Below are 121,896 nucleotides of genomic sequence, written 5' to 3' on the forward strand. Positions count from 1 at the left end.
ACTTCCGGAGGACGTCCTACAACCTATCAAAGCTCTTGCAGCATGAACTGACATGTTGTCCACCAAATCAAAGGATTAGAGAATGAATCTAGTACTGAAAGCATAAGCTACAGCTAGCTACCACTGGAGTGAAGAAAATGTGTTGAGTAGTTGACTCAGAGAAAAAGAAAAATGTTTAACAGTTTTGAAAAAATGTATTTCCTCAAAAATGAAGGAGAAGCGAGAGAGTACTAGCTATATTTTGTAGTATTTTTTTCACTTAGACATACAGTGCCTTGCGAAAGTATTCGGCCCCCTTGAACTTTGCGACCTATTGCCACATTTCAGGCTTCAAACATAAAGATATAAAACTGTATTTTTTTGTGAAGAATCAACAACAAGTGGGACACAATCATGAAGTGGAACGACATTTATTGGATATTTCAAACTTTTTTAACAAATCAAAAACTGAAAAATTGGGCGTGCAAAATTATTCAGCCCCTTTTACTTTCAGTGCAGCAAACTCTCTCCAGAAGTTCAGTGAGGATCTCTGAATGATCCAATGTTGACCTAAATGACTAATGATGATAAATACAATCCACCTGTGTGTAATCAAGTCTCCGTATAAATGCACCTGCACTGTGATAGTCTCAGAGGTCCGTTAAAAGCGCAGAGAGCATCATGAAGAACAAGGAACACACCAGGCAGGTCCGAGATACTGTTGTGAAGTAGTTTAAAGCCGGATTTGGATACACAAAGATTTCCCAAGCTTTAAACATCCCAAGGAGCACTGTGCAAGCGATAATATTGAAATGGAAGGAGTATCAGACCACTGCAAATCTACCAAGACCTGGCCGTCCCTCTAAACTTTCAGCTCATACAAGGAGAAGACTGATCAGAGATGCAGCCAAGAGGCCCATGATCACTCTGAATGAACTGCAGAGATCTACAGCTGAGGTGGGAGACTCTGTCCATAGGACAACAATCAGTCGTATATTGCACAAATCTGGCCTTTATGTAAGAGTGGCAAGAAGAAAGCCATTTCTTAAAGATATCCATAAAAAGTGTCGTTTAAAGTTTGCCACAAGCCACCTGGGAGACACACCAAACATGTGGAAGAAGGTGCTCTGGTCAGATGAAACCAAAATTGAACTTTTTGGCAACAATGCAAAACGTTATGTTTGGCGTAAAAGCAACACAGCTCATCACCCTGAACACACCATCCCCACTGTCAAACATGGTGGTGGCAGCATCATGGTTTGGGCCTGCTTTTCTTCAGCAGGGACAGGGAAGATGGTTAAAATTGATGGGAAGATGGATGGAGCCAAATACAGGACCATTCTGGAAGAAAACCTGATGGAGTCTGCAAAAGACCTGAGACTGGGACGGAGATTTGTCTTCCAACAAGACAATGATCCAAAACATAAAGCAAAATCTACAATGGAATGGTTCAAAAATAAACATATCCAGGTGTTAGAATGGCCAAGTCAAAGTCCAGACCTGAATCCAATCGAGAATCTGTGGAAAGAACTGAAAACTGCTGTTCACAAATGCTCTCCATCCAACCTCACTGAGCTCGAGCTGTTTTGCAAGGAGGAATGGGAAATATTTCAGTCTCTCGATGTGCAAAACTGATAGAGACATACCCCAAGCGACTTACAGCTGTAATCACAGCAAAAGGTGGCGCTACAAAGTATTAACTTAAGGGGGCTGAATAATTTTGCACGCCCAATTTTTCAGTTTTTGATTTGTTAAAAAAGTTTGAAATATCCAATAAATGTCATTCCACTTCATGATTGTGTCCCACTTGTTGTTGATTCTTCACAAAAAAATACAGTTTTATATCTTTATGTTTGAAGCCTGAAATGTGGCAAAAGGTCGCAAAGTTCAAGGGGGCCGAATACTTTCGCAAGGCACTGTACTTAGCTGGCGAATGCAGCTAGCTAGTTTAGCCTAATCAAACACCCAGCTCAAACAGTGGGATGCAATGTTAGCTAGCTCGCTATGGCTATCCAACACTGGAACTCTTCCAAGTCAAGGTAAGCTTTTGGTTTTATTAATTTATTGCCACCAGGGCCCGACAGTGTAACTGCTAAACTGCATGAATGTAGCAGGTTTACTAACACATTAGATCTAGTAGCTATGTTGACTATGACATTTTTGTGAACATTTAACCTTAATTTAACTAGGCAAGTCAGTTAAGAACAAATTCTTATTTAAAATGACGGCCTACCGGGGAACAGTGGGTTAACTTGTTCAGTTGCAGAACGACAGATTTTTACCTTGCCAGCTCGGGGATTCAATCCAGCAACCTTTTGGTTACTAGCCCAACGCTCCAACCACTAGGTTACCTACCTCCCTGACGTTAACTAATATGTTGACAACGTGTAGCGGTTAGCAGTTATGGTATGAAGGTTTGGCTTGGAGAGGTTTTTTCGTCTGGTCACAGACAGCTGATGTGTTGTGCACTGAAGTACACAAGTGAAGGGAAATGGTGAGAGGAGGAGAGCGTGTAGATGTGAGAGGGAATTATACAATGATCAAAGGGATCATACTTTTTGTATGTGGCTGCTATGAACGTGAACTGTGATTGCGTGTGATAATTTGGCGTATTCATTCTGCCAATTATGTTAAGCGTTTCTTAAACGGAAGCAAACGGAAAACAAATGGGGATAAATGTATCTTGTCCTGTGCACCTACATTGTAAACTTTCATTCATATGCTAGGTACTCAGAGCCCAATTTCTTTCCAATGAACTTAAAAAATTAAATGAACAATTTATTTTATGAGCTTGGTGACTTCAGTGTTAACTAGGGGATCGGTGTCCCCCCCACGGGACGGTTGAGCTAACATGCGCTAATGTGATTAGCATTACGTTTTAAGTAACAAGAACATTTCCCAGGACATACACATGTCTTATATGGACAGAAAGCTTAAATCCTTGTTAATCAAACTGCACTGTCGAATTTACAGTAGCTGTTACAGTGAAATAATGCCATGCTATTGTTGGAGGAAAGTGCACAGTTATGCACTTGAAAATGTATCAATAAACCAATTAGGCACATTTGGGCAGACTTGATACAACATTTTGAACAGTAATGCAATGGCTCAGTCTAAAACTTTGCACATACACTGCTGCCATCTAGTGGCCAATATCTAAATTGCGCCTAATCTCCAATAAAACATTGTGGCCTTTCTCTTGTATTTCAAACATGATTTTTTAAATGTTTTAATATTTTACTAGATGTATTATATTCCATGAATTTCGCATTTAAACAAACTTCAAAGTGTTTCCTTCCAAATGGCATTAAGAATATGCATATCCTTGCATCAGGACCTGAGCTGCAGGCAGTTAGATTTGGGTATGTCATTTTAGGCAAAAATGACAAAAAGGGTCCGATCCTATGATTTCACTATTCTGTTTCTTCTGAGCCACAGGGTGTAGTAATGGAAGGTATGCCTGTTCAAGTGGATTTTTTAAATGTATTTTATTTCACCTTTATTTAACCAGGTAGGCCAGTTGAGATCAAGTTCTTATTTACAACTGCGACCTGGCCAAGATGAAGTGCGACAAAAACAACAAAGAACATGGTATAAACACACGTACAGTCAATAACACAATAGAAAAATATTTATACAGTGTGTGCAAATGAATAGGCCATAGTGGCAAAGTAATTACAATTTAGAAAATTAACACTGGTGTGATAGATGTGCAGATTGTTCTGTCGAAGGAGAGGAGGACCAAAATGCAGCGTGGTTATTCATAAACATCTTTAATAAAGATGAAAATACGAACAATATACAAAAAACAAGAACCGTGAAAACCGAAACAGCCCTATCTGGTGCAACAAACACAGAGACAGGAACAATCACCCACGAAATACCTAAAGAATTTGGCTGCCTATATATGGTTCCCAATCAGAGACAACGATAACCACCTGCCTCTGACTGAGAACCACTCTAGGCAACCATAGACTTACCTTGACTACTATACTAAACACAACCCCATCAATCTACAAAAACCCCTAGACAAGACAACACATAATTCACCCATGTCACACCCTGGCCTGACCAAAATAATAAAGAAAACACAAAATACTAAGGCCAGGGCGTGACACAGATGAGGGTGTGCAAGTAGAAATACTGGTGTGCAAAAGAGCAGAAAAACAAATATGGGGATGAGGTAGGTGAACGGAAAGGCTCTGGAGCAACGAACCGCCCTTGCTGTCTCTGCCTGGCCGGTTCCCCTCTTTCCACTGGGATTCTCTGCCTCTAACCCTATTACAGGGGCTGAGTCACTAGCTTACTAGGGCTCTTTCATACCGTCCCTAGGAGGGGTGCGTCACTTGAGTGGGTTGAGTCACTGATGTGATCTTCCTGTCTGGGTTGGCGCCCCCCCTTGGGTTGTGCCGTGGCGGAGATCTTTGTGGCTATACTTGTCTCAGGATGGTAAGTTGGTGGTTGATGGTGTGGGGGCTGTGCTTTGGCAAAGTGGGTGGGGTTATATCCTTCCTGTTTGGCCCTGTCCGGGGGTGTCATCGGATGGGGCCACAGTGTCTCCTGATCCCTCCTGTCTCAGCCTCCAGTATTTATGCTGCAGTAGTTTGTGTCGGGAGGCTAGGGTCAGTTTGTTATATCTGGAGTACTTCTCCTGTCCTATCCGGTGTCCTGTGTGAATTTAAGTATGCGTTCTCTAATTCTCTCTTTCTCTCTTTCTTGGAGGACCTGAGCCCTAGGACCATGCCTCAGGACTACCTGACATGATGACTCCTTGCTGTCCCCAGTCCACCTGACCGTGCTGCTGCTCCAGTTTCAACTGTTCTGCCTGTGATTATTATTATTTGACCATGCTGGTCATTTATGAACATTTGAACATCTTGGCCATGTTCTGTTATAATCTCCACCCGGCACAGCCAGAAGAGGACTGGCCACCCCACATAGCCTGGTTCCTCTCTAGGTTTCTTCCTAGATTTTGGCCTTTCTAGGGAGTTTTTCCTAGCCACCGTGCTTCTACACCTGCATTGCTTGCTGTTTGGGGTTTTAGGCTGGGTACAGCACTTTGAGATATCAGCTGATGTACGAAGGGCTATATAAACACATTTGATTTGATTTTGATTTGATATAAGTCTTTAATGTCAATGATTTTTGCAATTCGTTCCAGTCAATGGCAGCAGAGAACTAGAAGGAAAGGCGGCCAAATGAGGTGTTGGCTTTGGGGATGACCAGTGAAATATACCTGCTGGAGCCTGTGCTATGGGTGGGTGTTGCTATGGTGAGCAGTGAGCTGAGATAAGGCGGCGCTTTACCTAGCAGAGACTTATAGATGACCTGGAGCTAGTGGGTTTGGCGACGAATATGTAGCGAGGGCCAGCCAACGAGAGCATACAGGTCGCAGTAGTGGGTAGTATATGGGGCTTTGGTGACAAAACGAATGGCGCTGTGATAGACTGCATGCAATTTGCTGAGTTGACTGTTGGAGGCTATTTTGTAAATGACATCGCTGAAGTCAAGGATCGGTAGGATAGTCAGTTTTACAAGGGTATGTTTGGCAATGTGAGTGAAGGAGGCTTTGTTGCGAAATAGGAAGCAGATTCTAGATTTCATTTTGGATTGGAGATGCTTAATATGAGTCTGGAAGGAGAGTTTACAGTCTAGCCAGACACCTAGGTATTTATAGTTGTCCACATATTCTAAGTCAGAACTGTCCAGAGTAGTGATGCAAGTCGGACAGGCGGGTGCGGACAGCGATCGGCTGAAGAGCGTGCATTTAGTTTTACTAGTATTTAAGAGCAGTTGGAGGCCACGGAAGGAGTGTTGTTTGGCATTGAAGCTTGTTTAGAGGTTTGTTAAGACAGTGTCCAAAGAAGGGCCAGATGTATACAGAATGGTGTCGTCTGCGTAGAGGTGGATCAAAGAATCACCAGCAGCAAGAACGACATCATTGATATATACAGAGAAAAAGAGTCGGCCCATAGAGACTGCCAGAAGTCCTGACAACAGGCCTTCTGATTTGACACACTGTACTCTTTCTGAGAAGTAGTTGGTGAACCAGGGAAGGCAGTCATTAGAGAAACCAAGGCTGTTGAGTCTGCCGATAAGAATACGGTGATTGACAGAGTCGAAAGCCTTGGCCAGGTTGATGAAGACGACTGCACAGTACTGTCTTTTATCTATGGCGGTTATGATATAGTTTAGGACCTTGAGCGTGGCTAAGGTGCACCCTTGACCAGCTCGGAAACCGGATTTCATAGCGTAGAAGGTACAGTGGGATTCGAAATGGTCGATGATCTGTTTGTTCACTTGGCTTTCGAAGACTTTAGAAAGGCAGGGCAGGATGCACATAAGTCTGTAAAAGTTTGCGCCTAGAGTGTCTCCCCCTTTGAATAGGGGGATGACCGCAGCCGATTTCCAACCTTTAGGAATCTCAGATGATACGAAAGAGAGGTTGAACAGACTAGTAATAGGGGTTGCATCATTTTAGGAAGAGAGGGTCCAGACTGTCTAGCCCAGCTGATTTGTAGGGATTGGGCCAGTTGCTGCAGGGGGTGTTGGCCGGAGTTGGGGTAGCCAGGTGGAAAGCATGGCCAGCCATAGAGAAATGCTTATTGAAATTCTCAATTATCGTGGATTTATCGGTGGTGACAGTGTTTCCTAGCCTCAGTTCAGTGGGCAGAGGTACTCTTATTCTCCATGGACTTTACAGTGTCCCAAAACTTGTTGGAATTAGTGCTGCAGGATGCACATTTCTGTTTGAAAAAGATAGCTTTCCTAACCGACTGTGTATATTGATTCCTGGCTTCCCGGAAAAGTTGCATATCACGGGGATATTCGATGCTAGTGCAGTACGCCTCAGGATGTTTTTGTGCTGGTCAAGGGCAGCCAAGTCTGGAGTGAACCAAGGGCTAACACTAATACAAGCAGTGCCCACATGCCGTGCTGTACACATACCTCTTCTTGCGAGCATTGTTGAGGAGATTTAGAGGAACTGCTCCAGGGCTGCTCAAGGCGTTGATTACCTACTTGTATACAGTGCCGTATGTGGAATGTATGGGTAAATTAACGCCTCTTCGAATATTAAATAAATAATAATATAAATAAATCTAATATACTGTAACGCTTCTCGTTGGTGGAAGAAGAGGAGGACCAAAATGCAGCATGGTAAGTATTCGTCATGTTTTAATTGAACAAACTGAACACTACACAAAATAATAACGAAGCGAAAACAACAGTCCTGCCAGGTGAACACACACTAAACAGAAATTAACCACCCAATATAAAATACTCACAACCAAAATGGGGAAAACAGGCTACCTAAATATGATTCTCAATCAGAGACAATGAACGACACCTGCCTCTGATTGAGAACCATACTAGGCCAAACACATAGAAATATAACAACATAGAAAAAAGAACATAGACTACCCATCCCAACTCACGCCCTGACCAACCTAACACAAAGACATAAAAAAGGAACTAAGATCAGAACGTGACATATACCTTAGTATTGACACCCTTTGGCAGCGATTACAGCTGTGAGTCTTTCTAGGGAAGTCTCTAAGAGCTTTCCACACCTGGATAGGAAGGACACTTGTATCTTTGTAGTGACTGGGTCTATCCAAAGTGTAATTAATAACTTCACCATGCTCAAATGGATATTCGATGTCTGCTTGTTTATTTTTACCCATCTACCCTTCTTTGTGGCACTGGAAAACCTCCCTGGTCTTTTTGGTTGAATCTGTTTGATATTCACTGCTCGACTGAGGGACATTACAGATAATTGTATGTGTGGGGTACTGAGATAAGTTAGTCATTAAAAAAACATGTTAAACTATATTATTATGTTAAACTCACCAATAAAAATGGAGCAAATGCATCCCCAGCAGACAAAAAGATGAACTTCTACCAAATACAAGTGGAAAGACAATACATTCCCTTTAATCTCCCACCTCATTTTATACGGTTAACAAGTAAACAATATGTGTCTTAATATCACAGCCCTTTAGGGAGTGGAGCCACACAAAGGGGAGTGCATGCATGGCAGAGCAGAGTAGTATGAGCGGGCTGGCAGTCTACTTGTCATATTTACTGTCTCTGGAGCCATGCCACGCTCTGGGTGATGATGGGTGGCCATCCACACCAGGCTTCGACATTTCACCAGGAGCACGCAGGCACCTACTGCCGACACGTTAAGGTTTATAGGCCCAATAAAAGCCTTCGGAGCGGGAATGAGTGAGCCTCTGCACCGGCAGCCAACTGACTGTTACAACATTAGCCTGCTTTTTGAGATGCCAAACCATTTAAGAGGCCAAAGGAAGAAAATTGGACACCTAACATTAGTAGGTCATCTGTGCAAAGTATGTCACAACAATAGGGCTGTTTGTTTAAGAAGAAAGAGTTGTAGTAAAGCAACCTAATGGCCCATACGAATAAATTCACTCTCTCTAAATTCAATTTAAGGGGCTTTATTGGCAGGGGAAACATATCTTTACATTGTCAAAGCAACTGAAGAAGATAAAAAGGATCTACGGGATCGGTGTCCCTATACCGGGACGGTTGTTACTAAGGTGCGCTAACGTGACTAGAATGACGTTGTAAGTAACAGCAAACTGTCCAATTTACAGTAGCTATTACAGTGAAAAACTGCCCTGCTATTGGTTGAGGAGAGTGCACAACAACAAAACACTTATCTCGGCAACTGGTTTGATACATTCACCTCTGAAGGTAAATAATGTACTTACATTCAGTAATCTGGCTCTGATTTGTCATCCTGAGTGTTCCAGAGATAAAATATAGTGTAGTTTTGTTTGATAAAACCCATTTTTATTTTCAAATATAGGAACTGGGATCTACAGTTTGAAACCCTGCTGTCTCTGAATCAGACAGTTGGGGTGCCGCCTGATCCACTAGTTGGTCAGAAGGTTTAAATCAACTATTCAAAAATGTAATTTCTGAGTGCAATATTTACAGTAAGCAAATTGGCTGCTATTACCCCGTACAAGTTGGTGGCAGTAATGACAGTTTTTATTGCATTTTTTTGGTTCTGTAACAAAAACTAGAAGATCTTCTGACTTTCCCTTTAAAAGTCAAAAAGGTTCCCAATAGCATTGTTTTTAAACTGTGATTTACAAATGCTAAGTGTTTTTACCCTGGGATAGCCCGCTAATATGACCCATAGTAGGGGAGAACACTTCTTGAGTGCAATTCGATTTGTATATATTATCAGTTTCACATGATTTGCAATTTTGCATTAGCAGTCTTTGGCTTTTACATTTCCTGGGAATCATGGATGGTGTCATTTCCTGTTTTTGGTGCTAGGCTGTGTCTCATTTCTCTGGATAGGTCTTAAAGACATGCTCTGGTACTTTTACGAGTAGTAAGTATTTTTTTAAACCTTCAGGTTCATGATGGTTGTGTCTATGTGTAGTTTATACATGCATAATATATGAGCAGAATGACTATCTTACCTCAATTAGCCACAAAATAGTTTGAAAGCCACTGTTTTCGGGAAGCTGTTCTATGCCATTTCCCCAACATTTCCCCCCACATGGGCCAGCCCCCTAGCAATTCGAGTTCCAGCCAAAGACATTCAGCCCCTCGCCATTTGAGTGACAGCTAGCAAGCATCACACACAGCAGAGCGAGAGAAAGCGCAATGACGTGGCGCACATATCTGTGCATATGTGATATAGTACGCAATTGTCCCGGACCACTTTTGGCTCATGCTTCAGAACTACAGGCTAAAAGTATACAAAAGTCCTGGGAAATCCCTTTAAGCATCATTCATAACATACACAACTTCCTACCTACATAACATACATTGTTACCAACCTCCAGAATTAGACATAGGTCCAGCCCAACCTCCAGCCTCAGCCCAACTTCAACCCCAGGTCCAACCCCTTCCTCCTCCACCCATAACCCAACCTCCTACTCCAGCTCCAAAGGGGGCACATGCCCCCTCAGATATGTCCTGTTTAAAGATAGATAAATAGATACCACATTATTAAAAGTTAGGATAGATACCACATTATTAAAAGTATGTGGACACCTGCTCGTCGAACATCTCATTCCAAAATCATGGCCATTAATGTGGAGTTGGTCCCCCCTTTGCTGCTATAACATCCTCTACTCTTCTGGGAAGGCTTTCCACTAGATGTTGGAACATTGCTGCAGAGACTTGCTTCCATTCAGCCACAAGAGCATTAGTGAGGCGGGCACTGATGTTGGGCGATTAAGTCTGGCTCGCAGTCGGTGTTCCAATTCATCCCGAAGGTGTTTGATGGGGTTGAGGTCAGGGCTCTGTGCAGGCCAGTCAAGTTCTTCCACACCGATCTTGACAAACCATTTCTGTATGGACACCGCTTTGTGCATGAGGGCACTGTTATGCGGAAACAGGAAAGAGCCTTCCCCAAACAGTTGCCACAAAATTGGAAGAACAGAATCGTCTAGAATATCATTTTATGCTGTGGCGTTAGATTTCCCTTCACTAGAACTAAGGGACCTAACCCAAACCATTAAAAACAGCGTGATTCATCACTCCGGAGAACGTTTACAGTTTTCCAGAGTCCAATGGCGGCAAGCTTTACACCACTCCAGCCAACGTTTGGCATTGCACATGGTGATCTTAGGCTTGTGTGTGGCTGCTCGGCCATGGAAACCCATTTCCTGAAGCTCCCGATGAAACAGTTCTTGTGCTGACGTTGCTTCCAGAGGTTGTTTGGAACTCTGTAGTAAGTGTTGCAACCGAGGACAGATGATTCGTACGCGCTTCAGCACTCGGCGGTCCTGTTCTGTGAGCTTGTGTGGCCTACCACTTTGTGAGCGTCTGAGCCGTTGCTCCTAGACGTTTCCACTTCACAATAACAACACTTACAATTGACCGGAGAAGCTCTAGCAAGGCAGAGCTCTGACAAACTGATTTGTTAGAAAGGTGGCATCCTATGACGGTGCAACGTAGAAAGTCACTGAGCTGTGTATCAGGAAGGGTCTACCACCCAAAGGACAGCCAATAAAACCTTAAAGAAGAAGACATTCCCATCGAATGTGATCTAATTTTGACGGCCAACTAGCAGGAAAAAGTTTGATTGAAGTTATATAGTGTTCCCTCGTTAGATTTGAGCTCATCTCGCTCGAGCGTTAGCTGCTGTTGATGTGCATAACCGAGAGAGAGAGAGAGCCTACCATTTCATGGTTGTTTGATCAATAGGACTACAATGTTCCCAAATGTAAGAGGACTCCCGTGGTAGTTACATATTTTCAAAAATACATTCAGGTGAATTTTGTGGCTTTCGACAAATGCATTCTAATCACCGAAATTTGATCTGTTGCTTCTGCCTTTATACACACAGTCCAGTTCAAATGAATGATCGCAGGCCCATGTAGCAAATCGAGTATTACTGATTATTACTGCAAATGGCTACGACTGTAGCTCTGATTGGCTATGGAACATCTGCGTAGCTTCTTCTTCCTCTTGGCAGATCGTATCCAACTTTTAAGGTGCATACACCCCCACCCCATTCTCTTCATTATCCCTGTTTCCTGAAGACAGTGAAATAGAGCCATAGACATCACTTTCCTCCCCCCACTACACCACCCAAACCCCAAACCCGTCAAGCCTCTCTAACCCTTTCACACAATCTCCCCCTATCTACGTCATACAGTTCACAAAATAACACATGCTCCGCTGTTTCCTCCGCTAAACAAACAGAACTGCTTCATGTCTCCCTATCATCCACATTGTGGCATTCAAACCCGTGTGCCCCAACTGTAGTCTACTCCGCACAACTTCCTCTCTCCTAGATCCTAGACCTCCGCTTCCTTTACTGACTGACGCATGTGATTAAATTGCCTCCCCTTATCTATGGCCACTCCAATACCTTGACTTTGTTGTCCTTAAGCCATTTTACCACAACTTTTGGAAGTATGCTTGGGGTTATTGTCCATTTTGAAGACGAATTTGCGATCAAGCTTTAACTTCCAGACAGATGTCTTGAGATGTTGCCTCAATATATCCACATCATTTTCCACCCTCATGATGCCATCTATTTTGTGAAGTGCATCACTCCTTCCTGCAGCAAAGCATCCCCACAACATTATGCCGCCACCCCTGTGCTTCACGGTTTGGATGGTGTTCTTTGGCTTGCTCCAAACATAAAGATGGTCATTATGGCCAAACAGTTCTATTTTTGTTTCATCAGACCAGAGGACATTTCTCCAAAAAGTATGGTCTTTGTCCCCATGTGCAGTTGCAAACGTAGTCTGGCTTTTTTTATGGCGGTTTTGGAGCAGTGGCTTCTTCCTTTCGCTCCAAAGTACGTTCGCTCCAAAGTACGTTCATCTCTAGGAGACAGAACACATCTCCTTCCTGAGCGGTGTGACGGCTGCGTGGTCCTATGGTGTTTACACTTGCGTACTATTGTTTGTACAGATGAATGTGGTACCTTCAGGCATTTGGAAATTGCTCCCAATGATTAACCAGACTTGTGGAGGTCTACAATTTTGGGCTGATTTCTTTTGATTTTCCCATGATGTCGAGCAAAGAGGCACTGGGTTTGAAGGTAGGCCTTGAAATATATCCAAAGGTACACCTCCAATTGACTCAAATGGTGTCAATTAGCCTATCAGAATCTTCTAAAGCTTCTAAAATGACATTTTCTGGAATTTTCCAAGCTGTTTTTAAAGGCACAGTCAACTTAGTGTATGTAAACTTCTGACCCACTGGAAATGTGATAGAGTGAATTATAAGTGAAATAATCTGTCTGTAAACAATTGTTGGAAAAGTTACTTGTGTCATGCACGAAGTAGATGTCCTAACCGACTTGCCAAAACTATAGTTTGTTAACTATACATTTGTGGAGTGGTTGAAAAACGAGTTTTAATGACTCCAACCTAAGTGTGTGTAAACTTCCAACTTCAGCTGTTTACGCCTGTTCTGTGGTTCCAAACTTCTTCCATTTAAGACTGATGGAGGCCACTGTGTTGTTGGGGAATTTCAATGCTGCAAAATGTTTTTGTACCCTTCCCCAGATCTGTGTCTCGACACAATCCTGTCTCAGGAGTCTACGGACAATTCCTTTGACCTCATGGCTTGGTTTTTGCTCTGACATGCACTGTCAACCTTAAATAGACAGGTGTGTGCCTTTCCAAATCATGTCCAATCAATTTAATTTACCACAGGTAGACTCAAGTTGTAGAAACATCTCAAGGATGATCAATGGGAACAGGATGCACATGAGCTCAATTTTGAGTCTAATAGCAAAGGGTCTGAATACTTATGTAAATAAGGTGTTTCAGTTATTGATTTTGAATACATTTACAAACATTTAAAAAAATCTGTTTTCGCTTGATCATTACAGGGTATTGTGTATAGATTAATGAGGAAAAACATTTATTGAATCAATTTTAGAATAAGGCTGTAACGTAATAAAATGTGGAAAAAGTTAAGGGGTCTGAATACTTTCCGAATGCACTGTATATATTCCAACCATTGATTTTAGCCGGCTTAAATAATCCTTGACTTTTAATGCCTTCAGGTTCTCCAACTCCTGACCAACTGCCTGAAGCTCGTCTGCCTCCTTAATGTAATGAGCTTTTGTGGCAGGTTGTAATGCCTGCCATTTTCCCATGGTCCCTCATAAACAGGTTGTAGGTTGACACATTTGTAGAGCTTCATTTTTTGGGGAGAGACAGCTTGATTCTGGGCCAGTTTTCTTCTTTCATTCCCTAACCAGTTCTAGAGGAAACAATCGGAAGACAACAAAGTAGTAAAGAATATTTTCAGATCAGTGTAATTTACATAATACTTTATTAAAGGGTACAGACAAAAATGTTTTTTATCTTGCAGATGATTGAAAAAGCAGCCCTTATAGAGACTCACCACTGTGATTTATCTCAATTGTGTCACAACCAGAGGGGCAGTGAGGGGTTATGAAACTAGAGGCATAACACAAAGAGCTACTGAAAAAAGTTTAATATAACATGAGATTATTCAACATTATCACAACAGCAGAGAATAGGATCCAGGATTTGCCTCTTCTTTTTTTCATGAATTTGAAGTCATAGCTCCTGATAGCTTTACAAGGGGGAGGGGTAGGCTTGGGGAGTGCATTGGGACCATTCGTAGTGCCTGGCAACAGTATGAATTCATTCATACTTCATTGTTCCATGGCAGCATTTGTTTAGGGATAATGTCACATGTAACATCACATGACATTCAACACTTCCCCAAAATACAACACATATCACAGGACATACTTCACAAGACAAGGTCAGACAGATATGTACTGAACGCTTAAAAATCTAAATGAAAATGATTCAAATCTAAAAGATCAAATTCAATCAGAGAGCGCCATTAGATCAAGGCTGCAATTGTCCGTTGCACTTGAATAATTCCCCCGGTAAATGGCTAGGCCCGCTATGCTATGAAACCACACATTATTGCTGTCCCACTCTGATCTGTTTCACCTGTCTTTGTGCTTGTCTCCACCCCCCACACCAGGTGTCGTCCAATTACCCCATTATTTATTTATACCTGTGTTCACTGTCAACAGTGACATGGTGAAAACCAATGTGTGGGGAGGCAGAGGCACAGAAACTCACATCAATACCTACATAATACAAACTCTCCGGCTTATGCTCTCCAGATGGACGTTAGCTGTGAGGGCAGAGATGCCGAAGCTTTGACTTTTGTTCACTATATATGAGATGCATCAGTAAGTGACCCACACAAGTGATGACTGCTCATCTCCCTCGCTTGGAATAGCAATTTGGGACCTACTTCCAAATCCATTTGGCTGCGATCCTGGCTCAGTTGATATTCCGGTAAGTGAAATGGAACAGCTGATCGAATGCTGCAGAGAACGCATTCACAGGTCACCACGGAGGAGTTTTGGTTCCTGACTCAAAACGGAACACCCTGCTGTCAAAACAACGTGGAACTCTGAACTTTGACTTCAGTGCGTTCAAGATGACTGGGAACTCTGAAAGAAACGAGCTCCAACTGGAAAAAATATTTTTGAACGATTATCCAACTCAGGAACTCCGACCTGTTTCTAGAGCTCTGACTTTCCGGCCTAAAGATCACTGACATCATGATTTGATCTAGTATTTTTCAGAGTTTCCAGGGGTCTTGAAAGCACCATAAAACTCATGGTAGGCTACCCTTCACCAGCTCATATCTGTGTAAAGCTGGATTCAGTGCTCTCGTCTGCATTAAAACCAAATATCGATTCAGAGAAGAGGTGCGCATTGTCGACCACAGACGGCTTAGTCATGCTCAGGTACAATTTGCAATGTAGGAATTTCCAACTTGAATTACTGAGCAAGTAAGACACCAGCCAGCAGTCTAACAATGGCACCATTGCGACACAGTCTATAGCTTCGTGAAATGTTATGCTTAACATGGAGAAAATTACGACCATATAAGCCTACCAATAAACATTTATCCATTTGCTAAAGCAAAGCTATATAAACCCTGGCAACACAGAGAGCCTATCATCGATTTGATGGGCATGCAGCATAATAGACACGTTTCAGCACCATGGACAGTGATTGGTAGTCTATAGGCCGACTTTGTGATTGGCTGACGCATTATGTATTTTTTTAGGGGGGGGGGGGGGGGATTCCGACCTCGCGGAGGTCCAGAGAAACTGCATTACGCCCGTGAGTCTGAATCATATCGCGTGATTTCTAATAGTTCTCGATTATATCGACTGATTCACTTTGGATATCGGTGGGGATAGTTAGGGACTGTCAATAACTTACACAATGTAAATTGGACAATATTTTCATGTTGCAAACCTTTTAGTTAATGCTTTTAATATTTGTATATGAATTTCTACAATTTATAGTTGGCTTGAGGTTGTCATTGAAATTATATATATATATATATATATTTTACTACTGTCCAAAAGTTTGGTGTCACATAGAAATGTCCTTGTTTTTGAAAGAAAATTACTTTTTTTTTGTCCATTAAAATAACATCAAATTGATCAGAAATACAGTGTAGACATTGTTAATGTTGTAAATGACTATTGTAGCAGGAAACGGCTTAATTTTTATGGAATATCTACATAGGCATAGAGAGGCCAATTATCAGCAACCATCACTCCTGTGTTCCAATGGCACGTTGTGTTAGCTAATCCAAGTTTATCATTTTAAAATGCTAATTGATCATTAGAAAACCCTTTTGCAATTATGTTAGCACAGCTGAAAACTGTTGTCTTTGCTTAAAGAAGCAATAGAACTGGCCTTCTTTAGTCTAGTTGAGTATCTGGAGCATCAGCATTTGTGGGTTTGATTACAGGCTCAAAATGGCCAGAAACAAAGACCTTTCTTCTGAAACTCGTCAGTCTATTCTTGTTCTGCGAAATTAAGGCTATTCCATGCGAGAAATTGACAAGAAACTGAAGATCTGGAACAACGCTGTGTGCTACTCCCTTCACAGAACAGAGCAAACTGGCTCTAAGCAGAGTAGAAAGAGGAGTGGGAGGCCCCAGTGCACAACTGAGCAAGAGTACAAGTACATTAGAGTGTCTAGTTCGAGAAACAGGCGCCTCACAAGTCCTCAACTGGCAGCTTCATTAAATAGTACCCGCAAAACACCAGTCTCAACGTCAACAGTGAACAGGTGACTCCGGGATGCTGGCCTTCTAGGCAGAGTTGCAAAGAAAAAGCCATATCTCATATCTCATATCTCTCCCATATATACCTGTCTATTTGTGGAAAATAATCACCCTGATTAACTCTTTAGTCATATCCCAGTTTACCAATTTGCTGATTGTAACGGCTGTCTTGGGAAGAAGGTGAGGACCAATGCGCAGCATGGTACGTGTTCATCTTTTTTAATGTAAACTGAACACTGAATATCAAAATAACAAAGAAAACAACCAAAACAGTTCTGTCTGGTGCAGACACACAAAGACAAAACAGAAAATAATCACCCACGAAACACAATAGAAAACAGGCTCCCTAAATATGTTTCTCAATCAGGGACAACGATTGACAGCTACCTCTGATTGAGAATCATACCAGGCCAAACACAGAAATAGCAAATCAGAGAAAAACTAACATAGACAACCCACCCAACTCACGCCCTGACCATACTAAAACAAAAGACAAAACAAAGGAACTAAGGTCAGAACGTGACACTTATGGCCTTGCCTACAGCTAGCGACTCCATTTTATTTGGAACGGCAAACCAGACAAAAAAAACTAACAGGCCTGTTCATGTATATGAATTCGGAGGGCAGAAATGTTCAAGAAAGGCCTTTTTCCCTTTATTTAGATACAACCTCTCACTTTTGGTTATTTGAAAATGAAATAATCTCCAAACTATCATAAAAAAAAAACAGGCCATGCGAAGTTGGTTGCAATTTCCGCTTAATCCACCAGAATAGATAGAACAAGGGTAGGGTAGGTAAGGATTGGCAACAACATGTCTGCCATGATGATCCTCAACACTGGGGCCCCTCAGGGGTGTATATTTAGTCCCCGACTGAGTGGCCATACACGACTCCAACGCCATCATTATGTTGAAGTCGGAAGTTTACATACACTTAGGTTGGAGTCATTAAAGCTAATTTTTCAACCACTCCACAAATGTATAGTTAACAAACTATAGTTTTGGCAAGTCGGTTAGGACATCTACTTTGTGCATGACACAAGTAATTTTTCCAACAATTGTTTACAGACAGAAAATTTCACTTATAATTCATTGTATCACAATTCCGGTTGGTCAGAAGTTTACATACACTAAGTTGATTGTACCTTTAACTTCTTGGATATAGGGGGCGTTCTTTTAATTTATGGATAAAAAAAACTGCCCGTTTTAAGCGCAATATTTTGTCAGGAAAAGATGCTCGACTATGCATATAATTGGCAGCTTTGGAAAGAAAACACTCTAAGGTTTCCAAAACTGCAAAGATATTATCTGTGAGTGCCACAGAACTCATGCTATAGGCGAAACCAAGATGAAACCAAGATGAAACTTCAACCAGGAAATGGGAAGAATTTCTGAAGCTCTGTTTTCTATTGTCTCCTTATATGGCTGTGAATGCGCCGGGAATGAGCCTGCCCTTCCTATCGTTTCTCCAAGGTGTCTGCAGCATTGTGACGTATTTGTAGGCATATCATTGGAAGATTGGCCATAAGAGACTACATTTTCCAGGGGTCCGCCCGGTGTCCTTTGTCTAAATTGGTGCGTAATCTACAAGCTGCACGCAGTCATCCAGTGATTGAGAGGAGAGAGGAGGCTTTCAACGAACGATATATCATGAAGAGATATGTGAAAAACACCTTGAGGATTGATTCTAAACAACGTTTACCATGTTTCAGTCGATATTATGGAGTTCATTTGGAAAAAAGTTTGGCGTTTTGAAGACTGAATTTTCGTTTTTTTTTGGTAGCCAAACGTGACGCACCAAACGGAGCGATTTCTCCTAAACAAATAATATTTCAGGAAAAACTGAGCATTTGCTATCTAACAGAGTCTCCTCATTGAAAACATCTGAAGTTCTTCAAAGGTAATGATTTTATTTGAATGATTTTCTGGTTTTTGTGAAAATGTTGTCTGCTGATGCTAACGCTAAATGCTACGCTAGCCGCGCTAGCTGTTACACAAATGCTTATTTTGCAATGGTTGAGAAGCATATTTTGAAAATCTGAGATGACAGTGTTGTTAACAAAAGGCTAAGCTTGAGAACTAGCATATTAATTTAATTTCATTTGAGATTTTCATGAAAAGTTAACGTTGCGTTATGGTAATGAGCTTGAGGCTGTATTCACGATCCCGGATCCGGGATGGCTCGACGCAAGAAGTTAAACAGCTTGGAAAAATCCAGAAAATTATGTCATGGCTTTAGAAGCTTCTGATAGGCTAATTGACATAATTTGAGTCAATTGAAGGTGTACCTGTGGATGTATTTCAAGGCCTACCTTCAAACTCAGTGCCTCTTTGCTTGACATCATGGGAAAATGAAAAGAAATCAGCCAAGACCTCAGAAACAAAATTGTAGACCTCCACATGTCTGGTTCATCTTTGGGAGCAATTTCCAAACGCCTGAAGGTACCACATTCAACTGTACAAACAATAGTACGCAAGTATTAACATCATGGGACCACGCAGCCGTCATACCGCTCAGGAAGGAGACGCATTCTGTCTCCTAGAGATGAATGTACTTTGGTGCCAAAAGTGCAAATCAATCCCTGAACAACAGCAAAGGACCTTGTGAAGATGCTGGAGGAAACCGGTACAAAAGTATCTATATCCATAGTAAAACGAGTCCTATATCGACATATCCTGAAAGGCCACTCAGCAAGGAAGAAGCAACAAAAAGTTCTGTGGATATATTGAAATATTAAAGCAACATCCAAAGACATCAGTCAGGAAGTTAAAGCTTCCGACCCCAAGCATACTTCCAAAAGTTGTGGCAAAATGGCTTAAGGAAAACAAAGTCTAGGTATTGGAGTGCCCATCACAAAGCCCTGACCTTAATCCAATTGAAAATTTGTGGGCAGAACTAAAAAAGCATGTGCGAGCAAGGAGGCCTACAAACCTGACTCAGTTACACAAGCTCTGGCAGGAGGAATGGGCCAAAATTCACCCAACTTATTGTGGGAAGCTTGTGGAAGGCTACCCAAAACATTTGTCCCAAGTTAAACAATTTAAGGGCAATGTTACCAAATACACTCAATTAGTATGTAAACTTCTGACCTACTGGGAATGTGACGAAATAAATAAAAGCTGAAATAAATCATTCTCTCTACTATTATTCTGTCATTTCCGTTTCTTAAAATAAAGTGGTCATCCTAACTACCCTAAAACAGGGAATTTGTACTAGGATTAAATGTCAGGAATTGTGAAAAACAGAGTTTACAGTGCCTTGCGAAAGTATTCGGCCCCCTTGAACTTTGCGACCTTTTGCCACATTTCAGGCTTCAAACATGTGAAGAATCAACAACAAGTGGGACACAATCATGAAGTGGAACGACATTTATTGGATATTTCAAACTTTTTTAACAAATCAAAAACTGAAAAATTGGGCGTGCAAAATTATTCAGCACCCTTAAGTTAATACTTTGTAGCGCCACCTTTTGCTGCGATTACAGCTGTAAGTCGCTTGGGGTATGTCTCTATCAGTTTTGCACATCGAGAGACTGACATTTTTTCCCATTCCTCCTTGCAAAACAGCTCGAGCTCAGTGAGGTTGGATGGAGAGCATTTGTGAACAGCAGTTTTCAGTTCTTTCCACAGATTCTCGATTGGATTCAGGTCTGGACTTTGACTTGGCCATTCTAACACCTGGAAGTTTAGAGGGACGGCCAGGTCTTGGTAGATTTGCAGTGGTCTGATACGCCTTCCATTTCAATATTATCGCTTGCACAGTGCTCCTTGTGATGTTTAAAGCTTGGGAAATCTTTTTGTATCCAAATCCGGCTTTAAACTTCTTCACAACAGTATCTCGGACCTGCCTGGTGTGTTCCTTGTTCTTCATGATGCTCCCTGCGCTTTTAACGGACCTCTGAGACTATCACAGTGCAGGTGCATTTATACGGAGACTTGATTACACACAGGTGGATTGTATTTATCATCATTAGTCATTTAGGTCAACATTGGATAATTCAGAGATCCTCACTGAACTTATGGAGAGAGTTTGCTGCACTGAAAGTAAAGGGGCTGAATAATTTTGCACGCCCAATTTTTCCGTTTTTGATTTGTTAAAAAAGTTTGAAATATCCAATAAATGTCGTTCCACTTCATGATTGTGTCCCACTTGTTGTTGATTCTTCACAAAAAAATACAGTTTTATATCTTTATGTTTGAAGCCTGAAATGTGGCAAAAGGTCGCAAAGTTCAAGGGGGCCGAATACTTTCGCAAGGCACTGTATATATTTTTTTTAACGTATTCTTTTATACTAATACAATTGCTCAGAGAAATAAATATTTAACAAGTAACAAAAAATGTAGGCAAAAAAAGATAGGGGTCAAAATGATTGGATCCTCAGTTTTCAATACTCCAGCACCACCCCCCTGCTAGAATAATGACACTGACAGCAAGGGGAGGGTGCTGGAATATTGAAAACAGGGGAGCCAATCATTCTGGCCCTTATCTTTCAAAAAATATATATACTGTATATTACTTGTTAAACAAAATCTCTCGCTAAGCAATTGTATTACAATAAAAGTGTATAATTTATAACATTTTGACCATACAATATGTATACCGTTTTATAGAGTTCTTTTCCTTCTCATCTTTATCAAGGGATCCAATCATTCTGGACCCCAGTGGGACATGTTCAAATATACTGGTAACTGCCAAACTAAACACCAACATAAAACGTCTTAATAGGGCGTTGGGCCACCACGAGCCACCAGAACAGCTTCAATGCGCCTTGGCATAGATTCTACAATTGTCTGGAACTCTATTGGAGGGATGTGACCATTTTCTTCCACAAAAAATTCCATAATTTAGTGTTTTGTTGATGGTGGTGGAAAACGTAGTTGCAGGATCTCCCATAAGTGTTCAATTGGGTTGAGATCTGGTGAATGACTGACAAACACACGTTAAACCCCTTATGCTCCTTTGAGAGCACCCTTTCAACGTCACTGAGATCCCTTTTTCTAGCCATTTATGCACGACGGGATGCTAATAGCTTAAATAAAAGCACCTGCTTTCAATATACTTTGTATCTCTCATTTACTAAAGTGTTTCCTTCATTTTGTCACATACATACATACATACATGCATACATACATACATACATACATACATACATACATACATACATACATACATACATACATACATACATACATACATACATACATACATACATACATACATACATACATACATACATACATAGTGGAGAGAGAGAGAGAGAAGAAACATGGTATAAAGGAGACTGGTTGCCCTCTAAGTTATAGAGAGCTGGTAGTCCCATCTACCTAGTGTGAAACAGGGAAGAGACACAGGAGGTATGCTAATTTGGTATAAAGCAGACCTAACCCACTCTATTAAATTAGTCAAAACAGGAACATTTTACATCTGGCTAGAAATTAATAAGGAAATAACCTCAACAGAGAGAAATATCCTCATGTGTGCTACTATATCACACCAATAGAATCCCCATACTTTAACGATGACAGCTTCTACATTCAAGAGGGGGGGGATCAAAAATGTCCAGGCCTAGGGACATGTACTAGTCTGTGGCAACCTAAATGCTAGAACTGGACAATAACCTGACACCCTCAACACACAGGGGGACAAACACCTGCCTGGAGGTGACAACATTCCCTCCCCCATATGCCCCCCTAGACACAACCACGACAACATAACCAACAGAAATGGGTTACAACTGCTGCAGCTCTGTCGGACACTAGGTATGTACATAGTCAATGGTAGGCTTCGAGAGGACTCCTTTAGTAGGTACACAATTTGGCAGTAGTACTGTATACCAGCCTGCATCCCACTGCTGGCTTGCTTCTGAAGCTAAGCAGGGTTGGTTCTGGTCAGTCCCTGGATGGGAGACCAGATGCTGCTGGAAGTGGTGTTGGAGGCAGTGGTGTTGGAAGTGGTGTAAGAGGCACCCTTTCCTCTGGTATAATATAAGTATCCCAGGGAAGTGAATCGGGTATTGTCATGTGTACTGTAGGGTGCCGTCTTTCGGGTGGGACGTTAAATGGGTGTCCTGACTCTCTGTGGTCACTAAAGATCCCATGGCACTTATCGTAAGAATAGGGGTGTTAACCCCGGTGTCCTGGCTAAATTCCCACTCTGGCATTCATACCTTCATGGCCACCTAATCCTTACAATTGGTTCATTCATCTCTCCCCTGTAACTATTCCCCAGGTTGTTGCTGTAAATGAGAATGTGTTCTCAGTCAACTTACCTGGTTAAATAAAAAAATTATACTTAATCACTGACCTCAACTCAAAGGGTTCACAGTCAGTCCACTGACACCCCTATCAGATCACAGCAAAATCACACACTACTTGAACAGAGCTATGCTCAATCATGAGGCATCAAAGCCAAGGGAACTGAATACTATTAAGAAATACTATAGATGCAAGAAAAGTAGTGTGGAAATGTACCAAAAAACTATTAGGCAACAATAAATGCAATTCCTTCAAGACAATTTCCTGGACAAAATATTTCAATATTCGTTTCTGCTTCCCTATCAAATCTAAACATTTCAAGCAGACAACCTAAGAAAATGTACAAGAAATGGTTGGATGAAGAATGCAAAAACCTACGAAAGAAATTGAGAAATCAAACAAACTTAGGTATAGAGACCCAGAAAACCTGAGTCTATGCCTTCATTATGGTGAATCGCTAAAACAATGCAGAAATCAGCTCAATGTAATTGAAGAATCCATAGAATCTAACCACTTCTGGGAAAATTGGAAAGCTCTATACAAACAACAACACAAAGAGTTATCTATCCAAAACGGAGATGTATGGATAAACTACTTCACCAATCTTTTTGGCTCTATAACAAAGAACAAACAGCCAAAACATATAGATCATCAAATACAAATATTACAATCAACTATTAAAAACTACCACAACCCACTAGATTCTCCAATTACAATGAATTAACTAAAGGACAAAATACAAACCCTCCAACCCAAAAAGGCCTGTGGGATTGATGGTATCCTAAATGATAAAATATACAGACCACAAATTCCAATAGGCTATACTTAAAGAGTTTAACATCATCCTCAGCTCTGGCATATTCCCCAATATTTAGAACAAATTTGACCCAATAACTACTGTGGGATATGCGTCAACAGCAACCTTGGGAAAATCCTCTGCATTATCATTAACAGCAGTGAGCATTTCCTGATCGAAAACAATGTACTGAGCAAATGTCAAAATTGGCTTTCTACCAAATTACCATAAGACAGACCACGTATTCACAATGCACACCCTAATTGACAAACAAACAAACCAAAACAAAGGCAAATTCTTCTCATGCTTTGTTGATCTCAAAAAAGCTTTCGACTCAATTTGGCATGAGGGCCTACTATATAAATTGATGGTGTTGGGGGAAAAACATACGGCATTATGAAATCCATGTACACAAACAACAAGTATGCGGTTAAAATTGGCAAAAAACATTTATTTCCACAGGGCCGGGGTGTGAGACAGGGATGCAGCTTAAGCCCCACACTCTTCAACATGTATATCAACAAATTGGTGAGGGCACTAGAACAGTCTGTAGCACCTGGCCTCACCCTACTAGAATCTGAAGTCAAATGTCTACTGTTTGCTGATGATCTGGTGCTTCTGTCCCCAACCAAGGAGGACCTACAGCAGCACCTAGAACTTCTGCACAGTTTCTGTCAGAACTGGGTCCTGACAGTAAATCTTAGTAAGACAAAATAATGGTGTTACAAAAAAGGTCCAGTTGCCAGGATCACAAATACAAATTCCATCTAGACACCGTTACCCTAGAGCACACAAAAAACGATACATACCTCGACCTAAACATCAGCGCCACAGCTAACATCCACAAAGCTGTGAACGATCTGAGAGACAAGGCAAGAAGGGCCTTCTACGCCATCAAAAGTAAAATAAAGTTTGACATACCAATTAGGATCTGGCTAAAAATACTTGAATGTTATAGAACCCATTGTCCTTTATGGTTGATAGGTCTGGAGTCCGCTCACCAACCAAGAATTCACAAAATGGGACAATCACTAAATTGAGACTGCGTGCAAAGTTATGCAAAAATATCCTCCATGTACTGTACAACACCAAATGATGTGACTGACCCTAAATTAAGGAAATCTTTGACTATGTACAGAATCAGTGAGCATAGCCTTGCTATTGAGAAAGGCCCGTCGAAGGCAGACCTGTCTCTCAGGAGAAGACAGGCTATGTGCACACTGCCCACAAAATGAGGTGGAACCTGAGCTGCACTCCCTAACGTCCTGCCAAATGTAGGACCATATTAGAGACACATATTTTCCTCATATTATACAGACACACAAAGAATTCAAAAACAAATACAATTTTGATAAACTATCTATTGGGTGAAATACCACAGAGTGCAATCACAGCAGCAAGATTTGTGACCTGTTGCCACAAGAAAAGGGCAACCAGTAAAGAACAAACACCATTGTAAATACAACCTACGTTTATGTTTATTTATTTTCCCTTTTGTACTTTAAAACCTCTTAAGGATCCGCCCCTTTTTTTCAATTTTCGCCTAAAATGACCTACCCAAATCTAACTGCCTGTAGCTCAGGACCCAAATCTAACTGCCTGTAGCTCAGTACCCAAATCTAATCTAACTGCCTGTAGCTCAGGACCCAAATCTAATCTAACTGCCTGTAGCTCAAGACCTGAAGCAAGGATATGCATCTTTGAAAAGCAAGAGAAAGGCCATAATGTATTATCCCATCCCAGACGTAATTTCAATTTTGGCCACTAGATGGCAGCAGTGTATATGAAAAGTATCAGACTGATCAAATGAACCATTGCTTGTAGTTTGCACATCCTGGTACTGTGCATCACATCATGACTATACTTTACAGTTGTTGTCGAAACAAAAATAAAAAGATATAGTTATTTGCAAGCTGATGTTCTATGAACGAGTGACTGGTCCATTGACTAACGTTAGCTACCTGTTGACACCCATTCTCGACTGACTCCACCTCGACAGGGGCGGTACTATGTAATGAAATCGCTATGAATTATGGATATTGTGGTTTTCTTACAACCAGGAAATATAGATGGCCAGTTTCTACCGGTGAGATGCAGAAATGCTCATCTTTTGAGTGTAGTGAGGAAAAAAAAAATGTATGATATACATTTATAATTATATTAATGACATGTACAGTGAAAGAGCAGCAGTGAAATATCTCTTTAACAAAATTTGGCTGTTAAATTATATGTAATACATACACAGTAAAATCGCAAGAGTTAATTCAACCCATATGGAGTCAAATGTAACACCATTTTGTGTTAACTACTCTGGTCATGGTGTTGATATTTTTGGAGTTAAAACGATACTAAATGGAGTAAATATCCAACTCTCAGACTTACTTAAATTGAACTCAAATGAATTTTGAATTAACAATCAACTCCATAAGAGTAGATTTTTTTCTCCCAGTGTTCTTCCTTTGAGTCTTATTTGAATATTTCTTAATATGTCACATAATGGTAGTTTTCAATGTGACATCTAATCTCTGTTGGAATTAAAGCAACTTACGTTTTTTTCTAAAGTCTAGCAACCTTGCCAGTAGGATTGCCAGCTAAGACTTGATTGATAGCCTGAAATGGTTTTGTAGCTATGAGGTTGGGAGATTGGGAATCTGTCTAGCCGGCTAGCTAAAGCCAACTTCATAAAATTGTTAGGTGGCTAGTATTACAGAGAAACAACAAAACATTTTAATTGTATTTATTCATCAAGAAGTAAACAATAGGCTACATAACTTGATCAAATTCATTCACAAGCACAACGCGGCAGCTAAAATCAAGCGCTCTGCGCGTGTCACTTGACACTCTCTCTCCTCCTCCACTGACAATACTGTCTATATACACTAGAGTATCTAGCTTCCTGCTTGACGGAATGTCGACGTGACATTGTGAAATCTAATCGAAATCCCACTTTCACTTTCATCCTGTAAACAAAGCAGTTACATGTTAATTGTTGTGCAGTGGTGGATCTGGACCTCCCCTTCCTGGCTCCCAGCCAATCTCAGCCCAGGAGAACAATGTGAGGATATGAATATTTGTGGTAATCCCAAGGTCAGTTTACCAAACTTTGACATGTCGTTTACATAAAAAGAACCGGGCTTATTGTGTGGATAAAGCACAAGAGCCCCAAACACAGGCTGGTTATAAGGACACAAATAGGCCTTGGGTTTGATTTTGTTTAAGTAGGGCTGGAAAATACTCTCTTCTCTGGAATGCTTCTGAAGACGGCTGTGGTTCGGCAACAAGGGTTTGTCAGGCACAGCCAGTGGAGACTGCTGAGGGGAGAACGGCTCATAATAATGTCTGGAGCAATGGATCAAATGGAATGGCATCAAACACCTGGAAACCACGCGTACTAACCCCCTGTGGTCACAACGTGGCTGACCCTACACAACCATGGTTATGGGAACATGAAGCTATGGGGTAATGTCAAAATGGTACTGGATTATGGAGCAAAAACACCCTCTTCTCGACCACGTTCGGTGGTCTTCTCAATGTGACGCTGGTGTTGTTTGGTAACAGGAGTTTGTGGGAATCGAGATGGTTGAGGACACGGCTGGCTTTCTAGCGTCATGTTCCGAGGGCGCTATGAGCATCAACAAGCTGTCATGGTGTCTCTCTTCTCATGTCTGTTTCCTACAAGACGAGGTGTGAACTAGGGGACTGGAGCACTTTGACCTCTGGTGCTGGGGGTGTATAGTGCTATGAAAGGATAAGAAACCCCCCATAGGCCCAGAGTGATGTGTTCCTCTGGTGAGAGTTGTGAGACTAATGGATTTCACTTGTTTCATCATACCCAGCACTCAATATCACAACTGTGATATTTTCAACCCTAAACTCTACCGTGTCTACTGTTGCTGCTCCTTATTGACAATACCCAGCAATGGAGGCTCCTCAGAGGAGGAAGGTAAGGACCATCCTTCTCAGTGAATTTCATAAAAATAAAACATTGAAAACATTGAAAAAGTTATCCTTTTAAAACACATTGTTTTGCAAAGGTCTACAGTAGCCTTAATAGCACTCTGTAGGGTAGCACCATGGTGTAGCTGGAGGACAGCTAGCTTCCATCCTCCTTTTGATTCAATACAAAACCTAAGAGGCTCTTGGTTCTCACCCCCTTCCATAGACTTACACATGAATTATGACAACTTCTAATTTGGACGTCCTCCAACCTATCAGAGCGCTTGCAGCATGGACTGACATGTCCTCCACCCAATCAAAGGATCCGAGAATGAATCTAGTACTGAAAGCATAAGCTACAGCTAGCTAGAACTGCAGTGCATAAAATTTGGAGAGTAGTTGACTCGGAGAGAGAAAAACGACAACAAATTAATTTCTGAGAGAGAGATTGTATTTTTTCCTCTTTCAGTTTCACTTACTTAACTTACAAATGCAGCTCGCTAGTTTAGCCTACTGAAACACCCGGCTCAAACAGAGGGATGCTATGTTAGCTAGCTGGCTATGACTATTCAACACAACATTGGAACTCTTCCAAGTCAAGGTAAGCTTTTGGTTGTATTAATTAATTGCAAAAAGGTGAGAGAGTAGAGTGCATAGAGGCTAGAATGAATACAACGTGGCTGCTATGAAAGTAAACTGTGTTTGCGTGATCAGGGTTGTATTCAATCCGCCGATTCTGTTGAAAAAACGTTTCTTAAATGGAAGCAAATCAAACGTGGATAAAAATACCTGAATTTGTACAATAAAAACTCTCGTTTGCAACTGTTGGACTAATGATTACAACTTAGATAAGCTGGAAGCAGGCAAGAGTGTGCAAGGCGGTATTGAATGTGTCACTGTCTGTCCATGTGTCACTGTCTGTCATCTCAAAAACATTCTCGACCTGTGTGCACCTGCATTGTAAACTTTCATTCATAGGCTAGGTTGTAGTAACCTCATGATGGGTATAGGGAAAATTTTGAGTGTCATATACCTAAACCTATCAATGTTATATGAATGACAGTCATCCAACATGCTGTAAAAGAAATAAGGCCATGCTCATGAGAAAAGAAAAGTGTCCTCTCTCATCATAAACGGCACTGACCGCCACTGATACCCAGCAATACCACAACCAAACTGCCACTGTAAGACCTCAAGGGTTTTGCTGCTTCACATTTGTGTATTTACTCTCCAGGCTATGGATATAGTATACACCTGTTGTCCGCAGACAGTGTGAGATATCCGGTATGTAAGAGACTGTCAGTAACTCTCCCAGGGAAGCTGGATACAAAGAGATTAAGTCCTGTACAGGAGTTATGTTAATGACATTTACCACCTAAGTGAAGATTGACATTTATGATGGTGTGCTGGGAAACCAGTCTCCACACTTGAGGCTCAAAAACATGGCTCATACCAAAATCATAAGGCTCTTGCTGACATCAGTTAGGCTCCTCCTAAATGTGATTTACTTTTCCTGGAAGCCTGATTTAACCAAAGTCCTCCTTCCTTTGAGATCTGTAGTCTAGTAAACACACAGCCAGCTTTGAACCACGGAGAGTAAATAATTGGCTCATTCCAAGAGACAAGAAACGTTTCAATCAACTCCACATGTGTCACGGCCAATGGCTGAGCATCGTGGGAAGCCGTAATGTGGGTGAGACGAAAGGGATTTGCATATTTGCTACTATTCTATAGGTTCCATTGCGCCAGGAAAGCTCAATCAAGCCCAGCTCAAGTATTTGAAATTATTTTCGGGTCTGCTCCCTTGCTACTCTCTGCTAGCACCTTGTCCCTGTCAAACACACCCATGGAGGGGTGTTTATACAAAACAGGTGCCTTGGACTCGAGTCCCTTGCACGAGGACATGGGTACTAATCGTGAGTCCCTTGCATGAGGACATGGGTACTAATCGTATCCCCCTTTCCCTTTTCTTTGCCCCCCTCCGAAAAAAAACATTGCCTCTCCAATCAACACCCTAGTTAAAGACCCAACTGTCAACCCGTACATAAATTCACAGCCCCCAATCTATTTTTAAGGATGCACGATATATCGGCGAACATATAGGGATTAGCTGGTATTAGCTAAAAATTAAATATCGGTGAACATATAGGGATTAGCTGGTATTAGCTAAAAATGCCAACATCGGTATCGGCATGTCTAGTTTAATACATCGGTATGTCTAGTTTAACATCGATGTTAAAAACCGATGTCAAAGCTATTGTGCATACCTAATTGTAACGATCGTCTGTTGAAGAAGGTGAGGACCAAAGCACAGCGTGGTAAGTGTTCATACTCTTATTTCAACGGAACACTGAATAACAAAGAGAATGAATGAACACCGGAACAGTCCGGTCAGGTGCAGAAACACAAAACAGAAAATAACTACCCTTAAAAACCCTGTGGGGAAAAGCCAGCTAAGTATGGTTCCCAATCAGAGACAACGATAGACAGCTGTCCCTGATTGAGAACCATACCCGGCCAAAACAAAGAAATACAAAAACAATAGAAAAAAGAACATAGAATGCCCACCCAACTCACACACTGACCAAACCAAAATAGAGACATAAAAAGCTCTAAGGTCAGGGCGTGACATTAATGACGCCACGTAAAATGTTGTGCAACACGTGCAACACAGCATTCCTAACCTAGTCCACAATGTCTGCTGTGTGGATCGGGCAGTCAACAAGTCTAGCAGTCATTTGAAATAGTAAGACATTTTCAGCGAGAATCCATTAAAGCCAATATAATGGAATTCATTGCCCAGAATCAACCATTCTCTGTTGTGGGTGATGTTGGCTTTCGCCGACTGGTTGAGCATAGGTACGCACTACCAAGTGCGCTATTTTTCAGATGTTACTCTACCGGAGTTACACAGTAATAGCGTTACTGCTATTAGCTTCACAATATACATACTATGGAATGTCGTTTGGGTCTTTGCGTGTCAAAATGTAACGATTGTCGTCGGGAGAAGGAGAGGAGGACCAAAGTGCAGCGTTGTACGTATCCATAATACTTTTAATAAAGAATGATTACAAGAGCAAAAACAACAAAACGATAAACGAACCGTTCTGACAGGTGCAATAAACACTAACCAGAAAATAACTACCCACAAATCATAGTGGGAAAACAGGCTACCTAAGTATGGTTCTCAATCAGAGACAACGATCGACAGCTGCCTCTGATTGGGAACCATACCAGGCCAAACACATAGAAATACAAAACATAGAACAAAAACAGAGTGCCCACCCCAACTCACGCCCTGACCAAACTAAAACAGAGACATTAAAAAGGAATTAAGGACGTGACACAAAAAAGATACAGTAGCACTGTCAAAGCTGTACAAAAAGTCTGCAAACAAACATTGGCCATGAATGATGAGTTTACAATACTGTGTTGCTATTAAAGAATCATTTAACAGACTTCCTCATCTGGCAACTTCATTAAATAGTACCTGCAAAACACCAGTCTCTGTCACGTTCTGACCTTTATTTCCTTTGTTTTGTCATTATTTAGTATGGTCAGGGCGTGAGTTGGGTGGGCAGTCTATGTTTGTTTTTCTATGATTTGGTTATTTCTATGTTTCGGCCTAGTATGGTTCTCAATCAGAGGCAGGTGTCATTAGTTGTCTCTGATTGAGAATCATACTTTGGTAGCCTGGGTGTCACTGTGTGTTGGTGGGTGATTGTTCCTGTCTCTGTGTTTGCACCAGATAGGACTGTTTAGGTTTTCACACGTTTCTTGTTTTTGTAGTCAGTTGTTCATGTGCACATTTATGTATTAAAAGAACCATGGACACTTACCACGCCGCATATTGGTCCTCTGATCCTTTTCGCCTCTCCTCTTCGGAAGAAGAGGAGGAAATCCTTGACAGTCTCACTGTCAACAGTGAAGAGGCGAGTCTGGGGTGCTGGCCATCTAGGCAGAGTTCCTCTGGCCAGTGTCTGTGTTCTTTTGCCCATTTTAATATTTTATTTTTATTGGCCAGCCTGAGATTTTTCTTTGCAACTCTATATATATTCCATTCAAAATCAGCCGTTTCCAGCTACAATAGTAATTTACTACATTAACAATGTCTACACTGTATTTCTGATCAATTTTATGTTATTTTAATGGACAAAAAATGAGCTTTTCTTTCAAAAACAAGGACATTTCTAAGTGACCCCAAACTTTTGAACAGTAGTGTATGTGGCAGGGACTCCAGACAATCACAGATTATTTAAAAAATCTGGCCTTTATGGTAGAGTGGCCAGACAGAAGGCACTCCTCAGTAAAAGGCACATGACAGCCTGCTTTGTTTGCCAAAAGGCACCTAAAGAATCTCAGACCATGGGAAATAAGATTCTCTGGTCTGATGAAAGAAAGATTGAACCCTTTGGCCTGAATGCCAAGTGTCACATCTGGAGGAAACCTGGTACCATCCCTACGGTGAAGAATGCTGGTGGTATCATGCTATGGGGATGTTCTTCAGAGGCAGAGACTGGGAAACTAGTCAGGATCGAGGTAAAGATGAACGGGGCAAAGAACAGAGAGATCCTTGATGAAAACCTACTCCAGAGAGCTCAAGACTTCAGACTTGGACAAAGGTTCACCTTCCAACAGGACAACAACCCTAAGCACAAATCCAAGACAACGCATGAGTGGCTTCGGAACAAGTCTCTGAATAGCCTTGAGTGGCCCAGCCAGAGCCCGGACATGAACCCGATTGAACATCTCTGAAGAGACCTGAAAATAGCTTTGCAGCAACGCTCCCCATCCAACCTGATAGAGCTTGAGAGGATCTACAGAGAAGAATTGGAGATACTCCCCAAATATAGGTGTGCCAAGCTTGTAGCGACATACCCAAGAAGACTCAAGGCTGTTTTCACTGCCAGTAAAGGGTGTGAATACTTATGTAAATGTGATTTTATTTATTTTTAAACTAGCAAACATTTCTAGACATCTGTTTCTGCTTTGTCAGTATGGGGTATTGTGTGTAGATTGATGCGTGAAAAAAACTATTTAATCGATTTTTTATAAGAAGGCTGTAACCATAACAAAATGTGGCAAAAGTCAAGGGGTTTGAATACTTTGCGAAGATACTGTATGTATATACTGTATTCTACTAGTCATGGCTCATCCTATATAATTATTACTAAATGCCGTTTCAATTAATATACTGTCCATACTGTCTATACACCATTATTTATATATATATATATATATATATATATATATATATATATATATATATATATATATATATATATATATATATATATACACATACAGTTTGGACACACCTACACATTCAAGGGTTTTTCTTTATTTTTACTATTTTCTACATTGTAAAATAATGGTGACGACATCAAAGCTATGAAATAACACATATGGAATCATGTAGCAACCAAATAAGGCTTAAACAAATCAAGATATATGTTATATTAGAGATTCTACAAAGTAGCCACCCTTCACCTTGATGACAGCTTTGCACACTCTTGGCATTCTCTCAACCAGCTTCATGAGGTAGTCACCTGGAATGCATTTCGATTAACAAGGTGTGTCTTGTTAAAAGTTAATTTGTGGAATTTCTTTATTTCTTAATGCGTTTGAGCCAATCAGTTGTGTTGTGACAAGTACGGGTGGTATACAGAAGATAGCCCTATTTGGTAAAAGACCAAGTCCGTATTATGGCAAGAACAGCTCAAACAAGCAAAGAGAAACAACAGTTCATCATTACTTCATGATATGGTCAGTCATTACTTGATAAGGTCAGTCAATAGGGAACATTTCAAGAACTTTGACATTTTCTTCAAGTGCAGTTGCAAAAAACCATCAGGCGATATGATGAAACTGGCTCTCATGAGGACCGCCACAGGAAAGGTAGACCCAGAGTTACCTCTGCTGCAGAGAATATGTTCAGCTCCCACATATGCTGAGCAATTTCTGACTGCTTTCTCTTCACTCTGCGGTCCAATCCATCCCACACCATCTTAATTGAGTTGAGGTTGGGTGGAGGCCAGGTCATCTGATGCTGCACTCCATCACTTTCCTTCTTGGTCAAATAGCCCTTACACAGCCTGGAGGTATGTTTTGGGTAATTGTCCTGTTGAAAAACAAATGATAGTCCCACTAAGCGCAAACCAGATGGGATGGTGTATCTCTACAGAGTGCTGTGGTAGCTATGCTGGTTAAGTGTGCCTTGAACTCTAAATAAATTACAGACAGCGTCACCAGCAAAGCACCCCCACACCATCACACCTTCTCCTCCATGCTCACACCTCCTCCTCCGGTGGGAACCACAAATGCGGAGATCATCCGTCTCACAAAGACACGGCGGTTGGAGCCAAAAATCTCAAATTTGGACTTCCACCAGTCTAATGTCCATTGCTTGTGTTTCTTGGCCCAGGCAAGTCTATTCTTCTTATTGGTGTCCTTTAGTAGTGGTTTCTTTGCAGCAATTCGACCAATAAGTCTCCTCTGAAAAGTTGATGTTGAGATTTGTCTGTTACTCTCTGAAGCATTTATTTGGGCTGCAATCTGAGATGCAGTTAACTCTAATGAACTTATCCTCTGCAGCAGAGGTAACTCTGGGTCTTCCTTTCCTGTGGCAGTCCAGGTACATCATAGTGCTTGATGGGTTTTGCAACTGCACTTGAAGAAACTTTCAAAGTTCTTGAAATGTTCCAGATTGACTGACCTTCATGTTTTAAAGTAATGATGGACTGTCGTTTCTCTTTGCTTATTTGCCATAATATGGACTTGCTTCTACCAAATAGGGCTGTCTTCTGTATACCAACCCTACCTTGTCACAGCCCAACTGATAGGCTCAAACGCATTACGAAGGAAAGAATTTCCACAAATTAACTTTTAACAAGGCACACGTGTTAATTGAAATGCATTCCAAGTGACTACCTCATGAAGCTGGTTGAGAGAACGCCAAGCTTGTGCAAAGCTTTCATCAAGGCAAAGGGTGGCTACTTTGAAGAATCTCAAATTTAACATCTATTTTGATTTCTTTAACTATATATAAAAAATTTAATAAAAATGGAATGAGTAGGTGTGTCCAAATGTTTGACTTGACATTGCTCGTTCTGATATTTAGCATTTTCTTTCATTCAACTTGGATAATTTGGTGCGTATGGTTTTGTATTGCTTGGTATTATTACTGTCCTGTTGGAGCTAGAAACACAAGCATTTTGCTACACCTGCGATAACATCTGCAAATATGTGTACCAATAAACTTTGATTTGAAATGTTCGGTTGGAGTCTGTACCGTGTTCGCTTCACTCTAAGATGGGTGGAAAGAATTGAGTATATTCCAATGCCTTGAGCATATCTCATTTGCATTTTCCTCATTTATACAAGAATATAGCACAGTAGGCCTAGGCTAAAGAGGAAGGGAAATAACATCCAGAATTGCTTTGCAACCAACCCAACGTAGAGACAGAAATGACACACACACTGAGCTGTCTATGGTCATATGTAGTAACTATCACGAGTGTGATACAACATACCTCCATTGCACCCATGGGTCACTGCCTGAGGTAATTGGTTTAGGACATGTACTCTTCCGACACGTCGCTCTCTCTCGCTCTCTCTCACTCTCTCTCTCCAGCAGGTGGTGTTCATTAGCATGTGGTGACAGGTGACCAGGTGCTGCAGGTTCGAGTTCCCCTGTCTCTGTCGCCACTTGCGGCCTTGGCGCCTCAACGGTCTCCGGACAGGGGGGGGGGGGGGGGGGGTCTGGGGTGGAGGGATGTGGACTAGAGATTCCAAACGGCACCCTTTTACTTACATAGTGCACATCATTTGACCAAGAGCCCTATGGACCCATTTGGGACACAGACTAGAGGGTCTGTAGCGCTGAAAAAAAAGTCATTAATACCCTCTGAAGGGTAGAGCTCTCTGCGGGTGAATTTAGAATTAGACAGCTTTAATATGAGGAAACAGTCCAGTTCCACGGCTGACGGCTCGTCGACTACCTCGCCGACCCCCCAAACTTCTCTCCTCATTAGGCATATTGAAAGCAGCAGAAATGGGCCCCGCACACAGGCAAATAGACCGCAGCTACGATCAAGTGCCTTGAGATGTGTGTGTGCGAGTTGAGTTGATGGAGGTATGTTCTCTAATTAATCGTTCTTTATAACTTTATCACTCAATTTCGTGCGTCCCAATCCCCCCTATGCCTCCCCCCACCACACACACACACACACACACACATACGCACACCTCAGCTATGATCCAGTGCCTTGAAGAGGTGTGTGTGTGTGTTGCTGCGCATTAGCACATGTGAGTGTGGACGCGTGTGTGCGCTGAGAGGGACGGGAGGCAAGGCATGTTCTCTCCTGACTTTATCACTCAACGTCACCCATCCCGACGCCTCCATGCCTGCCCTCTGGTTTTCCTAAGGCCTCGGCCGGGTTTAGAGCTTTCAGAAGAGCTTGAGGAGCCCCAGGAGGAGTGAAGCGAACACGGTACAGACTCCGACCGATGGAAAACACATTTCAGAGACCACGTGACGACGCTATAGTCAATGGCTGAACACACGTGCTACACATAACATGCACACATTAGGGGAACGTCTATTACGTAAACATGAGATCAGATTCCCCATTTGAAGACCGCTGTTTGGTCGTCGCATGCTTTTCATTCTCATGCTTCTGCTGCCAAGAAAAACCGAAAGGCCTTTTTTGACCTTTGCTCCCGTAACTGAACCAAGAGCCCCTATAAAATCAAACAGTTGTGTTCTGTTCCTGTTAGGGTCCAGCTTGAGACATCTGATTGGTTAATTTACACTCACAGAGCATAACACTGTGGACCTAGGATGTACAACTGCTTTAAACACAAAGAAACTGCCCAAATATCCCGGAGGCACTATTTCATTTTCAGGCATTTGACTGTAAGACAAGGCAACGCTTCATTCTAGAGGATAGAGAGGCTTCTTCTTCTTGCTAGATCTACATTAGGAAAATAAATATGCCAGAAAATACCAATGTTTATCATAGCGCTGAGGGAGGGGGGGGGGGTGTTTACAGCTTTTAGGCTGCCCGTAAGTGTCCCAGGGTCTGCAGTATACCTGGGGGAAATGATAGAGTAGAACAGGGTTCCCCAAACTGGTGATTTTTTTTTATCCCCCCGACAAGTTTTCTGAGCAAAAAAAAACCCTGTAAAAACACTAGCAAATCAGCTCCAAGTGATTTTAATTTAGAAAATCTGTTCCAAAGTATTCCCACACATAACAGAGAGATATGGGATCGTATACACAATGTAAGAACGTTTGAAATGATTATGTTTTAGTCCAACATATCTGTTTGGGCTTCTTGCGATCAATTTGCAGCCTACAAATGATTTGTAATTATATTCCAAAATGTCCCCCTGAACATCCGCTAAGGAAATACATCTGCCCGCGGCTGAATCTAGTTGATGATCCTTGGAGTAGAAGAAACAGGGTATGACTGAAGCAGTCAGGGCTTTTCCATCACCATGGGTCATTCTGTTATACAGAGAAACGCATCATTTGGATTTTATTTGATGTGTTTAGTAAAGGACCCTGAAAGAATACCAGTAAGGAAATACTTTACCGTAAGCTTTGTGTGTGTCCATTACACTTGTGCGAATTGACTACCTTTATCCTCGTATATATATTTTATGGAGCACCCCCTGCTGGCCTGGTGGTCTTTAAGCTGACGGTCGACTGGCTTATCAGAAAATCCTCCATTACACAACACTTCATTCAAAATGAGTTCAAGTGCCCCTATAATACTGATCCTTGATCAGATGTATCAATTTGAGGCCAGTTTACAGGGGCCTAACCCTTTACATGTGTACCCATATACGGGTTGAAAATGGAGCGCAGTGCCTGTACAGTAACACGCTATACATGACGTCAGAGCTCTGGCTCTGCTCTTCACAGCGCTTTATGGGTTTTGACTAACAGCCGTTCTGAACTTGAGCACCTCATCCCACCCACTAACTGGGCAACTTTAGCATATTTGTTGTTGTCGGAGTGCGGGACATGTTGGAAATTAAGAGGACTCTATGTATTTTGAAAGATGAGACATTGAGGATTATAAGCATTTCGCTACACCAGCAATAGCATCTGCTAAACACATGTATGTGACCAATAAAACTGGATTTGATGGGATTTGATAATATATAATATATGCCGCTTTGATGTCAATGCAAGCAAGCCAAACACACGTGAGTCCAAATGTGCATGTTCACGTTTCCTTATAATAAAACTCATGTCATAAACAGTGTGAACGTTTATGATCACTATGTTTGATGTACAGTTAGTTACAAGATGACATGACATCACACCCTGGGTTGTTCTGAACAGAATGAGCTTATATTTTGTGTATTGTGAAGAACATTTGCCACGGCACGCACACCTGAATGCACCCAGGACTCCTTTCCATGCACACCAAGCGTATCCGTTTCTTTGAATTGCATTGTGAAAGCCTAACACTGTAATATTGTATTTGATATCTCAGCCAGTCATGTTGGCAGTAGAACAGGCTTACAAATGATGCCCACCTGACCCAGACTGTGATTTATAATGGACCGTATTTGGATTGCGTAAACAACGACAGTAATTGTGTGAGGGCGGGGATGCTGGGTTGTGTTCAAAACAACTACAAGTGTGCTCGCTCTAGTTCCTCAACGGCACAGCTGGGAGAGCTCAAAGAAAGCACCTTATAGTTGAAGACTCTTCTTTGAGTCATTAAAGTGCATCGAAATTACTTAGGATCAGTGCCCACTTTGGAGAGCTGTGTGGCCACTTGGAGACACCAGTTAGTCCTCTCACTAAAAACCTTTGTGATATTTGTGGTCTTATGTTGCATCTACCTGACGTTGTCCAGGAATATTCTTATCGTGTTACTGAATGTATCCAGAGTATTTTCAGATTTTGTTTGGAAATAAATGGGGTGAAAAGTACAGTATATGTAAAATGCACATGACTTCTTGTTTAAGGTGAACTGTTGTGTCCTCTCCTTTGGTATAATCATTTCCCCATGATCTCCAAACTGTTCCCTTTCAAATCAAATCAAGGTTTATTTGTCATGTGCGCGGAATACAACAGGTGTAGATCTTACAGTGAAATGCTTACTTACAGGCTCTAAACAATAGTGCAAAAAAAATGTGTGTGTGTGTGTGTGTGTGTGTGTGTGTGTAGGTAAGTAAAGAAATAAAACAACAGTAAAAATACATTGGAAAATAAGAGTAGCAAGGCTATATACCTGTTAGTCAGGCTTATTGAGGTAGTATGTACATGTAGGTATGGTTAAAGTGACTATACATATATGATGAACAGAGAGTAGCAGTAGTGTAAAAAGAGGGGTTGGCGGGTGGTGGGACACAATGCAGATAGCCCGGTTAGCCAATGTGCGGGAGCACTGGTTGGTTGGGCCAATTGAGGTAGTATGTACATGTAGGTATGGTTAAAGTGACTATGCATATAAGATAAACAGAGAGTAGCAGCAGCGTACAATTGCTACCATGGTTATGCATATGCATTTCATTTCAAACATTTAAATGTAGCCCTATCCATATCAGCCAATTCCAGGGTCTGACAGGTGTATAAAATCGAGCACACAGCCATGCAATTTCCATAGAAATACACTGGCAGTAGGATGGCCTTACTGAAAAGCTCAGTGACTTTCAACATGGCACAGTCATAGGATGCCAACTCTCCAACAAGTCGGTTCGTCACATTTCTGCCCTGCCAGAGCAGCCCCGGTTAACTGTAAGCGCTGTTATTGTAAAGTGGAAATGTCTAGAAGCAACAACTGCTCAGCCGTGAAGTGGTAGGCCACACAAGCTCACAGAACGGGACCGGCGAGTGCTGAAACATGTAGCTCTGTAAAATCATCTGTCCTCGGTTGTAACACTCACTACCGAGTTCCAAACTGTCTCTGGAAGCAATGTCACCACAAGAACTGTTCGTCGGGAGCTTCATGAAACGGCTTTCCATGGCCGAGCAGCCGCACACAAGCATAAGATCACCATGCGCAATGCCAAGCGTTGCTCGAGTGGTGTAAAGCTCGTCACCATTGGACTCTGGAGCAGTGGAACGCGTTCTCTAGAGTGATGAATCACGCTTCACCATCTGGCAGTCTTAGGGGCAAATCTGGGTTTGGCGGATGGCAGGAGAAAGCTACCTTCCCGAATGCTTAGTGCCAACTGTAAAGTTTGGTGGAGGAGGTTTGGGCTAGGCCCCTTAGTTCCAGTGAAAGGAAATCTTAATACTACAGCATACAATTACATTCTAGTGTATTCTGTGCTTCCAACTTTATAGCAACAGTTTGGGAAAGGCCCTTTCCTTTCAGCATGACAATGCCCCCGTGCACAAAGCGAGGTCCATACAGAAATGGTTTGTTGAGATCGGTGTGGAAGAACTTGACTGGCCTGTACAGAGCCCTGACCTCAACCCCATCGAACACCTTTGGGATGAATTGGAACGCTGACTGTGAACCAGGCCTAATCGCCCAACATCAGTGCCCAACCTCACTAATGCTCTTGTGGCTGACTGGTCCCCGCAGCAATGTTCCTACATCTAGTGGAAAGCCAGAAGAGTGGAGGCTGTTATAGCAGCAGAGGGGGGACCCAAGTCCATATTAATGCCCATGATTTTGGAATTAGATGTTCGCAGAGCATACTTTTGGTCATGTAGTGTATGTGCACTGATTTGGTTCATTCTGGTGTATTGTTTCTTCACTGCTTGTTCTAAATGGAAGAGAAAGACTGAGACGGTGTCAGTCATTTCATTTGTCATCCGCTGTCTCGCCCACGGCTGCCTCATCTCGTACAGACAGACAGAGCAGAGGTCCCAGGAAGAACATTCCAGAGGCTGAAGGGACTCCGGGGAGAGCTAGAGGCCGAGTCGAGACTTCCATCTGCTCAGTCAGCACATTCCCCATTCCCGAGCCTCACTGTGTTGCCTCTATCCACTGATCCTGGAACAGCCAGGCCTCACACAGATACTATTATGGCTCAACACAAACACAAAAATGGATCTCAGTTCAGTTAGTTTCTACATAGATACCATCATAGATAGACACAGACACAGATCCCATGTCAGACAGACTCCCTGCAGGGAAACAGACACTGTCAGGTCGTTGATAGTTAACCCACAGACATGGTTGTCCTCCCTGGTTGTTTTCCCATTTTATTGAATTTGTGGCACGTGCTGCCCCCCACACTGAGGTGTGTGTGTGACCCCTGGCTCTACAGCAAATTACACCCAAGGGCCACATTGGCTGCAGCATGCATGGTATTTTTCCTTCGCTTCACTGTTTGCCTGGACAGCGGTGTTTGGAGCATATCTGGCCTAACCACTCTGGACCCATGGTACTCAGCTCAAGGTCTAGACTCTCAACAGTGGTCAGTACCCAAGAACACTAAGGTCCAAAAGGCTTCTTAACAGCTTCTACCCCCAAGCCATACGACTCCTGAACAGCTAATCAAAGGGCCCCCCAGAACCCTCTTTTACTCTGCTGCTACTCGGTTTATTATCTATGCATTGTGACTTTATCTCGAACTACATGTGCATATTACCTCAACTACCTCGATTAACTGGTGCCCCCGCACATTGGCTCTGTACCGGCACCCACTGCCTCGCTATTGTTATTGTACTGCTGCTGTTGAAATATTTATTTTTATTTTCTATTTTTTACATAACACTTTTTTTATTAACTTCTTAAAGCATTGTTGGTTAAGGGCTTGTATGTAAGCATTTCACTGTAAGGTTATACCTGTTATATTTGGCGCATGTGACAAATAACATTTGATTTGTCTAGTCGTTTGGTCAAGTCTTATAAAGAATGGAAAAAGAAGGTTGAACACGGACACCCACCCAGACATCCTCCACCACGGATGGTTGGTTGCCCTCCACTTGCTCTGCTCTCCCCCCGAACGCCCCCACCTCCCTGGGGAGAGACTCATAAAGACTGTCCCCTGAACCCCAGCAGTCATTAGCCACCAGGCAGGAATGTCCTAGTCAAACTCCCCCCCAGTGCATATATTAACTGGAGAGAAGGAGGGTGCGGAACCCTATACTGTCCCCACCACCACCCACACACAGTCCCAGCCCCATTACACAGCTTCTTGCACATACACACATGCACACACAAGAATGTCATGTTGACGTTTCTTCTGTTTGATCATTAGACTAGCTACCCTCTGGTTCCTACCGAAAAGCTAAGGTGGATACAAATACTAAATCACACAGACCCTTCTGATTGTACAGTTGCCTCAACCCACCTTATCATTTCGATAGTAGGAGTGTTCCTGGAGTTGCGCAATCTCAAATCCAGCCCTAGAACCTATGCACCTATGAAGATACGAGAGGATTTGATGTGTGTAAGCAATATGGTATTGCTTATAGTTGTCCGATCCCATCCGGCATCCACAAGCGCGCATCAGGCGTGGGGTCTAGCAGTGAATTTGGAATTGGGGCAATGGGACTGCTGTAGATCTATCAGCAGAGAAGCAGATACTTGTTCATAACAGCATCTCCAGTTCCTCTCTGCGCAGAGATGTGTAGGTGTTGACCATGGAAAGAGGCCTCGAGTCTGGTAGACGGGAGACTAGTAATGTAGCATAAACATCACCATCCGTCATAAATCTACCGGCGTGAACCTCAACTTCACCTGTGCATATCTGAAAATATTTCTCACCGCACGTGGGAGAGAATCTCAGAAGGTTAATTGACATCATTAAAAAAATAAAAATAATTATGTATAAAACTTAAGACAGCGCATCCTGTTCTTTCTCCGGTGGTAGGTCTATCATTCCACGAACCATGCTCCATAATCGTTCTTTATACAAAAAAAGTGGCAGATTACCGCGCCCGAGGTATCCTCTCGTTCACCTCCAAGAAAAATAGCCGGTTAAATAGTTGTGTCACGCAGAAAGTTAATAGGTAGGGAGAGTTATTTTTTGACGTATCTTGATACTGCTCGGGCAACACAAGATCGGAGAAAGCACAAGAGAGCATCAAAACAAAAATGACAATTAAATTAAACTAAAACATAGATAAGTAGATATCCTTCTGGAGAAATGCTTCGAGGCGAATAAGATCTATTTTAGTGGGTCAATTTCGATGGTCACTAATTTCTGTGTAATTTCTTCTATGTGGATGGAAACAAATATGACCTCTTGCTTGAATGAAATGGCCTCTATTGTACAATCCCACTACTTGAGCACTCACAGCGACTACCAGGTAGACTCCCCTCACAGGTATGCTTTAACTTAGCGTGTAGTGTGTGCACAGGGTGAAGTTTGTAAACAAAGACGGGTTTGACTGAATCCCGGCCATAGTGCGGTTATTTTTGCTATGATAAGAGACACAAGCAACTTCACACACGTAGGCTGGAAATGTTTGCTCCAAATACTGTTGCAGTATTACCAATGGACTGCAGAAAGTAATTCACAAAAGCCAGAGCTGTACTAGACTCCGGATGAATTTGCTACAGCTAGAAACCATAGAACAGCCAACAATAAGTCTAGATTTACCACGGAACTTTCCAAAAGCACATAACAATAACTATCTATATCAACTATATCTACTTAGTTTGAGTTTGGGTCTGTTTTTGCTGAATAATATAATAATATACCTCCACAGAAAATGGGGATCGTATTTCCATTGGGTATGTTTTGTAACCAATAGCAAAACTCCAGCTATTTCCCCCCTACTTTGTCAGTGGTGCCTCTCCCAATGTGTAGCCAGTGTCATGGGTGTGTCAGCAAAAAACCTTCTGTACATCCCCCATCAAAGGCTCCCATTGACTGAGGTGAAGATCACTTTATTGGTCATTGCTTACAAGGTCCAACCCGAAATTGAACTTCCACTTTTAACCCAACCCCTCCAAAAGAGACACACAATTCTTTGGGGGAGAGGTGCGGGGGGCTTCCACACTGGGCGCCCTGGGAGCTGTTGTTGGGGGGGGGGGCATAACGTCAGGCAATGGCATCTAGGATTTGATACCAGCAACCCTTTGGTTGCCAGCTCACTTCCCAACCATTTTTTCCCAATTGTACCCGGGATTCGAAATGGCAACTCTCCTGTTGCTGGCTTGCCTCTCTTACCGCTAGGCTACCTGAGGTGGTGGGGGGGGGGCTGCTTTACACAGAGTAAGTAACACGGCCTATGTGTCTCCCCTCATACACAATCAGCTCTTTGTCTTATCCATAACTTATTGCTGAGTAACACAAACAGATTTGTTGCATACAACGTTATGAACTCTACTTTAGTAGCAGTAATGTGCAATGCCTTGAAAGAATTCAGACACCTTTACTTTTTCCACATTTTGTTACGTTACAGCCTTATTCTAAAATGGATTAAATCAAAATTTTCCTCGGCAATCTACACACAATACCCCATAATGACAAAGCAAAAACAGGTTTACATTTTTTTTTGCAAATGTATTCAAAACAAAAAACAGATACCTTATTTACATAAGTATTCAGACCCTTTGCTATGAGACTCGAAGTTGAGCTCAGGTGCATCCTGTTTCCCATTAATCATCCTTGAGATGTTTCCAAACTTGGAGTCCACCTGTGGTGGACATGATTTGGAAAGGCACACGCCTGTCTATATAAGATCCCACAGTTGACAGTGCATGTCAGAGCAGAAACCAAGACATGAGGTAGAAATAATCGTCCGCAGAACTCTGAGACAGAATTGTGTCGAGACACAGATCTGGGGAAGGGCACCAAAAAATGTCTGCAGCATTGAAGGTCCCCAAGAACACAGTGGCCTCCATTATTATTAAATGGAAGAAGTTTGGAACCACCAAGACTCTTCCTAGAGCTGGTGGCCTGGCCAAACTGAGCAATCGGGGGAGAATGACCTTGGTCAAGGAGGTAGCCAAGAACCCAATCGCCACTCTGACAGAGCTCTAGAGTTCCTCTGTGGAGATGGGAGAACCTTCCAGAAAGACAACCATCTCTGCAACACTCCACCAATCAGGCCTTTATGGTAGAGTGGCCAGACGGAAGCCACTCCTCAGTAAAAGGCACATGACAGCCCGCTTGGAGTTTGCCAAAAGGCACCTAAAGACTCTCAGACCATGAGAAATAAGATTCTCTGGTCTGATTAAACCAAGATTGAATTATTTGGCCTGAATGCCAAGCATCACGTCTGGAGGAAACCTGGCACCATCCCTACGGCGAAGCATGATGGTGGCAGCATCATGCTGTGGGGATGATTTTCAGCAGCAGGGACTGGGAGACTAGTCAAGATCTCGGTCAAAGATTAACGGAGTAAAGTACAGAGAGATCCTTGATGAAAACCTGTTCAGGCCAGACTGGGGCGAAGGTTCACCTTCCAACAGGACAACCCTAAGCACAAAGCCAAGACAATGCAGGTCTCTGAATGTCCTTGAGTGGCCCAGCCAGAGGCTGGACATGAACCCGATCGAACATCTCTGGAGAGACCTGAAAATAGCTGTGCAGCAACACTCCCCATCCAACCTGACAGAGCTTGAGTGGATCTGCAGAGAAGAATGGGAGAAACTCCCCAAATACAGGTGTGCCAAGCTTGTAACATTACACAAGAAGACTCGAGGCTGTAATCACTGCCAAATGTGCTTCAACAAAGTACTGAGTAAAGGCTATGAATACTTATGTAATGTGATATTTCACTATTTTACTTTTAATATGTTTGCAAAAATTTATAAAAACCTGTTTTTGCCATGTTATTATGGGGTATTGTGTGAAGGGAAAAAAAAATGTATAATCAATTTTAGAATAAGGCTGTTATGTAACATAATGTGGAAAAAGCCAAGGGGTCTGAATACTTTCCGAATGCACTGTAAGTATTAGAACACATCTGCAAACAATAAATGCATACATTTAACCCTCCGGTACATAAGAAAGGGAGTGGGTATTTCATCACTGTGTTTACCATAGTCTCTCCCAACTAAACTAACATCCCACACACTTGTAATAAAGTAACCCCTGCATGGTAAATAGGCTGTAGGTCAGTAGAGGGAGGACCTACTGTTGATGGTCCTCCATTATTTCTTCCAGATGTTTCCATTTCCAGTGTTGGGATCCAGTTATATGAGGTGAAAGGTTGCAAGAGGCACGGGTAAGGAAGTGTGTGCATAAGAGGTCAAAGGTCACAAGAGGCACAGGCAAGGAAGGCTGTTTATTAGTCACTGCTGTCTCACAGTTACGCACGGCACTGCTGACTCCAGCCCTACTGCAAGACAGGGTCGTATTCATTAGGGCACGATTGGACAAATCCAAGTAGTTCATTTAAAATCAGTTTCCCCCCCATTTTGTGCAAAATTAACACGACCCATGTTAGAAATACGTCAGTGAACAAACACCCATACCGACTCACTAAAAACAACATGCCTTTCTGACTCAGTACAAAATTGCACACAAATAAATACATATAGGCTCTAGTAGTAAATACACTCTAGTCTACACAATTCTCTCTGAACCAGCCTCAGATACGCTTTAAAAAGGTGCACCTAGTAGCTGAAGTGGAGGCCATATTTTTCCACACATAATCTCCTATGAAATGCAATGATTAGGTTTCAAGTACTGTACAGTCTCTATAGTACACACCTCCACGTGGAACGTTAAAGAACAGTGAACAGCAACGACATTCCCTGTCAACCTGCGTCTCTCTCGATACCTTCACTGCTTTACTCTGCGTTAGTTCCACTCCATCGATAACATCCATGCAACAGTGTCACAGACAAATGGCTTTACAATTCGGTCAATATCTAGTGTTACATTACATGCAGGCATCGTTTGTCAGGTGGAGAAGCTGCACGCTACCTTGAGATATTCCTAGTCACTTGTTTAAGTTGCACACATAATGTTGAAAACACTCATACACACGTAAACACGCACCCACACTGACACGCACACGTGCGCGCACCTTTCACTTCATGGCTTGTCGACCTCACCTGACACACACGGTACCATGTTTTCAGTTTGCATGACAAGACCGCTATAATTCAGCCGTAACTCTAGCATATCATCTCACAATTCTGACAGGCAGATAAAGTTCTGATGTCTATTGAAATAGCTTCTTCATTAGGGTACAGGAGAGTTCGTGCCTTAGTGACGGTGGGTTGCGGTGGGAACTGTTTGACCAGGTCAGGTTGAGTTCCTTATCGGAATGGAATACCTTGTCTTCAGTCTCTCTGGCAGCAACTCTCCACAAAAGTGTACACAAAAAACACCCACTGGGTTCAGTTTGTTCCTGTTGAAAAAGTCTGTGGAAAAAAAAAAACTCTAAAAATCTCTGAAAAGTCTCTGAAATCCTGAATGCAAAGGTGTCTGATCAGTTGACTGGAATTGTAATTGTAATTCCTTGGCAGTAAAATAAGGACATTGAGGTCAAAGGTCAGGTGAACTTGGTAGGTGAACACAGCCCTATTGACATCTACTCTGTAGTCCTCTACTTCCGATCCTCCTCCATTCTCCTTATTCCATCCTAGTCTCTTGTCCGAGGGGTCCATAGTCTTTCTAGGGAATGACAAGAGGATTATTGACTCACTGGCACCCCCTACTAGGCTGTCTGTTTAAGTGCAGTTTTTGCTTCAGGTCTTGGCTTATCTCAAGTCATTGTCTTCTCATTGAACCAGCAGGGCACTCCTCCACACCTACATGGTGGGACAGGTAAATGAACCGAGTCTCTGTTTGCCCAATCATCAGGAGAACCTCCGTGACTGACAGGACATCTGTCCAATGGGGACGCAGCATACAGCAAGTGTTACCTGGGAGGAGACAAACATGCACGTTGGCATAGCAATAACACTATCTAAACTTGAAGTGGGAATATAATGTTATATCTAGTAAAACATGACTATGCAGCAAATATGACTTATCAAAGCATTCAGCACTCTCTTGAGTTGAGATAGGAAATGAACAAAGGGACTGGGGGACAAAGATTAGTTTTCCGTCTTCTGGGTACATTGATTTCAAATACAAAACCTAGGAGGTTCTCACCCCCTTCCATAGACTTACACAGTAATTATCAAAAGCTTCAATCTATCAAAAGCTCTTGCAGTATGAATGAACAACTTGTCCACCCAAGGATAAATCTAGTACTGAAAGCATAAGCTACAGCTAGTTAGCACTGCAGTGCATAAAGTGTGGTGAGTAGTTGACTCGCAGACAGAGAAAGACAATAGTTGAACAGTTTTCAACAAATTAATTTCTTGAGAAATGAAGGAGACGCAGCAGAGAGAGAGGGAGATAGTAACTAGTTTACCTTTCACTAACCTAATGTGGCAGGCGTAGAAAGATGCCTGAGCGGAGTTCCCGCCTCCGTTTTTCAGAGGAAACACAAGTTAGATTGCAAATACTGTAAAACTGTCCCTGAAAAACGTATGTTAGCATTTTCTGGTGACGCCAGGAGAAGAAGCATAGTTCACTTTTCACCTACTTAGCTAATAATGCAGCTAATTTAGCCTATTCACCGACCTGAATCAAACAGAGAGGAATGCTATCTATGTTAGCTAGCTGGCTAAGGCTATCCAACACTGCAACTCTTCCAAGTCAAGGTAAGCTTTTGGGTTGTATTCATTCATTCTGTCGCAAAACATTTCTGAACGAAGGGACCTAGGGCTGGGCGGCATGCTGCATTTGACTATATACCGGTATTGATGCACGTACCAGTTTGGGTTTTTCCTTTACCTTGTATTACGGTATTTCAATGTATGGTTTGTTTAATGTGTTACGCCACTCTACCGCGTGCAATGACAGTTTTTTATTTTTTATAGTTCACTCTTTTTGCTACTTGCGTCGTCTCTCTCCCGCTCTCCTTCCACACACGCCAAGCCCCACCCCCCGTCACCCAAGGAGAGTGCTCTACCACGAGTCACAGCCACTTCGCTTGCTGTTTACCCGCAGTGACTGTCTGCATGGTCAATGCTGCAGATGCAACAAGATGGTGACAGCGGCGCTGCTTTCCACTTCGCTTCTTAACGTACTGTAAATCCACAAGCATTCTATGATGACACTATTAGCTTGTGCATCTTACTGTCTGCTAAAATAAATTGTGTTAGCCACTAATACTCATCGATAGTTAGCTGGCTAAATGTGCTTAATCAGAGCAAACGTAGCTAGCTAGCTAAATAAATACAGTCTGATACCAGTGCTGGTGTAGACCTAGATCAGCATGTAATTTGTGCAACTTTATATTCTAAATCAGAGAGGAATAGGCAAAACATTAATATTTTAGCTACACCAAGTAAGATAACCTATAATGTAACCTCTAATTAGGGTCCACCGGGAAACACTGACCAACACTTTGGTTCCAACCCAGTTAAAATAACCCCTCCCTGGATTGTTCATTCGTTGTCATGTCAAACAACGCTGTATCCAATATATTCCAACGTTTGGTTGAAGTTTGATTGAACAGTATAAAACAATCAGAATGTAGAAATCCCCATTAAAAAAAACCATTTCAAATGTATGTGTTGCCACCCTAGGGTTATGCATTACTCATGAAGCATATTTAGAACTTGTATTATTCAAAAACCTAAAATACCGTCATATCTGAATAAATTTGACAAATATCGTGATGTGATATTTTGGCCATATTGCATAAGGAGGGACCAACCTGAATTTGTCCAATAGAAGCTCTCCTTTTAGTTGCAACGTCTTGGACTAATGATGACACTCCAGATCAGCTAGATGCAAGCAAGAGTGTGCAAGGTGGTATTGAATGTGTGTCACTGTCGGTCACCTTGATTACTCCAGTTTGTCTCTCGACCTGTGCACCTACGTTATAAACTAATATGTCTTTATGTGTGTGTGTGTGTCACACTCAACTCTCGCTCTCGGGTTGTGTGTGTGAACCAATGCACGTGTATGTGTGTGCCCATGCGTGTCCCTCACCTCTCTCTCATGTGCACTGTCGGGTGTGTATTGAGGAAGGACAGTTGCTGCTCCAGACTACACACACGGAAGGCCAGGTAGCAGGAGGACATGATGAGCAGAATGATACTAAGGGAGACAAGAGACATACACTTTCACCACATTGTTTTCCACACACGTGTACACTGACAGCTATAGTAAAAAGACTATGGATCATTATGTGAGTGACGTGCCATGAGCTTCAACATAGTTTTTTCCCCCCAAAAGCATGCTATAAAATTCATAAAAATCTTAACAGCCATGAAAAATAACAGCGTAATGCCATTTACAAAAAAAATTCTCATGTAAAGAGATGCAAATGTAATATGTACACTAAGTGTAATATGAACTGGTCAGAATTACTATGACCAGCAGGTGGCAGTATGACAGCAAGGGAGAATCGCAATTGCATTGCCTTGGTCGTCACTCCTCGTGTTTCTCAATACCCATGGGACGAGAAGGTCAGAGGGGAGGGACCTCTGACCTTCCCATCCAATGGGTTTTGAGAAGGTGAGGAGCGGTGACACCAGGAAAGAAGTCGATGCAATTCATATTCTTCCTAAGTGCATAGTAACAGGACCTTAGCCCTGTGTGTGATGTGAGTGCATTGTGATCCGTCCGAAGCCTGGTCCCAGATCTGTTTGGGTTGCCTTGCCAACTCCTATGGTGCTCATCACGCCACGAACAGCACCTGGTGAGCAGCACCTGGTGAGTTTGTCCAGTACTCACAGAAGGATGAAGAACTTGAGCAGCTGGTACTCCATGTGGCCCAGCTCTGGCACTGGCTCTGCCAGGAGGATCTTCTCTGTCTCCAGACTCCGCTCTGCACACAACACAACAGACCAAAATGGGTTTGCGTTAGCGTTGAGCTGTTGCTTCTCTATAGACAACACCACAAGAGAGAGCAATGCTGAAAGGCGTTAGCATTAAGCTATTCTGTCTCTATAGACGGGTCGGCTGACAACGTCACAAAAAAATGATGCGCGCACATCGATGAGGCAGAAGGCCGTTTGGCATTGTGATTCTGAATGGTCAGATAGCTAGCAACAATGACAGACGCTGCTATGTGGGGAATCGTAGGTGGCTTGCTACAGCTCGTTGTATCTTGTTATTGATACCATGTCTTGTTTTGCTAATACGGTAAAATAATTGCTAGCTAGCTAACCAACAACTGTAACAATATATTTGAGAGACAACAAGTGCTCACATGTATTTATGTTTTCAATAAACATTGCACAAGTGCCGGTTTTGTTGCTAAACAACCAACCCGTCTTCAGACAACACACCACAGCATAATGGCCTGAGTGTTATCATTGAGCCTCTTCTTTCTCTATAGACTACACATTCAACACAGCGCTGAGTATGTGGGTGGCTAACACGGAACCCAAACCGGCTGTGCGCATGCGCTATCGTACATACATTTATTTTGCCCCCCCCCACACCAAACGCGATCACCACACGCAGGTTAAAATATCAAAACAAACTCTGAACCAATGACATTAATTTGGGGACAGGTTGAAAATCATTAAACATGTATGGCAATTTAGCTAGTTAGCTTACACTTGCTAGCTAACGTTAATTTGTCCTATTTAGCTAGCTCACTGTTGATAGCTAATTTGTCCTGGGATATAAACATTGAGTTATTTTACCTGAAATGCACAAGGTCCTCTACTCCGACAATTAATCCACACATAAAACTGCCAACCGAATTGTTTCTAGTCATCTCTCCTCCTTCCAGGCTTTTTCATCATTTAACTTATATGGTGAAACTTTCATTGTTTTACCACAACTACCGGCAAAACAGTTCGTCCTTCAGTCATCCACGTGGGTATAACCAATGAGGAGATGGCACGTGGGTACCTGCTTCTATAAGCCAATGAGGCAGGGAGAGGCAGGACTTTCAGCGCACGCTCGTTGGCGACTTTCGCAGACGCTCGTTGGCGACTTTCGCAGACGCTCGTTGGCGACTTTGGCAGACGCTCGTTGGCGAGCAATAATTTAATAACATGGATTTCTAACTGTATTTTGCAACGCTCACGCACGCAACGTGTGTAACAGTATGACTTTAGACCGTCCCCTCGCCCATACCCGGGCGCGAACCAGAGACCCTCTGCACACATCAACAACAGTCACCCACGAAGCATCGTTACCCATCGCTCCACAAAAGCCAAGGGGGCCCACTACTTCAAGGTCTCAGAGCGAGTGACGTCACCGATTGAAACACTATTTAGCGCGCACCACCGCTAACTAAGCTAGCGTTTCACATCCGTTACACGTGTCCGGTCTGGTCAGCATGTAACAGCTATGCACAACTGTCTGTCTCCTATCCCAAGTCTGACACCAATGCAGCAGGAATTAAACTTGAAGGCAGACACGTTGGAGAAACTCAGGGGATCCATTTACAACCTTACTTATTTACAACCTTACTTAGCCTACACAAGACCCTTTAAACCATAATTGTTTCTTTGTAGTGGTGCTTCCACATAGAAAGTAACAATACTAGTCTTGGAGCTAGTTTTACAGTCAGATATATTTTGTACATTTGTATGTGTTGATTGTACATTTCATTCTAGCCATCTTTTTTAACAGGGCTGGGGTTGGCCTCGACAGGGTCTTGTTCATTATGTCACGCTATGGAAATGTTTTTGCAACGGCAAACAGAAAATGTGCGTTTCTTATTGGACAAGTCAAAGTAGTCTCTCCATTTTTCAGTCCACTTTCTTCAATTTGGTGCCTAATGAACAGGAACCTGCTAAAAACTCCACACAGCGGGGCTTTTAATGATCTGAGAGAAGGTACAATTATGTATGAAAGGAGAAGTCTGTTTCCCGCCACTCTGAGGGCACCTCTCATACTTCTAGAACTACAGGGACAACCAGAGATACTGGAAATAATGACGAGATGCTTGTGTCTTCGCCCTAAAAATGGGTTTTGTTGTCCACAGAGCAGAACAGTGGGCTGTCAAGCTCCCACCTATTCCTGTCTTTGAAATTGGTGGATACATCTCGTTATTTGAATACTTTTTTGAACTCTTCGATGAGGGGTGTTGACGTCAACCGCCTGTATTCAATGGAGAGTGAGATGCTAAGCTAGCCTCACGAATATGTACAGAACTTCTCGAATTTCAACAGGGACAACTCCGATGTCAAGTGTTTTTTTCTCAAAGTTGCCGGGATGTCACGTGCATCACACTTATATCAGTACACTTGTAACAACCTAAGCATTATGCTCCTTTATTAGAGTAAATATGCCTCACATATCAAAATGGCAATAAAGGTTTATCTTGACTAAATTCGACACTCATTGATAAACTCCTCACTGGCTTAATAATTAATGCTATAATCCTGCTATTCTACACATTTTGCCATGGGGCGGAGAGAAGACTTTGCTATTTCATAACTCATTTCAAGCATTTTTCTTCTTCAGTTTTACCGCTAATTTGCTGCAATTCTACACATTTTGCCATAGTGAAAACTGCAAACGTTTGCCTCCACCCCATCTAAACTGCAAACGTTTGCCTCCACCCCATCTAAACTGCAAACGTTTGCCTCCACCCCATCTAAACTGCAAACGTTTGCCTCCACCCCATCTAAACTGCAAACGTTTGCCTCCACCCCATCTAAACTGCTTACTAGAAGTTTAGATAGCTGGCCACTAGACTCATTTACCAATCTGCTGACGCTGATGCACAACCACATTTTTGAAATGGCACCTTGTGTACTCTATTCCTCTAACTCTCAAGGAAAAGTATGTTGAGTTCAAATGTGAAAATAAATATTCCTTTTATTAATTGTTCCCGGGCCTATAAAAAAGGAGGGTGGGGAGGCACCAGTTGTCCATCTCTGCTCTAAGCCAGTAGAAGGGAAAGAAGAAGAAAGAAGTTGAGCTCATACAAAAATCATACAAAAACAGCTTGCGTGTGGAGGAAGGAAGAGATATCGGCTAATAGTCCTCTTTTCTGTCAAGAGTTATTTCGGTACCCGTCTGTCACGAGAGACTACCGTCAGGCACAGAGAACCAAAACAGAGCCTAGCTTACATTTAAATGTTAGTCATTAAGTATGTATGGTTTAGTCATTTAGCTAAGTTAGCCTGTTTCTGTTTTAGTTAGCTTGTCGTTGCCCGTCTGTTGTTGGATAAATAAAAAAAAGTCAGTCAGTCAGTCAGGCACCCATGCAAGCTACAACTGAGCTGGGTCTATTCAGAGCCTGCCACCTCTGTGTGTGTGTGTGGGGGGGGGGGGCTGTTTGTGAGAGTGCTGACAGTGTGATGGATGAAAGGTTGCCTCTGTGGATCAGATTACCGTCATCCCAATCCTAACCTAGGCCATAAAAGGGCTGGAAAATATCTGACCTTGGACCAGTGGTTAGGTTATTGTCCACTGGATACCTGCTGTATGATTTAGGCTTTGAACTCAGACCTGACAGAGGTCCTAAAACATGTACACCATTTGTAGGACTTGACAACAGCAACCCTCCAGTTGCCTGCTCATTTCCTTTTAGACTTTCCCCATAAGACCCGGGATTCAAAGTTTCGAACTGGCAACCGTCTTGTGGCCAGGTTTACCTCTCTAACCTCTAGGGGCAAGCAACATCGAGAGTTTCAACCACATAAGTATTGAAAAACTCAAAAGGAAGGTTGCGAATACTTTTGTTTGGACTGATTTGTTTGTCAAAATCTATTTGTGGACTGGAAAAAGGGCAGTTATTTCCAAATATATAGGTCCATTATAATTTCTACATACTTTCTATCAGGCTTTAGGCGTTTATGTGCAGCCTGGAGTCATTTTTTTATCCAAAATAATCCTTTCCAACCCAAGAAATGTGTCGCCCCTTTGAACATTGATGATTGAGCGGGCCTTACCTTTGATCTTACTCTTCAATGTCAGTGGAACCTCAGTGGGTAGGTAGGGGGTGTCCACTGCGCTCAGGCTGCTGGTGGAGTTCCCCAGGAGGTCTGGGAGAGAGGAGGACACGGACGGAATGGACGGCTTTCTCCTCCACTTCAACACTGGAGGGAAGTCATTGACCACAGGGAACTCATCCTGAATGAGGGAGGAGAGGAGCAAGGGGAAGAGAGGAGAGGCCCGCAGAGGAAGAGAGGAGATGAAGTTGAGAGAGGCTGAAAGGAAAAGGTATCTTTAATTACGTTTGGGCGATATAATTACAATGTTTTTGGTTGGCACGTTAGGGATTGTATTGCCTAAGCTTTGTTAAATTATCACGTTTGGGAGAAGTGAAACAGTGAGTGGGCATTCTCTTTTTCTATATATTGGCCTTTTTTTCCCAGCGGCTGTTATTAATTTGGATATGTTTGTTTTTTTGTAAACGAATTGGAACCTACCATTATGCCAGTGAGTAAAAAACAAGATCAAGAGGAGAAAAGGCTAGAAGGGCAGTTCGAGTTTGAGGTCCCTTTTAAGCACTCACATCACTGAGTGGATTATTATTGCTTTAGTAGCTCTGACTTTCGCCTGAGTAAAATAGCAGCATGCTAAGCTTCTTAATATCCCGTGATGCCCTTAACCCATGATGACGGCGATCAAACAAAAAAGGGTCTACTAAAGGATTAAAAACAGCAGTTTGAGGCACTCCGCTTATCTTATTCTTAAGAGGACTTACAATTGACAAGGAAGGCCAGAAGCATGCTTCAGTGTATATACACCGAACAAAAAATATTAAAGTGTTGGTCCCATGTTTCATGAGCTGAATTTAAAAAAATCCCAGACATTTTCCATACGCACAAAAAGCTCATTTGGCACAAATTTGTTTACATCCCTGTTAGTGAGCATTTCTCCTTTGCCAAGATAATCCATCCACCTGACAGGTGTGGCATAGAAATAATCTGATTAAACAGCATGATCATTACACAGGTGCACCTTGTGCTGGGGACAATAAAAGGCCACAGGTGTCTCAAGTTGAGGGAGTGTGCAATTGGCATGCTGATTGCAGGAATGTCCACCAGAGCTGTTGCCAGATAATTTGATGTTCATTTCTCTACCATAAACTGCCTACATCGTCAAAATCCATAGATTAGGGCCTAATGAATTTATTTAAATTGACTGATTTCCTTATACAGTATGAACTGTAACTCAGTAAAATCTTAGAAATGATTGCATGTTGCGTTTATATTTTTGTTCAGTATAGTAGTGCAATTTACAACTATGAGAGTCACGTTGAGTAATGTGTAGGGGCATAAAAATAGACATCTTTAACAAATGCCTAACTCTGACTTGCATAATTCTAACACGACACTACATGACCCCATCTATCTCTTTGACCCTACACACACTTACTATAAAGTACAGGGATGCTGTAAATTGCACATTGCCAAGTTCAATTGATGGTCTTTGGCAGCTAGTCAACAAACAGTAGCAGATGGATCTAGACTGTTGTGTAAAGCAGGGTTGGTTGCACCACAACTGTTTCCTGGGTGCGAGACTGTGTTTTGATCTCTTGCTAACTCCTTGTCACTCCTTCCATGTTTGTAAGAGAGCAGAAACCGCTTGGCACCCAGGCTACCATATCTATCCTACTGTACTGCACCCAGAGTAGTGTCGTTGTGTGTACTGGCTGGGCTTACCATAGATAGTGAGCTAGGCTCCTCCAAGTACTGCTTCAGGCTAAGGCTTTTCTTCCCATTCACCTAAGGAGGAAAATAAGGTTACATTGTAACTACAGTAATTAGTAGTTCTCTATTGTGTAACTACACATCAGTATTGATATCCACGATATCTGCTCAATCTCACAGACCATGGATGAGATAAAGAGGTCAATGGATCTCGACCAAAACAATGGAAATGCCATGGAAACGAGTGGGGGGGAAAGATCCTGAATCGCCTCATTGCCCCCAAGCAAAATTAGCCCATTCAAGCTATTGTTTAGGTGTATTTCACACTATGTTGAGGTAAAAATCGGTGTATAATGCTTGTATGGATGTCAACCCCAGTACATGTACATATCATCATCTACATTACAGTAAAATAACATCTGACTGCCACCATCTGTATGCTAGCTATGCCATCAGCTTACACGAACGGGAGCTAGCATTTAGCAACCACTTTTTCTAAACCCGAAAAAGGGACAACTTTCTAAATGTTATGCACTGAAAACAGCTAAATGTATCCAAACGGGACTTTAGTAACCACATTGTGGGCCTGTTACAATACGGCAATCATGATGGATTTGGCAAATATCAACTTGGTTAGTGTGCGCCCATCCGGCAAACTTCTCACCCCCAAGGTCTGCGTTCCACTGACCTTTTACCGCATCTACGGGTATACTAAAGTCCCTTTGACAATGGCATATTGTGAGGTTATTCCGCACCTGAAGGTGTGTACAGATCCTCCTGAGGACATCGTAGACACTGTCTCGGGACAGCAAGGACACAAACACATACTGCAAGAGAGAAAAAGACACTTGGGTTAAAAATAAAAATAAATCCACTATCTTTGACGGTCTATTACAGCCAATGTGAAGATGCACAGGTTATCAACAAAGTTAGATTTCTCACTTGGTAACTGACATTTTTATGACATGCAATGACTGAGTAGCTTCAGCCAATCAATCCAGCTGTGCACTAGATAAACGAAACAGACAATAGGTGTATAGTAAGTGTTACCCATTCCATTTCTTGTGTTGCTTTAGACCCCTATTCCCAAAACACATTTAGTCATTGAAGTTATGTGAGAGCTGTCTCCCCCTACTCAGCTTCTCTAATTCATGAAAGACAAAACAAAGCCAGGTGGCAGTCAGCAGCTTTAGCCATCATCACTAAGGGCCGTAAAACCACATAAAAGGTGTTTGCTGTGTCAGGAGCCCTGTTACATCACACCACTAACTTGTAGAAGAACGAGAACAGACTCTTGAGTTACCGTTTGAAACAAAACGCAAGCACCCTGATCGCTGTACATTCCTTTTTACGATCAAATGTTTTTATTCATAATAATAACTGTTAGCAAACAAGAATACAGATGCACAGAATGAAGTTACAACCCCCCCCTCCCTCCCCAACCCAATCCCACCACACCAAATCAAACAAAACAAAACGAAGTTACAACCCCCCCCCCCTCCCCAACCCCACCACACCGAGGACCCAATGGATCTAATTAAATAAAGAAAACAACCAAACAAAACGAAGTTACAACCCCCCCTCCCCCAACCCAATCCCACCCCATTGAGGACCCAATGGATCTAATTAAATAAAGGAAAACAACCAAAACTCAAAGCAATACATCACGAAGTGATTAAGTAGCAAGAAGCCATTGGGTCAACGTGTCTTCTATAGCTCCATGAATGCAAGCTATAGACTACTCCATATAAATCACATCCAAAAATATTAAGATCCATCGAGTGTGGAGGCTTCCATCAAACAGAAATAATTTTTGCTGGCCGTTGTGCCAGCAAGAAAAATGGGCTTCTGACCCAGAGATAAATGAAGTACAGAAAAAGTTAATTCATTTACAAATAAACTGCTCATATCCTCAAAGCAAACACCTCTGAAGAACTGTATATAGTCAATAAGGTGAACATGGATGTGACCTTTGACCTTTCAAGGTCCAATAGCACTATTTTTTTATCTGAGTAACCTTAGTGTGATTGTTTTTCCATTAAAAAAGTAAAAAAGGAACAAAAATAGCTTTGAGCAAAGAGCAATTTCTTTCTATTATTGGCAGAGAGGATCGGAACACTTTCTTATTGGTATATTAACACACATTTAATGCCTGGTCACCAAAACTCCATCCCACAGATGCTCACAGTTCTATTCCTACCTCATAGTGTGGAAATACAGGTAAATCACGTTTTTGACTGAACCTGGGCCTTTAACCTGATATGTTGTATATTCTCAAATCAGAGCAGTGTCTGTTGAGAACAAACTACAGGTACAGTAACTGCCAAAATAAAGGACACAAAGTGTCTTAACCACCTAGAGTCCGCGCCCCGCGGAAATCGCGAGAGTCACGAACATGATGGTGTTCTCCGTTTTGCTCTACGACCCCCCACAAGCGTTTTGGGATTCGGCATGGCCGATCTGCCAACTTCTGTCTGCAGCGTCCAAACAGTTTGACCTACACACAGGTCAAACTCACAAGGCCTCACAAGACTCGTCTGAAGGTCACCCGGTACCAGTAAAAGACAATTATTGAAGTACAGTACTAGTCAAAGGTTTGGACACCCCTACTCATTCAAGGGTCACTTCTACATTGTAGAATATTAGTGAAGACATCAACACTACACAATAGCACATATGGAATCACGCAGTAAACAAAAAAGTCCAAATATATTTCAGATTTTAGATTCTTCAAAGTAGCCACCCTTTGCCTTGATGACAGCTTTGCAAACTCATTCTCTCAACCAGCTTTATGAGGTAATCACCTGGAATGCATTTCAATTAACAGGTGTGCCTTGTTAAAATTACATTTGTGGAGTTTCTTTCCTTCTTAATGCGTTTGAGCCAATCAGTTGTGTTGTGACAAGGTAGGGTTGGTATAGAGAAGATTTGGTGATAGACCAAGTCCATATTATGGTAAGCAATTTGGCCATGAAGGCCTGATTCATGCAGTCTCCTCTGAACAGTTGATGTTGAGATGTGTCTGTTGCTTGAACTCTGAAGAATTTATTTGGGCTGCTAACTCAAATGAACTTGTACTCTGTAGCAGAGGTAACTGTGGATCTTCCTTTCATGTGGCAGTCCTCATGAGAGCCAGTTTCATCATAGCTCTTGATGTTTTTAGTGACAGCACGTGAAGAAACTTTCAAAGTACTTGAGATGTTCCGCATTGACTGACCATGTCTTAAATTAATGATGGACTCATTTCTCTTTGCTTATTTGAGCTGTTCTTACTATAATATGGATTTGGTCTTTACCAGATAGGGCTAAATACAATTTTTCCATTAAATCATTTTTGTATATATTTATTTTGATACTTCAAGGGGTCTTCAAATTCAAAATCAAATAGCTAAATTATCCTCGGTATGACCTTCTTAAAACACCATCCCGGAGTCCATCTTCACTGTTGACTTTGAGACTGGTGTTTTGCGGGTACTATTTAATGAAGCTGCCAGTTGAGGACTTGTGAGGCATCCGTTTCTCAAACTAGACACTCTAATGTACTTGTCCTCTTGCTCAATTGTGCACCGGAACCTCCCCCTCCTCTTTCTATCCTGGCTACAGACAGTTAGCGCTGTTCTGTGAAGGGAGTAGTACACAACGTTGTACGAGATCTTCAGTTTCTTGGCAATTTCTCACATGGAATAGCCTTAATTTCTCAGAACAAGAATAGACTGACGAGTTTCAGAAGAAAGTTCTTTGTTTCTGGCCATTTTGAGCCTGTAATCGAACCCACAAATGTTGATGCTCCAGATACTCAACTAGTATAAAGAAGGCCAGTTGTATTGCTTCTTTGATCAGGACAACAGTTTTCAGCTGTGCTAACATAATTACAAAAGGGTTTTCTAATGATCAATTAGCCTTCTAAAATGATAAACTTGGATTAGCTAACACACCGTGCCATTGGAACACCGGAGTGATGGTTGCTGATAATGGGCCTCTCTAGATATTCCATGACAAAAATCTACCTTTTATAGCTACAATAGCCATTTACAACATTAACAATGTCTACACTGTATTTCTGATCAATTTTATGTTATTTTAAATGGACAGAAAGTGTGCTTTTCTTTCAAAAACAAGAACATTTCTAAGTTACCCCAAACTTTAGAACGGTAGTTTATATACAGTATATATATTTAATAAATATGTTTTTATAGTGTTTGGACATAGGCGTCCCAAAAAAACACTTACTCGGCCTGCTCGAAACTCTTCTATGAAGAAAAAAACTCTTAAAGTGTTAGGGTTAACACCTAGATAATGCTAGCTGTCTGTGAGTGGTAGAGCCATATTGCATTGTGCTGCTGTACTATGCTGAGCCATACCTTCTGGCTGGTGTCCACAGTGATGGCCAACCCGTTAGGTACTAGGCCTGCTGTCCTGTGTTTCTTCACCAGCCGTACTGACACCACTGGAATGGCCACCTGTAGAGGAAAAGCAAACATGATTAGCACCTGTACTTCATAGCCTAATAGCATAGCATCCCTTTACTCCCGCAGCACTAGGAGAGCCAAGAGCGTCATGTTGACTAAAAACAACTTTTTAAACTGTCCCGCCCCATCCTTGATATTTCCTAAACTTTACCTCAAAAAATACACTCAAAGCACAGTAATATATTTAACTCAAAAACCATAGCGGCCGTCAACGGCCTTTCTTATCTAACAATAATATTTGTGTCAATATCGCAAAATTGACTAACTAATAAACCTGTTGTCGTATTTGCATGGCTATTGTCACCAAGCAGAAACCGGAAACAGGGTATTCTGTCATTTAAATGTTTATATATTTGGGGCAGAAAAGCGATGATGTCGAGGTGATTGAAATAAGTAAACAGCAGATATGTTTGGTGCTGTCGATGTTTGATGCTGTGAAACTTCAGGATTCGTTCTCAGATTAGCAAGTCATGTCATGATAACTTGGTTGGTACAGGTGAGAGCATCAGCGGTAGAGCTCGAATGATTGCTCTCGGTCTCTTTGAAATAGTGTTTAGCTGTATATACTGTAGTCAGCTAACTAGTTGTTTTGTTTTGAAGAGGAACATGGAGGAAGAGCAGGTGGAAAAGGGACAGGAGGAGGGAGAGGAGGAAGCAGAGGTAGAGGAGGATCCAGAGTGAGAGAAGGAGGAAGAGGGAGAAAACCAGAGAGGGTAGCCTACGTTTCCATGGAGTTTGTCTGCCCCAAGTCACAAGATTCACGCTTGTACCTCACAGCATGTGCCTAAAGTGAAAGGCAGGGGGTTTGGAGTTGTTTTTAAAAGTGGTAGAAACGGCTCTCTCTTCCAGACCTTATAATGGATTACAACAAGAAAATGAGGAGTGTAGTTGACCATCTTGACCAAATGAGAAGCTATTACAGTGTTGAATCCACAGGCAAAAAAAGGTGGAAGAATATGTTTTGGGGATGCTCAAAATGTCCATCATAAATGCATACATTCTTTGCAGGACCGTGCAAATGCCCCTTCCCAGAAACTGCAGGTGCTGGTCCCTGAAGGCAGTCAAAATGCAGCTTGTGCAGACACTTTGTGATATGACTACAGTGGAAGGAAGAGGGGAGCCAAGAGGGTGGCACCAAGGCGTGTGAACCGAGTTGTAACTCATCATTTAAAAGCAGGTGAAGTTTGAAGGGCTTTACTTTTTAAAATTGTCTCTGAACAGTTGTTTTGTATCTTGTCTCTACCTAATACTTGTTGCATTCACTGAATTTTTGTCAAAGTAGGCTACTATTTCTAAATTTTGTGTCCAGCCTGGTCTGTACTAAATCTTATCTTAAATCTTATCTGCATTTTGAAATAGTCTCTGAATAGTTGTTTGCATTTTTTTACAGAAGTAGGAATAGTTGTTAATCAAATAGCTTTGAAATACTTTCTGAATATTGTCCTCTGGTCACATTTTTTGTATATGTAAATAATATGTATTAGTATAATATATTATACTTGGTACATTTTGAGGGAGCAATTTAGTCAAAGTTACTACAATTGAAATACTCTAGAGATTTTTGTTGGGTTGCGTGTTAATCGTTTTTTGATAGTGAGTGTTTTTACACAATTGACACAATGAGTCTTATTCCTACTGACATGCATGTGGTGTAATATTAAATAAGAGGTTGGGCTCTTTAAAAATAAGGTAACTTGTAATTGTCATTTGTTCTTTGTTTTTGAGCTGTGTCTGTTTGTTTGAAATGTGTGAGAAAATGAATTATATTGGGGTCACACACACACACACACACACCATCATCATCATCATGACACTATACTATATATATTATTTTATTATGAAGCCCTTAGTGGCCAGATTGTTTCCTAGTTCAGAATGTCCATCAGACTGATGGATAATCAGACAGGAGAGAGTACACGGAAAAAGACGTTCATGAATATGTTCATAGATGGGACAGATTATAACCATAAAGGCTATATAGGGTACACACTTCCATACCCATGGTCAGATTACTTTCCGTAGATGGTAACAGGTCAAAGTATGTTGGTACAGAGTTCGCCAATGTTAGCTGATTAGTTACGGAGCTGGGACAGATTCCAAATGAATTGTATCGGTAGAAACACAACAAAACAAGCAACTTGCTAGCTAGCTATGTAAACAGATATCACTGCAACTCAATATTATATGAGCTCAACTGCGCGGGCATCTACCTTAACGACAGGTAAGCTGTCAAATAATAGGAAAACTAGGCAATGTATAGCCTATGAATATCTGTATCTAGCAAATATGACAAACCATGACATAAACCCAACAGATAAATGAGAAGTTAGCTGGTTGTCTGTAAGGCTAGCTAGTGAAAGTGACAGCTGAGGTACACGCTTTCCAAATGTACCGCCACACACAACTTTTCTTGCCTGACAGACTAGCTGGCTAGCTAGCTATAGCAAGCCACTTGAGCCATTTCCATATCAATTACATCAGTAGAAACAAGACATAACAACAAATTAGTTAGGTGACTATATACAGCTAAACCACTCCACTTGTGCCTCCTACTGCTGGTCAGGTGTATTTATTTGAAGGATCGGTATGATGTGCAATTAAAAGATTGTTTTAATGTGAAATTAATATGGTTGATTTTTTTAAGGTTAGGGAGAAGTGCAGTGAATAGTGACACTTTTTAGGATCTCAATATAAATGTATGTATTTATAGTTGTTTGTAATTTTGTCTTGTCTTTTAATCATTTGTGTTATTGTTCTTGAAAATCGAGGACAACTTTGGAAACAAGCGTTTCAATGAATACCTTCAAGTGATATCCTCATTTCGTTGTATATGTCTGTTGCCCAAAATAAATTCAATTCATACACTGCAACTATTTCCATGGGAGAGCTATCATTCAAGCTCCTGCGCCACCGCGGATGTGCTCGACTGTACCAAGCAAGTGATCATGACAGGATAAGCTAATGTGATAGCTATTCCCCAAATTTCATAGATTAAACGTCAACAACACCAAACATACATCTGCTGTTTACTTATTTCACTCACCTCGACATCATCGCTTTCAAAGTGCAAGGACGTGTCCGAATCCGTATCAACAATCAAGATAGATACAGCCTCTTCCACATTGAAAAGTCGTGGTCACTTCAGTACCATTATTTTGCGTAATTAAGCAATTTTTTGACAGGATACTCTGTTTCCGGTTTCTGGTTGACGACAACAACCACCCGAATACGACAACAGGTTGTTAAGCAAGTTCATTTTATTTCAAAATGTCGACAACAAAACATAAAACCAAAAACCTGACTATGGGAAAAGCCGGCCTACCAGTCTCAGTTTCATTACAGAGTGAATTGTTTAGTTCCCGAGTGACGGGGCCGAAATGCATTCCAGGTGACTACCTAATGAAGCTGGTTGAGAGAATGCCAAGAGTGTGCAAAGCTTTCATCAAGGCAAAGGGTGGCTACTTTGAAATATCTCAAATAGAAAATATATTTGTATTTCTTTAACACTTTTTTTGGTTACTACATGATTCCATATGTGTTATTTCATTGTTTTGATGTCTTCACTATTATTCTACAATGTAGAACATAGTAAAAATAAAGAAAAACTCTTGAATGAGTAGATGTGTCCGAACGTTTGACTGGTACTGTATATGAAATGTATTTACTAGAATGTTGACGTTCAGAAGACACGTCATTGGCCCGAAGGGGGGTCCAATGAGGCCAGGCTTTTTCTAGTGTTAAGCGTAGCATCCCTTCACTCCCTTAGTGATCAGTCAGTCAACAAGGACACATTAAGGTAACATTGTTATTTGCGCATTATTGTTGCATATTGAGAGCAACTAACATGGACATTATATTCTACCCAATCCATTTATACATGGGGAATCTGAGCCGGATGACTTGCAAACACATCGAACAAGCATTTTATTCTGTACAGAACAGTGTTTGGGATGCCATTCGCTGAGTTAAGAGTAGACACACGGCACATGACAAAAAAAAATAGCTGTGTGACCTTTCCGCAACATAACTATGCACCCCAATCTTGGGACTTTGTGCCCATTTAAAGAAAGGAGGAGCGGAACAGTGTGAGATAAGGAACAGGTAAAGGTCTATCCCAGAGGAAGTGAGTGATTGATCGCTGGGTTCAGGGCGAGTTGACACCGTGCTTAATCTTCAGTCACTTCAAATGACTGGCTGGTGAACGGGTCTTTGAGCTTAAAATAGCCTTGTTAGGCTTATGCTTTATCCGTTCAATAGAATTCGGTTATTTCATAGGAATACAATACAAAATACCCTTTCCTCTTGAAAACATTTTTTACACTTGACTGACCAACAATTGTATTATTCAGAACGTATTTTCGCCACTACATTTTATGTTGTGTCCCGTGACGTTGTGGAAAGTAATGATTTGTAAATAAGGAAATTGGTGTTCAACTCAATTTCCTTTACTGTAAATGGACTCAACATCTTTGTAAAACAGTTTGCTGTTCAATAAATAACCGGACTATCGTGTCACTTTATTGTACTTATTTTCAATAACCACATCAAAACAGGCCATTTTAATTGTTCAAGCTCAATTATCTGAACTAGGAAGCATGAGCAAATAAGCCGTTTCAATGACGGACTTAATAGAGGGAAACCTGCATGAAGAGCGACTCATTTGAATGTCTTTTGTGTTCAGGTTGTAAATTGCAGAGGATATACGTCTCTATCAGACAGCCTAACTCTCTATTTCAAAGAGAGAAACCTTCAGCAATTGAACAGAGACACATCCATTTATGTTCAATGATCTTTAGGAAAGGTAAAAATGAGAGCCCGTTATCCACGGGAATGCCCGTACCAACAACGCTATATCAGCATTGATAGGTATGATGATAAGCCTATTATTTATTTTCAACACAGGTCTTCATATTTGGTGTGTTTGTAAATTAAATCTGGAGTGCCAGAGTGCGCTAGCAAGCTAATGTTGGCTAGCTTGCAAGCTACTCCCAGACACAAATGAGAGAACACCTCACTCTGACCATTTTAACCGCCCGAGCAGAGCTGGTTAGGCTGTTTTCATGTTATCCGGAGCGTTGGTGACTGTAACTGTGCTGCTGGCAACAATTTAATTACACTTTTTTACTGACGTTTACTGACACCGGCCATATACAACAGTTGTTGAGCGTACATAAATGCATAAGTTATTTTGCGCTCTGGCACACTCAAACGAGAGTGCTCTGAAATCGCAGTAGATAGCCAGAGTGAATTTACAAACGCGCCCATTGTTAGAAGAGAGAAGCCATTTTGTGTCAAGGCTGAGGGCAGTTGCAATTCCTTCCCATTGTGAAGTAGGCAGCATTTGCGTAACTGCTAACCACGGAAGACCCACTGGAGTGAATGAACCACCACATCACCAAGGCTGTTTGACACTCACCTTGATGTCCTTCCCAAAGAGGTTGGCATAGAAACACAGCCAGTTGCGGGAGATGTAGAGGCGGCCCTGAAGTAGGATGTCTCGGAGAAGAGCGCAGGAATACACTGGAAATGGGAGAAGAAAAAAACCCACAAATAAGACCGGGATTATCATAGAACATTATTATATTGTATCTCTATTTCATTCTGTGGGGAATACACACACCAGAGGGAGAATCCGCAGAGCTGGAGGCTAGCGTGGGATACATACGAGTTGGCTTCAAACCTACACATTGTGGCTGTGGGATACAGTTGAAGTGTATGGGACTGTGGAATACCGTTGGCTAGTGATGATTTCCTTTAGTATAGAAACACAACTCAACTTGCAATATCATTATGTCATTTTCCTTTCCCCCGTAAATATTATCTTTAGGGCATGCATACTAACACGTCAATCTTTAGACGCACACAAATTATGAAAGAACCAGAAATAAACTAAATTCTGTTCTAACACAGATTATGAACTAACGTCTCAAAATATGAGTCATGACCAAAACACAAACAGTCCAAAATGGCAACTTGTGATTGGAGAGGCTTTTGATCACGGCCTCATTATGGCCCCCCCCGCACCTCTCTGATTCAGAGGGCTTTTGGCTTAAAGGCGGTTGAATGCATCCAGTTGTCCATTTCCAGCTGAATGCAGCAGGCTGGTACAGGGTTCCCCACAGAGAGGAGAAAAGGGATAGAGGCAGAGAGAGAGGCAGAGAGAGAGATGCAGAGAGAGAGAGGCAGAGAGAGAGGCAGAGAGAGAGAGAGCACTGTGGAGTGGAAAGCAGACGACTAGGAAGCACTGTGAAGCCTGCTGTAAGGAGATTGACGACGTGATTCTGACAGCCAGCGGACATTGATTTGTAACGAAAAAGGAATGGATTTGACTCTGGCTCAAGTCACATAATCCCAAATGAATTTGTAACCTAAAAAATACCACTTTTCTGGCTTTTTAGCGACTAGCGAGTTTGACGTGGTTGATGACAGTGTGAATGTCCATATGCCGGGCAGAAGAAGCAAGGCATTGCAAGTTATATGAATAGCCTACATCTCAACTGTTGTACTGTAGCAGCACAGCCATATCTAGTTTAGTGTCAAGTCAACCCCATGCACATTAGAGTGATGCATACCCCATTCAAGCACAGTGCAGTTCAGCACTCCCAATTCAAATGGTGTTTTCTTGCAGTGTATTTGATCTTCCCACAGTCATGCACCCATTCAACCCAAGCCGTCAGATGGCATACCACTTTGTATGAAGCAATGTACTGGGCGTGCATTCTAAGTACAGGAGCATTCGCGTATTATGGACAGAGTGTGTGATGTGTGGACAGTGTTCAATTTCCCCTGACTTACCTTTCATGAGGATCTCCTCCTTGGGCACGGTCTGGAACAGCTTGTGGTACTGGGAATTGTACTTGCTGACGGTCTGTAAGGGGGAGACAGGGGTGAGACGGGGATAGACAGGGGTGAGAGAAGGGGGAGACGGGGGGAGGTGGGTCAGAAAATGTTACTGTTTTACTTCTCCCAAACGGAATCTTGAAAAAAAGTTGATGGCCATGTGACTATATCACCTAATCTTTAGTAATCTTTAGTAACAGATTATGATTCAGCTCCTGTTATTATTTTGGAAGTGCATAAAACCCCCTCCAATCAATGAAGTTCCCTCCTGCCCTGTCCTTTCCCTATGGGGGCTGGAGCTTTGGCATGGTACCCGGTAGGGTAGCCTAGTGGTTAGAGCGTTGCAAGTTCGAATCCCCGAGCTGACAAGGTACAAATCTGTCGTTCTGCCCCTGAGCAGGCAGTTAACCCACTGTTCCTAGGCTGTCATTGAAAATAAGAATTTGTTCTTAACTGACTTGCCTAGTTAAATAAAATAAAATATAAACACACACACACACGCATAAGAAATGCACTCTTCTCCACACACTTGCGCACAAAAAACACACACACCTGTTCTCCTGGTGCTGGTCAATCACTATACACTAGTCCCACACCCTCTCTGTTACACTGTGTTGTTTCATAACTCAGACACACTTCCTATGTCACAATGTGTTCTGACCCAATTGTTTATCCTGCGTAACATCTAACAGTGTTCCCTTCCCTTCTCTGTTCCTCTGTAGTGGTGCCACAGACAATCCCTTCCCCTCTTTGCCTCAACCTGGGTTATAACTTAGAATTGTCATGGTTCCACCTGTCACCAGAGGGCGGCAGAGACCGCCCTAGAGACATTAACAGTGCTCAGGTGTGTCCTATTTACTCATTCGGATTTCCCTGTTAAAAGAGGCTTGTTTTCTATTGTTACAAATCGGGTAACAATAGAATCGGGTAAATCGGGTAAAGGCAGTATTTCTGTGTGATAGTTCAAGTACAACTACACACGACCTTACTTTGTCTCCCCTTGGACTATACGTAATATTGTAGTGGGTAGGACATTTTATTTTTTATTTTTTAAGCATGAACGAAGCCCTCCATTACTTCCTTATGCTGACAATACCGTGTAAATGTCCACAGACAGTGGGAATCTGGACGCGGTAAAAAAAACAACGACTCACCGAGCCCCTGTAGCATTTCTTGACATCTTCATAGGTCAGGTCATCAATCAGTTGCAGCCTGTGGAGGAGAAAGAAACACCGAGAAGTTTAGGAGGGGTGACACAAGTTTCTAAATATGTCGAGGAGAAAAAATGAAAGAATCATCTGACTGTTGTGCCATGTTCAGCTCAGTCCGGATAGTTAACAGAACATTTTTTGTTTCTGGTATTTTGTTAACTAGTCCACTGTCCGTACAATCCCCCCAAGTCTACAAGATAAGAGCACTTTCAGTACAGAGCAAAAACTGTGATGGTGATGATGCATTTGTTCCTCAAATGTATCCTCCATATAGTCTTTAAGCAGAGGAAGACTATGATAGCATGTACTGAACTGCTAATGATGGACAAAATGACCCGTATATTTGAATGGCACACACAAGCTCAGTCTTCTCTTTCTCTCTCACACACACACACACACACACACACACACACACACACACACACACACACACACCACCTAAACAGTCTCATTACAACCATTAATCAAAGACAGGGACATGCAAATGGACACACACACACAGGCAAACACACACACACACACACCTCAAACAGGTCATCGGTGTGAATGTAAATGCTTAGGTAATATGAAAAGTCTGTTTATGTAAAGTCAGATTGTGAAAGTCAAGTAAAAGACAAACAGTTTAGCAGATGTCTCTATTGGCCAAGTCCTGACCCGACACACACAGGCACAAATACACACACACAGACAGACACACGCACACACACCTAAAGTGATTGATACTAAACTCAGACCACTAAAGCCCAAAGTAGACATCCTCTAATATCCCCAAGGGCCGATTATGGCTTGGAGAGGCTACTTCCCATTCACAGCTCAAGCCTGGTATATTGTACTGTTTGTGCTTTCGGGGCCCCAATACTACACAATGAGGACGAGGAAGTAATTTGCTGTTTGGGGTAAGTTTATCAAAAACGTAAAATCACACAAAAGGTGTCTGGCCCCTTCTATAACACGCCATTTAAATTGAAAGTAGAGATTTGGTTGTAAAAAAAAAATATATATAATAATAATAATTTCAGCTCTTTAGATTTTGGACGGTGGTCAATGAGGGACAATGAAGCCTTCAGACTGGTTGTGACTGGTTTTCATTGATAGGCCACTGTGTCATTATCACTCTCTCCAGGTGTTCTATTGTGGTTCAGTGGCTAGACTAGAGCATCGTAGTGACAATCTAATGTGACAGGGAACCACCTACTGTATTGTCCATTACACTGCAGTAAGCTATACAAACAGTCTATACAAACAGAGAACACCCTAAATGGTTTCTACATGATACCAAAACAAACTGCACAATAATTGGTGTTCACTAGATGTAGGCTACTATAGAAACAAACACTGTATCCTTAAGCAATAAGGCCCGAAGGGGCGTGGTATATGGCTAATATAATATACCACGGCTAAAGACTGTTCATACACACGACGCAACGCGGTGCCTTATTGCTATTATAAACTGGTTACTAGCATAATTAGAGCGGTAGAAAGAAATGTTTTGTCATACCCGTAGTATACGGTCTGATATACCACGGCTGTCAGCCAATCAGCATTCAGGGCTCAAACCACCCAGGTTATAATATAATATATACTCTCTTAAGGAAACAGCAGCACTATACAATACCTAGATCTCTGTGTGTCCAGCTTTCCTTTCCCTATATGGCTAGTGTTGTGGTCTGATTCTGTCACTCCCCCTCACCACCGCAACAACTGAAGCGGTCCCCAAAATAGCGTCCTCTAAAGAGCAGTGACAGTGTTTAACCCCATGTTGGGACAATCCTGTCTGTCACGTGCCATCGGATACCTGTCAGTCAGCTGGTGTCAGGCCACATGCACCCAGTCAGGGCGTCATTCTCTCCATCTGTCCCTCTGTCCGCCAGGAGGTGAGGTGAGGCCCCCTCTACCACCAATGCGACAATGTATGTTGTGAGTCACTGTTGTAAGTGACTTTTGACCACAACAGTAGCTGATTGACAACATAGTCAAGGTGACAGGCTGGGTCTACCTCTGACAAATAAGAATGCAGAATATAAAAATATATATTCGGAGAGATTTGACTCTGGTACCAGCAAGGGGCAGGCAGGGTTACATGATTCTGTATAAGAATAATACTGTGTAAATAATCCTTTTGAATTGGATCCCAAATGGTTTTCAAATGTGTGTCTTTCTTCAATTGGAACAGCTTAATTAATATGAATTATCCAATCAAATCACATCAGTAAGTCATAGTCACGTGCAAGGTCTCGGTTCAAGCCCAAAATAACCGATTTGATAACTGCCAGGGTTTGAATTACATACGGACTCCTAAAAGTGCCCTAAAAATAGCGCTCCAATCCAATGTGGATATTTTTATTTTTTTTAACAGTTTTTGGGGGTGTCCATGTTGATGTTCCAATGCAACAGAAAAATATGCCGTCCTCAGACATGGGATGGTTGTCGAGTACTGACTTGCATCACTGGTGACCCTACAGTATTGTACTTTGTGGCATAACAACAATACTGCTTTGATACCATATTGATATTAAAGTAGGTGTACTGTCATATGAAATAAAGCATTTGAGATAATGTGAGATAATTACCCATATTGTCCCATTTACATTGTGTAATTTATTGACTGTCCCTAACTAGCCCCACAGATAGGCTATTCAAAGTTAAAAAACAACAACTTTGCCACAGTCGCACACCGGCCGGCTGAAGCTAATTGGCAAAATTAGTTGGCTAGCTTGCCAGCTAGTCTAGGCTACTTCCAGACACAAGACCTGGTTAGACTGCTTCCGTTTACCAAGAAGGGTGAGTGACTGTAACTGTGTACTGTTTTGGCAGAGTGAAAGTTCAAACACTTCCCACGTTCGAACACACACACAAAAGATCCCCACATCAAAGCTCACCTCCAAGACCCAAATCTCATTCTCAGGCGCATTTCCTAATGAGGAGAATTGAAACAGAGGCTAAATCAGGAAGCTCAGCCACCCTTTAAGTATTCTATTATTTAGAAACATTAATATACACGTAAAGGCATTTATAATTTTTTATAATTATTACAATTCATAAGCATTTAAACGTTCATGAGCTTTTAAATGGCTTATTTGTGAATGCTATTATCATAAAGTGTGACTAAAAGCCTCTCTATAGTCCCTGGATTTCTGAGGCCAACCACTGTTTATTTGTTGCTCGAGGAGATGCCTTCCGTGGATCACGAGGCTAGGTAGGTATGTTGACACCACTAGGGCCGTGCCAACATTGCCAGACCAGACCTCCCCCCACTCCCTGCCTTCAGGGAAAAGAGAAGGCTGATCTAAACTGAAACCAGTATTCAACAGCTTCCTTCCACCACAGTCCTCTGTAATGTACTCCATTTATGAGACACACTATATACAGTACATTCAATGTATTCACAACCCTTGACATTTTCCACATTTTGTTATGTTAGTCTTATTCTAAAATGGAATAAATGTTTTTTTTCACTCATCAATCAACACACAATACCCCATAATGACAAAGCAAGAACAGGTTTTTAGAAATGTTAGCAAATGTAGTCAAAGTAAAGGACCGCAATATCACATTTACATAAGTATTCAAACCCTTTACTCAGTACTTCGTTGAAGCACCTTTGGCAGAGATTACAGCCTCAACTCTTATTGGGTATGACACTACAAGCTTGGCACACCTGTATTTGGGGAGTTTCTCCCATTCTTCTCTGCAGATCCTCTCAAGCTCTGTCGGGTTGGATGGGGAGCGTTGCTGCACAGCTATTTTCAGGTCTCGCTAGAGATGTTAGATCGGGTTAAAGTCCGGGCTCTGGCTCGGCCACTCAAGGACATTCAGAGACTTGTCCTGAAGACACTCCTGCATTGTCTTGGCTGTGTGTTTAGGGTCGTTTTGACTAGTCTATCAGTGCCTGCCACTGAAGAACATCCTCACAGCATCATTCTGTCACCACCATGCTTCACCATAGGGATGGTGACAGGTTTCCTCCAGACGTGGTACTTGGCATTCAGCTCAAAGTGTTCAATCTTGGTTTCAGCATGGTCCTTTAGGCAGCTTTTGGCAAACTCCAAGCAGGCTGTCATGGGCTTTTTACTGAGGAGTTGCTTCCATCTAGCCACTCTATCAGAGTGATTGGTTGTCCTTCTGGAAGATTCTCCCATCTCCACAAAGGCACTCAGGAGCTCTGTCAGAGAGACCATTGGGTTCTTGGTCACTTCCCAGACCAAGGCACTCCTCTCCCGATTGCTCAGTTTGGGCGGGCGGCCAGCTCTCGAAGAGTCCATCTTCAATTTAAGAATGATGGAGGCCACTGTGTTCTTTGGGACCTTCAATGCTGCAGATATTTTTTGGTACCCTTACCCAGATCTGTGCCTCGACACAATCCTGTCTCGAAGCTCTACGGACAATACCTTCAACCTCATGTCTTGGTTTCTGCTCTGACATGCACTGTCAACTGTGGGACCTTATATAGACAGGTGTGTGCCTTTCCAAATCATGTCCAATCAATTGAATTGACCACAGGTGGACTCCAATCAAGTTGTAGAAACATCTCAAGGATGACCAATGGAATCAGGATGCTCCTGAGCTCAATTTCGAGTCTCATAGCAAAGGGTCTGAATATTTATGTAAATAAGGTATTTCTGTTTTAAATTTTTTATAAATGTGCTAAAATGTCAAAATAACTGTTTTCACTTTGTCATTATGGGGTATTGTGTGTAGATTGATGAGGAAAAAAATAATTCAATCAATTTTAGAATAAGGCTGTAATGTAACAAAATGTGGGAAGAGTCAAGAGGTCTGAATACTTTCCGAATGCACTGTACATACAGTATATATACACAACAGAGAAGTTCTCTCTCTAACACACACACACACACTCACACACTCTTGTTCATACGCAGAAACCATTGTTAATATTCTAATCTAGTGCAAACAGAGACCAGGAGAAAATGGAAGCAGAACACAACTAAACACCAGAGGATGAATAGATCGTCAGCTTTAGAGTTCCCAGGCACTGTGTGTGTGTGTGTGTGTGTGTGTGTGCGATCAGAGTTCCCAGACACTGTGTGTGTGTGCGCGCGATCAGAGTTCTCAGACACAGTCAACAGGAGGAGTGCACAGACTAAGTTATTGGACACAGACCCTCAGGTAAGGAATTGATGTCAGATGGTCTGAGAGATAGACTCCAGTTCTTATGTGGGTTATACAAGATGTAAACTGCATTGCATAATGAGGTTAGTTCCCACCACATCGAACTGTGTTAAGTATGAATGATTTACTCTCCTCTTTTCTGTGTTTGCTTTCCTGTGTGTGTGTGTGTGTGTGTGTGTGTGTGTGTGTGTGTGTGTGTGTGTGTGTGTGTGTGTGTGTGTGTGTGTGTAGGCCACAGCCTGAGTGTGGGTGAGTAAGCGGCGTCAGTTTGTCCGCAGCGGTGAATGCAGCATTTGTTGTCCTCAGGAACTTTTGGGTGGCCTACATATTGTTCTCACAGGAGACAATTACTGGCACACACACACACACACACAGCCCTAGAGCTGTTCGACTGCCTATCCACTGAGGCTCTATAGCCCTGAGTACTGAGAGGTCATTCACTCACACTGCCCTTCATAGACTCACTGTCCCTCCTGTAATGTCTGCAATTAACAACTCTCTTCCAGTAAACTGCTGTGTTTTCTGCGTATACTTTCAGTTGGAGTTCCACCACAAATGAACGACACACAACAGTTGAACCGGTTAAAAACAGAATAGCAAGCATGTGCACATTTCATATGATTCTTCTTGTTGGTAGCACACGGACCTCGATTTCCAGGTTGTCGAACTTTCAGAGCGAAAACGAGGCATTCGATTATGGTCACGCAAGACCACGAGACCACATAGGGGGAAAAGCTACCTCAGATATTTATATAAAAATAAGAATAGAGTTTCACTCAACCTTAAAAGTCTTTTTTCCTGGTTTAATAGACAGGTATACTGTATATACCGGTAGTAGGGGATATAGTGAGAAGGGAGACATAAGAGGAGACAGGGATGGAACCCCAGGCTCCAGTGGGGAGGCATAGGCAGATTGGGCCGGTAGTGTTACCCACTCGACCACGGCTCTGCACAACCTAGCTAGGATACAGGCCGCAGTACTGTGGTCCTCTTGTCTAGTCCAAGGGTTTTCAAACCTCTCCTCGGGCACCCTCAGGAGTTCCATGTGTTTGAGCAATTCCACAGCTCGCACACCTGATTCAACTTGTCAACTAATCATCAAGCGCTTGAATAGGTGAATCGGGTGAGCTAGTTAAGGGCTACAACAAAATGGTGAAATGTCTTAAGGGTTCCCGAGGAGAGGTTTGAAAAGCACTGGTCTGGTGAAAGAGATGAGTTAATCCCAAACTGTTTGTTTGTCCTACAGTTCTGCAACCCGCTGGCTTCTATAATGAGGGAGTAGCAGACAGAGAGCAAAGGAAGAGAAGAGAAGATATTTCTGTTGGCAGTGGCATCAGGCCGGCCCAAGACAAACAGAGACTGGCTGTACTCTAGCCCTGTGGTCCAGTACAGAATTCCCACTGAGACAGAGATGGCACTGTGTGTATATGTGTGTGTGTGTTTGTCCGTGTGTATGGGCAAGTGCAAGTGTGTGTGAGTGCATTTATTCATTCCGCATGTCACTATTTCTAATTACAGTGCATTCGGAAAGTATTCAGACCCCTTGACTTTTTCCACATTTTGTTATGTTACAGCCTTATTCTAAAATTGATTTCCTCATCGATATACACACAATACCCCGTAATGACAAAGCAAAAGAAGGTTTTTAGAAAGGTTTACTAATTTATATAAAAAAAAAAAACTGAAATATCACATTTACATAAGTATTCCTTCGATCTCATGGCTTTGTTTTTGCTCCAACATGCACTGTCAACTGTGGGACCTTGTATAGACAGGTGTGTGCCTTTCCAAATCATGTCCAATCAATTGAATTTACCACATGTGGACTCCGATCAAGTTGGATGATCAATGGAAACAGGATGCTCCTGAGCTCAATTTCGAGTCTCATAGCAAAGGGTCTGAATACTTGAATACTGAATGTGCAAAAATGGCCAAAAACCAGTTTTTGCTTTGTCATTATGGGACAGTGTGCTGAGGAAATGTTTTTATTAAATACATTTTAGAATAAGGCTGTAAAGTAACAGAATGTGGAAAAAGTCAAGGGGTCTGAATACTTTCCCAGGGCACTGTATATAAGTAAGTGTTTCACTGTTAGTCTACACTTGTTGTTTTACGAAGTATGTGACTAATAACATTTTACTTGATGTACAGTATGTGTGGAGGGTGTGTGTGTGTGTGCGCGTGCGGGGGCGCGTGTGTGACCCAGTCTCACGTGGCCATCTCTATGGCACACTCTCATTAGAGGGAAAGGGAGAGAGTGGCCGTTGCAGCAGCGTGCCCTCTGGCTCCCTGGTAGTACAAAGACACTACACCAACAGACACCCAGCCACACACAACTACAGAGAAAGAGAAAGGAAGGGAAAAAGGAGGGAGAGGGAGGTATAGGAAGGAGGGAGGGAGATGAGAGTCAAAAGGAGAGGGGGGGGGTATAGCAATGGCTGTATATGAATGGACAAAGCCATCGATCACGTAACACCATTCATTCCTATGTGAAGACTCAATTGTGCATAGAAGCTAAATGAAGTCAGTTAAGATGGCGTCTCATGGAGACATAGCATGCGCAGTTTGAGCTCCTTCAGGAAGTGATGTTGCAGGCTAGCTCAGTGCTGCCCCCTCTTATTGAGTAACTCAAGTTGAAGGCCGCCCGGGGTACTGCAGGCTGAATAGCAACTCAATTATCCTTATAACTTCTTCTGTGTGCAATTTTTTAAATAATTGGTTCAAGGACATACAACTGGTGTAAAAGAAGCAATTATTGGTATGAAGATTGACCACAAAGATTGCCATTTTGATTATCTATCCCGTTGCTTAGTCACTTTATCTCTTCCTACACAGTAAACACTTCTCTACCTCAATTACCTCGTACCCTGCTACTTTGAAGAATCTCAAATATAAAATATATATTGATTTGTTTACCCCTTTTTTGGTTACTACATGATTCCATATGTGTTATTTCATAGTTTTGATGTCTTCCCTATTATTCTACAATGTAGAAAATAAAGAAAAACCCTGGAATAAGTAGGTGTGTAAAATTTTGACTGGTACTGTATATATATTTTGGGGGAATTTATATTCCATTCACTAGAATGGGGGATCCTGTTTTCTGCTAACAATGCCTGCAGTACCGCGGTCGGCCTTGAACTTACGTGGCTTGAATGAGAGGGGGCAGTCGTTCTCCCCTGGGCTACAAATAGGAAGGGGAGGGAAATCGATGAGTCATTATTAAAGTCATTCTAATGTATTATCTGGAGTGGCTTACTTTGAGACGGGAGCTGAATCAGCCGTGAGGGTAGACGGAGACATTTAAATGGCAATGTATGACGTGTGAGAGATTAAGTGGCATGTATGTGCGGGTGTGCGGGACAGGCGAGTGGTTTGTGTGTGTGAGAGTGAAAGAGGGATGGGAGAGCGAAAGAAAGAAAGAAAATGGTTCGTAAGTATCATGTGTGTGTGTGTGTGTGTCACCCTGACTGATGTAATCCTCAACTGCTAAGGGACCACTGCCGCTGACGCAATGGGTCTGTGCCTGCGTGTGTTCTGTGCGCACTTGTGCCTCCATTTCTTCTGTGCTGTAAACAGGCAGTGCTATAGGCCCCTTGCCAGTACCCAGGCAGCGCTATAGGCCCCTTGCCAGTACCCAGGCAGCGCTATAGGCCCCTTGCCAGTACCCAGGCAGCGCTATAGGCCCCTTGCCAGTACCCAGGCAGCGCTATAGGCCCCTTGCCAGTACCCAGGCAGCGCTATAGGCCCCTTGCCAGTACCCAGGCAGCGCTATAGGCCCCTTGCCAGTACCCAGGCAGCGCTATAGGCCCCTTGCCAGTACCCAGGCAGCGCTATAGGCCCCTTGCCAGTACCCAGGCAGTGCTATAGGCCCCTTGCCAGTACCCAGGCAGTGCTATAGGCCCCTTGCCAGTACCCAGGCAGTGCTATAGGCCCCTTGCCAGTACCCAGGCAGTGCTATAGGCCCCTTGCCAGTACCCAGGCAGTGCTATAGGCCCCTTGCCAGTACCCAGGCAGTGCTATAGGCCCCTTGCCAGTACCCAGGCAGTGCTATAGGCCCTTGCCAGTACCCAGGCAGTGCTATAGGCCCCTTGCCAGTACCCAGGCAGTGCTATAGGCCCCTTGCCAGTACCCAGGCAGTGCTATAGGCCCCTTGCCAGTACCCAGGCAGTGCTATAGGCCCCTTGCCAGTACCCAGGCAGTGCTATAGGCCCCTTGCCAGTACCCAGGCAGTGCTATAGGCCCCTTGCCAGTACCCAGGCAGTGCTATAGGCCCCTTGCCAGTACCCAGGCAGTGCTATAGGCCCCTTGCCAGTACCCAGGCAGTGCTATAGGCCCCTTGCCAGTACCCAGGCAGTGCTATAGGCCCCTTGCCAGTACCCAGGCAGTGCTATAGGCCCCTTGCCAGTACCCAGGCAGTGCTATAGGCCCCTTGCCAGTACCCAGGCAGTGCTATAGGCCCCTTGCCAGTACCCAGGCAGTGCTATAGGCCCCTTGCCAGTACCCAGGCAGTGCTATAGGCCCCTTGCCAGTACCCAGGCAGTGCTATAGGCCCCTTGCCAGTACCCAGGCAGTGCTATAGGCCCCTTGCCAGTACCCAGGCAGTTCTATAGGCCCCTTGCCAGTACCCAGGCAGCGCTATAGGCCCCTTGCCAGTACCCAGGCAGCGCTATAGGCCCCTTGCCAGTACCCAGGCAGCGCTATAGGCCCCTTGCCAGTACCCAGGCAGCGCTATAGGCCCCTTGCCAGTACCCAGGCAGCGCTATAGGCCCCTTGCCAGTACCCAGGCAGCGCTATAGGCCCCTTGCCAGTACCCAGGCAGCGCTATAGGCCCCTTGCCAGTACCCAGGCAGTGCTATAGGCCCCTTGCCAGTACCCAGGCAGTGCTATAGGCCCCTTGCCAGTACCCAGGCAGTGCTATAGGCCCCTTGCCAGTACCCAGGCAGTGCTATAGGCCCCTTGCCAGTACCCAGGCAGTGCTATAGGCCCCTTGCCAGTACCCAGGCAGTGCTATAGGCCCCTTGCCAGTACCCAGGCAGTGCTATAGGCCCCTTGCCAGTACCCAGGCAGTGCTATAGGCCCCTTGCCAGTACCCAGGCAGCGCCGAGGCCGCTAATAGAAAAACACTGGCACTCCGTGGGGACGAGTCGCTGCATCGTCCTCCATTATTAATTAAGACCCGGCACAACCAACGCAACCTGGGCGTACACAATGTTTCTCGGCACCCATGCTACTGTCAACTGTGCTAGAAATGGTGTACAATAGATAGTGTGCTACCAGGATTTGAGTCCCCCATTCAAAATGCTACTGATAATATCAAATCAGGTGTGGGTAAACATTAGAGAAACGCACACAGCCAATGGTTGTCCTTTTCTCATCATTCTGTCAGGAAAATCAGTGTTTACCTACATCAAAGCCAATGCTGTTCACTAGTAATACCAGCTCTGATAGAATTCAGTAGCTAGTACAAAAAAAGATGTTGATGACGACGACTCTCGGCGGGAGTGGAATTGGAAAAATGACACTTTTGGGAACTCCCCAATGCAAAATAGAGTAGTCCTATAGAATTCACTGTGGAAAAAAAACTGTTTCACGTGTCAAAGTGATTTTCCTTAAGGTACTTGGTTCCCATGCTTTCCCAGCACCCCTGATATAGATGCTGAGCCATGCTTCTCGAGTCAAAGGCTGGCAGTTCTCAGTGTTCCCTGGCAGTGGATTAGAAGCAGGTGTATGGTGTCTAATCTCTGTGTGTTTGTGGTGTCTAATGTCTGTGTGTGTGTGTGTGTGTGTGTGTGTGTGTGTGTGTGTGTGTGTGTGTGTGTGTGTGTGTGTGTGTGTGTGTGTGTGTGTGTGTGTGTGTGTGTGTGTGTGTGTGTGTGTGTGTGTGTGTGTGTGTGTGTGTGTGTGTGTGTGTGTGTGTGTGTGTGTGTGTGTGACAGGGCTATCATTACCTCCAATGGCATTGCTCCAGGCTCTCAGCTCTCCCTGACTGAGATCTATCCAGCCGGTGAGTGGAGGCTCTTTGCTTTGTATTTGAAAGGTAGGTAGCAGTGTGTGTGTGTGACTCATTCTCTCTCTTTCCCATATACAGTGCCTTCAGAAAGTATTCATACCTCTTGACTTATTCCGCATGCTGTTGTGTTACAGCCTGAATTCAAGAAGGTTTAAATATTTTTTCTCTCTCTCCCATCTACATACTATACCCCGTAATGGCAAAGTGAAAACATGTTTTTAGACATTTTTAGCAAATGTATTGAAAATGAAATAAGTATTTACACCCCTGAGTCAACACATGAACTGATGAACTGTATAAAACAGTGGGTTAAGAATTAACATACCAGGCCAGAGAGGCATTGAGCTGCAGCTCACGTCCAAAGTGGATAGAACTCTGAAATCTCAACACGAGGTAGAGACGATAACGTCACCTCTCGGACAATCACTGGTATGGCTGATTAGCTGGGATCATTCTACTACTCTTCAAGCCATCGTATGTATTCTACTACTCTCATCGCCCCACTGAGAACCAGCGATACGGCTGGCTAGCCTATCTTCAAAGAATCATCTTCCAGAGCGAGTGGAAGCAGAGTGAGCTCTGTTGTTCTGTTCAGGACTACACGACGGGTCGCCGGATGCCGGGCGACGGCAGAGGAGTGCAAAAGTAGAAGAGACAGGGGACAATCAGAGCATTACAAGCGTGCCACAGAAAGTCCCAACCAAACACCTTTCAAAGAAGGCTTGGTTCCGACAGAGATACCCGGTGAACCAAGGCATTTACATGTAAATACATTCATGATTTCTTACTCCAACCTGGCAGTGGTTCGTGTGAAAAGTATATAATTACTGCGAGGGTAGTTTCTAAATGTACCAATTTCTAAATGTACCAAAGTATTATGTCTCTGTCCCTCTCTCTCTCTCTCGCCCTCTTCATCTCCTTTGTAACAAAACGCCATATTGTGTCAGTCCTCTAGGGACCCGTTTTAATGTATTAAATGTGTATGTTTATCCTGTGTTATCATTTAGTTCGCTAGTAAATAAATAATTTAAACAATTTGTGTAGTACTGAATCATAAGTAAGGCTGGGGTTTATGCAGATGCAGCAGGTTACGACTGTTCAGAAGGATGATATGAGGTTATGGTTAATGAGTTGACTGTTTATGGATGTGATAGGTAAAGACCTTTAGAGTTTAATCGGGCCTGGTAACTCTTTAAAACAATGCTCTCGTGGTGCCATACTAATAGTTTGTTTATTATTATTAGTTTTATGTATTTAATCGATTGACTTTTAAAGAGTTAGTTGATTAGATAAATAACAGTCATCAGATTAATGAAAGTAAAGTCACAACATAGGTTAGTATTGTGGAGTAACTACAATGTTGTTGATCCATCTTCAGATTTCCCCTATCACAGCCATTACACTCTGTAAATGTTTTAAAGTCACCATTGGCCTCATGGTGAAATTTCTGAGCGGTTTCCCTCCTTTCCGGCAACTGAGTTAGGAAAGACGCCTGTATCTTTGTAGTGACTGTATTGATACACCATCCAAAGTGTAATTGATAACTTCCTCATGCTCAAAGGGATAGTCAATGTACTTCTTTTTTTTTTACCCATCTACCAATAGGGGCCCTTCTTTGAGAGGCATTGGAAAACCTCCCTGGTATTTCTGGTTGAATCTGTGTTTGAAAGTCACTGCTTGACTTAGGGACCATACAAATAATTGTATGTTTAGGATACAGAAATGAGGTAGTCATTCAAAAATCATGTTAAACACTATAATTGCACACAGAGTCCATTGAACTTATTATGTGACTTGTTAAGCAAATTCCTACTCATGAACTTATACAGGCTCGCCATAACAAAGGGGTTGAATACTTATTGACATTTCAGATTTTTTATTTCAATTCATTTGTAAAAATGTAGAAAAACATAATTCCACTGGGATATTGTGTGTAGGCCAGTGACACAAAATCTAAATTTAATCTAAAATTCAGGCTGTAACTCAACAAAATGTGGAAAGTCAAGGGGAGTGAAAGCTTATGTATTTCTCTCTCCTTCTCCCTCTCTTTGCCATATATATTTCTGCCTCCTTGCCCCTCTTTTCCATAAATCCCTCTCCCTCCCACCCTTCCCATTATTTATCTCTCCTCTCCCTCTCTTTCCCATCTATTTCTCCCTCAATCCCCTTCTATCCATCTCACTCTCCCTCTTCCTCTTATCCTCCCCCCTCCCCCTAGATATGGGTTACATAACGGGGTCTCCGCTCTTCTCTAGTAAACATGTGCAGGCTGCACGTGCGCTGGGCTGCAGCACTCTCTCTCTCTCCATCTCTTCCTGTGATCCTCTCGCTCTGCCTCTCCCAGCACTCTGCATCTCCTGCAGCCTCTTGGGTGCTGCGTGAGAGGAGAAGAGGGTGAGGAGTGTGTGGGTGTGGGTGTGGTGTGTTTGTAGGGGTAGGATCTATCTTAGGGAGGTGTTTTTGAGCTCTGCTGGGGCCCAGTTCAGATCACACCACAGCCGCACTGATATGGCGTTTAAGTGTGAAGAGCAGCTTGAAGATGACATGGCTCCTGTCTGTCTTTAGGACGTGTGCAGTGTGCATGTATGCACACACTTTCAGCCCTGCTAATATGCTTGCATGCACACAAACATCTCTCAATAACTACTAGCTAATTTACATAGACAACAGACAACATATACACATTTAAATAGATGTAGACAATACAGACAACATTACAGCCTTATTGTACAATTGATACAAAATATTTTTTATCCTCATCAATCTGCACACAATAACCCATAATGACAAAGCAAAAACAGGTTCTAACATTTTTTGCTAGTTTATAAAATACAAACAGAAATACCTTACTGACATTAAGTATTCAGACCCTTTGCTATGAGACTCGAAATTTTGCTCGGGTGCATCCTGTTTCCATTGATCATCATCGTTTCTACAACTTGATTGGAGTCTACCTGTGGTCAATTCAATTTGATTGGACATGATTTGGAAAGCCACACACCTGTCTATATAAGGTCCCACAGTTGACAGTGCATGTCAGAGCAAAAACCAAGACATGAGGTCGAAGGAATTGTCCGTAGAGCTCCGAGACAGGATTGTGTCGAGGCACAGATCTGGGGAAGGGTACCAAAAGAACACAGTGGCCTCCATCATTCTTTAATGGAAGAAGTTTGGAACCAGCAAGATTCTTCCTGGAGCTGGCCGCCCGGCCAAGCTGAGGAATTCGGAGGAGAAGGGCCTTGGTCTGGGAGGTGACCAAGAACCCGATGGCCTTTATCAGGCCTTTATGGTAGAGTGGCCAGACGGAAGCCACTCCTCAGTAAAACGCACGACAGCCCGCTTGGAGTTTGGAAAAAAAGCACCTAAAGGACTCAGACCATGAGAAACAAGAGTCTCTGGTCTGATGTTACCAAGATTGAAGACTTTGGACTGAATGCCAAGCATCACGTCTGGAGGAAACCTGGCACCATCCCTACATTAAAGCATGGTGGTGGCAGCATCATGCTGTCAGGATGTTTTTCAGCAGCAGCGACTGTAAGACTAGTCAGGATTGAGGGAAAGATGAACGAAGTAAAGAACAGAGTTCCTTGATGAAAACCTGCTCCAGAGCGCTCAGGACCTGAGGCAAAGGTTCATCTTCCAATGGGACAACGACCATAAGTACACAGCCAAGACAACGCATGAGTGGCTACGGGACAAGTCTCTGAATGTCCTTGAGTGGGCCAGCCAGAGCCCAGACTTGAACCTGATTGAACATCTCTGGAGACCTGAAAATAGCTGTGCAGCGACTCTCCCCATCCAACCTGACAGAGCTTGAGAGGATCTGCAGAGAAGAATGGGAGAAACTCCCCCAATACAGGTGTGCCAACCTTGTAGCATCATAGCTAAGAAGACTTGAGGTTGTAATTGCTGCAAAAGTTGCTTCAACAAAGTACTGAGTAAAGGGTCGGAATACTTATTCAAATATGATTTTTCAGTTATCTTTTTATACATTTGCAAAAATGTATTTTTTTTCTCTGTCATTATGGGGTATTGTGATGTCATTATGGGGTATTGTGATGTCATTATGGGGTGTTGTGATGTCATTATGGGGTATTGTGTGTAGACTGATGAAGGGGGGAAAAAACGATTGTATCAATTTTAGAATAAGGCTGTAACGTAACAGAATGTGGAAAAAGTCCAGGGGTCTGAATACTTTCCGAATGCACTGTACATACAGGTAACTGCCAAAATAATGGAAACACTTCAGTGGTCACTGAATGGTTTGAAAAGCATGAAAACAATGTAAACCATATGCCATTGCCATCTCAGTCAATAGATCTCAACCCAATTGAACACTTATAGGAGATTCTGGAGCGCTTGAGACAGCGTTTTTCCACCACCATCAACAAAACACCAAATTATGGAATTTTTTGTGGAAGAATAGTGTTGCATCCCTCTAAGAGTTCCAGACACTTGCAGAATCTATGCCAAAGTGCATTGAAGCTGTTCTGGCTCGTGGTGGCTCAATACCCTATTAAGACACTTTATGTTGGTGCTTCCTTTATTTTGGCAGTAACCTGTATTTACATAGACAACATATTCATGGGTTGCTCATTACATCATAATATTGTTTTGAACGTTAGTTTTAGGCCTGATGTCCAGCTGAGCATTCTACTCAATTCAGTCTCAATGGGTGCTAGTCTAAAGTGCATTACTGTGGCTTGGAAACACGATGACATTTCAAAAGGAGGCAAATCATTTGTAGGAAAAGATTTTGTGATCATTGCGATATCTCCAAACTGACTTTAGATGCATTATAACTTTAGCTAGCTAGCTAATATTGAGTGCAGAGTGCTGAAATGTAAGCTCGCTAACGTTAGCATTGCTAGCTATTTCTGACTAACTTTGCTAGCTCATAGCAACATTGCCACTCCTCTAAATTAAACTCGACGACATCACAATGCTGGCAACGTTGTTTTCTACTCTTTATTTCTCTATGTTAGCAATGTGATCATATTTCCAGGCCACAATAGTGTACATTTTACGAAACAGCCATTAGCCCCCGTTCAGAAAGACTTGGTATTAACCATCAGTCACACATCAATAAGCTGAGGCAAGAGGATAACAATGGCAACGATGCGACCGAGTGACGGAGGCGCAACATAGACAACATATTTACCTAGACAACATAGACAATGGACAACAAAGTCAATAGACATCATAGACAATAGACAACATATTTACATAGACAATAGACATCATAGACAATAGACAACATAGACAATGGTTTTGCCCACTTATTTTCCAGCATTTTCCCTCTTAAAGAGCTAGCTCGTCTCTCTGACCAGGTCTGGTTTTCCCTCTTTGGCTCAGTGCAGCGAGCAGACAGTATCACCACAGGGATTCTCTTTACACGTGAGACTCTCTGAGTGAGACACAACGGCTTTGTGTGTGTATGATATCGTGCATGCGTTTTGAGTGTGTGTGTGTGTGTGTATGGGGTGGAGGGAGAGAGGGGGGTTCCATTTTCATATCTAATGATCCTAATTCCCTCTGTATTTCCTCCCTCAGCACGCACCCTTCTAGGCTTTCATGTGCTGCCAGAGAGCCTCTTTATCAGTCACACACCCAGAACAGCACAGACCACTGCTGCCTCACCGTTAGTGCTGTTATTATGAGTGCTTCAGACAGATCTCAGATCACCTGAAGGGTAAATTAGCCCTATAGCATCGCTTACTAACATTTAAGATGCTAAGTGGGTAGTTATCTGTAAGGAAACTCAATAGTCTGGCTGGCATTATGAATTCTGCCTCAACTCGCTGAAACTAACTGAATCTGAACCAAAACAACACCGGGGCAAAAGAGCAGATTTTTTTATTTCATAGCTGTTAAAAATAAGGTTCATTTCTGGTTATACATATTACAGCCCAAGTTCTCCAAGCAGTGTATACTATAGCCACAGCACATACAAGCACATATGATAGTCTGATGGTATGGATGAATGTAGGACTATCGCGTTGTATTGTATGTTCAGGATGTAATTCAAATCAAATCCAATTTTATTGGTCACATACACATGGTTATCAGATGTTAATGCGAGTGTAGCGAAATGCTTGTGCTTCTAGTTCCAACAGTTTCAATCATTTATGTCATTGCGAATTTGTACTCTCAATGATGCCTTCAAAATTGCTCCTGGAGGGGTTTCTAAAGTTATATTGTCATTGATTTCTATTGTATTATATTGTGTTGTATAGTATTGTATAGCATAGCAATGTACTGTATTATTGGACAGACAGTTAAAACCAGGACGCTGTGTTAAAAGGCCTGACGTGATCTCTGACTCTGTTGGCTGTGTTCCTGACAGAATGTGGCTGTCTGTCTGTTCGTCTCTGCCAGTGAGAGGTTACCCGAGGTCTGACAGTGACTGGGAGTCACAAACCAGGGTAGGTACGGGTCTATGTCAGGACATTACTCCGTAACGGTCTCTCTCTCTCTCTCTCTCTGTGTGTGTGTGTGTGTGTGTGTGTTCTGTGCACTTCAGATTCATCACAAGTGCAACTATGCTGTATCAAAAGACCATGATGTAAACGGCATGTTGACAGATGGGTAGCGTATAAAAATGAGATAGCAATAGGAAGAGAGAGATTTCCCAGAAATACTATATAGTAGTTGCTAGGAAAGCATGTGAATGCTAATCCTCCTCCTGAGTCAAAGAAAATGTCACTATAATTACACTTTGGAAAAAGGGTGGGTCCCAGACCTCAAGACAGCATTCGCACCTAGTCATCAATGTTGAATCACGAGGTGTGATTCTATTCTACTCGACACCAATGTAAAACTAAATAGACCGCAGAGACCTTTAACTGTCTTTGTGTGCCAGGCTGCCGGCGTTTTCCAGACTTTTATTGTATCCTAAGCCATTAGCAATTATACCACTCCTGTATGCAGAGGAGACCGCAAGGTGGGGCAGAATGCAAGTGGGGACGTGTAGGCTACTGAAGAGGAGTTGTTGAATATGGTGAAAAGAGGTGGCGATATCACTGTACATCATCATTCTGCTAGTTGCTAATTGGCCAACCCTGTCCTTAGTCAGCGCAGCAAGCAATGACACATGGCATCTTAATTCCATTCTTTTCTGGTTGAGAATTGTTGTTTTTTCTGATTCAGAAGATGTTATATAAACAGATTACAATGTGATTTTCTGGTTGCTAAAAAAAGATGTTAACAACTTGTCTTTATGCAACCGCTATACAACCATGATGATGACGTCATTGCAACTAGTTTTGCTCGCTGGGGGTGCGGTGTGACCAAAGTAGCCACATTAACCATGACTGACTGAGTGTGTACATCATGACAGCATGAGGTGACATTATCCATCTGTTTAGCACCCTGGGGTCTGCAGGGAGGCAGACAACTTTCACGCAAACAGTCAGAAGCCTCTTCTATTTGCCCTAACAATTGCTAAAAGAACAAGGGAAGACAGACATTTTTTTGACCACTCAAAGGCAATGGAGTATATCATATCCAGGATCCGTATAAGTGTACTGTATTTTATTTGTGACCTTTATTTAACTAGGCAAGTCAGTTCAGAACAAATTTGTTTTTACAATGACGGCCTACCCCGGCCAAACCCTAACCCAGACGACCACTTGTGCACCGCCCTATGGGACTCCAAATCCTGGCTGGTTGTGATACAGCCTGGAATTGAACCAAGGTCTGTAGTGACACCTCTAGCAATGAGATGCAGTGCCTTAGACTGCTGTGCCACTCAGGAGCCCTGTATGGGAAGGGAGTAGGTTGAAGTGGTCCTAGTTTAGTTCTTCTGAGGTCTGTTTTTAGAACCCAACAATTAAGATTAGGATTGAGAGGGTAGGGGGTTTGATGATCCTAAATCTGTGCCATAGGTAGTGGGGATGCCTCACCTGAACTGTGGTTGGCAGTGTCCATCATCCTCCTTGGCGGCCTCTGCCAGCAACTCCAGCGGGCTCAGGACACTGATGTCATCACTCTGCTCCTGGTGTTCCATCATCTTCAGCCTGAGGGGACAGAACAAAACACAAAACCCATTCACACACAGACTAAATTATCAACAGAAACACTTCACTCAAGTACATACACATACCCTTTTCTAACTATAGTACTGACTCGAGACAAACTGTGCTGGCAGATGATATTTTCCTTTGACATGGTCTTTTTCAGCTACAATGGTGGATGTGTAACAGGGCCAGCTCGGTACAGGGTTAGGGTTTCACTCTGCTCAGTGGTATGAAAAGGCCTATAAACCCACTTTCCCAGGATATAGTCCACAGCTACAGCTAGGTCCATAATTATTGGCACCCTTGATAAAGATGAGCAAAAAAGACTGTATAAAATAAACTGTGTAAAATAAATAATATATTGCATGCTCAAAACTATTTTAAATGTATTTTATATTAATACAATTTCTCAGAGAAAGAGATTGTGTTAAACAAGTAATATAATATATAAATATATATATATATATACATATGTAGATAGGGATCAAAATGATCAACAGCCATTTTCAGTACTCCAACACCCTACCCTTTGACAACGACACTGAGCCTATTTCTAAAATGTTTTGTGATATTGGAGAACACGTTGGGAGGGATCTTAGACCATACATAGTCTTTTCAGATCCTTGACATCCTTTGTCTGCGCTTATTGGCTGCCATCTTCAATTCAAACCACAGGTTTTCAATGGGGTTCCAATCCGGAGACTGAGATGGCTATTGCAAAATGTTTATGGTGGGTTTGGCGTTGGAAAATAAGAAGCATATGCAGAAAAGTACCTCATATCTACGGTAAAATATGGTGGTGGATCTTTGATGTTATGGGGCTAGTTTGCTTCCACTGGTCCTGGGGCCCTTGTTAAGGTCAACGGCATCATGAACTTTACCAAGTACCAAGACATTTAGCCAAAAACCGGGTAGTAGTATTTATTGGGTTCCCCAATTATCCGCTACCAAGGCCAAACAGTCCAAACAGCCCAAACAGTCCAAACAGTCCAAACAGCCCAAACAGTCCAAACAGCCCAAACAGCCCAAACAGTCCAAACAGTCCAAACAGCCCAAACAGTCCAAACAGCCCAAACAGTCCAAACAGTCCAAACAGCCCAAACAGCCCAAACAGCCCAAACAGCCCAAACAGTCCAAACAGGAAACAAAACACAACAAATAAAATACATGATATTCATAATCTCCTGACTCTGCCTCACTCTTCAGAAACAGGAGATGGCCTATGAGCCGTTCAGGCTCGCATAAGCCAAGGATTTGTGCAAGGCCACCCACCTACATAATACAATACATAACACCGTGTAAATTACAATACAAAATATATACAAATATCTGAGTCTCTTCACAGTCCCTATTGTGCCGTAAGGTGTTATTTTATCTGGGTTTTGAATCTGTTTTTATTGCTAGCTTGAGTTACCTGGGGTGGCAGAGAGTTCCATGTAGACATGGCTCTATTTATTACTGTGCATTTCCCAGCCTCTGTTCTGAACCTGGAGACTGTGAAGAGACTTCTGATTGCCGAAAAGTGTCCGAACTGTGTGCCAACTGCTTGAACAGACAGTTTGATACCTTCAACACATCAACATTTAAGTGCAATACGTGCTACCCTGTTCTGGACCAACTGCAATTGACCTATGTCCCTCTTTGTCGCACATGACCAGGCCTGTCGGACCTGTCTGGTTGACTGAGATGTCAAGAAAGCAGAGCATGGACAGATCTCTTATCATTTTAGCAACCATAGAGTCTATAGGTTTTGGTTGCCTCTCTCAGGATGCTGACATTTGGCCACAAGTGGATCTTCCAGAAAGACAATAACCCCAAGCACTAATCAAAATCCACAAAGAAATGGTTGACTTGTTTGATATGCTCATCTTTATCAAGGATGCCAATAACTATTTAGAAAGTGGGAAGGGTGCTAAAAAATGCGAGAAAGGCACTTCTGAGGAAGAGCTAGTGACACCCACTCTCCTTAATATGTGTGGGTAATGCAATTGTACCCAGACACAATTTCCCACTTGCTCATTTCCCTTGCTGTCCCTGGACCTTTCCTTTCATAAACAGTTCCAAAGGCTTAGTACTCTCTGTACTCTTAGCAGATCTGAAGTCAGTGAAAAATGTCACACTGTGCAAAAGACTATTAGTGAAGGAGGGGAATCAGTTACATATCGGGATATTCATTTTAACAGTATATCGCATCGTTTTGACAACATCACAATATTATTTTTGTGCTAGTTGGCTGTACCTGTGTCTAAAATCCAGTATCTTGCCTTCATAGCTTGTTCTCCATCTTCTTTTTCAATCCGGAGGCAATTTGTTTTCAACAATTTTATTCCCATGACTGATCAAAACTCGTTTTATTTTGTCTCTCTCTCGTCCCTCTGCAGTAGACATATGGCGAGCAATATGACTGGAACATCGAATCACGATAGAATTGCAATACATACAGAATTATTGTGATAATATCATATTGTGAGAACCCTGGAAATCTCCAGCCCTAGTTGTAACAGCATTTGTAAAATGATGGGATCCCCCCTCTTTTTTTAACAAAGGCCAAAACTGCTTTCAAAATACATTTGCAAAAACTGCTTTCAAAACCGTTTTCCCGCCATTGTATTAAGAATGGTTGAGCCAAGACTGCTTGTCTAAAAGACTACATGTTTCCCTCCCTATCTATGGCTCTCGCAACGAGGAATATTTTTCTCGCATAGAGCACACAACAACAAGCTGACTAGGTAAATGGGTCAACTACTCTACTTTGTTGTCTGATTTTGTTTAAATAACAACAAGCTGACTAGGTAAATGGGTCAACTACTCTACTTTGTTGTCTGATTTTGTTTAAATAACAACAAGCTGACTAGGTAAATGGGTCAACTACTCTACTTTGTTGTCTGATTTTGTTTAAATAACAACAAGCTGACTAGGTAAATGGGTCAACTACTCTACTTTGTTGTCTGATTTTGTTTACACAACAACATTACGTAGAAAATAAATAGTATCACTGGAAAGTTGCATCCTAAGTGATAAAGTCATTAAAAAGATTAAAGGCATTGAATTACTTTGGACCGACTGCCAAGTGTCTTCACTGACATTTTCAACCTTCAACCGAGTCTGTAAATACCGACATGTTTCAAGCAGACAACCAAAGTCCCTGTTCCCAAGGAAGCGAAGGTAACCTGCTTAAATGATTACCGCCCCGTAGCACTCACTTTGGTAGCCATGAAGTGCTTTGAAAGGCTGATCATGCCTCACATCAACAGCATCATCCCGGATACCCTAGACTCACTCCAATTTGCATACCGCCCCAACAGATCCACAGATGATGCAATCGCAATCGCACTCCACAATGCCCTTTCTCACCTGGACAAAAGGAACACCTTATGTGAGAATGCTAATCATTGACTACAGCTCAGCGTTCAACACCATAGTGCCCACAAAACTCATCACTAAGCTAAGGACCCTGGGACTAAACACCTCCCTCTGCAACTGGATCCTGGACTTCCTGACAGGGCCGCCCCCCAGGTGGTAAGGGTCGGCAACAACACATCTGCTACGCTGATCCTCAACACTGGGGTCCAGGGGTGCGTGTTCAGTCCCCTCCTGTACTCCCTGTTCACCCACGACTGCATGGCCAAGCACGACTCCAACACCATCATTAAGTTAGCTGACGACACAACAGTGGTAGGCCTGATTACCGACAACGATGAGACAGCCTATACGGAGGAGGTCAGAGACCTGGCAGAGAAAGACAAGGGAGCTGATCGTGGACAATAGGAAAAGGAGTACAGAACATGCCACCATTAATATTGACGGTGCTGAAGTGGAGCGTGTGGAGAGTTTCACGTTTCTTGGTGTCCACATCACCAACAAACTATCATGCTCCAAACACACCAAGACAGTCTTGAAGAGGGCACGACAACACCTCAGGAGACTGAAAAGATTTGGAATGGGTCCCCAGATTCTCAAAATTTTTAGCTGCACCATCGAGAGCATCCTGACCGATATGGCAAATTGTCGGCATCTGATCATAAGGCGCTACAGAGGGTAGTGCATACGGCCCAGTACATCACCGGGGCCAAGCTTTCTGCCATCCAGGACCTATATACTAGACGGTGTCAGAGGAAAGACCAAAAAATTGTCAAGGACTCCAGTCACCCAAATCATCGCCTGTTCTCTCTGGTACCGCACAGCAAGCGGTACTGGAGCGCCAAAGTCTAGGACCAAAAAGCTTCTTAACAGCTTCTACCCCAAAGCCATAAGACTGCTGAACAATGAATAAAATGACCAGCCGCACTATTTACATTGACCCCCCCCATTTGTTTTTACACTGCTGCTACTCGCTGTTTATTATCTATATATAGTCACTTTAGCCCTACCTACATGTGCAAATTAGGCAGAGTTGCAAAGAAAAAGCCATATCTCAGACTGGCCAATAAAAAGAAAAGATTAAGATGGGCAAAAGAACACAGACACTGGACAGAGGAACTCTGCCTAGAAGGCCAGCATCTCGGAGTTGCCTCTTCACTGTTGACGTTGAGACTGGTGTTGAGGGTACTATTTAATGAAGCTGCCAGTTGAGGACTTGTGAGGCATCTGTTTCTCAAACTAGACACTCTAATGTACTTGTCCTCTTGCTCAGTTGTGCACCGGGGCCTCTGCTTAGAGCCAGTTTGCGCTGTTTTGTGAAGGGAGTAGTACACAGCCTTGTACGAGATCTTCATTTTCATGGCAATTTATCACATGGAATAGCCTTCATTTCTCAGAACAAGAATATACTGACGAGTTTCAGAAGAAAGTTCTTCGTTTTTTCCAGCCGTTAAGAGCCTGTAATCGAACCCACAAATGCTGATGCTCCAGATACTCAACTAGTCTAAAGAAGTCCAGCTTTATTGCTTCTTTAATCAGAACAACAGTTTTCAGCTGTGCTAACATAATTGTAAAATGATTTTCTAATGATCAATTAGCTTTTTAAAATGATAAACTTGGATTAGCTGACACAACGTGCCATTGGAACACAGGAGTGATGGTTGCTGATAATGGGCCTCTGTATGCCTATGTAGATATTCCATAACAAAATCAGCAGTTTACAGCTACAATAGTCATTTACAACATTAACAATGTCTACACTGTATTTCTGATCAATCTGATATTTTTTTTAAATGGACAAAAAAAAATGCTTTTCTTTAAAAAACAAGGACTTTTCTAAGTGAACCCAAACTTTTGAATGGTAGTACATGTCAGTTCAGTTCAGTTTACACAGCGTAACAGAGAAAACACCATATTTGAGAATACATTTATTTGGGAATATATTTCGTAGAACAGACATGCTTCTGTGTTCAGCTTTGTCACCTCCAAACCAAACGTTTGGTTTCATGAGAGTCACACACCTTGATGGACCCCTAATTAATTGACCAGCTTTGGGTATCCACACGCTAATAACTGTGGGATTCCAGTTGTTCTGCTCACGAGTTGAGACAACCGCAACAGAGTGTGGTTTTCTGCTTGTCATTAGTGGTTTCCTGTCAATCCACTAAACTGGCCCTGACCTGAAACAAGAAAGCCCTCTTTCATTAGCTAATACCATTCTCCAAGAGAGTAGAAAGTCACTAATGAGAATAACAACCGCAGACTGGGTGGCTGTCTGAGGGAAGACAGGCACGCTAACAGTTGATTGGCTAGCATGGAATGGAGAGACAAGGTAGGTGACAGTTGATTGGTGGGCTGGGAACGGAGAGACAAGGTAGGTGATAACTGACAAGCCGGGCGGAGAAGTGATGTGAGGATCAGGCTGTCAGTTCAGCTAACAGCCCAGCTTATTGAAAAGGTGGGAAGGGGAAGGAGGCGAGGGAGGGAGTGTGGAAGATAACGACTAAATATAGAGGTTCAACCATCATTAAAAGACCGCAGAGAGAAAGGTTGAGGCGTGGGCCGCTCGCACGGCTTCAGAACAAAGAACACATTCACAAACAGTAATTAGCGGGCAAAATACCATTGTTTCAACTTCCCTTCAGTGTTCTGAAGGGAATAAAACAGAGCCCGTTTGCTGAACAGATGCAGATGAGGAAGGCTGATAAGATGGAAGTGAATCTGAGATAAGACCACCACTGAGATAAGACCACCACTGAGATAAGACCACCACTGAGATAAGACCACCACTGAGATAAGACCACCACTGAGCTTGACCCGTCTCCATTCAAGCCCGTGTTTCATACATGCTTGGCGCCCAGGTCTTTCAACCTCCCCCTGCTGCAAAATCCCTTCTCGCCCTAAAACCTTTCAAGGACTTCAACTTTGTTCCTCTGAAGATGCTGAAGACCCCACATTCATTGGTTTACATGATAAAAACACCCATTCACGAGATATTCTTTCAAGCAGTCAAAGAACAATGGTTAACCCTGGCGGTTCAGCCGGGGATGCCAGGCAGCGGAGAGTTTACATTGAGCCAGATAGGCCGACAGAGGATGTACATGGCATGACAGCGAGTTGACAACGGGAGATGACAAACACGGGGACAGGTAGTGATGCAGAGTGTAAATAGTGTGGTGGCAGCAAACGGAGAGGCAGCAGAGACACAATGAGTTGCCAAAAGGAACTAGGTTGATGAGTCTGTATGTGTGAGTCTTATGAGATGAGAGAAGAACAAATGCACACACACACACACACGATTCAATGTGAAAAGTAAGTAACTACGCTCACATTTGAATTCAAAGGGCTGAATCAGCCCTACTTTAACCAGGGCAGACGAGGCATTCGCAGCTCTAGGTCTATCAACCCCATATTCTGTATTCTGTACTTAGTCAATTATACCTTGCCAGGTTCCCAATCCTCACCAATGCTACCTCACCCAATGACACTGAAGAAGAGATCATTGTGCCATTTGGAGGATGTCCAAAATGCAGCTCAGGGAAAAGCTCAGGGCTGGTCCGGAGGACTAGCTGGCATTGTGTTTTCTTTAGCTGCAATGTGACGGGAGTCGGGACTGCCATGGGGTAGAGTTGGCACCAGATACTACCCGCACGGACTGTCCGGACACAAAGGGAGTTTTATATCCCCACGACCTCAAAGATAGATAAACGGCCAAACGAGACGGAATAGTGATCTTATTGTTGGAGGGAAATAATACAGGAGACGATGAGGTTAGATTACAGGGCCACCAACACGTTTCGGGAGGGCGACGTTTTTTAATAATGGCAGTGAAAAGAGAACGGAGCAATATAAGGAACTTACTCTCTACTGCATGCCAAGCCTGGCTCGTTATTCTCTGTCCAGTGGCCCTGCACTATGGATAGACAAAGGCTTCCTCCCTTGACAAAAGACCAAACGCATCAACACACAAAAAAAAAGCTCTTGGCAGTTCCGTGACAGTGTCGGACACATTTTGCACATATTGTCAGTGGGCTTTCTTTTGTCCCCAGTGCTTGCAAAATCTCACTCTGCCACACAGTCACGTACGGCCGCTATGCACGCAGGTATTTTCCTCTCTGAGTCGCCATGGCAACAGCCTGAGAAAAGGCCATTCGAGTCGGGCATTCTCTTCTTGTTACAGAGTTCTAAAGTGGACATCTCGTTTTTTTTTTTTTTTTTACCTTTATTTAACTAGGCAAGTCAGTTAAGAACAAATTCTTATTTTCAATGACGGCCTAGGACCAGTGGGTTAACTGCCTGTTTAGGGGCAGAACGACAGATTTGTACCATGTCAGCTCGGGGATTTGAACATGCAACCTTTCGGTTACTAGTCCAACACTCTAACCACTAGGCTACCCTGGTCAACCGATGGAAACCCAGTGCAAACACAGCCTGGGCTATATGAGGAGTGCAGGTTAACTCGCGAAAGGTCAGGTAGCACACAAAACAGAGGACCTTGCGAGGGTTTGCGAAACGGACCATCTGTGAGCAAGTGTAGCCTTTCCGTTCCCTTAGACAAACACAAATGCCTTCAAAAAGGGAGTCACAATATAAAACTGGGCTAAACAGAAAGAAAAAAATACATAGGAACAGAATTCTGATAGTGTTGATAGAAATAGTAGAGTGAATGTGCAGAAATGTATTTCAGAGTAAAAACATGGGATAAGATGTGAAAAATATATGTCAGTCTGTTGTCGTACTATATAAGTGTATCTGGTTTCCTGTTCCTGTCGGCTTCAGCTGTCATTGAAGTGATGCTCCAGAGCTTTTGTATATTGTCACCCAGTAGTTTTGGAAGTAGTGCTCACAAGCAAAAACAGATCCCTCGAAAATTGTGCACAATCGTGTACTACGCCATCCATTTCATATGAAATGTTCCGTACAAAATGTTATGAAGTAAGAGGTTAAGATCCCGGACAGCATCTTTAAGGAGAGTTGACGCCTCTCTGTTCCCTTCCTTTTCCTTTCTCTCCAGGCCACCCTTTTCACCCATCTCCTGACGTGATCCTATCTGCAACAGCTGCGGAGTTCACACACGCTGCCTGAGAAGACAGGTACAAGCTCCATCGAGACAAACCACGACTACAGTTTCCATGGCTCCCTGATTCTTGGAAACCCATTTCCTGTGATGTGGCTGGGAACATAAATAGATCTAATTAGTCTCATCCCCATTTCTCTTCTCTAATCACAGTGGCGTAGGGTGAAGGTGGTTTATTGGTTCATTTGGCCTTGAGTGTGGAGATCTAGGAGAGTGTCTAAGCACGGCTTTATCGATCGCAGCTTCCTGATGCAGGTTGATGTGTGACCACTGAAGTGTGATCACTACGATACAGGAACTAGGGGTGTGAACATTAAAACTTTGAAACGAAATTGGGATCCTTAACGTTAAGAAAAATTCCTAAATGAAAAACACAGTGCCGTTATCACAAAACTTATTATTTTCATTTTTTTTGCCTAACTAGACGATAGGCTATAAAAGGAAAGATGGGTAATTTAAATGTAGACTCAGCGATATTATTATTCAAAAAAAAAAATTACTTAATTTTTTATTTATTTAACTAGACAAGTCAGTTAACCTGCATCACCAGCAACATGACTGTGGAAGCTGCGATCGATAAAGCCGTGCTTAGACACTCTCCTAGATCTCCACACTCAAGGCCAAATGAACCAATAAACCACCTTCACCCTACGCCACTGTGATTAAAGAAGATGCAGAAAGCAAACAGTATAGTGGGTCAATTTCCGCAGCAACTAAGAGTGTCGAAGCACGAGGCGTCCTGGCTACCACGCTGTGATCAGCGTAAAGCGAACCCGTTACGCAGATACTCTGTGTGACTGGGAGAGCGAAGTGTTGCATCTTAACATCCTGGCCTATTCACTGATGATAGACTGCTTGACTGAAGTTGCGAGACATTGCAAGCCAAACAAGAGATACAGCTGTCCATTGCGAGAACCAGCTTTTGATTGTCCATAGATGAGCCTCGTGCACAGTTCTGACTCGGTCACTGGTCTACCTGCCTATACTTGTGGCCCCTCCCCTCTCTCTCTCCATCCCTCGCTAGCTCGCTATGAAAGATGCACGTGTTTCCGTTTTCGGAAGTACGGCAACTAATCAGTCTCCTCCGTTCCAAAAATACCGAATCGTTGAAGTGGAGTCCTAGCGGGAATCGAATCTTGACACTCAGAAATGAGAGTTTACACCGGGAGTCAGCATGAAAGGAGTCGAGATTCAATTGGAGTCGACTCTCCACCTCTACGTCATCGTCGTTAACAGTTGGGAAAATGTCTGAAAAAGGCAAGAGACAGCGGTGAAGTCCTGTATGACAATACTTTGAGAAGGTAAATCAGAATGAAGTGCAAAGTTGTCGCGTGGAATTGAGGTATAGTAATGGTAGTACAGGTTCGATGCTTAACCACCTGAAAGTGACGCACCGTGAGGCCCAAACTGTTGCTGGCAGAAGCGCAGATGCATTGTGAATTCATGTGGAAAACTTTTTTTAAAAATTTTTTTAATGGTAGTTTAAACATTTTCATTTCTTACATCCCTAGCATGAACAAACTATCATTCAACTTGTCTGTCCCTGCACCTGTCTGTTCCCTTCGGATTTAATCCGGATACACGGCTTACAGCAACGCATTCCCCTTTGAGAAATCAAATCAGAGTTTACTTGTCACGTGCGCCGAATACAACAGGTGTAAGACCTTACAGTGAAATGCTTACTTACAGGCTCTAACCAATAGTGCAAAAAAGGTATTTGGTGAACAACAGGTAAGTAAAGAAATAAAACAACAGTAAAAAGACAGTGAAAAATAACAGTAGCAAGGCTATATACAGTAGCGAGGCTATATACAGTAGCGAGGCTATATACAGTAGCGAGGCTATATACAGTAGCGAGGCTATATACAGTAGAGAGGCTATATACAGTAGAGAGGCTATATACAGTAGAGAGGCTATATACAGTAGCGAGGCTATATACAGTAGAGGCTATATACAGTAGCGAGGCTATAACAGTAGCGAGGCTATATACAGTAGCGAGGCTATATACAGTAGCGAGGCTATATACAGTAGCGAGGCTATATACAGTAGCGAGGCTACATACGGTAGCGAGGCTACATACGGTAGAGAGGCTACATACAGTAGAGAGGCTATATACAGTAGAGAGGCTATATACAGTAGAGAGGCTATATACAGTAGAGAGGCTATATACAGTAGAGAGGCTATATACAGTAGCGAGGCTATATACAGTAGAGAGGCTATATACAGTAGCGAGGCTATATACAGTAGCGAGGCTATATACAGTAGCGAGGCTATATACAGTAGCGAGGCTATATACAGTAGCGAGGCTATAACAGTAGCGAGGCTATAACAGTAGAGAGGCTATATACAGTAGAGAGGCTATATACAGTAGAGAGGCTATATACAGTAGCGAGGCTATATACAGTAGAGGCTATATACAGTAGCGAGGCTATATACAGTAGAGAGGCTATATACAGTAGCGAGGCTATATACAGTAGAGAGGCTATATACAGTAGAGAGGCTATATACAGTAGAGAGGCTATATACAGTAGCGAGGCTATATACAGTAGCGAGGCTATATACAGTAGAGAGGCTATATACAGTAGAGAGGCTATATACAGTAGAGAGGCTATATACAGTAGCGAGGCCACATACAGACACCGGTTAGTCGGGCTGATTGAGGTAGTATGTACATGAATGTATAGTTAAAGTGACTATGCATATATGATAAACAGAGAGAAGCAGCAGTGTAAAAGAGGGGTTGGGGGGGGGGGGGGTGGAACACAATGCAAATAGTCTGGGTAGCTATTTAATTACCTGTTCAGGAATCTTATGGCTTGGGGGTACAAACTGTTGAGAAGCTTTTTTGTCCTAGACTTGGCACTCCGGTACCGCTTGCCATGCGGTAGTATAGAGAACAGTCTATGTATGACTGAGGTGGCTGGGGTCTTTGACCATTTTTGGGGCCTTCCTCTGACACTGCCTGGTGCAGAGGTCCTAGATACACTGAGTGTACAAAACATTAGGAACTTTTTCCATGACAGACAGACCAGGTGAATCCAGGTGAAAGCTATGATCTCTTATTGATGTCACTTGTTACATCCACTTTAATCAACAGTGTCCCGTGTGTATCAATAATGGTCCACCACCCAAAGGACATCCAGCCAACTTAACACAACTGTGGGAAGCATTGGTGTCAACATGGGCCAGCATCCCTGTGGGAAGCTTGACACATTCTAGAGTCCATGCCCCGACTAATTGAGGCTGTTCTGAGAGCAAAAGGGGGTGCAACTCAATATTAGGAAGGTGTTCCTAATGTTTTGTACAATCTGTGTATATGCTGTGCTTGGTAAGATTTTCATTTGATTAGTTACACAACTTTGCTCTCTCCATCTGTCCTTTCTAGAACTTTCTCCTAATTTGCCAGTCAGGTAGGAAGAACTGGATCTGAGGTCAGTGTAGGTGAATGCCCGGTGACTCCCCAGACCAGGTATCTCCTGATTTCATCTGCGAAACATGCTCTTCTCTTCCCACTTTTATTCAAAGCATCATGTTCTCTGAAGTTCAGTAAGCCCCTTGGTGACTGACTGGCTCTCTGGCATCCTACCTCCACCAGGATCAGAGTAACGTGCACTGAGATGGCCTGGTCCCAGATCTGTGTGTGCTCTCTGGCGTCCTAGCTCCGCCAGGATCAGAGTAACGTGCACTGAGATGGCCTGGTCCCAGATCTGTGTGCGCTGTCTGGCGTCCTAGCTCCGCCAGGATCAGAGTAACGTGCACTGAGATGGCCTGGTCCCAGATCTGTGTGCGCTGTCTGGCGTCCTAGCTCCACCAGGATCAGAGTAACGTGCACTGAGATGGCCTGGTCCCAGATCTGTGTGTGCTGTCTTGCCAACTCCCATGGTCATAGTCACACAGAGATCGAAAGACATCTAGGACCAGGCTAGCATTGAGATGATGGTTATAAATAATCTAGATACAATATTAAAAACAACCACTGGATGTTCAAAAGTATATCTAATTCAGAGATTTTTATCAATAATCCAGCCTCACTTGTGCTGTTAAAGGAAAGGTTGCACAATATATATTCCACAAATCTAAAACAACGTCGACTGATTATATTCCTTCAAAGCGTTTTTTTACGCAAAGGTTTATTAAAAAAATACTTCTGTTTTCGCAATTTGAATCACATTTATCAAAAACTCGTATACCGAAAATACACTGCGGCTTTGGAGTCAAGAAAGGAACAGCCTGCTGGTGGCTTCGGTGATGGAGGCGAATCAGGGAAGTAGGTACTAAAGTGCCCAAAGAGTTTTGTCATGTTATGTTGCTAGTAGATTATTTTTTTAAACGTGCCAGGCAAAACAAACTGGCCCACTTGGATTTAGCATGGTGTATGGGGATGGAATAAGCTAGCAAGCAAGCAACAACATCTCCATCAACACTGCAAGTTAACGGTCAAATACCAATCGGATTAATGTCCATGTTTATTTCAAGATATGTCTTTATTCTTTGCTCAACTGACTGATCTTTATTGGCTGATTGTAACTTGCAGGGTATTATGGTGGCCACTGACCACGTTTACATGCACAACAATATCCCATTATTATTTGGGATACTCAAGTATTCTGCTTTTGAGTTTGACGCATATAAACATCATATCCCAATAACCCCCCAAAAAAGCTTGTATCCCGGTTATGATAAACCCGGATAAGATGCCTGGTCTTAGACGGGATACTGTTGCATGTAAACATCTTAGCGCATTTACTGTTGTTTTGTGTGTGGCTCAGTTTCGCATATCATGGTTGTTGTGTGATGTTTTCATCTGATTGTCAAAAAAATCACTTTGAAAAGTAGGGCACCTGCGCAGTTAAATTCACCATAATAATTGCATAATCATGGATTTTGCTGATACTCCGTACTGGACTGTAAAGCCTACTGGCTACTTTCACCCCTATTTTAGAAACGTTTCTGCTGATCATTTCAGACATTTGGTCATATTATAATACAGCAAGTGCAGACAATACCGTGAAATGCTTACTTACAAGCACTTAACCTACGGCGCAGTTCAAGAAGAGTTTAGAAAATATTTACCAAATAAACGAAAGTTAAAAAAAGAAAAAGGACCAGACGAGGCTTGATACCAAATTTCCAACATTTGGTCGGCAATTTGTTTGTCAACTATAGTTAGACACATGCAGCTTCTCTTCCGTCATAACTTGTTGCCCCCAGAAGACAAAATAAAGTAGTGCTCACCTGAACGATAGATCATGGCTGCTCTTCGGGAGTTCTAACGAGTTGTAACTTTAGGGGTCCAAAAGACATTCAAGGGGCGGCGGTTTTACAACGAAACAAACACAAACAGTTATATTGTGTCGTGCTGCTACTGACCCCAAATCAGAGCCAGAATGCTTCTAAACCTCCTTCAATGGGTCTCTTGTTTAAAAGTGTCCTTGAGTGATCTCATCCCTTCAGTGCTCCCTGTCCCCAAACGAGGAGTCCATTCCCAAACAACGCTAGGGGGAACGGCCACAGTGTGCCTGTCTCAAACTCTGTGGAGGGGAACCATTTCCCCCTAGATAAAGATTTTGGCTTAAGCCTAGTGGACCGGAAACTGTAAACAACATCACACCAGGCCACACAGTAAATCAGTCATTATGGGAGATGCATACCAATAGACAGGGGGCATTGTGTGGTGGATAGGTCTAAGGAAGTTGCATGGCAAGCAAGAAGAAATGTATCCACATGATCCAATGTCAGTAGTAATGAATTCAATCATTTACTAGTAAAGTAACATCTTCGCCCACAAAGTCCATTTTACTGTTTGGTTTAGTCGAGGCTGTTCTGTCCAACTTCGACTTTCAGACAGCCGTTATATCTACAACACGAGCGGACACAGAACCTTGAGATGTAAATTACCTCGCTGCCGAGAGCCGTGTCCACAGTTTTATAAATGGGTTCTCTTTGAAGCTCCCAACCTACTTCACGTCAGAATATTAGGCTGGCCAAACATAGCCTGCAGTACTCAATTAGCACCTTTCATTTCCAATAAAAGTACAATAAAACGGACTATTCCCCATTATAAATGGGACAGAATAATTGATCCATCTCTTTCAGACACTCATCATAGAGGCCAATGTTAACCTGTTTAACCTTTCAATGAAGAGAGCTTTACAATTGTGATGGCTGTAATTGGTATTGTGTGATAGGCTTGGGCGACATACAGCATATACCGTACACCGCCACAGGATGGTTTTTCAATGCCGTCAACACGATTTATTTGAAGTCTTTCATAATACCCAAGGCCAAGGGAGCACTAGGCTACATGTTGCAGCTGGATGATACATTGTGTCAGATGGGGCGAATAATGATCACGTGGTTCAGTCTATGAGCGGTTGCATGGAGATCAGAGGAAACTACACTACATATACAAAAGTATGGATTTAAACGCACTTGTGTCTAATTATTAACCACTCTCTGGAATTGCATGACCCGTTTGACACGAACCATTAGAAAAATGCATGGAATTACCTTTCAGACAGACACTAAACGTACATGGGGCTGTTGGCTAAACGAATCATAATAACCCAACTACATATCCGACATAGCCAGGAGTGGAACATCATGTGCTATCATGTGCTGGGTGACAAGTTTCCATTCCCAAAGTAGAAACTACTGAGAACCGAGCAAGTCTATTTTAGCAGCCATGATTTCACATTGTCAGCACACTGGAAATCTCTCTCTGCACACCTTTTTCCATTGTCCTAGAGGAACTGTGCACAAAGTTGGCACGGACGAATGACAGGATGAGTGCATAGACTACCACAGCACAGTGGCAGGAGTGTCGAAGATGTGCATTATGTCACTCAAATGGATAATTGAATGGCCAAGCACTAACCTATCCGTTATGTAATAACATAATAATAATGTTACTGTCCGACTTGAATCACCTGTTCATTACCTTCAACCGTCGGTCATATATAATATAACCAATTAACTTGTCTATCTTGTAAAATAACGGGTAAATAAATACAGTGACAGGAACGCGAGGCAGAAATAAATCTGCCTCTCGTTGACCATGTCTGCGGTCTCGAGATGGATAAGAACCTACCGTGGAAACTGGGTAGATATGCTGTCGAGTATATCATTTCCGCGGCGGACTCGGGGAAGAGAAATTAGGGTCGAATGTCCACCTAATCGTACTCTAAAGGAAGAAGTCCGTGGGTAAAGGGAAAATGGTAGACAAGACTGGAAGAGTGGAAAAGCGGTTGTCAGAGTTGTCGAGCTGTCAAACACAAAGGCAGGAGCACCGAGTAGATGAAATTTCGGGCTGACTAACAAGCGAACTTGTTGCGCTGAGCATCCACCGGCGCTGGGCACTGGCTTATTTATTTACTGTTCCCGCCTCCTGCATTTTTGTGTGCCTTACTACTGTGATTTTTACGGTCCATCTACTACGTGCACTCACTCATGCAGAGAACGCAGAACACATAACCTCTAGTGGTTGATCAACTGTACTGCAAGCAAATATTGTTATTTAAAGGGGAGAATTGAGGCGTTTTAATGCACGGGAATTCTAATAATGGTAGGGCTAATAAAAACATTAAAATGTAGGCCTAACAGATGCATTTACCGTTGGTTGGGAGATCACAAAGCAGCATAATACAATGAACATTATGGGTAGGCTACTGTATTGCTTTGTGATAGGAGCCGATATCATAACATATTTAATCTCAGAGCCTACTGTATACTAAGGCAGGAGATGGTAAAACACATCAGGGCAATTTTAGCATGTACATCTTGGTGGGGCAAATATATATATATATATATATATATATATATATATATATATATATATATATATATATATATATATTTGATGCATGCCAGCAAAGTCACTACACAACACTATAACAATACATTAAATGCAACTGTAACGGTGACAAACGGTGCCCACAAATTGTTGTCCCAACAGCAGAGATTTCTTTTCAGCACCATGGAGTTAATCCTTACTGAGCCTTGTCTAACAGCGAAACAGTTCATTCAGCCTCATTTACTGCCTTTAAAAAAACCATAACTGATATTGCTGACTTGCTTAAACAAATGGGGGTCTACTGACAATTGAGATGTACAAACTATGGCATAAGGGGAAAATGAGCGGATAAGAGGCAATCCGAGCTAGGACGGACGGTAATCAATATAATTATTTGTTCAGCACTTTTGAAATGTACAGTGACAGAATTCAGAACATGGGCCGTTCTTACAGTATTTTCCCTGTACACCAAGTCAAAACTGTATGATAAATAAAGGGGGCATATAAGCAGAAAATTCAAGCTCTTACAAAATTTGATGACTACATTTCTCGAAAACAGGCTATAGGCTACATGTGCACCACCAAGTCAGAACAGTAGGCTAAGTTATGAGGGGGGAAAGGGACCAAATTATTAGGGTGAGGCACATGGGCTACTAACAGCTTACTACACAACATACACTTAGTATTACTTTCTTGGCTACAGTATACAGTGGCAAGGAAAAGTATGTGAACCCTTTGGAATTACCTGTATTTCTGCATAAATTCATCATCAAATGTGATCTTATCTTCATCTAAGTCACAACAATAGACAAACACAGTCTGCCTTAACTAATAACACACAAACAATTATACGTTGTCATGTCTATTGAACACACCGTGTAAACTTGACAACGTATAATTGTTTGTGTGCAGGGTGCAAAAAGTCTGTGAACCCTTGGATTTAATTTAAATTGACCTTTATTTTACTAGGCAAGTCAGTTAAGAACAAATTCTTATTTTCAATGACGGCCTAGGAACAGTGGGTTAACTGCCTGTTCAGGGGCAGAACGACAGATTTGTACCTTGTCAGCTCGGGGATTCGAACTTGCAACCTTTCGGTTACTAGTCCAACGCTCTAACCACTAGGATACCCTGCCGCCCCATAACTGGTTGACCATCCTTTGGCAGCAATAACCTCAGCCAAATCTTTTCTGTAGTTGCAGATCAGACCTGCACAATGGTCAGGAGAAAGTTTGGACCATTCCTCTTTACAAAACTGTTTCAGTTCAACAATATTCTTGGGATGACTAGTGTGAACCACTCTCTTGAGGTCATGCCACAGCATCTCAATCGGGTTGAGGTCAGGACTCTGACTGGGCCACTCCAGAAGGCATATTTTCTTCTGTTGAAGCCATTTTGTTGTTGATTTACTTCTGTGTTTTGGGTCATTGTCCTGTTGCATCACTCAACTCCTGTTGAGATTCAATTCACAGACAGATAGCCTTACATTCTCCTGCAAAATGTCTTGATAAACTTGATAGCAAGCTGTCCAGGCACTAAGGCAACAAAGCAGCCCCAAACCATGATGCTTCTTCCACCATACTTTACAGTTGGGATGAGGTTTTGATGTTGGTGTGCTGTGCCTTTTTTCTCCACGCATAGTGCTGTGTGTTCCATCCTTCCAAACAACTCAACTTTAGTTTAATCTGTCGACTGAATATTTTGGAACATCCAGATGCTCTTTTGCAAACTTCAGACATGCAGCAATGTTTTTTTGTGGACAGCAGTGGCTTCTGTCGTGGTATCCCCCCATGAACACCATTCTTGTTTTACATATCGTGGACTCGTCAACAGAGATGTTAAAATGTTCCAGTGATTTCTGTAAGTCTTTAACTGACACTCTGGGATACTACTTAACCTCATTGGGCATTCTGTGCTGTGCTCTTGCAGTCATCTTTGCAGGATGGCCACTCCTAGGGAGAGTAGCAACAGTGCTGAACTTTCTCCATTTACAGTGCCTTGCGAAAGTATTCGGCCCCCTTGAACTTTGCGACCTTTTGCCACATTTCAGGCTTCAAACATAAAGATATAAAACTGTATTTTTTTGTGAAGAATCAACAACAAGTGGGACACAATCATGAAGTGGAACGACATTTATTGGATATTTCAAACTTTTTTAACAAATCAAAAACTGACGAATTGGGCGTGCAAAATTATTCAGCCCCCTTAAGTTAATACTTTGTAGCGCCACCTTTTGCTGCGATTACAGCTGTAAGTCGCTTGGGGTATGTCTCTATCAGTTTTGCACATCGAGAGACTGAAATGTTTTCCCATTCCTCCTTGCAAAACAGCTCGAGCTCAGTGAGGTTGGATGGAGAGCATTTGTGAACAGCAGTTTTCAGTTCTTTCCACAGATTCTCGATTGGATTCAGGTCTGGACTTTGACTTGGCCATTCTAACACCTGGATATGTTTATTTTTGAACCATTCCATTGTAGATTTTGCTTTATGTTTTGGATCATTGTCTTGTTGGAAGACAAATCTCCATCCCAGTCTCAGGTCTTTTGCAGACTCCATCAGGTTTTCTTCCAGAATGCTCCTGTATTTGGCTCCATCCATCTTCCCATCAATTTTAACAATCTTCCCTGTCCCTGCTGAAGAAAAGCAGGCCCAAACCATGATGCTGCCACCACCATGTTTGACAGTGGGGATGGTGTGTTCAGGGTGATGAGCTGTGTTGCTTTTACGCCAAACATAACGTTTTGCATTGTTGCCAAAAAGTTCAATTTTGGTTTCATCTGACCAGAGCACCTTCTTCCACATGTTTGGTGTGTCTCCCAGGTGGCTTGTGGCAAACTTTAAACGACACTTTTTATGGATATCTTTAAGAAATGGCTTTCTTCTTGCCACTCTTCCATAAAGGCCAGATTTGTGCAATATACGACTGATTGTTGTCCTATGGACAGAGTCTCCCACCTCAGCTGTAGATCTCTGCAGTTCATCCAGAGTGATCATGGGCCTCTTGGCTGCATCTCTGATCAGTCTTCTCCTTGTATGAGCTGAAAGTTTAGAGTGACGGCCAGGTCTTGGTAGATTTGCAGTGGTCTGATACTCCTTCCATTTCGATATTATCGCTTGCACAGTCCTCCTTGGGATGTTTAAAGCTTGGGAAATCTTTTTGTATCCAAATCCGTCTTTAAACTTCTTCACAACAGTATATCGGACCTGCCTGGTGTGTTCCTTGTTCTTCATGATGCTCTCTGCGCTTTTAACGGACCTCTGAAACTATCACAGTGCAGGTGCATTTATACGGAGACTTGATTACACACAGGTGGATTGTATTTATCATCATTAGTCATTTAGGTCAACATTGGATCATTCAGAGATCCTCACTGAACTTCTTGAGAGAGTTTCCTGCACTGAAAGTAAAGGGGCTGAATAATTTTGCACGCCCAATTTTTCAGTTTTTGATTTGTTAAAAAAGTTTGAAATATCCAAAAGATGTCGTTCCACTTCATGATTGTGTCCCACTTGTTGTTGATTCTTCACAAACAAATACAGTTTTATATCTTTATGTTTGAAGCCTGAAATGTGGCAAAAGGTCGCAAAGTTCAAGGGGGCCGAATACTTTCGCAAGGCACTGTATATACAATTTGTTTTAATGTGGACTGATGAACATCAAGGCTTTTAGAGATATTTTTGTAACCTTTTCCAGGTTTATGCAAGTCAACAATTCTTAATCTTGGGTCTTCTGAGATCTCTTTTGATTGAGGCATGGTTCACATCAGGCAATGATTCTTGTGAATAGCAAACTCAGATTTTGTGATTTTTTTTGTAGTGAGGGGCAGCTCTAACCAACATCTCCAATCTTGTCTCATTGATTGGACTCCAAGTTAGCAAACTCCTGACTCCAATTTTCTTTTGGAGAAGTCATTAGCAAATCTAATTTAATTTATAAAGCCCTTTTTACATCAGCCGATGTCACAAAGTGCTATACCGAAACCCAGCCTAAAACCCCAAAATGCAAGCAATGCAGATGTAGAAGCACGGTGGCTAGGAATAACTCCCTAGAAAGGCAGGAACCTAGGGAGAAAACAAGAGAGGAACCAGGTTCTGAGGGGCGGCCAGTCCTCTTCTGGGTGTGCCAGGTTGAGATTATAACAGTACATAGTGTACATGGCGAAGATGTTCAAACGTTCATAGATGACCAGCAGGGTCAAATAATAATAATAATCACAGTGGTTGTAGAGGGTGCAACAGGTCAGCACCTCAGGAGTAAATGTCAGTTGGTTTTTCATAGCCGATCATTCAGAGTTAGAGACAGCAGGTGCGGTAGAGAGAGTCGAAAACAGCAGGTCCGGGACAAGGTAGCACGTCCGGTGAACAGGTCAGGGTTCCATAGTCACACGCAGAACAGTTGAAACTGGAGCAGCAGCACGACCAGGTGGACTGGGGAAAGCAAGGAGTCATCAGGCCAGGTAGTGTTGAGGCATGGTCCTAGGGCTCAGGTCCTCTGAGACAGAGAGAAAGAGAGAGACAGAGAGACAAAGTGACAAACAGAGAGAGAGAATTAGAGGGAGCATACTAAAATTCAAACAGGACACTGGATAAGACAGGAGAAATACTCCAGATATAACAGACTGACCCTAGCCTACGACACAAACTATTGTACTATAAATACTGGAGACTGAGACAGGACGTGTCGGGAGACACTGTGGCCCCGCCCGACGATACCCCCAGACAGGGCCAACCAGGCAAGATATAACTCCACCCACTTTGCCCAGCCCTCACACCACTAGAGGGATATCTTCAAACCGCCAACTTACTACCCTAAGACAAGGCCGAGTATAGCCCACGAAGATCTCCCCCGTGGGGGGCACTGCGTCTTGTGACAGTAGCGTACGTGTAGGTATGTACGGCAGGACAAAATCAGAAAGATAAGTAGGAGCAAGCCCATGTAATGCTTTGTAGGTTAGCAGTAAAACCTTGAAATTACCCCAAGCCTTAACAGGAAGCCAGTGTAGTGAGGCTAGCACTGGAGTAATATGACATTTTTGGGGGGTTCTAGTCAAGATTCTAGCAGCCGTGTTTAGCACAAACTGAAGATTTTAATGCTTTATCTTGGAAGCCGGAAAGTAGAGCACTGCAATAGTCTAATCAAAAGAGAGATCAGGGTCCAGATTAACCCCGAGGTCCTTCACAGTTTTATTTGCAATGACTGTACAACCATCAAGATGAATTGTCCGATCCAACAGAAGATCTCTTTGTTTCTTGGGACCTAGAACTGGCATCTCTGTTTTGTCCAAGTTCAAAAGTAAAAAACGTCCTTATGTCTGAAACACAGGCTTCCAGGCAGGGCAATTTTGGGGCTTCACCATGTTTCATCGAAATGTACAGCTATGTATCATTCGCATAGCAGTGAAAGTTAACATTATGTTTCCGAATGACATCACCTAGAGGTAAAATAGATAGTGAAAACAATAGTGGTCCTGAAACTGACGGTTGATTTGTCAGAGGACAAACCATCCACAGAGACAAACTGATATCTTTCCAACAGATAAGATCTAAACCAGGCCAGAACTTGTCCGTGTAGAACAATTTTGGTTTCCAATCTCTCCAAAAGAATGTCATGATCGATGGTGTCAAAAGCAGCACTAAGGTCTAGGAGCACGGGGACAAATGCTGAGCCTTGGTCTGACACCATTAAAAGGTAATTTACCACCTTCACGAGTGCAGTCTCAGTGCTATGATGGGGTCTAAAACCAGACTGAAGCGTTTGGTAAATATTGTTGGTCTTCAGGAAGGCAGTGAGAGGAATGGGAGATTTCATATAGGCCGTTAGTTTTTCATATTTTCTGGGTCAAGGTTTGGCTTTTTCAAGAGAGGCTTTATTACTGCCACTTTTAGTGAGTTTGGTACACATCCGGTGGATAGGGAGCCATTTATTATGTAGGTGTATTAAAATAGGTGGGCCAAGCACAGGAAGTAGCTCTTTCAGTAGTTTAGTTGGAATAGGGTGCTGTATGCAGCTTGATGGTTTCGAGGCCATTTTCATTTAAACAAATTACTATTTTCATTAATTAGTGTAAAAAACTTCAGTGTCTCCCTTGATCCTAGGATTGGTCCTGGCAGCGTTGTGCAGACTCAGGTCAACTGAGCTTTGGAGAAATATGCAGATTTAAAGAGGAGTCCGTAATTTGCTTTCTAATGATGATGATCTTTTCGTCAAAGAAGTCAATTAATTTATCACTGCAGAAGTGAAAGCCATCCTCTCATGGGGAATGCTTTTTAGTTATATTTGCGACAGTATCAAAAATAGCAGTGGAGGCTCTTCGATATTGTACGGTACTGTGTTTCCAAGCTAGTTGTTAGACTTCCAGTTTGGTGTAGCACTATTTCCGTTCCAATTTTCTGGAAGCTTTCTTCAGGGCTCCTGTTTTTTTCTGTATTCCAGGGAGCTAGTTTCTTATGATAAATGTTTTTTGTTTTTAGGGGTGAGACTGAATCTAGGGTATTACGCAAGGTAATATTGAGTTCCTCAGTTAGGGGTTAACCAATTTTTGTACTCCGGCGTCCTTGAGTAGGTGAAGGGAGTCTGGAAGGGCATCCAGGAATCTTTGGGTTGTCCGGGATATATATATATATATATATAGACGGCTTTTGATGATCCTTGGTTGGGCTCTAAACAGATTATTTGTTGCGATTGCAAATTTAACAAATTGGTCCAATAGGACTATGAGGAAAAACGTTAAGATCCACAATATTTATTCCACGGGACAAAACTAGGTCCAGAGTATGACTGTGGCAGTGAGTAGGTCAGGAGACATGTTGGACAAAACCCACTGAGTCGATCATGACTCCGAAAGCCTTTGGAGTGGGTCTGTGGACTTTTCCATGTGAATATTAAAATTACCAAAAATTTGAATATTATCTGCCTTGACTACAAGGTCTGATGGGAATTCAGGGAACTCAGCGAGGAACACTGTATACCAAGGCATGAAGCCTGTAAACAGTAGCTATAAAATGTATTGAGTAGGCTGCATAGATTTCATGACTAGAAGCTCAAAAGAAGAAAACAGTCATCGTAAATGTTCGCAACACTAGTGTCACTAGTGTAACCAGGAGAAGACGCCTCATTTCACTTGTAAATTCATCAGGCTTCGGCCATGTTTCAGTCAGGCCAGTCAAATCAAGATTATGATCAGTGATTAGTTCATTGACTATAACTGCCTTGGAAGTGAGGGATCTAACATTGAGTCGCTGTCACGCCCTGGTCTTAGTATTTTGTGTTTATATATTTATTTTGGTCAGGCCAGGGTGTGACATGGGGTTATTTTGTGTTGTGTTGTGGTATTGGGGTTTTAGTAGGTATTGGGATTGTGGCTGAGTAGGGGTGTCTAGCATAGTCTATGGCTGCCTGAGGCGGTTCTCAATCAGAGTCAGGTGATTCTCGTTGTCTCTGATTGGGAACCATATTTAGGTAGCCTGGGTTTCACTGTGTGTTTTGTGGGTGATTGTTCCTGTCTCTGTGTTAGTTATTTCACCAGACAGGCTGTATAGGTTTTCCCATTTTCCGTTTGTTGTTTTTGTATTGTTCGTATTCGTTTTCATTAAGCATGTATCGAACTAACCATGCTGCATTTTGGTCCGGCTCTCCTTCAACGGAAGAAAGCCGTAACAGTCGCCCTATTTTGAGATGTGAGATATCACAATCTCTTTCAATAATGACAACCTATTGAAACATTCTGGGAACCTTAAAAGAAAAGATTAAATGTGTTCTGGGAATGTTTTTGTAACATCAGGCAAATGTTTTATACAAACATTGTATAATCATCAGCACGACTTGACAGTTGTTGTGTTACGAGAACATTTGACCGCAACCTAACAAATGTTCTGTGAACAGTGACTATCTGAAGAAGTTCACATTCCGTATGTTTACGTTCAATGTGCTGTCTCGCTCTATTTGTCGAGGTGATGGGTTCACATCAATCAAAATGTTGGACTTTTTTTTCTTCATATAAGCATCCTCCTAAGACACACACAGGTTTCTAGGGTTTGCTTTTCAAGGAACAGCCAACAATTATCTCTCTCTTCCATTCGGGCTAGCACTAGCTCCCTGAAAGTTCAGCAATGTGTAGAGGCAGCTTTCACACCCCTGAGATTGCGGTATGAGACACAACTTCCCTTGTAACCTCACCTCTCCATGCTAGGGTTTAAAGCTCAATCAGATGAAGTGCTTTTTGGTGCCAACTCAGAGAATAGACGTAGATGTAATGCTGGATTCTTTCTCTGATGAGGCAACACTCTCAGGCAACCGCATAGCGTGGGTGTTTGCCCAACGGCTGTGTACATGGCGTCCCCTCAATCGTCAGATACTAGCTGTTAGATATGCTATTTACTCTGTACTGTGTGTGGGAGGGCTCAGAGGCTGCTGTGGGATCGCCATGCATATTTAACAGGAGGATGAGTACATACACTGGAACCATACCAGACTACTAGTATGAAAACGACATATCCTGCATCATACAATACTTTTAGCGGCTTGTAATACGAAGTTCGTCTTAGACAAAGGTAGACAAAGGTGCCTTCAGAAAGTATTCATACCCCTTGACTTATTTCACATTTTGTTGTGCTACAGCCTGAATTCAAAATTTAAAGAATTCTCACCCACCTACACACTACCCCATAATGACAAAGTGAAAACATGTTTTTAGAAATGTCTGCCAATTTAATGAAAATGAAATGCACAAAGATGTGTAAGTATTCACACCTCTGAGTCAATACATGTTAAATTCACAGTTGGCAGCGATTATAGCTGTGATTCTTTCTGGCTAAGTCTCTAAGAGCTTTGCACACCTGGATTGTACATTATTATTTTCAAAATTCTTCAAGCTCTGTCAAATTGGTTGTTGATCATTGCTAGACAACCATGTTCATGTCTTGCCATATATTTTCATGCAGATTTCAGTCAAAACTGTAACTCGGCCACACAGGAACATTCACTGTCTTCTTGGTAAGCAACTCCAGTGTAGATTTGGCCTTGTGTTTTAGATTATTGTCCTGCTGAAAGGTGAATTAATCTCTGTGTCTAGTGGAAAGCCGACTGAACCAGGTTTTCCTCTAGGATTTTGCCTGTGCCTAGCTCCATTCGATTTCTTCTTTATCCAGAAAAACATCCCAGTCCTTAACAACTGTGATCTGAGTGGGCATTCTATGTTGGATGTCTTGTTTGTCTGTTTCTGTGTTTGGACCTGATATGGTTCTCAATCAGAGGCAGATGTTAGTCATTGTCTCTGATTGGGAGCCATATTTAGGTAGCCTGTTTTGTGTTGGGTTTTGTGGGTGATTGTTCCTGTCTTTGTGTTTGTTGCACCAGATAGGGCTGTTCGGTTTTTCATGTTTCTTATTTTGTATTATACATTGTTCAAGTTATCATCTTTATTAAAGATGTATAAAAATAACCACGCTGCGTTTTGGTCCGCCTCTCCTTCCCAGGAAGAATTCCGTGACAATAACATGCCGCCACCACTATGCAAATATGGAGAGTGGTACTCTGTGATGTATTGGATTTGCCCCAAACATTTGTATTCAGGACAATAAGTGAATTGCTTTGCCACGTTTTTTGCAGTATTATTTATTGCCTTGTTACATTATACAGGCTTCCTTCTTTTCACTCTGTCAGTTATGTTAGTATTGTGGAGTAAGTACAATGTTGATCCATCCTCAGTTTTCTCCTATCACAGCCATTCAACTTTGTAACTGTTTTAAAGTCACCATTGGCCTCATGGTGAAATTCCTGAAGAGTCATTCAAAAATCATGTTAAACGCTATTATTATAGCACACAGTGAGTCTATGAAACTTATTATGTGACTTGTTAAAAAATCCTACGGTTGATGTCCGCGCCCCTGTGGAAATCAATTGGCATAATAAAACAATCACCATAAAAATCTGTCAGTTTGGTATTTGATATTTGGTATTTTATTAGGATCCCTATTAGCTGTTGCAAAAGCAGCAGCTACTCTTCCTGGAGTCCACACAAAACATGAAACATAGTACAGAATTAGACAAGAACAAGGACAGAACGTACATTTTTAAAAAGGCACACGTGGTCTACATATCAATGCATACACACAAACTATCTAGGTCAAATAGGGGAGAGGCGTTGTTATTTGAGCAATATGAGATGGAATGGAGTTCCGTACAATAATGGCTCTATATAATACTGTACGTTTTCTTGAATTTTGTCTGGATTTTGAGACTATGAAAAGACACCTGGTGGAATGTTTGGTGGGATAAGTGTGTGTATCTGTGTGTAAGTTGACTATGCAAACCATTTGGGATTTTCAACACATTCATGTTTCTTATTAAAAGAGTGATGCAGTCTCAACTCTTAGTCAAGAGAGACTGGCATGCATAGTGTCGTGACGTTGTATTAGCTAATGTGTCGACTGTTGCTCATCGAATGATTACAAGTTTCTAATTGCGGGATTAACTGAATCAAGCAATTATTAACTCATTAACCTGGGGCACCATGGGAAAACTAGTTTTAATTGTGTTTCTATTTCCCAAATTAACTCAAAGAATATCAGAATATCGATTTTACAACAGCCGCTAATTAACCAGTTACCTCTACCAATCTCGTTCTGAACGTCGTATAGCCCGTGAATCTGCACGGACCCGAGTGAGTCTTACTAATGAATTCGTACCACACCAATCTTAGTAGAAAATGTATTTACTAAAAAGCTAAAATTATGATGAAAGATACACATAGACAAAACACATCATAGGCTATTGATTAGAACCTAGTATAACGGGCCAACACACTATGGTGCGTATTACCCACAATGAGGATTTCAAAAGAGAGAGAAAAAAGAAAGTACACAAGAGAAATATATATTTGAGTGAATTTGTCAGCTATGCTATTCTAACCCTAGCCTTGCCTCAAACTGCCGCTCTTATGGGTCAGAATATAATGATGTAGTTACGTGGGGATGATCTCCGAGGATTCTTTGCATGGACCGTTCCGCTGTTCGATGAGGTACTTCTCCTGCGCCCCTCCGTTTGTCCTCCCGATGTCAGTGTCCTTTTTGGCTTATGAGTCTGTTCCCTTTTCTCTGGAAGGGGTCTTCTGAAGACAGACAGCTCTGTAGCTCAGAGCTCACAGCATAGGAATGAAACCCTTTAGATACCACGATTCGATGGGAGATGGTGGCTAGGTGGTTCGATTTGAATTTGCCCGCTTAGACACAGCTACTCATCCGTAGGTTGGGTAGAAAATGATTTCTTTGTCCTCAAACTTGCGTTGCGTTCTGGGTTCGTTGACTTTTTTAGACCTTGCTGCAGCTGGGGTCACGTAGTCCTCCTGTAAATTCTATACTCACAGGTTTTATACCCTTGGGTCAGAAGTGGGCGTAGCCGCCTTTAGGGCAATTCTCTGGGCGTACCAAGTTAATGAGGCAAGGTCCAGATTTTTCTCAAATCCTATTTTAGACAACTAACTTAACATTTCCTCTTCCCCAAAACATTCTCTTTGATTAGGATATTTTCCATACAACGTACAATGTATAAACATCAAACATCTACTAGGAAAACTCTTCACGTTAGAATGTTTTCGTAATAACTTCTATTAACCTTTTAATAACAAAACAAAAATGACAAACATTTTCATATTCCATCTATCGTCATGACCACCATTGTGGCTGACGGAAACCATTGTTCCAAAGTCCCTTTATTTCATGTTTAATGTTCTGAGGCTGGTTCTCCATAGTAACAGGACAAATGAATTTGTCTGTGGCCTGAGATTTACCAGGGGCGTGAGGGGCCATAAAACCCCCCACATCTTCAGACCCCTAGATCTCTCCTCCTCTGTGGGGGTTGAGAGATAATCTGTAGGGTTGTGGTCTCCTGTAACTTGACCTGGTCAGGACAGTCATGACAATAGTATTTATATTAGCCCTCTGATTACAATTAAGAGCAAAACATGCTGCTCTGCTCTGGGCCAGCTGCAGCTTAATTGGACCACACGACTGGACAATAATCAAGATTAGACAAAACAAGAGCCTGCAGAACTTGCTTTTTGGAGTGTGATATTAAGCAGATATTATTACGGCTAGACCTCTCCCCATCTTTGCAACCATTGAATCTATATGTTTTGACCATGACAGTTTACAATCGAAGGTAACGCCGGTCACAACTTGCCCTCCTATGTTGAACATAATAAACAGCTCTCTATCCACCGGATGTGTACCAAACTCACTAAAAGTGGCAGTAATAAAGCCTCTCTTGAAAAAGCCAAACCTTGACCCATAAAAAAAATAAAAAACTATATGCCTATATAGAATCTTCGATTCCTTGTAGAAAAGGCTGTTGCGCAGCAACTCACTGCCTTCCTGAAGACAAACAATGTTTACGAAATGCTTCAGTCTGGTTTTAGACCCCATCATAGCACTGAGACTGCACTTGTGAAGGTGGTAAATGACCTTTAAATGGCATCAGACCGAGGCTCTGCATCTGTCCTCGTGCTCCTAGACCTTAGTGCTGTTTTTGATACCATCAATCACCACATTCTTTTGGAGAGATTGGAAACCCAAATTGGTCTACACGGACAAGTTCTGGCCTGGTTTAGATCTTATCTGTCGGAAAGATATCAGTTTGTCTCTGTGAATGGTTTGTCCTCTGACAAATCAACTGTACATTTCGGTGTTCCTCAAGGCTCCGTTTTAGGACCACTATTGTTTTCACTATATATTTTACCTCTTGGGGATGTCATTCGAAAACATAATGTTAACTTCACTGCTATGCGGATGACACACAGCTGTACATTTCAATGAAACATGGTGAAGCCCCAAAATTGCCCTCGCTAGAAGTCTGTGTTTCAGACATAAGGAAGTGGATGACTGCAAACGTTCTACTTTTAAACTCGGACAAAACAGAGATGCTTGTTCTAGGTCCCAAGAAACAAAGAGATCTTCTGTTGAATCTGACAATTAATCTTAATGGTTGTACAGTCGTCTCAAATAAAACTGTGAAGGACATCGGTGTTACTCTGGACCCTGATCTCTCTTTTGACGAACATATCAAGACTGTTTCAAGGGCAGCTTTTTTCCATCTACGTAACATTGCAAAAATCAGAAACTTTCTGTCCAAATATTATGCAGAAAAATTAATCCATGCTTTTGTTACTTCTAGGTTAGACTACTGCAATGCTCTACTTTCCGGCTACCCGGATAAAGTACTAAATAAACTTCAGTTAGTGCTAAATACAGCTGCTAGAATCCTGACTAGAACCAAAAAATGTGATCACATTACTCCAGTGCTAGCCTCCCTACACTGGCTTCCTGTCAAGGCAAGGGCTGATTTCAAGGTTTTACTGCTAACCTACAAAGTATTACATGGGCTAGCTCCTACCTATCTTTCTGATTTGGTCCTGCCGTACATACCTACACATACACTACGGTCACAAGACACAGGCCTCCTAATTGTCCCTAGAATTTCTAAGCAAACAGCTGGAGGCAGGGCTTTCTCCTATAGAGCTCAATTTTTATGGAATGGTCTGCCTACCCATGTGAGAGAAGCAGACTCGCCTCCCGGGTGGTACAGTGGTTAAGGGCGCTGTACTACAGCGCCAGCTGTGCCATCAGAGACTCTGGGTTCGCGCCCAGGCTCTGTCGTAACCGGCCGCGACCGGGAGGTCCATGGGGCGACGCACAATTGGCCTAGTGTCGTCCGGGTTAGGGAGGGCTTGGTCGGTGGGGATGTCCTTGTCTCATCGCGCACCAGCGACTCCTGTGGCGGGCCGGGCGCAGTGCGCGCTAACCAAGGTTGCCAGGTGCACGGTGTTTCCTCCGAACACATTGGTGCGGCTGGCTTCTGGGTTGTGTTAAAGAAGCAGTGTGGCTAGGTTGGGTTGTGTATCGGAGGACGCATGACTTTCAACCTTCGTCTCTCCCGAGCCCGTACGGGAGTTGTAGCGATGAGACAAGATAGTAGCTACCACAACAATTGGACACCATGAAATTGGGGAGAAAAGGGGGTACAAAAAAAAAAGAGACACGCAGACTTGGTCTCAACCTTTAAGTCTTTACTGAAGACTCATCTCCTCAGTGGATCATATGATTGAGTCTGGCCCAGGAGTGTGAAGGTGAATGGAAAGGCTTTGGAGCAACGGACCGCCCTTGCTGTCTCTGCCTGGCCGGTTCCCTTCTTTCCATTGGGATTCTCTGCCTCTTACCCTATTACAGGGGCTGAGTCACTGGCTTACTGGTGCTCTTTCATGCCGTCCCTAGGAGGGGTGCATCACTTGAGTGGGTTGAGTCACTGATGTGATCTTCCTGTCTGGGTTGCCCCCCCCACCACCCTTGTTCCAGGATGGTAAGTTGGGGGTTGAAGATATCCCTCTAGTGGTGTGAGGGCTGTGCTTTGGCAAAGTGGGTTGGGTTATATCCTTCCTGTTTGGCCCTGTCTGGGGGTATCATCGGATGGGGCCACAGTGTCTTCTGACCCCTCCTGTCTCAGCCTCAGCCACAGTAGTTTATGTGTCGGGGGGCTAGGGTCAATTTGTTATATCTGGAGTACTTCTCCGGTCTTATCCGGTGTCCTGTGTGAATTTAAATATGCTCTCTCTATTTCTCTCTTTCTTTCTCTCTATCGGAGGACCATGCCACAGGACTACCTGGCATGAGGACTCCTTGCTGTCCCCAGTCCACCTGGCCATGCTGCTGCTCCAGTTTCAACTGTTCAGCACCTGAGGTGCTGACTTGCTGCACCCTCGACAACTACTGTGATTATTATTATTATCTATTGAACACTGTTCTTTCTGTCTGAAATATTATAATTTATTTACATATTAGGGTACCTGAGGATTGATTAGAAACGTTGTTTGAACAAAATTTACCAGTAGCTTTCTGGATTCCTTTGTATGCATGTTGAAGGACTGGATTACTGAAATCAATTGCGCCAACTAAACATCCTTTTTGGAAATAAAGAAGGACTTTATTGAACAAAACGAACATTCATTGTGTAGCTGGGACCCTTGGGATTGGAAACAGAGGAAGATCTTCAAAAGGTAAGTGATTTATTTTATCGCTATTTGTGATTTTTGTGAAGCCGGTGCTGGTTGAAAAAGCATTTTGATGTGGGGCGTTGTCCTCAGGTAATCGCATGGTATGCTTTTGCCGTAAAGACTTTTTGAAATCTGACAATCAGTTTGGATTAACAAGAAGTTAAGCTTTTAAATGATGTAAGACACTTGTATGTTCATGAATGTTTAATATTTCGATTTTCTTATTTAGAATTTGGTATTCAGCAATTTCCCCTGGATGTTGTCGCAGGTGGACCGCTAGCGATCCGTAATCCCTAAGAGGTTTAAAGTCCCCAGCTATAATACATTTGGCCTCAGGATATGCAGTTTCCAGTTTGCACAAGGTCCAGTGTAGTTCCTTGAGAGTCATCGTGGTTTCGGTTTAAGGGAGAATGTGCACGGCTGTGACGATAACCAAAGAAAATGATCTAGGCAATGCGGTCAGTATTTGATTGTGAAGTGATTGTGAAGTATTCTGGGTGAGCAAAAGCACTTGAGTTCCTGTACGTTACCACAATATCACCATGAAAAGTTCATCATGAAACATACAGCTCTGCCTTTCTTCTTCACAGAGAGTTCTTTATTCCTATCTGCACAATGTATTGAAAACCCAGCTCATCCCCCCGATTGCCAGGCAAGCTCTGGATAGCAGAGATCATTATCCTTCTGTATGACAAACCCTGGCAACTCCCGTTACTCAGGGATCTTCTGACCAAAGCAAACAAGCATACTTTCCACCCTTACCCAGAAACTATGGCCCTCTGGGCCTGGTCTGTGAAAAGTTAAATCTGGATGTGACAGGCGTGCCTCTTGGAGTCATTGAGACTATACAGAGTGCCAGGGCTCCTTCTACATGCTCACTGTATGGAATCAAGTGGTGCATTTTTTGAGAAGTGGTTTGACCAAAAACAGATTATTCCTTACCAATGCTCTGTATCAGAGTTTTTTTGTGCTTTTTGTAGGACCTGATGGACAGAGGGAAGGCTTCTTACACCCCTGGTTATGTTGTTTCATGAAGGGGGTGAGTTGCTGAGTTGCTTAGGTCCAGTTTTCAAGCCTTTAGTCTCGTCTTGGGATTTGTCTATTGTGCTTGAGGCTATTTCACAGCAGCCGTTTCAGCCCCTGGAAAATGTGGAGATTAAATACATATCCGTTAAGATCGCTTTACTGGTCGCACTTAAGTCCCCGCAAAACGAGTGAGTGAGCTGCATTCATTGTCAGTTCAGCATTCATGCCTACAGTAGTTTCCAGGGTTTTTCCAAGGTTTCCTTGTTGCACAACCCCCGCCTTCATGCCTACGGTCACCAGCAATTACAATTGTATCGACCCTGGAGCTTGTGGCTTCCCATCTACGGCCCTTCCCTTTTATGGAAGAAGAGCGTTCCCATCGTTTATGTCCAGTATGCACATTATACATATACTTGGATAGAACTTGAGATTTGTGCAAGAGCGACCAACTCTGTGTCCTGGGCACCTCCCTGCGAGGGGAGGCCCCTCTCCTGTCAATGGTTTTCACATTGGTTTGTGGAAGATATTATATTGGCCTATAATAGCAACTCAGGTGTCGGACAGGAAGGAAACCGCTCAGAGATTTCACAATGGGGCCAATGGTAACTTTAAAACAGTTACAGTGTGTATTGGCTGTGATAGGAGAAAACTGAGAATGGATATGTAATTGCTGCCAATGGTGCTTCTACAAAATATTGCCTCAAGGGTGTGAATACGTACGTACATTTCTTCTGTATTACATTTTTTTTTAAATGTGAAACAATTTCATAAAACGTGTTTTCATTTCGTCATTATGGGGTATTGGTGGGAAAAAAAAAGTATATTTAATCCATTTTGAATTCAGGCTGTAATACTTAAGTCACGGGGTATGAATACTTTCTGAAGGCACTGTAGTCACAGGGTAAGTTGACTAGTCATCAGGATACATGATAAACAGTGAAGCAGCAACAGTGCATTCGCAAAGTATATGTTGAAGGAATTCTAAATTCCTCTGTTTTAATTCCCAATCCAAATTAAACACTCTGTCAATGCATTAAGGGTTTGTAAGGCCCTATATTTTATAAGAATGGACAGAGCCCCGGTCTTAAAAGTCAGGTAACAGCCTTTAATTCAAGAGAGTACTCCTTCATTCACATTTTTCCACAGGTTATAAACTGAAAATGACGTCAGCGTTTTCTAAATGTTCTATCTCTTCTTGACACTGGTAGAGAGGCCCTATAGTTCTCGAGCCTTCCCTCCTCGCCTAAAGCCAAGGTCAGTCAGTGTAGATAAGCATTCTAGACAGTCTGGAGATAGTTCATTCATTTGTACCAAGGCATTGTTCTAAACTCCTGACTATATTATATACAATTGGGAATGGGAGCAAGAGAGAAAATTCATACATGTCCAGTACATGATAGCATTTGGACTAGTCAGTCCTGATTTAAATGTATACATAATTAGTCATCATTGATAAAAATTCCCTTAACAGTATACAAACTCCTTCCCTTTTCTCACATTTTGTTACGTCCAGCCTTATTCTAAAACTCTTCAAAATAAAGCATTTTCCTCATCAACCTACACACAATACCCAATAATGACAAAGCGAAAACATGTTTTTAGACATTTTTGTAAATGTATTGAAAATGAAAAACAGAAATATTAGATTAACATAAGTATTCAGACCCTTTGCTATGAGACTCAAAATTGAGCTCAGGTGCATCCTGTTTCCATTGATCATCCTTGAGATGTTTCTATAACTTGATTGGAGTCCACCTGTGGTAAATTCAATTGATTGGACATGATTTGGAAAGGCACAAACTTGTCTATATAAGGTCCCACATTTGACAGAGCAAAAACCAAGCAATGAGGTCGAAATA

At 42.5% G+C, this 121,896-nt stretch overlaps 1 protein-coding gene across 2 annotated transcripts; it reads right to left on the minus strand.

Annotated features, from left to right (window-relative positions):
• Positions 1 to 45,736: 45,736 nt before the first annotated feature.
• Positions 45,737 to 103,639, minus strand: gramd2ab (GRAM domain containing 2Ab). 2 transcript variants are annotated; one of them, XM_020470033.2, is made up of 12 exons: positions 103,270 to 103,639; positions 87,629 to 87,742; positions 68,525 to 68,582; positions 67,326 to 67,398; positions 65,947 to 66,050; positions 60,423 to 60,521; positions 56,817 to 56,888; positions 56,074 to 56,136; positions 54,355 to 54,535; positions 50,222 to 50,315; positions 49,475 to 49,582; positions 45,737 to 47,346 (listed from the first exon to the last, which is right to left on the minus strand). In XM_020470033.2, exons 2-12 carry the CDS (start codon positions 87,733 to 87,735, stop codon positions 47,343 to 47,345), a joined length of 963 nt encoding a protein of 320 aa, XP_020325622.1. In that variant the 5' UTR covers positions 87,736 to 87,742; positions 103,270 to 103,639; the 3' UTR covers positions 45,737 to 47,342. The 2 variants fall into 2 exon arrangements, with proteins under 2 accessions (XP_020325622.1, XP_020325623.1); XM_020470034.2 differs by lacking the exon at positions 103,270 to 103,639 and adding an exon at positions 101,415 to 101,678.
• Positions 103,640 to 121,896: the final 18,257 nt, after the last annotated feature.

This window comes from Oncorhynchus kisutch, linkage group LG22 (genome assembly GCF_002021735.2).
Source record: "Oncorhynchus kisutch isolate 150728-3 linkage group LG22, Okis_V2, whole genome shotgun sequence".
Taxonomy (NCBI): domain Eukaryota; kingdom Metazoa; phylum Chordata; class Actinopteri; order Salmoniformes; family Salmonidae; genus Oncorhynchus; species Oncorhynchus kisutch.

Excerpts from the sequence above, each read along its gene's own strand:
- gramd2ab (XM_020470033.2), bottom strand. The coding sequence starts at position 87,735 with ATGATGGAACACCAGGAGCAGAGTGATGACATCAGTGTCCTGAGCCCG. Across the intron at positions 60,522-65,946 it reads TCTTTGGGAAGGACATCAAG|GTGGCCATTCCAGTGGTGTC; the intron begins GTGAGTGTCAAA and ends TTTCCTCTACAG. Across the intron at positions 50,316-54,354 it reads ATTGAAGAGTAAGATCAAAG|AGCGGAGTCTGGAGACAGAG; the intron begins GTAAGGCCCGCT and ends TGTTGTGTGCAG.